The 144179-nt window shown below is 37.9% G+C and overlaps 1 protein-coding gene and 2 long non-coding RNA genes across 5 annotated transcripts; 1 reads left to right on the top strand and 2 right to left on the bottom strand.

Moving 5' to 3' along the window:
- Window positions 1-45847: 45847 nt before the first annotated feature.
- Window positions 45848-54140, bottom strand: LOC134139505 (uncharacterized). The gene is made up of 3 exons (XR_009958184.1): window positions 54068-54140; window positions 47011-47216; window positions 45848-46908 (listed from the first exon to the last, which is right to left on the bottom strand). It is a non-coding gene; the product is annotated as an uncharacterized LOC134139505 (long non-coding RNA).
- A 1997-nt stretch (window positions 54141-56137) lies between these two features.
- LOC134139504 (uncharacterized) lies at window positions 56138-93502 on the bottom strand. Of its 2 annotated transcripts, none has more exons than XR_009958183.1 (3): window positions 93415-93502; window positions 60247-60439; window positions 56138-56300 (listed from the first exon to the last, which is right to left on the bottom strand). It is a non-coding gene; the product is annotated as an uncharacterized LOC134139504 (long non-coding RNA). The 2 variants fall into 2 exon arrangements; XR_009958182.1 differs by lacking the exon at window positions 93415-93502 and adding an exon at window positions 60532-60613.
- On the top strand, window positions 90498-99360 carry PCDH18 (protocadherin 18). 2 transcript variants are annotated; one of them, XM_062573964.1, is made up of 4 exons: window positions 90498-93436; window positions 94385-94473; window positions 94614-94777; window positions 98210-99360. In XM_062573964.1, exons 1-4 carry the CDS (start codon window positions 90932-90934, stop codon window positions 98887-98889), a joined length of 3438 nt encoding a protein of 1145 aa, XP_062429948.1. In that variant the 5' UTR covers window positions 90498-90931; the 3' UTR covers window positions 98890-99360. The 2 variants fall into 2 exon arrangements, with proteins under 2 accessions (XP_062429948.1, XP_062429950.1); XM_062573966.1 differs by having other exon boundaries at window positions 94388-94473.
- The last annotated feature ends 44819 nt before the right edge of the window (window positions 99361-144179 follow it).

Raw genomic sequence — 144179 nt, forward strand, 5'->3', positions numbered from 1 at the left:
TTGTTTGCAAATATCAGAGCACAGATTGCACAAATTTCAGCATATGTGCCTGGAGCTTGACAACAGTGATTGGACTGAGCCAACAGTGGGCACTACACATCATGCAGCATTTTGTCATTTCTTCAAAAACTACGTAAAAAAAAATGTTTAGCCCTGTCAGTTGTAAAGAAAGCCCAATACATGTGTGTTATCTGAAGGCATGCATCTGCAAGCATGTGTAGGTATGTTAGGCCTGCCTGAGTCTTTATGCAGCCTGAACCAGTAGTTCCGAAAAGACATAAAAGCTGACTGATGGCTTGAGGGGGAAGTGGCTTTGTTTTCTTTCCACAGTCAACTGAGAGAGTGTGAGCAAGTGGAACGCCTTCAGAGGATGATTCGGTGCCTAGCCATCCTTGTAGGAATTCTGTGCAAAGTTAATCTAAGCAGCCTTCGTAACCAGATGACATGAACTGCCATGTTTACTGACATGGACAAGCAGTATGACATTATTTCCTTACCAGCCCTATTGGGAGACCAGTAATGTTCTTCAGGGAGGTAGTAATAACCAGCTGAAGTGCTGATATGGTAGGAAATTATCACATTTCTGTCATAGCATAATGCTGTGATCAAGACTTGTTCTTCAGGACATTGTGGTGTTACTGAATTTCCAAGCTAAGCTTTTATTTTTCTCCTCAATGGCCTCTTTATCACACTGACCTTTAATGTATCTATTCGCTGCCTGAGTTTTGGAAAATACTCTACTCCTTTTGCTTCTGGTTCTGGTTCTAGAGTCAGCTTTTCTAGGGGAATCTGTGCCTTCCAGCTGCTTTGAAGGACAAGCCTGAAGGCTAGGCCAGTTTCACTGCAGATTTTTTCTGCACAAAGCAAATTCTCATGTAGCTGGGTAAGCTCTCCCTTTGTCATCTCTCCTTGTCGTAGAGGTATAAAGAGGATTGTACATAAATCAGTATCTGCCTTTTCTCCTTTTCTGATCAAGGGTGCTAGCTCTTTCCTTACAGCTGTTCAAAGTGTTTAATGCAGCAATGATAGGGTGGTGGACCTGGTGCTATCATGGCAAATCTAGTTTGGTATCATTCCAGAAGCACCAGAGCCTTAAATCAGATATTCATGTGTAGTGCATGGTATTTCAGTTTCCTGTGTTTCTTCCTGATTTACTCATCTGAATTTATATTTCTTCAAAAAAATCTTAGAAGGTGTTATTTGGGGTTGCTCTGTGAGCTATAGTGGATATGAGCCAGTTTGTACCAGCTGATGAGACAGACCACTATTTTAAAGTAAACATCATATTTCTTTCAGAGAGAGGGGGAAAAAAAGCCACAGAAAGAACCAAATCCCATTGCAGCCTCCAGTATTTTAAATGTTGAATTTCCAATCACATTTTCTCGGTGAGGATGAAAAGCCCTAAAAGAAAATCAGACTTTGTAATCAGATGATGATGCATGAAAGGATGTGCCTGGATAATGTGACAGATGATCCTAACCTTCATTAATGTGCTTTAATTGGATTAAGCTCTATGAATGGTCTTTTCTTCTTTTTCAACACCTTCAGGGCTCTTGGCTGCACAATGTGAATGTACAGAACATCCTGCAAAAGAGCATTCATCCAGCCTCATAGACATATGCTGTACATCCTGACACTAAGTTAACATAAACAGAGCTTATCTTCAATGACATGGACCCTAGAGTGCAGGAGAGTGGTGGCCACCAACTGGTAACTGGGCAGTTGCAGGGTTTGTTGCAGCATTTGGAACACTAAGTCCCTTTACAACCGAACGGGTTGCTGCAACAGGGCTGGAAACTATCAGCATACGTATCAGCTCTTCGAACTATTTTTAATAAAAGCAGAGATTATAGATGATTGACAAAGGGACAGCTTTGGCGGCTGTTGCTAGTGCTGATAGTGCTCTTCCCTGCATTGTCTCGCCGTACTCGGTAGGACTACCTGGGGAGTAAGGTACCCGTGAGCGAGAGCCAAAGCGGCCGCTGCTCACACAAAATGGTGTGTAGCAGTAGCAGTATGTTTTGCCTCACTAGATTGGAAATCTATTCTGCAGCATTTTAAACTATTTTTGTGAATAAGGTTTACGTGCACAAGTAGTTTCAGACATCAGGCTCCAGACTTGCTCATTTTGCCTGCTTTTAAAGATTCAGCAAATGCAATACTGGCAAATTCCTCACAGTCACTCTAATGGATTTGCATGTTACATATGGGTGGCTAAGAGGAAAAAAAAAGATTAGAGAGAGAAATAATTAAATATAGGCTTAAAAATAGGAGTGGGTGGGAGAGAGGAACTGTGTGCTGAAGGCAAAAAGGGAGGAGAGAAGTTTTTTTTTAAAAAAAAAAAAGGGAGAAAAGAAATGTGTTTTATGTCACATAAAAGAAAGCATCTCATGTTAGCCCAGTTTGCAGGTCGTCAAGTCTTTTTCTTAAATAGTGCTTGCCTCTGCAGAGTGTTGAATGCTTTAGCCCTTGCAAGAAAGCACTAAAACGTGTGATTAAATATAAGTCAATGGGTATAATGCTGGCTATGACAGTTGTACATTCCAGTTGGAGGTGCCATTTTATGTGTGTATTTCTGAATGTCTGGTGTTTAACCTCATTAAAAGCAGGGACAGCTGGTTTTGAGTATCCTTACAGTATTATGCTTTTGTGTTCTTGAAAGATTTTTTAAAAATTTGTTTAACATACTGTATTTACAGTAATTTTGGAACTGCAGTTTCATGGGAAGCTACCAAGTATATCACAGCTAGAATACTTTGTGCAAAGAATGTTCCCACAATATGTCTTTTGGGATATGTCTGGGGGAAAGCCAACAATTCTGAAATATTTTATATTGATTCATGATTCTCCAAATGTTATTTTTGTCTTCTAGATCACAGAATGTGGCACATTTAAGATTTATTTCTCTTCCATATTTTAACAGTTGTTTGTTAAAGGTCTTTGTCCTATTTTTAAGACGACTTTTGCAGCTTCATTTTTGTTTTTTATTTATTCACACGGTTCCAGAATATTTGCTTTTTACTTTGAGAATCCTTTGACTTTTGGTCTTTCCCTTCAGACTCACACATCGTCTCTCTGACTTAAAAGAGATTGCAAATTTTGCACAGCTTTCAGGAGTTAGATTTGGATTTTATTTGCTGCTTGAAGTCGTTAGTGTGGATGGTGGCTAAGCCAATTTAGGGAAAGGTTTGTCTCCCTTCTCACTCCTTGATGTGATTAAGTCTTTCCTATCGCTTGTTGGTGTTTTGTGGCCTATGCAAGTTTATCTTTTTCTTGAAGGAGAAAGAAATAGTAGTTAAAAGTAACAATGTTTTGGGGCCGAAACAGCTCCTTAATGCAAAGCATTTTGCCTCAGCATAGTATCATACCTCTGCCCTACTGAATCTGATGCCAAGCAGATAGCCTAATACTCATTCAGGAGAACGTGTTTAGAGGGAAATTACGGACACAGAAATAAATCAAAGTTGAGTATTTTACAATCATTATCAAATCCACTTTGAACAATCAAGGCCACTTTATTGTGAAAAGGCTGTGCTTCATTGCCAAAGACATGATGTAAACTGGTATCTTCATTTAACCTTAATAATTCTTGTAATCTGCACATGGTTTTACAGCTTTAGAACTAGAGTAGCTTTTCTTTACACCCGATTGCCTTTTTTTTTTTTTAACAATCTGTCAAGTCTGAGGTCCAGATGACAGTTAGACTAATTATATAAATTCTAAAATTTTTCAAGTCAGCATAGTTATGCGAAGAATAATCTTGCCACCCTCATTTTGTACCTAGATTTGAATTATAAGAAATTACATAGGAAAAACTTCCCTTCAAAAACTATAAAACCCTTTTCACATAGTTTTTACATGCTGTAACAAAGCCATAAAGAACACAATTCCAGTGTTTTTTCTGTTCCTTTCTAGGTCACCTTTAACTAACTTCATTCCACTGTATTCACTGACCTCTGAAATGAAGCAGTCATCCAATGACAGCCTGCTTCAGGCTAAAGCTCCTTTTCTGTTCAAACAACAAGGTTTTCCATTAATAAACTCTCCTAGGTCGAATGTTAGTAACAAAAGTATATGCATAGTTTGTAGCAACCAACAATGCTGCAGAACTGCTTTAAAAGATCACGTTATCAGCACATCAGAGTGGTGGCAGCACTGGTATATACAACTACAGCCTAACCCAGCAGAGATGTCTTGTTTGTACGTATTGGCTTGGAATTAACAGCCCTCATTTGTATAGGTTAGGTGCACCCCGTTCTCTGTGAGCGTGGCCTCACCTTGCTCCAAGCATCCACATTTATCGTGCCAGTAGCTCAGCTGAGTGCATTGATATTGTTCATAGCAGCCCAAGTTCAGGCGGCCTGCAAATCCCACCTGCCCTTGTAGCAGAGGCTGGAAGGTCACAGGTGTGACCTGTAAGCCTGGCACAGACCATGTGGGACACATGGTGACTTGGCCTGTTTCCCTCCCCTTTTCTCATGCACAGGTTTCTGTGCTTGTGCTTCTCGGAGAAGGGGAGAATGAGCCTAGATTTCCTCTTTTTCGTATTCTTCTTCCCATGTCCTCTGTTCTTCTCTGCATAGCTAAAATGTGTTGCCCTGGCATTTAGGTCTGTGTCCACCCAGTGTGGAAGCCGTGATGGTGCAGACATTGAAGCAGAGACCAAAGAAAAATTCTGAACTAGCATTATGATGATGTTGATTGGTTTATCTATAGGCTTGAGTAATGTGATGGCCATTGTGGCAGAGGCCTGAACTTGATAGCCTAGGAAGACTTTTAATTTGTATAGCTTAAGCTTATTTGTTATTGGAGACTCCCGCAGTTGTCTACAATCCCCAAAATGGAAGGACAGTGAAGGTATCTCCCTTTTCTCTGTTCTCAAACCAGCTTAACTCTGAAACAGTGTAAATCAGTTAATCTAGTGCTACACAAACTGGTCATGGTGTTTTCAAATCCAGCTTGTTTCCAGTTCATCTCTGTATAGCACTGTATGATTTGCTAGGTCCGTATTAGGTCAAAGATTTCTGAAGTATACCGCATTACATGCTGTATATATATTGTGTATAAACAGTTATTAAATACCATTCCTTTATTTTCCTTTAAGTAAACTGGTTAAAAATCTTTGCCTCATTCAAATAAATAGGAACAAGTTCAAAGAGTGGCAATCTCTTTGAAGACATCCTAGCATAGAGGCCCTTTTTCAAAGCATTGCATTTGTCCAACAAAAACTTGTAAGAGAGTTTATGACAAAACTGCCTGTTGCTGTTCCTCTTGCATGTAACTTTGGAAAGGAAAGCCAGAGAGTGCAGGTGATAATTGCAAGCTTCAAAGCTCCCTGTCTCTCTTGAGAGACAGAGAACAAATCCTCTGAATTCAGTGTATCATTCTGGCCTGTCTGCTCCATAGTTTGGAGCCAAACATATGGTAACTGGCTATGGGCAATGTCCTCCAAGCTGGCAGAATGGGAATGCTGGCTGTCAGTTCATCTGTGCCATCTCTCTGCAGCTTCTGAGGAACATCCATGATATCACTATTGTGCTGACGTTTGAGCGGGTCCAGACTTTTTTATGGCTCCAACCAGGAAAGCCGTCAGGCACTCCAGAAAGTTATGAACCTGAGCCAAATGCAGGAGTGCGTCTGGAGACAAATTAAGGAGTGAGAGCAGAAGAGTTGCATCTGTCAGGTCAATCTGGGTGCAAAAAGGCTTTGGAGTTGTTGAAATAGAAGAGGAATTTTACCATGTTGAACTTCTCATGAGAAATCAAACTGCTCTTCCGCATCTTCCTCTCGAGGCCTGTGTGAATCAGCTGAAGTGGTATGTGGTTTACAGTAAGATTCTGGGGGAAAAAATAACAGAAGCCCTGCAAATTCCAAAGAGATAAAGATGCTTATTTTATAGAGCCTTTGTACCATCAAGCAGTATTTTGTGCCTCGGGCAAAATGTTAACAAGTAGTAGTGATCATCATTAAGAGCAATTTAAAAGCATTATTCTCTTTTCTGGGGAAAGACTTTGAGAAACTGACTTCATCAAAAATCCATTTCCTTTAAAGTATTTTACTGCTACGTTACTGATATTGTTTCCTTCTGAGGGAATCATTTACACATAACTATAATCCTTCCCTTTCTTAATTAGTTGGTACTTCTTCTAATTGCTGGATACAATCTGTGGAAAGAACAAGGCATGTAGATAGTTCTTAATAGGAAAATCAGGATGTATACTTCAATTTGATACATACCTATGCATATAGACATGTATATATGTACAGTGTGTGTGTGCGCATGTCCTTAAAGAGTTTGCTCTGCTCACTTTCTTAGCATATCACTGAAACTGAGCTTACTATCTTTCCTTAAGGTTGTACTGGTACAGGCTGATTTAAATACTGATGTCACTCTCAGGAAGGTAAGGAAGGATCAATCGATAGTTACTGCTAGAGGAGTATTCACCAACCAGCCAAATGTCATGTGTCTGATGTGCTGCAGATCCAATGGTGAGGTGCAGAGTAGCCCCTTAGCAGTTCCTTAATCACTGAAACTTGGTAACATAGGCTTAGTTAGCTACACCTCTGAGGGCTTTCCTCTGGGCTGAGGGTAACTGAGTATCAGTAGTTCAAGCCCATAAAATTAGATTGATTTTGTCTCCTTCTTTGTGAGACGTGTTTTGCTTCCCATGTGTCCACAAAGTTGGAAGCCAGATACAAAATGGGATGCTATTTTTACTATTCCCTTGTGACAGTAATAATAGTTCTATGGAATATGTGGCAAAGGCTTTTGTTGTTGCTGGGGGTGAGGGGTAGGTTGTATGGGTGTGCTTAATAGTGAGTATATGCATCTTTTAGTCGGGAAGATCCATGCAGGATCTCCTTCAAATTGTTACTTCCTCAAACCTGAGTACCTTTGTATCCCCTCTAAAGCTACCCTAGTTACTTGTCAGATTATGCAAAGCACATAGTGTTGTTAAAGTCTTTTCTTCCCCCAAATTTGCGTGTGAATCTCTGTCCCTGAAGAATCTCGGAGAAGTAAAATAAAGCAATGTGATGGGTGCAGGGGTCATTAGGGTCAAGATTGCAAAGCCAGAAGTAGGGTTTGAATTCAGTTTTAGAGTTTCCTGAGTTTCCATGTCTAAATGCAGAGGGCAGCAGCAGTCAAATATTGTTTCTAGAAAATGGAAAGAACCAGAATCTTGAAAACTTCATTGGAAGAAGCAGGTAAAGATGCCTATAGAAGTGGGTGAGCTTAAGGACTTTCTGGCAAGCACTGCTTAGAGAAAGAAAGAATTCCCTATTCCATGTATTACCTCTAAGCATATGTAATGCAATAAAAAAATTACTCTGGTCAAAATTGTAACTTTCATGTAATTAATATAAATACAATACATGAAATTATTTTGAGGAAAAAAAATAAAACATTCTTAAATGTGCTATTTCTGTGCTATTAAAAATTAAATAAATACCATTATTTCTGGTGCAATATATAATTTGAATGTAGAAGTTTGGAAGTTTGTGCTTCGTGACCTGATTTGAATCCTGTGGTCAGCTCAAATGAAGTAGGTTACAAGATGGGTGAAATTTCCTTCAGGCTTAACTAGAACTCAAGTCCTTTGTCCATAAATGAACATAACTTTATTAGAATCTTTGTTCCATGGACATCATGGATTTTCCTAGAAAGTAACATAATTTAGTTACTTAGAGATGAAACTGTCTCCCAATCAACTGCTATCAAATCAGTCTCAAAGTTATTTTTATCTAACGGTGTATAAAATAACCATTTCATGAATTTAAGATGGCTAATAATGACTCATATATAGCAGGTTCCCCTTTCATTGTATATAACTTAAGTGATCTAATCTACCTTGGATTGTTCAGAATCTCTTCAGGGATAAATTGATCTGGGTTTCCAAACTAGTCTTTGTTTATATCCAAATGCCTTGGTCTGGAAATGTTTTGGAGATTTTTCCTGTTTTGTCATAAAGCACTACTGCCTAAAAGTTTTGAAGGATAAAGCGTCGTCTTTCATGCAGTGTGCTGGTGGATCTGTGCAGCTGCCTTCATGCTAATTCTCCGACTCCACTAGCATCTCTTGCGAGCCGTAATAGGAGAACAAAGGTCATACTAAAAGTGGGAACATTTTTATTTGTGAATTGTGGGAAGATGACATCAAGGGAGGTCAATTAAGGAAACATTCCAAAGACAGATATAAAAAAGCTTTTATTTTTATGTGTATTATTTAAAAGATAGAAAGGTCCTCTAACACCTTATGTTTTGCAGCTGGTTATAACGCTTGCAGAATTTGAGGGATAGCTTTTGTGGTAAGCCACTATAGGCTAAAATAAATGAATATAGTGTTTCAGTGAGGATGTTGTAAAAGAACAAAAGAGAAAATTAGGAATATATTGTGGTAGAGGTCTAGGCTGCGTCCTGTCTAATAGACACAGATCATCTGCTAAGCCTGTTGCCTTTAACCACCATGGCAAAGGAAAACTGACACCTTCAAGTTATCACTGTTTCCTTCACAGTGAAAAATAAGGCACTGAGGCACTATCCTTAGTCCTGTGAGGCCAAGATGGAGATAGAAAAGGCAATTTTAATTTGTTTACTTACCTTAACTGAGTCACAACAGGCAGTGGATGTAGTTTTGTCTCCAAATGAGTATTTCTCTTGTGGTACAGCAACACCCACATAACTTACGTAAGCAAACCTTGTTGTCAAGTTACTCTCAAGGTGAGTTTTGAAGGGAAGAATGTGCAACACTAGGCAGTACTAGAAAGAAAGAAATGGTTTCCAGACAGGATTTTCCTCCTCAGACAATAAAGTAAACTCTGTCTCTGCCCCTTATGTATGTAATTGATTCAAGGTGGCCTGTCTTGAGTAAACACTGAAAAGCAGGAGGAGAGGTGGAGGGGTAGTAAAAAAAAAAAAAAAAAAAAAAAAAAACGGAGAGGGAGAGGTTTTATGTACATGCTTCATCTTCTTGTTCGGGTCTGTCTTCTTGCTTTGTGCAGTGTTACATTATTCTAGAAAAAGAAGAGCATAACAGCTGGTCCCAATTATCTTAACTACAGTGTGACTACACACACAAATGTCCCACATTTCCACTTAGTTCTATTGCTTAATGAATGAGTTATTAAAAAAGGGGAAAAAAATGTGATATTGGTATTCTACTTCACCATTTGTTTCTGTTTACTCACATAGTGAAGCTTAGCTCACATGATTTCCCTGATCGAGGCCAGCATATTTGATCAGAGAGGAGAGCTTTGCAGAATTAAACAGACACAATAGAGAAGACTATATTTGATACAGGATAACATTAAATGTTCCTCCTGGAACTAAATGCCATCTTTTAAGAACACTGCAAATGAGGACAACCCTACTAATAAGAATGCCTTTTTTATTTCAGATAAAGGTAACTGAAAATCACCCAGCATTTTAGACCCAAGTGACCTTTATCAAAGTCAAAGACTTCTGGCTATAGCACTTTATTACAGCAAAACCTGTATGCTCTGTACTGTCCTTGATAAAGGTCACGTGGGACTAAATGTCAGACCTTTTCAATCTATTCACGTTAAGTAAAAACACTATTTTATGTACTAAAGCTGTCTCAATTCATTTAGTGTTTTAAGGAATTATTTGGGTCCAGTGTGCCCAGAGGTTTTATGTTAGCTTGCAACAAATGAGATACTGAGTTTGGAACAGCCAGCACCCTGCAGCACATGGTTTATGCTTTAGAGAATGAAATCATGTTATTTCACTTCTGTTCAGTGCTCACCCTGCCCTTTTAGAAGTCAGGTGAGAACAAAGAGGAGTGCTTTAGGAGAAAGTCAGGCACTCAGAAGTTAGAGTGAGTAATATGTTGTTAATATCTAGGTAAAGCTTTTTGGGGTTGTCCAGATTTAGTTTTCATCAGAGGCCAATTTTCTCGTGCATGTGACATGAAGGCTTTGTGCAGGAACCATTCTCTTGCCAGACATGGCCTTCTCTGCCTGGTTGCGGGAATACTCAGGAATACTTCTATCAACAATTTCTTATCATTTTTCTAAGCACTGATAACACGTTACTTATCATTTTCTGTGGCTCTGGCCAGAAGACCTCAGCCCACAAAGATTACAACCTCAGAAACAGCCAAGATCTAGCTTTTCTCTGTGGAAAGCTGTAGAGATGGTCTTTTCTGGTTCTACATGATAAACTCCACGCAGCCATTTTGTGGTCAGAGAAGAAGAAGAGAAGAGAAGAGAAGATCTGACTTTGCCCTGTCCCTGCAAATTGCTGGTAGCAATTATATTCTTGACCAAGAAAGATCCATTTTTCCTAATGGCCTCCCTGATTAGTCCATCCTTTCCTCTCTTTATCACTGATTTCCCAACTGTCTCTCCAAAGAGATTCTGAAGGGATTCTGTTCAGGCTTGATTCAGCATGTAGGGTTAATTCAGTGATTATTTTGACCAAACTAGCATGACTAATTTGGTTTTGAAAGATGCTAGAGCGTCTTCGACAACTCATTTCTTCAGAGCACAAACTTGGGCTCGTTTGCTGCCTGGCTTCAGGAATGTATCTAGCAGTTCTCTTATTCTGGCATGTGAGGTAGGTTGTCTGTCAGAAGCAATAACCTAATTGTGAAATAGGTATTGAAAAAATCTTTAGATGAGTGAAAATTTTCTCTGAACAATTTTCAGCATAGTCGGAGAAATTAGAATGATTTTTGAATATTTTTGATAATTTGCCTTGAGAAATCACTTATTTTCTTCTTCATGTTTCATATAGTTCCTCTTATTTTTCTAATGTATCTATTTATAATCTTCTGGATTGCTGCCTAATTTAGGGGGAAGAAAAGTGATTACCTGCATGATATTTCAGTTATGATAAAATACTCGATTTAATATTGAGGGCAGATTATTGAAGTTGCTCGTTATTAGACTGATTCAGTTCCCGTTTAATCAATGCTACCTGCAATTTTGACTCCAGTCAGAGTAGCATTAGACTAGCACAAGCAGCATTTGAAAATGCCACCCTAGAAGAATTATATATAGCGTTTACTATATATTATATAGAATATCTAGAATTGTTGTTTGCTTCACAGAAAGGAAGGGTGGGTCACAGTGAATGGCACAAGCCATTCACTCAAATCCATCACTTATTTTGCTAAGTAGGACAAATAGAATAATGACACACTCGTGGTCACACTCGTGGTCGCATACTTTATTTGCATTCACCTGTCTTAGAAATAATGGCATGTGGAAATGGTTAAAGTAACAGAGTGTGTAACTGTGACTTACAGACTGAATAATATGATGGAAGAAAGACAAAAGTTATACATGCCTGTAATCCATGCCTGTAATCCATTCTTCGATTTGGGGATAAAAATTTTATCTGCAAGTAAATGAGCAGCTATTTAAACAATAACCATACTTTAAGACTATTTTGCTGTTTTCATGGAGGAATGACCAGTCCTGACCTGCCTACTTTTAGTTTGGTTGTATCAGGTAAACCAAGAGGTCTGGACACTTACAGTGCCATCTGAGCAGATTACGTTAGCTAGACTGTGGGAGGCTTTTTTGTTAGAAAAAATAACCTACTATAAAAGCTTCATTTTCTCTCTTGTGACAGGATGTGCCTTCCTCCTTTCACTCTCTGTTTAGACAGCCTGTCAGAGGAAAGGAGTGAGGCTGGCAACTTGTCATTCAGTGAAGGAGAAATCTTCTTTGGGAACTGGGCTGAGATCGTCTAACCCTGAGGCAGAGGCTAACTGAACCACTGTGAAAGCAAGTGTTAGGCTTTGTGAATTTAAGAGGGGATTTTTGTTACATAAGCCAGGTCCATGGCAGTATTTTGTGTGATATCAAAGGAAGCTACTGTATGAAAAGTCACTTGGTCAAAAAAAAAAAAAAAAAAAAAAAAAGAAAGAAAGAAAGAAAAAGTTGCACAAAAGACCTTTGTGTAAGTATCTCACAGGGCAGCTCTGAATCAGGATGCTTCTACGACACAAAGTTCTTTCTCTGTAATAACACAAGAGAATGAACGTTGATCCTCCTTCAATTATGTGATTACAAATGTTTTAAAGGTAATTAAAAAAATGCTTAATGTTTTACCATTTGCTTGCACTATTTCTGGCTGGCAGCCAAAAGTTCACAGGAATGTCTCAAATCCGAGTCTTTAATAATCTCCTGAATCATCCGTTCCATATTCCAAAACACTAGAGCAAAAGCACTTCCAGAGTTCTCGGTAACAATCAGGTATCAGTGTGCATTTCCTAGTTTAGAAATACATCACTAATGTAGAAAGAGTATTTTCCTTTTACTGCTTCCAGATCTCATATCAAAGCGTGCTTCTCAAGCACACCAAGAAGTATATTCATGGAGAAGGTATACCTAACAACTTAGGAGTACCTTAAGAAAGGTGTTTTGTCAGACATAGGGTCTTCATCTGAAGGTTACATTTTTTTCAAGTAACAAATTTTTTGTTCGTTTCTGGCTCTGAAGGTTTTTTGTTTTCGTTTTTTTTCCCCCCTCAGATCTTAGTGGTGATCAGCTTTATTCTCATCAAAAGCTATTAGTATTTATTACTGATTTTGGTGGGCACTGAATTCAGTTAGTGCTGAATGCTCTTGGAAATTCCACCTACCCTCCAGTATTCTTTACAGTATACAGTCATTTGCTGACTACTACTTACACTATGAGCTAATTCAGTAACTGGTATTTGACAACTACGAGATTTTTTTATATTTCTATTTCTGTGAGTACCGGAAATACCTTTAAAACTCTGATTCTTGCTTTCTCTGTCCTATTCAAAAAAAGACACTTTGACTCCTAATTCAGTTAGGCATTTTATGAATCATGATTTCCCACCCCTTACTGCTGTCTATTTTGAAAATGGGAACTCTTCGCTGAATCCAGTTTTGTTTCAACTGTTTGCATTTTTCAGAAGCATTTTCATCTTGGACCTCAATTCTTCACATAAATAATTTTAAATGACAAAATACTTTGAATGTTAAACACAGGGCAAACCCTATCCTTACTATCTTAAAGTATATAAGAACGGTTCATTAGGCTTTAGAGTTTTTAGCCATAAATCCATTTCTGAAGGTAATGTCTTATTCAGCAAGCCTCTGAAAATTGCCTGTCTGGTGTTTTTGTACTGTGATCCAAAGTGCACTCAAATCCATGGAGAGGCTCCTGTGCCCATCAGTAGGGTTTGGATCTGGACCAAACAACAACATGCGGTCAGCTAACAGGCCCTGCTAGAGTGGAACACGGCTATATTCTCCATAACAGGATGAATTGGCTAGTCAGCTCTATAAAGATTTCTTTAATAATATTACCTTTGGCTGAGTCTCAGTCACCTATTCTTTCCTTCTTTTTCATAACTCATATTTTGGCAGAGCACAGGAAATTCTTGGCTCTTGCAGAGGTTTTTGGAACATTGCATTTAAAAAGTTTTGAAACAATGAGCTGCCCTAGAAAGGATTAAGAAGTTTTTTTTTTTTTTTTTTTTTTTTTTTTTTTTTTTTTTTTTTTTGTTCAGACGAACATATTTGGATAATTCAAATAAATTCAAACCATGCAACAATTAAATAGGGTGGAGGTAAGAACGTGGTTGCAATAATAGGATGAGAAAATACCTTCAGATAATAACATGTTCCTATTCTAAAGAACGCTTGATTCTCTATCAAAGTGTATTTATTTCAATGTAATTTCATTTATTTCACTTCACCTATTGAAAATATTTAGAAAGGTTAAAGTGTTGGAATTTTTGTGTTTTCAAACAACTTCCATTGAAATACATCCTAGTAACAACAATAAAAAGAAGAGGAAAAAGCACAGTTAAATGAGGAAGACTTTAATATATGGAGAGCAATGATAGTTCATGCCGTGGGAGGCCGGCATAAGTGTAGGTCATATTAGGTTTTTATTGTTCTACAGTGTGTAGATAACTTGAAATTGTATGGTCTAGTAGAAAACAGGAGATAAAGAAATGTAAACTGCTTCTTCCAAAAGTGGATTTTTTTCTTATTTCTGTTGAAAATGATTGAAATCTTCCTGAGAGGCTAACAGTATAATTTGCTAAAGTAGCAAAATATAGGTGGATTTAGACAGTGGTTCAGTGGAGTTTTAAAGCACATGCTTAACTACAGGCACATCAATATGTTTGTTAGACTTGTTAGAACCACTCACATATTAATGGTTTACAGTACGCTGAAAGCTTTACCCTTGAAGGTTCAAAACATTCATTTACATTTAATGATATGTTGCAAACTTACTTTTCTTTCTTTTTTTCTTTTCTTTTTTTTTTCTTTTTTTTTTTTAAGTCCTTATCAATGTTTTTAAACCTCATAGAACCTTTAGACTTGAAAGATTAAAATGTTATGAAGTGGTTCTCATTATGCCAAATCAAATACCTGTCCCTGAAAACATTATCATCTGTTGTTGTCAGGCATAACAGTAATAGTTCTGTCGCTACTTTCAGCCAGAATCCGGGCTGGAGAAATGTACTGAAAAAGTACAACATTGGAAAAAGAAGGTTCATTATTAACTACATATTTTGATATTGGGCTGTGCACCAGACATTGATATTTATGAAACTGCACCTGATATTTAAATGTATGGCCTGTGTCTAACTAGACCTTGGCGTACAGATATGCTTTTAAAATGTATTATTCTATCATACATTGCAAATGGAATAGCCAGTTTTAAATAGTCTCTAAAGTCTCATTCATTTTAACATGTGCAAGAAAGTAATTAAAAATGCAAGTTAATGGATGCCTCAGATTTAATGTCTATGCATTAGATTTAAATTATCTAGAATGCCAAGAACCACAGAACCGTATCCTAGAAGTGTTAATGCAACCTATTAATTTTTCTGAGCTACAGACAGACAGAAAAAAAATATGTGAGATTACAGGCAATATAGAACATTTTGTATGGTTTCTTAAAAATATGGCACTCACATTACCTTGTTGAGGAATTAAGGATTCCATAAGATTTATCAAAGAGAATTATTTTCATTAGATCCTCTGGACCAAATAAGACCTCCTTCTGTTTTATACTGGAACAACTGCTATCCTTTTGTTGCTCCATATATTAACAATAACTGCATTCCTGGGTGTTAATGTGTAGGATTCTATTGTTCTTCTCTATGAGCGTTGTTATTTGTTTTGGATGATTCTCCTAATGAAAGGAGAAAAAAAGGAATGTTTTATTTCCCTTTCTAACATTAGGATTCCTGAACATTAAATTACGAAGAATATTAGGAAATAATATATATGTTTGAGAGTAAAAAGGTGCATTTATATTGTAACAATATAGACTGTAGAAGTGCATTGTACATTTAATTGCTGATGTAATTTCCAGTTCTCGCAGTTGCAAGCCAATTTGTCCTAAGACCTTTTTCATGCTTTGATCAAACTCCATCTTCAAGCAGGAAGATTTTGTTCCACTATTGATACAAGAATGCTGCTTCAGTATCACACACTTTTGATCCTAGAAAACTTAACTTATTCCTAACCTTAATGTGTTACTGATCAATTAATATCAACTTGGTCTTGTGCTAACAAATTGCCATACAGTAAATACCTCTTTCTTTTCTATGATATTTACTTGCATTAGGAATTTCTTGAGAACAAATTGCTGTTGCTCAGCCTTATACTTATGAATGACACGAGATCTTTTAGTTAATGTTCACAGATAAATTCACTACCCAAACTATCCTAGAGTCCCTACCATTGTGAGATGTTAAGACACATTGAAATAGGTCTGTATTTCAGTATGAGTTCATCTTGCTTCAACAATTGTGACAAACGTAGAATATTGCGGGACCCAGCAGTGTTTCATATATGACATGAACACTACAGAATGATGACAGTCATAGAATCGGTAGGGTTAGAAGGGACATCTAGTCCAACCCTCCTGCTCAAGCAGGGTCACCTAGAGCACGTTAGACAGGGTTGCAGCAACAGGGACCCGCCTTGCTGAAGCCCAGGCTTGAAATAGGGACCTTTCGATCTTTAGTCTAACGTTCTCCCAGCTGGGCTAGTCTTGGAAGCGATAAACACTTCCCTGTTTCTTTAGAAATATCTTTCTTGATGCAGCAGAATTGCATTTGCCTTTTCATAGATTTCCCACATTGGTAGCTTGTTGATGAGCAACTGATATATCTATATCTTTCTGTTATTTCTAGCTGAGAAATTCGGAGTATAAAGCAGGAACTATTACTAGTCTCTAATCACACGACCTTATACTTTGTGCTATAACATTTCATTCCTTTTATCTTGCTTCACAGCTCAACATCCCGTTTTCCCCTTGTATAATACTTCAGCTTTCTTGAATTTACAGTGCATCCTGCCTTTGTATCATCAGGAAACTTATCAGCATACTCCTTTTTCTGTCAAGATGATTAATGAAAATAATACATAAGATTGTTCACAGAAGTGATCTTTGAAGAACTGTATCAGAAACATCCCTCTAGCCATAACTTTTAATACAACTCTTTGTTTATTACCCCTTTAGCCAGTCCTTATCCATCTTACAGTTCTTCTAACTATTCCTCATTTTTCCTAAATTGATACTTTTGCATGTATTTAATTCTTCACTGAAATCAACTGCACTTCCCTTTGTTCAGAAAATAAGCTATATAAAGACTTAGCTTGACCAGTCAGTCTTGTTTATTATTTATACCACACACACATTCATTCATTGTAAAAACATTAGCATAGGTAGATACCGGTTTTTGTGATCCGATAATAAAATTATATTGCGGTGTATCCATTTACGTGAGTCAATTGAAGATCATCTTACTGAAGAGCGTTAAAGCAGCAATTCCTGACAGCTGTGCACGAGGATTTAACACAATTATTTGTGCTCAGTTTAATGTGTATTAATTTATGAATAATAAGACACTCATATGGCATAGATATGTATATACTGTAAGTCCATGAACTACTGAACTCTTGCCTTTCTGACAGCAGTATCTTTTCAACAACGAAAAGCTGACTTACACTGAGGCTGTCAAATTGACTAGCCAGTGGTCTTCTAAACTGTATGTTTCTAAACTGTTTTCATGCATGAAAGCGTATATTTGCAACATTTCTCTTACTGGATGAATGAGAAAGAGGGGGCAGCATCATTTATTCAAAAATGACTTGGTTCTGCTTCCACCTGGGGCTAGCAGATCCCAGCGTTGTTCCCTGCTTGGTTGAGGATGTGCTGTTATTACTGTGAGGGACTCAGACAGTCATTTGCACCTCCTGAGAATAAAAAATAACAGAGAAGATATCATGGTCTGTGGCCTGCCTGAAGCTTGTGTCTGATAAAGTACATAATTTGGGGGCTCTGTAAACAGACTAAACTCTAGCTGACTTCAACTGGGAGGCAAGATTGGATCATATGACATTTGTAAGAGTAAATTTCTTTATGGTTTTCACATATTCCTCACTTAAATTATCATAAATAAAAACATCCCTTTTGCCAAATCCAAACTAAGAAGAAAGTCCTCCATTTATTGAGTGGATTGTCCTATTTTATAAGCCAATTCTTCCACTTCAAAATCTGTGTATCTTTTGTTGATTTCAGTATCCTGTAGAGAGGGGAAAGAAAGCTCCAAGAGCCGTTTGTTACCATCCCCATGAAGACAGCAAAATCCAGAGTGTGTCTTTCATTCTCTATTTCCCTTTCTTTCTGTGAAGCATTACTGGAATGCAAGGAATTTGGCATTGTAGGAGGTCATACTGGAAGTTATCATTATACCCTTCAGGGCAGTTCAAATCACTCCTCCTCTTCACTGTTCCTTTTTGATCTATTAATGCTTCCTCAAAATCTGTATGGAAAAACTGCACCTGATCTGAAAGTATTCATCTGGAGACTAGGAAAAACACTAGAGAAGGGAGGAAGGGTTGCAATGTATTTTTTTTTAATGTTGTTACATTTTGTTTTCTGGAGTTGCATCATAAATAATAGCCCAGTATTAAAAAGTATGTGGACATTATGAACAGATACTGTACACAATTTGGCTTTGGTCTCCAAAAAGAGTCTAGGATTATGAACCAAATGTGCAACAATCTTCAGAGATAATTACATACACTGATGTAATTATCATGATTAAGATACTGCTGATTTGCTGCGTGTTGCTTACTGTATATCATTCTGAAGTAATTTGGTATGGAGAAGATGGAGGTGATAAATTGTTGCTGACTAATGAATATGGTGCTTTTTAGAGAGAAAATGAAGGCTGGATTAAAAAAGCTATAAAATGGCTAATATTGTAGCCTCTTCATATGGCCACTGTCCAAGCTTTCATACCAGCACATGCTTATTTCCAAAATTAAAATCGGGCCCCAGTATTTTTTTCAAGCTGTGTTGCATTATTGATTTTTTTAAAATATTATCATTTCTGATACTGCACAAGGTCAGACAACATATAATATATATAATGAGCCACAAAGACTTGAAATAGGTAAAATTTGGATTCATGGGCTAGCAGATCCCAGCGTTGTTCCCTGCTTGGTTGAGGATGTGCTGTCATTACTGTGAGGGACTCAGAAGGTCATTTGCATCTCCTGAGAATAAAAATATAACAAAGAAGATAACAGTGGTCTGTGGCCTGCCTGAAGCTTGTGTCTGATAAAGTACATAATTGGGGGCCTCTGGCAACAGGATCAGGGATAGGAAAGAATTTGTTCGGCTCATAGGGTGAGTGAATGATGTATGAGAGAGATGAGATGGTATTTAAACTTTGTCAATCTTTTCTGAAAAAATCAAATGCTTCTTGGCTTGGTTTTGTTTGGTTTTGCTTTCATTGTTTTTGTTTCAGTATTGTGCTGAGAGTGCTTTATTCAGAATCACACCATTACAAAACACGAAAGTTTTTATTTTTTTCTATTTAGGCTGTATCTCCTTTTGCTCAGCTACTTATTTTCTCAGATTAGTTGTCTTTTGGCATAACTAAGGGCTGTGTGTTGACTATTTTCTGTCTCAGCCTATTCACAAGTGGAATTTTGATCTGAAGGTGGAAAGCTAAGGCCTATGGAATAAGTCTTGCTAGGGATTTTGAATCCCTGCAAGCCTCGTATTCCTTTCTGAAATAACTTCCACTGATTTCAGTGTCAGTTTACTTTTCATATGCAGTGAGAAATGCATTACATGATCCAAACCCAATAAATTAACAACTACTGTACGTTATACCTGAAATTATAGAAAGTAAATATCATATTCTGTTGCACAGATTTATTGAATGTTTGATTTCATAAAGCAAGCAGAAATCTCTGGACTTTGTGGTACGGAGTTTAAGTTCTCCCAGAGTAATTCCTGCCTTTTGGAAGAGAGAAGGGAATGTACTGGAGTGAGGAGAAGTTCAATAGATAAGGGTTAAACTAATACGCAACTTAACTTCCAGTTGCCCTGAGGAACTTAAGGGTTAAGATAACTTGGAAGGATGATGTGAACACATTTGCTATATATCTGTTCTACACTTGTGAAATGGAGCCTACTGTATGGTCCAAGGAAATCAATTCAAAGCTTTTAGTGAAGTGCCAATGGGATAAGCGTGCCTGCACACAAATTAACCCATGTAAGGAGTCTTCCTCTCTATCCAACAGTGAATTGTGAACCAGGGACTCTACAAGTGCTGACGTGAAATCTTATTACTGAACTGCTGACACAGTTTAAGCGTTGTACATTTACAGCAGAGAAGAATAATGTTTTAGGGTGTTCTTATTTTCTGACAAGACATTTTTTAATCAAGGACATGAAATATGAGATGAAATCGTGATCATATGGATTGCATGTTGAAAACTCAGCTATTTTTCCCTCAGCAGAGCTGTAGCACAACCCTGTAAACAACTTCAGTGGAAACAAAGGTGGAAACCAGGGCACTTCTCAAATAACATGCCTTAGTTGAGCTTTTTTCCCCCCCTTCTTCCCTTTGACCAGCCTGTACTTTGACAGCTAACTCACTCTGACAAGCACACTCCTGTGGTGTGGAAGTACAAGTCTGAGATTTTGTGAAGGATTATACTTCGCTGTCAAAAAGTTCAAGTCATTAAGGGAGGAAGAGTGACTTTCATTATCATTTCAGTTTTTCTTGTATTAATTCCTAGGGGGCTGCAATAAAATTGGCAATGCTTACATTGTGCTGTGCTGAGAACAGGCAGTCTCCATGAACTAGTCTCTCACCACCCACATGCAGCTCGGGAACTGCTCAGCACTTCCCAGGTCAAAGCACCTTCAGACTTTATTTCCACACTCCTTGAGTTTGGCTTGCTCTATGAGTGCCTAAGTGTGCTTTGACAGTAAGGCAGGATTTGCACTAATTGTCTTCTGGAGTGTTTTGTAGCTACGTGGGAAGGGGAGGGAGGAGCTGCAAGATAGGCAGAAAACCTAGAATTATCATTGGCTCTTGAGAAAAAGCAAAGTATGAAAGAGCAAAGCCAAAAGTAAGAGCTCAGAGTGCATAGCAAGGCCCTATAATTTGTGTTTCTAAATGAAATGCTGCGCAAAATTTTACCTCAACATCTAGAAAATGTGTGTGTGACTATACGCTGCAATGGTTTCTACAGAAGCCAATTTAATCCTGAGCAAGCTACTTCCAGAATTAGAGAGGAGAGTGAAATTAACTTATTGAGTTAATTAACTAGCTGAAGAAAAAAGGTATGTCAGCGCGTTAATACATTTCCCCCTTTTCTGGTTTTCTGGCTCCTACTTTTATACCTTTGATATACATCCTGGTCTTTAGGTTTGAACTGAACCACTAGTGATGCCAATACAGGAAAGCTGGCATGGCTGTGATAGACTCATAGGGAAAAAATAGGTTTTGTTTGTTCTAGGGTCAATGCACTTCCATAAAAAGGATTGCACAGAGATCCAGTACTCACACAGCAATTATTCTTCACTGAATCTGGACAGTGAAGGTGTCTTAACAAACTTATGTGTTAGATTCTGAGGTTGGTCTCATAGCAAATCCTCTGTATAAAGAAAAACAAAAAAAACTACAGCAACTTTTTAGACACTTGGGAGACAGACATTAAAGGCCTGCTCCTACCCCCAAGAAATACGCTATTTCATTTGTAGTGCTTTTGAGACTTCACCATAAAAAAAGATTTGCATCAGGTTTCTTTGTATAAGCCTTGTTAACAGACCTAACCAAGAATGCATTTCCCTTTAGCATGTTTCAAATTTGTGAAAAGGCCTTTCAGACTGTCAAGAACTGTCTCAGTTGTAAGTCTGTATGTGCTTTTTTTCTATGAGGAATTCACATTTCAAACATATTTCTGAGAGGAACGGGGGGGGGGGGGGGGCTGCCTTAGAAGAGGTCAATGGACAGAAGTATCTAGCTAGACCAAATTGCTTCTAAAGCTTACTTGATGACTGAAAAGGAATGCCTTGCTGTTGAAAGGCTTTGAATGTCTTCACAACTGCCCCTTCAGTTACCGGTCAGATTTGATGACTCTTTCAGATGTCTGACTTTCCAGAAAAATGTCAGTATCTGAAGTAAAATGATGATACTTAGCCCTCAGCCCTATTCTTTCAGAAGCAAAATACTGTATTTCCATTTCTTTAGCATGGAAGAATTTGACATTTGCTATATGGGTTTGATAACCCAAGCTTACTTCTATGTGAATGTCTGAGAAGTTCACAAATTCAGAAATAGTTCACCACAGAATAAAATTAAGGATTTAAATTTTCAGGATAGTTTTAGGTGTTTCTCAGTGCAATATCTTCCAGATATACATATCTTATCTACTGTCCATAATCAAGGCAGGAGAAGGAACAAAGAAAAAGAAAGAGGCTTTAGAGGAAAACTGCTGTGACAAAAACAGGAGTAATTCCTCTCATAGATTAGCTCCGTGGGCATGAGCAGGCCAGTGAAAATAAGTCATTGACAGTTGAAATGTTTTAGATCTCCAATACTTTTCAAAATCTTCTTCATGGTTGGATGCCTGACCTAATGGATTTTCCTTACATACCTGTTTCTCATTCCAAGTGTTTTTCCGCATGAATTTGGGGGGGGTTGTTTGTTTGCTTGTAATTTTCCTATTATAGGTTTACAATTTTTCTTGGTGCTCTCAGAGGCTTTGATTTTCCTTACATTGAAAGACTTCCAGTTTCTTTCCATTTCCATTACTTTCCCTTTCCTTTTCTTCTTGCCTTCAGCTGTTCTTCTGCTTTCTTTTTTTCTTCTGCTTTTCTACTTTGAATTGCTGCTTTTGGAAAGCTGAAATGAAAAGAGGGTTTAAACATTTCTTTCCACAGCATTAACAGACATTAACTCCAATATCTCTGAACAGCTACTTGTGGAAAGAAAGTCCCCCCCCCCCCCCCCGTTACTTTGTTACTTTGTTACTTTGAACTGTACTTTAAACAATGTGAGAGTGCACCATTGTGTTGAGGATTCAGGAAACAAAGCACTCAACCTGCTAGAGGCAGCACAAGGGCAAGATTTTTAACAGTAAATTAAAACTGTTTTACATTAAGTAAAATGTCTTAAGGCAAAGTGAGTAAGTGCTGTTATCTGTTACAAGGCATTACTAGGGCTCAGTAATGCAGTAACACAATAGCAATTAGTGAATGTCAATGGAAGAAATTAGGAAAAAAAACAATTATATAATAATTATGTGTTGCTTTATGCGACTTGTATAATTAGAAAGTGTTTTATCTACATATTTTATATTTTAAGTACTTAGTCATGTGGTAATACCAGCAGGGAGCTGAAAGGGACCTATAATAGTATTTTAAGGATTTCTGCATTTGATTCTTGAGAGTAGCAAATAAAACTGTTACAGAAAATAGGTGAACTTACACTGCATGAGAGAGTTTAGAGAGTTAGACTGATTCTGTAGGATGATTAGTGCCTTTTGACACGGAGTGTTCAGATGCCTGAGGGAAGCATTCATGTTTTTGCAGGAGTGACCACAATTCAACTTATGCAGGTCTCTCATGATAAGTAACCTGCTTAGCCAGAGGGGAAAGTAAGAGGAATTAGCTTGTTTGGATAAATTTCTGCTATTTCACACCAAGTTTACTCCTTTTGTGTTCTCCCTCCTGCTCCTCCTTTGCATGCTGTCTGCACATACATATTCATGCTGGGAAGAAATGTTCATGGATGTTGGGAGAACCTGTGAGCTCACATGCATACTTTCTGTCTTTTTTAGTGCACATTTTGTCTAGCTGATAGTTGTGTTTCATTTAAAACAGTGATATAAAAGTCTAATGGGATGATTCCCAACACTGGACTGAATGATTTAATGAGAATCTAAGGAATGGTAAAATTCTCTGCGAGAATAATACAGATCTTACAGAATAGTGCAAATCCATCTATGCGCTGTCTGCATATCATTAAATCCATACCATCTGACTTTTCAGTATAGGATATTAAGCAGTTGTTAGAAAAAAAAAGCTGAAATGATGTTGCACCATATAGCTAGAGAGCTGTAATAGTTGCACAACGAGAGTGCATAGAATTCAAGGACAGAGGGAAATCATTGTCAAATACTAGATGAAAAAAACCAAAAACAAACAAACAAACAAACACAAAAACCCCCAAACCCCAGCTCCCTGTTTCCAAAAACAGTGTTCCTGTTGTTCAATACAACAAACGTAGATTATAAAGAAAGAATTAGTCTGTTGTGCTACATTTGTAAATTGGAAAATCTATCTCTCCCAGAAAGGGGAAAAGCACTTAACTCAGGAAGAAAAAAAATGGAGCTATGCTTTTTTTACTCCAAATCTGCATGTCATGATCTTGATTCAGCAGTACAATACCTCATCAATGAGTTTTAAAATCTAATAGGTTTTCATTTGGGGTGGATTAGAAACTTTAAACACTAACAGGCACTTTAATGTTAAAAGCTATCTACTGCATTTTAGTTTAAATGCCTGCATTTCTGACTATAAGAGAGAGAGTTACAAGACACACATGCCATAGTTCTGAATGCATCAGGCATATCATTTCCTCTAAAGACATTCAGCACAGTTGGAAACAGGGAAGAGGAAACTGCATTTATCTACTGATGACATTGCAACTTCCAAATTAAACAAAAGATAGGATGACTAAATCACATGTTTTCACTATGGAGTGTATGATTTGAGAAGATTCAGAAAGCCTGTTACATTTTATTCACAGAAATATGATCAGTGGGGGAAGAGCTGAGGCTTTAGATGGACACGTCCAGTTGAATGAGAGGAGAGGAAGGATTGGCACAGAAGAGGGCAGGAGGACATCAGGAAGTTCAGACACATTTGGGCAATCTTTTAATAAGCATCAGAATATTTGGAGCCTTATCCAAATCAACTCTTAGTTCATCAAGCTTTATTCTTATTACTTTACCATGTAACAGTTATTCCTGTGTGGTATGCAGCAGTATTTAATCTTTTACGTCAAGCAATGCATGGATTATTTTACATCTTTTCCATGAGTTCCTTATTTGTATCTTGAAAGCAGAGGTACTGACCTCCCAGCATCTGCTGCTGAAGTACACATTCAGTTCTAAATGTCTAGGGTATATCTGAACACTCTTGTTTATAAATACATTTTTAAAATCTAACTGCATGTTCAGAGCCAGGCTAGATATGAAGGACATTACAGTTGTTCATACAGTCAGATCTAGAATGTAGTTTGTTTATTACAGAAGAAAGGTCTTGAAGAGTCAAAGAAAAAGAAAACTAATTTTGATAAAGTTTTGTTTAGTAGAAGATCTAAATAAATTCCTGAAGGTTTTCTCCTGCCCTCAGCTACTTAACGCCTTTTGATCATTCACAAATGGCTCATGTGGGACTGTTAGGAGATCCAAGAACAAAGCTTTTATAGACTTCCAAGCCACTTTATAGGAAGGCCTTACTACAGCCCAGTTAATCCAAACAGTAAGTAGTAGATTAGATACTTCATGCCATTCTGCTACTATTTTGCAGAATGTGATTCCACCCTACACACTAATGGCTGAAGTTTGTTGGAGAATACAGAAATAGGCCTAGTCTGCATGATGTCACTGTTCTGAAGATTAAAAGTTAAGTTTGCTCGATACTTTGACATAACCGTAAAACATACAGCTGTTGTGTTTTAAATCCACCTGAATTGCAGATCTCCGTATCTTATAAGTTTGAAATACAGCCAAGAAGTCAAGGAAACAGTGTGCCTTTTTATTTAAAGATATTTCTACTGATGCAGAATAATACAAGAAAAAATAGATGAAATGTTAAAGCTGATATATATATACATTAAGGACTATTTGTCTGCATGTGAATTGTGGGATACTGTGTTTGGAATCTTCTATCTCTGTACAACTGGACTAGAAAGATCATTTAAGATAAGTCAAGCACTTATTTCATTGTTATTTTAAATGCAAAATCTTTTGTATATGGGTTTCCTGGGAACCAGACTTTTGCTTTCCTAGGGAATTAAAGGTCTTCAGTTTCCCTTCTTCTGTATGGCTATGTTATTTTCAGATTTTCTTTTTCATAAAGAGATATTTCAATCTGATTATTATAGAAGAAATACAAGCTTTCACTGATTGAAATCTGCATGATTACATGCATACATAAACCAAAAACCTAGTAAAAAAAATAGTTACATTGTAAAGAAAGATGACACTATACATTTCTTTCACATTCAAAAACTTAAAGGGTTAATCTGTGTGTCTTCCCAGGGAATGGTTTGTCTTCATTCAAGAAACTCAATCTGGCCAACAAAGAATGCCCACATTTTAGTGAGGAAGTGACTAGACTTACAACTGCCACTTTACTTATTGATCATAAAATGCAGTGATGTATTTCAAGTCAGCTTTCTGCTCTACTTCAGTGATGGTATCCTAAGAATTTTTTCTTCCCACCTTTTTAAAGAGGTGCTGTGTTTTTTATCAGATAATTTACTCAGCTGTGCAATATTTAATTTTATATTTTTCCTACTTAGAAATGATGATTAGCTGAAATTTTTCAAGCTATGCCTTTTTTTTCCTGTTTTGGGTGGCTGTCCCAGTACTCAGCAGACAGTTGCTATCAAGGCTTCCAGTGTAAGTTATTTCATCTAGCCTGGCAAAAACACAGCTGAATATCAAAGGGATATTAACATTACAGTTTGCCAAGAGTGGCAGATCTGATTCAAAGCTGGCCCAGAAGACTGCAAATAATGGTCTGTTAAAGAAAGGTGACAGATTATTTCACGCTTTGTTTCGTGTGCAGTCTAAAAGCATACCGTGAGACCTGGCTAAAGCTATGAAGAGGAAAATACATCTTATGGCAATATCCAGCTAACAAAAAAGGAGAGAGATGCATAATCTCAGTGCATTCCTTTAGCCAGAGTTCATAGTCTGGGATAATAATTAGTCAGGATTTTCACCTTTCTTTCTGCTCTTGAGTTGTTTGCAAGCACTTCACAGAGCTGTGAAATATCTTCATTCACACTTGCTTGCTGAGTAACTTCTGAGAATAATGTGCAGCTTCTGACTTGTTCACAAGCATTTTTGCCAGTCACAAGTATCACAGAATGTGTCTGATTCCTCGCTGGATCAGAATTAAGTTTTTGACACAAATTTTTGTGCTGATGAATACCCATTGCCACTTGAAGACACTTGCATTTCCCAACAGAACATAGTTCTGTCAGTGTTTTTCTAATCAGTTCCAGTGCTGAATCCCTGAAAAAATAATTAAAGGAAAATGCAAACCATATGTCTGTACCTGTCTCTGCAAAATGACATACATATACAAATGTCCAGGAAGTACTGCAGATCATAGGGGCCCTATTTAGACTAAATTAAACATGTTTTGGATCTTGCACATTTTGGAAGGCAATGCACTGGGCTAACACACTAGTTCAGACTATTAATGGACATTTTTTTTTCCAGTGCATATGCCAAAAACTACACTTTGTGGAGCTGTGGAGAGGAAACTCAAGAGTGAGTGAAGCATGCTGTTTCCTGTCTTGACTCTGCCTGCCTGTTCTTGCAGCTCCAGTATATCTGAGCAGCAGAACCCTTTGTGCTGGAATAGAGTCCTTACACTGCTCTTTGGGGGGGGCTGGGGTAATATGAGCAGGGTCTGTGCAGTTCAAAAAGAAGTAAATGCATCTTTCTTGGAAATGGGAATCAGATCAGTTGTTCTGAGTGGGAGATGGTCTTTCCTGTGACTGCTGCAATTTGTTCATCCTCCTCTTGTAAGCCTAGTTTCCACTTCCTGCCCCAGTTTAGCTTCTCAGACTCTGTGTGGGTGCATTCATTTGAGAAACGTGAATGGGGTTGCACAGCATTAACCAGGGTTCAGACTGTCTTGGCTGCCATGGTTTGTATAATTTTCAGTGTGTCATTCAAAGCACATTCACTGATGAGTGAATTTGCATAATTGTTTCTAATGATTTGCATTGGTCAAGCCCTCCCCAGGCTGTGGGCGAGACACTGGAAGATGTAACTAGAGCAGATGAGGTGTTGGTGAGAAAGTGCGAGGAATTTACAATGACATGTTGAAGAGATGTTGATTAGATGATCACTAAAGGGAGATTGGGGTGTCTAGAAAAGCATTTGGCTCTGAATAAGGGTGGTACTAAACCTTTATCATGTTCTCACCTTACTGTTGTTTCTCTTGCTGTTGCTTGTTGTTTCCTAGCGTGGCTCTACCAGGAAGCAGCGTGAGAGAGCGAGCACATGGCTTCTTGCAGGCTGCTTGCCCCAGTGGCCTCAGACTTGTGAGGCATGAAGTTACAAACCCTCTTTTTGCAGCGCAGTCCAGTTCTTATTCATTTGCACTGTGGTTGTGTGTGGCAGCATCGCCAAAGGCACAGGTATCAGCCAAGACAACAGGTACTCTTTATGTCTCGGCCTAAGAGAGCGAACGAGAAGGCAGCATGGTTCAGGCAACGTAGCTGGCAATGATCTCCTGGGGTGCTGAAATGCAGCAATTGAAATTTTAAAATGTTAAAAAAAAATCAAATTTCAAATATACTTATGTTTAGCAAGGTGTGTAGGGACACATTTGTCATTTATTGAAATAATAGTCCTGGGACCTTTCTTCCTCCCCCTCCCCCCTTTTTTTTAAAGCAAATTATTACTGAAATGGTTATTGCAGTAGCTAATCCTTTTGAAAATATGTTTGTGAACATTTTTTTAAGTCACAGAATAGCCAATAATGAAAACATTTGACAGGAAAAATACATTTTTCTTGTAGTGTTTTCCCATTATTAAAGCTAGGTCATTTTCAGATGACTATGAACAAAACAACAAACAGAAAAATGAAATAAACTTTACAGCCAGCTCTGCTTGGGAAAGGATCATCCATTCACCAGGACAAGTAAGACCCCTGGACGCAATAGTTTTTCATGTACATGAAAATTTGGTCTAGGGAAAACTATTTAACTTTCTCCATCTCTGAAAACTATTTGGATGATGTCTTTTTAAACAGCTTGTTCCATCACTTACAGTATAACTCGAGGAGGCTGCAGCTGGATAAACAGGTTCTCCTTTCCTCCTTGGAAAAGTTACAATCCTGTCCTCACTCGTGAGAGACAATTATGTCTATGGCAAGGGAAATAGTCTCATCTTTCTGTGACCAGCAGATATTTTTCTTGTTTCTGCTTTACAAGAAAGATTGAACTTTTAGGTTGGTCAAGTTCTTCCTCATTAACATAGGAATTGCTTAGGGCAACAGTCCTCCCAAGCCCTTTTCCATATATCTGAAATGATCAAGATGATGCTGTTTAGGAAAATAAACGTGAGATGTAGACAGGAGTTTTATAGTTTTCTGTTTATTATATACCATTTGATGCAATGGCACAGGTGTAACTGAGGCAAATTCTGGTTTCCAGGAACGTTATGGCTTATGCTTCACTGTCAGCCATCAAGAACTCAGCTTGGTGCAGATCCCAGCTGAGGAACAGACCTGGCAGTTAGGATAAACCATCTGCTTACTTGCAAAGAGCCAGTTCGCAGTTTGTTATATTTAGCCATTGGCCAGTGCTGGGGACCCTGAAGTATTTCTACAGAAGGATTCACACCTAGCAAATACCCAAATATTTCAAGGGTGTAGACTGTTCTGCCACCTGTGAATGTGGCAAGCACACGGGAGAGTGACAGGGCCATGGCTGTGCATCCTCTCTGGTTCTCTCTTCTGTTGCTCCTCAGCTGGCTGATGAAAGCAGCGCTTGTGTGATGTTCCCTCTTTCTCTTCTCTTCTCCTCCCTCCTCCCCAAATCTATGAAGCAGGAGGGAATTATTTTTAATGAAAGTGAGGAAAATAAGATGCGGGAGCCGCTGAAACACAAAACATAAAGCCACATAATGCCCTGTGTCCCAGAGTCTGTTCTCAGTCTGTAACTGTGCTTAACCAAGTGATGTGAGTGCATGTGTCTGTGAGATCTGGACTTCCACACCAGGTCACATAATGAGTTAAATGACAAAGTTTGCTGAGTAAACTGGTATGGGCTCACAAGTCAAATTAACGGTAATGGGAGTTAGGTTTGCATTTCATCAGGGGGACAGAGCCCCAGTTCCAGCAGTGGTATGTGGCTTGCCTGACAAGTGAATGCATTTCTGTATATCGTTGAGAGAGGCTGCAGGAGAATAAGGGTTGCCATAGCAATACTGACAAATTGGAAACAGCTAATACTTCCTACACAGCTGAATAGAGTGGGCTGAGTAGCAGAACCCATATTCATCTTCTGTGGCATAACTAAGTTCATTCTAAATGCATTTGTTAAATGTTTTCTTGTGGCACACTGGATATTCTGCAGGACCTCAAAGCGCTGCACCAGTGTGATGTATAATCTAGTATAGCAAAGCTTAAAAGCAGGCATGCTTAAGTGGAGTGATGACAGCTTGGTACCACATCATAAGATGATAGAAACCTTGGCTAAGTACCAAGTGTGACTGTGTGGCAACTGCCATGTGATGTTGTGTCCGCTTGGAAGAGATAAGGACCAGGATTTTGACAGTCTGTTCTGCAGTCAGGCTTCACTGTAAACTACTTATTACAAAAAGCTGAAACAAACTTAAGAAGATATAAATTCAATCCAGTCAGTCTCTCCAAGCTACCCACTGTATGATTTTATTTTTTTATTTTTTTTTCTTGTAGCATTCTACAACAGCCTTTTGCCACTGATTAGAGCCAGTATCAGATGTTTTCAGAAGATATAAAGAGGTTTCTCCCTCCCCTGGTACAACTGTCCAGTAGTTAAATTGTCAGGCACTGTGACACACTGTGTGTTTGATATGTTTATTCTTAGCTTTTATGTTCTGTTGTTTTAGATGGGGTGAATGGATTGGGGGAAGCTTCAGGAAGGGAGAAGGGGAAAGCATGCCCTCCCTCAAGCAGAATTTTTGAGATAGGATGAGGGGGCAGGCAAGAGCAGGGATTTAGCAGCCTTTTCCTCAAGCAAAGAAACTGAGGAAACATTGAGAGGAACAAGTAGATCCTCTTTTACAGGAAGAAAAATATAGCTAGAAATTCACAATTGCAACTCAGCAAAATCAAGTATTTCACTTAAGACTTTAGAGATGATCGAAGAAACTCAGGGACCTGGAAGGGCTCTGCAGTTACCTGAAAACTAGAAAGTCACTGATTAGTTAAAACCAAGTGTAGAAAGAAGTCTCTACAAGAGACTCAAACAAGTAGGCAGAGATAAAGTTGTAGGTAAACATTTTTTATCTCTACTCTGTTTCACTTGGCAGCTCTGAGTTTTCTATATTCAAGAAGTTACATAGTCCATTTTTTTTTATTCTCATGAACTTCAACCTTTTTTGTTTAAAAGACTTGTAGACTTCTGTTGGGGCGCTTGATGTAGGAAAATATCTGGTCAATGGCACTTCACAGTTATAACCAACTGGGGATCCCACTCGAGATTTTTTTGAGCAAGTGGTTGCTTTCAGACCATTCAGTTTCCTTATTCTCCATGAATGCGTATAGTTTCTTTGTGAACCCATTTTTAGTTTGGCCTCCACAACCCCCTATGGCAGTGAGTTCCATAATTTAACTGTGAATTACACAAGTACCCTGTACATATTTAAAATATACTACCTGATCATTTAATTGCTTATTCCTCTACTTTTTGTCATGTGGAAAGGCTTTCCAGGTCTTTCAAGGTGACGAATTTAGTTAGGCTCTTGCATGCAAGCCAATGTGACGTATTCCCCTTCTACGTGCTTTTTAAAGTTCTAAGATATCTTTTATGAAATGAGTAAGCTGGAATGCGTGTAAAACCCAGCACACAGGGGCAGGATCATGTTATCTGCTTGTCTTCATTTCCATTTGCTAATCTACCTTAATATCCTTTATTATGATCATTGTTATATACCATTATCGTACATTACGAGCACCACGCAGCTTTGAATTCTCCTTCCAAGAAGCTGGCTACCATGGCTCCAGGATCTGTTTTCTGAGTTCAAATGAATATTACAGAATCCATCACTCTAAGAGTATAATCAGAGCTGTTATTTTTGTTTGGCCAAGTATATGTATTATTTTACATATATTATGATGAAACTAAAAACATTTTGCATGTATTAACAGTGAATATCATATGCTATTTTATTATCTAACAACTTAAAATCATGAGACTCTTCTATAACTAACTTTCAAATTGACTACGTTGAGTGGTTTTGTATGACACTATGTTGAACAGTTCAAGTCTCGGAACAGATCCCTGTGGAATTTGTGGCAGAAGAATATTTTATCTGTTGTGAAAAACTGAATATTTATTTAACCAGTTTCCCATCCTTAAAACTGTGATTAATTCACAAGCAAATGATTTCCTTTTTCCCTTTCACATAGAGAAATGTGATTGCAGGATCTTATCTAAAGCATTTGGAACACAACTTTTAAAATTCCATTTAGTACTAAATCCTACAGAAATTCCCAGGGAACCTGGAGATTTTCTATTCCAGTCTTTTCCACCAAGGACAAATAAAATTACCTAGTTGCTAATAATAGTAGTCTTTCTCTGTGATTAAAAACTGTCGCAAGTACTCCATATCCAAATTTCTCTTATGAGCGTTTCCAGAATATTCACAATACCGAGGTCTGGCTTTTCTCAACCTTTGTGCATAGTGCTGTGCTCAGCTGCAGAGACATCATTCTCGGCACTGCAGAGTTAGTAGGCTGAAAAGTCTCACAATAAATACATTGTTTTGAAGTAAGTTTGTTATGAAATCATACTGTCTTCTGTGCTGACAGAGGCTATTTCAGTTTTGCTGAATGCTCTGTAAAGTAATGAATCCAGCTATGGACTTGCAAAGTTACATTATACAGTCACCCAGGGGGGTTCTCCTTGTCCTTGCTGTGCATACTGAAATGTGCAGGCTAGCAAGTAACTTGTATGTAACTGCACATTTCATTTTTTTCTCTAAATACTGTGCTTTCGAAAGCTATCTGTCCTGTCACATGGAAGACCTGTGTATCAGGTCTATAACTAAATCCCTTTGAAGAAGAATAGAAGAATATGGTTTCTCAAGTGCATCTTCTCCGAGTTTTCATCCCTTTTTTTTTTTTTTTTTTTTAATCTTCATTGCTTTTCCAATGCATGTGATGTCTTACAGGCTCTGCCCCCCAACTCTAAGTGCAGGGAGGCTCCTGGCTAGCTGCATGCCTCTGTAATCAGCGGCAGCTGTGTTCATTTGTAAGCTGACATGCCTGCATAGCTGGGCCTGATGGCTGGTGACTTTCAAGGGAATTCAGTTGTTTTTATAAACCGCACATTTCTGCAGTGTCGTCAGTAAGCTATGGTGTGTTTCCTCTTTCCAATAATTGTAACATTTCTGTACCTTACGCTCTTGTCTGTCGTCCTCATTTAATATCATTGCCTTTAAAGCATTTCTAGACCTTTAATTGTGATTCCCTTTGAGACAGATAGTTTCATGAGTGATATGTTACAGAAATTGCCTTTTTACTCTATGAACATCTTTGTCTTCGTGATCCCCCTAGTAGTGGTAACACAGAGACTGGGGAGGAAACAAGCTGTCAGCAGGGGAAGCATCTGAAACCCTTATAATGTGAGTAGGTTCCCTACCCTTGCTGTGTCTCTGGGATTATCTGGAGTGTGATACTGTCAAATTTACTACAATGAAGTATATATATATGTATGTATGTATACATATATATATATATTTATATATATATATATATAAATATATATAAAGATGATGAGTAAGAAGGAAACAGACATATCTGTCCCTGTTGCTGGCTTGAACCAAAAATCTAGAGGCAATTAGCTCTAGTTGCTCAATTTTGACATTGACCAGCTCTGTTTTGTCACAGAGATGAATAAATAGTGCTTCTGCCCTCCCTAAGTTTTAGGGAAATGTAGTTGGTGGCATCGTTTCAGAAAACTAGGCAGCTGGCTCCTGTGACTTGCAGTAAGAAATCCTAAGGGATATATATTTGCCACAGTATTACTAGACTCCTCTTTTTGTCTTACTTCCCTCATTTCCACTTGTATACCAGGGAATATATCACCAAGTAATACAACAAGCAGTAATATTCTCAAGTCTGACTAGCTGGCCTTGATTCTGCTTCTGTTTGGGCTTTCTCAAAATGTGTTATTGAGGCATGTTAGAATAGCAAGTATCAATAATCCTCTGGTTGCTTCCCACAAATCCTTGCTTCCCTGCCATGTGCGCAGAAGAACAGATTGGGAACTAAGAGGAGAGCAGCTGAGCTTTACAACACGCAGGAGATGTCCTCAGAAATTTTAGTGACGTATCCTCAGGAGTGCAAAACCAGAACACAGAAGCATGAGGATGGCTTTAGAAAGTGACTGTGAACATCTGCTGCTAAGCTAACCCAGATGCTTAGGCCCCAGTGTCAATTATTCTAGTTTATTCTATAGTCTGAGCATGTCACAGATCCCTTTTGAAAGTGGGACTTCAGCTCTCGGTGATGTCAGAGTAACTTGTATTAGTAACTTTATGATCTCAGCCTAATAGCCTTTGCCCAAAACCGGAAGAATTGCTGTAGATGGATGAAAGACAAACAGTATTTTAGGCAGAGAAGGCTACAGAATTCCGTGTAATCGTTGCATTGCTGTATAAACTCTGTTTTTAAATTTTGATAAAGTAAAGAAGCTGGGAACTTCTAGTTTCTTGTATAATGGCTTGTAAATGTCCTGGTTCTGAAAAGCTGCATAGAAAATACTGCTAGTTGCAAAAGTATCCCATTAGAAAGTTTAACTGGAAATTACATGCAGTCTTGTAAATCTCTGGCTGTTGCTATGTTACCCCTCCTCCCCCCTCACCTCTCCAAATTAGGATAGGGAATTGAGTTTCTGCTTCTTACTTATGACTCTACCTGTGAGAATGCAGTAGGAGAGTTCCCTTCTAAGAACTGGTACAGTTCTGAGGAAAGAAACACAAGAAAAGCCTCTCCCCCCCCCCCCCCAAAAAAAAAAAAAAAAAAATCTCTCTCCCCCTCCCCGCCCCCAGCCTTACTACCATGTACAGAAACAGAGAAAAGAGGGCAGAGTGAAATAGATATGAAATGTGAGGGTCCTTCAGAAGGCACTCTCAAGAAATAAAATAACATATTTATATTTTATAACATGGTCCTCAATCAACGAAGAAAAAGCATAAAATTAAGCAATTCCCTATAGACATTTTGTCTGATAGCACTGCTTTAATAATTAAAACAGAAGTCTTTCTTAAAAGAGTTTGATGTACAACTCTCTCATTCCTTCTGAATGCATTACCCTGACTGTGAGAATCCACACAAAGTGGTTTGATGATACAATATCAGCTATATTTTTGTAACTTCAATTTGCTTCCTCTCCTCTTGCCACTCTGGATTTCATAAGATGATCTGGCTGACTGTCTTTGAAAGTCACAGTCCAAATAACATGGCATTTTCCAAAAATGTGCACACAAGGAAAAGGGAGACCAAGTGAAAGATTCCAAGATTTCTTTACACAGCTGCTCTCTTTTTGTAGATATATTAGGTCATGTGGAAAACTGGGCACCTTAAAAATATGTTTGCTGTACCCAAGAGTTTATGCACTCAGATTCCATTACTGAATAATATTATTCAAGATGCAAAAAATTCTTTTGGATTTTTGGAACTTCTTTTGTCAAATGGGTGGTTATCAGTTTGAAAGTTCACTCCTTTGCGTTCTCCTCAGCACAGATCTGGGAATCAGTGCCCAGGGTACTTGGGGAAGGCTGAGGAGGGCTCGTGCAGCAACTTCATGACTGCTTTTGCCGGTGTCTGAGTCCCCATTATATGGGATTAACAAGGGACCTGTGTAGGCACAAAATGTCCCCATGCCACCAGTGAAGAGACACCACTCTGTTTCCCTGACCACCTGTGGTGGTCTTTACCACCACATGCAGCTTCTTGGAAATAGGACGAAGGAAACCATATTAGAACTGTATCACTGAAAGCAGAGGAAGATGAAGCTGTTTATAACCATTGCAACCATTTAGGATTATAGTTTGGGACCTCTGGTATATGGAAAGGTTAATTTCTGGAAAGGCTTATGGGGAAAAATGTAGCCTCAAGTGTCAGAGAGGAATTGGTTAAGAAAAGAGATTTTTTTTCTTAATCAAGTAAGCACTGACAGACACATTTGGCAATGAAAATATCTCTGAGGTTCCTTTGTAAGCCATTTTAGGTGATTATTTTTCTTGCTAGTGACACAAACAGAAGGGCTGAATTGAGTTGAAGTTTTCTAAAGCACAGGCAGGTAAGAATACACATGGAATATGAGTGTATAAACAGTGAATTTTTGATCATCTCTGACTAATTCCAACTTAACCAGAAGAGAATTTTTACAAGAATGTGGCAAATTTTATAATACACACAAAGGAACTAATATTCTCAGTGAAAATAAACAAATCTTTTTAAAAATATAACACCTTTCGGCCTTTGAACTGTATGTCAGGAACAGTAATTCCCAGTTGATACTCTTATCTGCGGTTTTGCTGTAGCACAAAAAAGTAACTTTGGTATAAATACTCCTTTTTTATTATGCAGATGGGAAAGAAATATTCCTCCATTTGTAGGGATGAAGGAATTATCTTCACAGGTCTTTTTCTTTTCTTAAAATACTGTCTCTGAGTAACTGGGAAGGTGCTAAGTACTCTCATACATATTCTGTTAAGCTTTCCCAGTTGCTGACAAAGGAGCCATGTACCGATCAAAAGGATGGGCAGTCTGGGAGCTGATAACAGAACGTGAAATGCAGAAATTCCTACAGTTTCCTCATTATTTATGTAATGCAAAAATGAGGATCAGTGGTTAAATAGATTGCCACTCAAACCACTCGCTAGTAGACATTCAGACCCAAATGAAAAAGCAGAATTATGTCTCCTTTTTAGAGAATGCTAGAAGAAGAAAGATGGTGTTATCTGTTTTTTCTCTTCCCTTTCTTTGCACTATCTCACTTTTCCATCTTAAGAATATGACAATACATCTGTGAATTCTTTGTCATGCCCAGCTACAGTTCTTGGAATTGTATTTTCATGTGCTGGAAAACTCTTATCTGCCCATAGGTTTCCAAAGTAGCTTTCTGCCTTGTTACCAATGTGCCAGGTATTATACTACCAGCTGCATCCCTTATTGTACTAGAGAACTCACAATAATAAATATACAATTTAGTAGGAGTTTTTCTGGAGAGATTTTCCTACGTGACCTTTTCTTAGACTTAGCCATTCCTCTTTTCATCCTTTCCGAAAGTGAAACATGATGCAGTGAGAAAGAATTCAGCATGAAGTAGCTTGATAACATTACCATCCAGGGTACTAGCTATTTTTAAGATCTATTATTTCATATTTCATTGTCTCAGTCATTTGTCTCTGCCTTGAGTTCAGCAAGCTGCTCCTGGTTAGCTTAGGCTTCAAAATCACACATTGGAGATGCGATCCATCTAGTAAATGAACAAACAAGGGAAGAGGAAGCTGTATGAAAATTCTCAGTACAAATCCTCTTTGCTGTATTTTCTATTAAGTCATTTCTTGGGTCAGGAAGGGAGGCTAGGCACCTGAATTTGTATTTCAGTGCATGAGACTTCATGCACACAAAACTCCATAACGGGATTTGAGTGTGCATCTCCAGTGTCTTAGGGTGAATATTTACCCCCTGTTGCCTGAAGAAAGCAGGATGAATAGTGGTACTGTTGGCCCCGAACTCAGCTCTGCCATGGGATCACTATGCCTTTCCAAGAGGGCTGGCAAGCCCTACAGTTCCCTTCTCATGGCCTGCCTTTTAAATAACATCTTTGCTACTTAGAAGAGCTTTTCTTCTACAGTGAGTTTAAAAAAGAAAATAGAACAGCTGCTGAAAACTTTGTCTTTTCTACATAGTGTTGATTATTCTGAGTTTAGGGGTATCAGCATTAATCTCAAACGCAACAGTATGTTTCACTTTGCTTGTATGTTGACAGGGTGCGATTTTGTAATGCATTTTCCTTTTATTAAGAATCAATGGTGTTCATTATTTATATTTAGCATATAGCTCTTTTTCAAAGACTCAAGACAAAAAGCCTAGTCTGTGGAGCTCACAGTGCAGTTACGTTATAAATCAATACAATAGTTTTTCAGGTTTTGGGTTTTTTTGTGTACAAAATGGTCTTGGAATATTTAGAGTTAGTAAAGGAAGTAGTAGTGGGGAAATAAGAGAAGGACAAGGGTAGCAAGATTTTGTCTGTTGCTGGAATAATGTGTTAACCCAGTTGTTACGCAGGTTTGGCACATTGAAGGCTTATATCAATACAGAACAACTCTGCCTTCTAAGTCACCATTATGGGAATGAAAACTTACATCCTGTTCCTGAACTCAGGAAAGAAAAACCTACATTTGTTTTTCTTCCCTAAGCGTCTTTCCAGATATGTATTCTCTGGCTACATGATAACTAAAAATGGGCCTCAACCAATCTCCTTTTCCAAATGTTTAAAAATGTTGGTATTTGAATTTAGAAAATAGTAACCAAAACAAATAGTTTTTAGATAACAGTTAAAAAGGGACAAAAAAGAAAAATCTCAAAAAAATCAGATGTTCAAGCTTCTATGTGCAGAAGCCAGAATGGTCCAAGTCCCAGCTCAGATAGGTAGCATTTTAGTACCAGGCTCCTTTGGAATTACCTTTATTGAGGAATTAAAAGAATAGAGGAGGAAATTCTATTCTGGAGGCTGATTAACACAAAGTCAGTCCAGATATGAGGTTACTTTACTTCATTTCTACTATCCTACTTCTGCCAAGTCAGTATTTTTTACTGTGGTTTAATTTTAAGAAAGAGAATTAAAATGATGAGTTCATGTGTCACCTGAACAACTCTGAAAGCCAACAAAGAGAAAACAGTATCGCATATTTGGTACTTTTTGATGATCTCCATATTGCTATCCTCTAAGATGCCAGCTTTTTCCTCTCCTGGATGAGACTTTGTCTCAACTGCTGCATTAGCCCTCTGGTACAAAGCAGCCCCGCAGATCTGATGCAGTGCTTTTAAATTAGAGGCACCCAGACTTAGCATGCAGGAATCCAGCAGGATCCTAAAGAGTTGATACGATACTATCCTGCTGGTCTGTCGCTTCTCTCACACAGTTTCTGCTTCAGCTTTAGCTTCCCAGATCATCCTGAGTATAGAATTTTGTGATAGTATAAGCCTGAAGTTACAAAGGCTTGCTAAGGCCAGATCCTCCTCCATGAGAAAAGTTCTCAAATAGATTGACTTCTTCAGGGCCAAAGTGTCACTATGATAACTTGGATAGCCATTTCCTGGGATTCACAGAATGGCAAGTCTTCAGGGGTTTTTGTTTTTCCGAAGAGATCAGACATTCAGAGAGGTAAATGGTCTCCTGGTTCTGTGAAGAGTCTTTTTTTTTTTTTTTTTTTTTTTTTTTTTTTTTTTTTAAAAAAAAAAAAATTTCAGCAGTCATACCATTGTAATGAGTCAAACCAACTGACCATCTGGTCCTGTATTAGATCACTGGTAATGGCTAGTTCCAGATGCTTCAGAGGACAGGGCAGCACAATCAACAACCAAATAACTAGCCAACAAGAGAGGGATTTTTTTTTTTTTTTGGCCTCAGCTCTTGTCAGCTAGTGGCTCATGTATGCTTTATAAAGTGAGCATTTTCTTGAGTGTTTTATGTTCTCCAATAATCTTTACCTTATTATTGTTCTGTCCCATTTAGATTGACATATTTTGCTCATGGAGCCGTAAAACACTGATGGTGGAAATATGTTTTGCACACCCTCCAACTTTTTAAATTTAGTTGATTTTTACAATCAATAATAGAGAGGATGGCAGGATTTGTGGTTTTATGAGATAAAGGCAATTTTATATGGAGCATAGCTATCCCAATAGCAGATATTTTAGTAGAAATACAGCTAATTTCACTATTCGATCCAGAGACTATCCTGTTCTTCAGCTGGGACTTGCTATTTCACCCTAGTTCAGTGGGAATTTGTTTTCTATTGTCTGCACTAGAGACCTGAACAAGATTTAACACATACCAAAGCTGGATGTACTAGAGGACCTCAGTTGAATAGGCCCTGTTTAGGTGCTGGGACTAGATGTAATAATGAATCCTAAGTATTAATTTAGGGTTGTCAAATTGATTAAATATCTCAGAGCCTAAAAGCTTTGTAGATCTCATTGGTATCTAATCACTTGCTCTTATAGCCTTCACCGGAATGGTGTTCCACCTTTACTGGGGCACACCATTTTTGGCTCTTGGAACTACTGCAGTACAAACTATTGAATAATAATTTCTAGTTTGTATTTGTTGCAGAAATATGTAGTAACGTAAAAAAAAAGAGTTTGTTTCAGGCTGTTACTTCCAACAAATATATTACAATAGGCTGTTGTTGGCTAATCAGTGGGATGTTCTCTACTTAGTTTTCAGGTGATAGTTTGGCAGAACCAGGGTGAGACAGACAGACAAACACAAGCACACAGTATTTACAACATGAGTTGGCAAATGGTGGTATATTTTAACTTGCCATTTTTAATCAAATGATGTATCCTTTGTTTTCTCTTTCATGCCAAAATGGTCAAATTTTATGTCTTGAGAGATCAAATTTGATGCATTGACTGGTTCACACCTAAACGATTAAGCCAGAGCTTTAGTCTGTTTTATCATGTACATGTGTTGGATAGTCAGCGCACGTATAATTGCACCTTTCTAATCGTGCTGTGTGAAAGCTGGAATGACCAGAAACTAAAACAGTGGATAAAAGCTCAAGTGTGTTACCTAAAAGACCATTCTTCTCTTTGGCTCGCTTTTATAAATGACTCAGACTTGTAACTTCCAGAGGTCTTCCAGAGTCTGCTAATTTCTCAAATGTTGTGATCTGCCTTTTCCTACCTGTGCTGTTGCTGTGCTGTGCTTTATAGTGTTTTCTCTTCATTTTCCTATTCAAAAATAGATTTAACAGTGAAGGGGAGAATTCGTTTTTAAAGGAAGGTTATTCAAGAAAGAAGGGTTCACAAATCAGAGCTGCTATCTAGCCACAGAAGTGCTGTGAGAAATTAATTAATATATGGAAGGAGCAGGTAGCAGAACATGATTTCACTTTGAGTGCACAGAACCAGCACATTTGATGATAAAATTGCTTTGCAGCTACCTCAGGGAGCACAATATAAAAAATAATCCTATGCCTGAAACCTGAAATAGCAGAAAAGACTGCACATTATTGAAGGTTAGCCACAAAGTCCTGAGCAGTAATTTTGTCAAGAATGTAGGAAAATGAATGAAATCAAATAGCTATGAAGTTTCACTGCTGCTTCATGGCAGAGATGCGGTTGATTTGACTTCATATAGAACTGCATGTGTCAATAATTTGTGTATGCTCCAGCAAATCACCAACCTTTTGGACAGGCTTAATGTGCAGTATGCTATATGATATGGATGCAACTTTATCAGATTTGTGAGGCTTATGGCATACAAGTGTAGGCATAGATTGGCTCTTAGATAATTAAACATGCAAATGCTACCTCTTTGATAGCAGGATTATAAGATGATATCTAGGAACAGTTCTTCCCAGTCCTGCATAACACTGCTATTTCAGCATCTGTGTCATCTAATAAAACTCTGCCAGATTACACAGAAATGGTCCTGGAATTAGTTATTTTCCTCATTGCTAAGGACAAAGCTGTTTTGAACTCAGTTTTGTAAAAATGTATCAACAATTTTTACAAATCACAAATCACAAGTTGTAGAGAAGGAGAGGAAATGAATAAAAATAAATCTCTTTCTAGAATGTGTATTTACCGTGGCATCAAAAGACAATTGATTCTCAACGTGATCCAACTGTAAGAAATCCTACTACAGCAAAAAAGCCAATGGTAAATTGATTCATGCCAGGGAATTGAATGAAAGGAATAGGTTTTCAATATAAGCATAATTTAAAGCGTGGCCTCAAGTGACCAGATGGCTCAAGGGATTAGCAATGCTATGCAGTCTTTCACCTTCCTCTTCTGTTCCCTCCCCTTAAGCAACAGGTCCAAACATCCAAATAAGTAACGTAAGCACCCAGCCAGACATAGCATAAAGCATCTTTATCTACAATAGGCAGCATGGTAAAAGTTGTCACTATCTGATCGCGTTATCTCTGTAAAAAGAATTATGTGTTAGAGCTGCATGAATATTTCTTTGTTGATGAAGTGACACATTTATTTGGGTTAAATGAAATTTTCTGTTTGACTGAAAAGTTTCAGCTTATTTTCAGGCTCTTTTAAAAGACATCATTATGTTTATGATCATTTTGCACAACACAAAATGAAATACCATTCTGAAGTCTAATCTTTCCCTTTTTAAAAATTCTCACATTTTTTTACTGTCATTAGAAGAAAAGGGTTATATGTAAAACATAAATCTGTGAGCATGCATAGCAGATCTGATTCTTCATTTTCAGTACACAGAATGCATGGTTGGAAGTGCTTTCTTGAGGTCTGCTTCTAGTCTTACTGTATTTTCATACCAATACCATGAAAGTACAATCATGGCTGTTAGTAAATGAAAACCCTATAAGAATTATTACTAGACCATATACTACTACAAATAACTTTTTCAGTCATTGCATGAGGAAATGGTGGGGAAAACGTGTTTGTTTCCCCCGTGTGTGCAGTGCTTGTTTAGTAGATGGAAGAATTTTTGTCTTGAGAGCAAAAGACTTGCGATGTTTCAAGAGCATGACAAAAATAATTAAATCAATTGGTAATATTTTATATTTAAATTAATTGCATTGATTATATATATATATTTATGTATCATATATATTATATATGTATACTTATATATACACACACACACACATATATAAAATTTTAAAAGGCCTGTATGTTAATCTCATTCATAATACTGTACCATTTATTCTTGTGTGGTGCTTTTTAATTCCAAAAATGTGCGTGCAGCTTGGAATTTCAGTTTAGTTAGACTCTGCTGACTTTTAGCTATAAACTCAAATTCTTCTCTCCCTTTTCTTCAATAAAAGTAATGTTTTAGCCTCTATGCAACATAAATGCAGAAGAAAAAAAAGCTAGTTGAGTTTAATGACCTCATTTTATTCTACAGCTTTGATAAAACTCCACTTTTTTCCTTTTGCTTGGTTACTTGCCTTCTGATGCTTATATTTGCAGGCAGATGCAGTATAGTTCGTGACTTAGATTGCAGATGCTAAAATATTTATTTTTTTCTTTTATGTGCAGACAGACACTTAATATTATTTCAAAGTTTCTGTTGTAAACTTTGACCCTACTGAAGGCACTGGCAAAACTTCTGGAGACTTAGTGAGTTCTTAGGTCAGGAGTTTACCTTAAGAATGTTGTAGTAAGGCCGTAATGCTCTTAGGGACTCCATATATTCAGAGTGGATTCATGTTGCTTGTGATTTCACACGTGGTTTGATCTGTCCTAGTACGTGCTGTTCTTCTCCTTAATGATAAATATCAGCTAACAATACTTCTTTGCTAGCTGTGCTGTGATATTTGGGTACAACGGTGCAGGCAAAGGACAGAGTTTGAGATTTAAGTATGTATTGGCTGGCTCATGTCACGAACTAAGCGTACAACTAAGCATGCAACTTTATGCCATGCATGGCCTCCTTTCTTTATTTCACATTGACTTATGTGGCATTTGATTGCACATGCTGAGGTGGAATAGGCAACTGGAATGGGCATATGTTAGCAAATCTGTACAATCCTAGGGAACACTGTCAGTCCCTCCTTATTTAACCACAGCGCACATTTTATGGAGTCAAGGACCGTCTCTTTTCTTGTACCTTGTGTGAACGTGAAGAAAAATATATGCACACCATCCCTTTTATATTACATAAAAAAGGAGAAAGAAAGAATGCTCACCTTTTATAACTTTTCCTAGCTTTACCAAGACCTTTCAATAAATTGTTGCTTTGTGCATAAAGAAATCATTAGATTAAATAGCTTAATGGAAGAGGAGTTCAAAACAAAGCAACAGCCATCAGCAAGCAAGTTCAAGACTAAGTGAATTTTTGCTCATATCGTTTTACTTGCAGGACCATAATATAATCATGACAGCTAGTGTGTATGAAAGGGTACCATCAGGAAAATACGTAATATAGTGTTAATTGATCCTGAATGCAGTTTGGCAGCTGGACTCGAGGCAATACAGTACAAACTGTATGATCAACAAGGTCTGCACAGCAATTCACTAAGCAGTGCACAAGTTCACGGTCGTTCACCTGAGAACCACCATTTACATCTGTGCTGGTCTCTTCCTAGTCTTTGCAGATTTTTCAGCTGTTATGGTATAATTACTGGAATGGCTGTGGCAGACATATGAAGCTCTTTATTTTATTCTTTATTCGGGCAACTTTTCTGTAAGTTCACTAAATGCCATTAATCAACGGAGACAAATCATGCTGAAATTGAATTCACAAGGTTTCCTTTACATTTACATGTTATTATACAAAACTGTTTCGCACACTGGCACGCAGAAACTTTTCAGCTGTAAGCCAGTAGGTGCTAAACATCTCTAACTTTCACTGGTTAACACGGGTTTCTCAGTCTCTGAAAGCCACACACCATTTTCATATCAGTTGAAGTTTTGATTGGAATAAAAACATGGGGTCAGTCTATCTGTCTCCAGCCATTTTAAATTTCCGTAAATGAGCTGGTTTGTGAAGTGTCTGCTGAGGTGCAAGGTAATGCTTAGTGTGAAAGTTGCAGAATTGGAGTTTAAATACATTGAAATTTGTTGTAGTTGCAATATTTCTACATAAACTGTTTAGTATAGTGCAGAATGTAAAGCTATGAGCTCTAAATATGGCAGTACATAAGGCAAGAATACTTTTTGGAAAAAAATACTTTTTATTCCTTCTGTGGGTACTGTCATTGCTCTATGGAAAATATTTGAACCATAAAATAATTTGTAGAAGAAAAAAATCCTTAGAAATGTATGTAATTAAAGAAATGTATGCAAAATTGAACCCCACAAGTTCAGTGGCAATATCCTACGTTAGACTTACTTTGAAACTGGGTAGTTTGGAACAACTTTTAGAGCTGTTCTGAGATTACAATAAAATTGAAGCCAGACTATAGAAACGGGCAAATGTTATTGTTAGGCTGTCTTTCAGCTTTGGTCTCATAAAATAAATTTGAAACTGCAGATTTCCAGAAGAAAAGCTTCCAGACCGCCAGCCATTCAAGGCCATACGAGATGGAATGGAGGTGGGAGGACGAGCCCTTTCAGAAGTGGGCACAGGCCATGTAAACAGATGTGGCTGCGATGAATGGGCGAGCCTGAATAGCCGCTTTGTTCCCGCTTTCTGCTCCCTCCGAGGGGGGACTCTGCGCAAGTCAGGCTGGCAGATGAGAGCTTAAAGGCTAGCTGTTAGGATTTAAAAAAACCCAGTGGCATTCAAGTTTTATTAAGTCTAACAAATATCGTGCACTTTTTTTGTCGTTTACTTCTCCGGAGCCATTGCAGAGGCATTCCTGAGCAGCATTTACAATAGTTTTTTTCCTATGTATGGTAGAGTTCTTTTATAAAAAGAGACCATCAAAACCCTTTCAAATGCAATTTTTACACTTCTGAATTAATTGTGGTTTATTTTTGAAACTAATTCTTTTTCAGTTGTCTGTGAATCATTACAGGCTCATAAACAGTGGCTTTAATGTATACATCTGTATGTAATGCTGTTCAATAGCTTTACATTAAAAGCATTCCAAGAAGGGAGACTTGTAGTGAGATGCTGTAAACATATTTTATATAATTATATGTGCTATGCTGTCAGTAAAATCTTCCAGACTGATTGTAGGGACATGATTCAACCGTGTTGATACCATTTCGTCTTGAAACTTTCATGCCGTTGCTGAGTTGCTATACACATGTTCATTGATTTATTTCATGGGGAACTGTTATTGTTGAATACTTTGTAAAGGTCACATATACCAGCATTTGGAAGCTTGCCCAGGTTCCTTTAAATAACCCCAGGGACACAGCGTTTTGTGATTTTTGAGGCCTTTCAGGGGGAGAGCCGGCAGCAGTAATGCAGTTCTGGTTTAATGGTTTAACTAGCACTTCGTTCTACTGAAGTAAAAGCAGCACCATGTTCTGGGCTTAAGTTCAGTAATGTGGTTATTTGTACGCATGTACTGTCGCATTCTGCTGCACAAGCATGACGGCTTTTCCCTTCCTCTTGAGGTGGAGAGACGTTCATAAAAAATGTTTTATTTCAGGTGTATATATTTTCTAGAACTGTGTTAACTTTATGCATAAAGATGGTATTTCGTACACATTTCAAAGGACTAAAGCATACCAAACGCTTCACATACAGGAAAGGAGAAAGGGAAACCAGAGCAGGGAGAAACACATGTTTTGTGTTTCTAGGTGCTAGTTTGCATTTCTCTCTTATTTAAGAATAATGTGTAATTCCTCTACAGCAGCTGAATGTGCACACGTGATATTAGGTCTAGCTTAGTTTTCCAGCCTCAAAGTCCTTTGTCTCTATCAGCAGCAGGTTGAGAGAGTGGTTTGGTAAAATAAACCCGTCAGTAGATACTACGCTGCCAACGGTTTCCAGGTTTCTGCCGGCAGCGTTCGGTTTGCGGTAAGCGTGCCGGCGCACGTGGAGTAGGGCGCGCGCTCCTCCGCGCGATAGGGCTTGCCTGTTTACTCCTAGGTGCGGTATGAAAGCCAGCTCTATCTTCTCTTTTAGTAACACGATCATCTCTCAAAAACAGCGATAGGGAGTAAATCAAGCGGCCTAACAGCGCGTCCTGTTCTGCCAGACTTTGTGTCTCGCGTCCTTAACGGAGCTAATAGGATTTGGGGGGGAAGGCTGCCGAGAGGGCCGCCGCCTTTCTGCGCGCCGAGGCCGTGGCGGCGCCTCTCAGCCTCCTCTTTAGCCCTCGCCGCTCGGGCCCGAGGCGCTTCGCTATACATGACCGTGTCTCATGCATTCATGAGGCGCGTTGATCCCGCGGCCGCTTTTGTGCGGAGCCGCGGCGTTGCTGCGCCCTTCCCTCAGCTGCCATATGGTGCGGTGGACGGCGGCTTTCAAAGAGAGCGCGGCACCCGCGGCCGGAGGCGGAGAGCAAGACAGAAATCAAACCGTGGCAGGCGAGGCTGATTTATTTTCAGAGCGAAAGGGGCGAGCGACTGCGGCCGGGGGCGAGAGGGGGACGTGGCAGGACGGGAGACCTTGCGCAGAGCCGGCCGCTCGCCTGACAGCCGCGCTCTGCTTCTTCTCCAAACGCGGGGCTGGAAAAACAGCCTGCGCGGTTTTGTTATCTTAGTAACGCTACCCGAGAATGAGTTACGGCCCCGGTGCCTCAGCGCTGGACTTCAGCACCTTCACGTCAGTGTGCAGTCTCGCATTTTTTTTGAGAAGAAAATCTCCCTGCTGAACCATGTGTGCGTAGCTGTCGCGCGTTAGTCTGACAGCGTTAGAAGTTTCCGGAAAACATCCGCCCACAGCGTGGCGTTGAGAGCAGTGTTTCAAGGAGGACATCAGAGCACAGGCCCTTCTCCCCGTTAAACCAGGGCGAATCCGCTAGAAGCAATGGAGTTAGTTTAGGCTTGCAGGTCATTACCTTGTTTTGCCAAGGTGACCCTATTCTATTAAAAAGGGATATTAAAACCAAATCCAACTTACTTCTTAATATTTCTACTGCCTTGTACTTCATTCAGCTTCAAAAGGAAACCTGTTTCTTGCCAGCTGGTAGTCAACTGGATTTCCAGAGTTGGTGACACAATATTTCAAGTTGAAACCCAAAGGAAAATAATACGTAGGCACCTCGGTTAAGGGAGTTGCTTGCAGAGATCGCTTGGATTTTGTAGTAAATTGACGACAATATGCATCTGCATAAGATAGGTAGAAGGACAAATTGCACAAGATCATTTTGGAAAACTTCTGATAAAACCGGTTGAAATCATAATTCTTATTCCCTGAAAATTTGTTAAGTTTTTGTAACTCTTTTCATACCTATGTTGAACATTACTAAAATACACATAGAAAGGGGATGAAAAGTATGATTTGGAAATTTTGAGAAGTTCTGTTTTAAATTAATTGGACATTATTTCTCCACTCCTGAACTGCTTGAGGAGAATCCTGGGAACTGTAATTCCAGAGTCGTGGAAGAGCACAAGGGAGATCAAACATATGAAATGTTTGCACGGGAAGAGAGAATGAATGGAAATGGAGAAGGGGCAATGAGAAGGGGTATGGTACAAGTTTGGAAAACGATGGTTGGCATGGTAGCAAGGGAGTTGTTATTCACTGTTTCTCCTTGTGAAAGAACTGGAAGCCACCCAATACCAACTTAAAATAAAAATTTTAAAATGAATCAAGGAAAGTCTTTTTTTCATACAATGCATAATTAAATTGAAGCGCTCATTGCTGCAGAAAGTTCTGAAGGCCAAAAGCATAAATGTGTTTAAAAATGGACTAAAATATTCATTTCAAGAAGGATGAAATGGTTCTTACAGCAGCTTGGATGTAGTCTCTCGCTCAGGAAGTCCTAGAAATGACCTATTTTTGGAAGCTGGGACAACATGTTAGAAGAAGCAAATAGCCCCTAATTTTCTTGTTTCTCCCTGCCTCTTCTATTGACTACTGTTAAAACCACAAATATATATCTGACCTGGTATAATTATTCTTCTTTTCTTACAAAATATTTATCACTTCCAGGGGGCTAAGCTCTCTCTTTAGTCTATTTACCACATACATATTTACTCCTATAGCTCACTGCTGAGGTTTAACTAGAAGGGGGATGTTAAAACATTTGGGAGATATATCAGGCATGGCAGAATAGCTCAAAGGAGAAAAATCCAGCCTGCACTTCCAGTGAGACACTGTGAGAAACTCAGATGGCTATTGAAAGAAGTTGAACTGACTCAAAACCAAATATTTTTCTGAAAAATCAACTCTTTGCTTTGATTTGACCTGAGGTGATCTCTTGTAATTGACTGATTGCTTTTCAATCAACAAGTTAAAAATTTTCTTGCTGAAAAAACTACTGTAAAGAGGATTTTCTGTTCCCCGAAACAGACAAGGTAGTTGATATCATTAATCATTGCAGCTGGTTTTCTCTAGCAGCTCAAAGCAGTAATCATGGTGAAACTTTTGATGTTTTTAACTCCAGCTCCTGGAATAGTATTCCATATGTTTCGTTTTTTTCAGTCTAGACATGGATCTTCTCTGTCAAGGTTTACGACCATATGGTAGAACTGACAAACAAGGAAACCAGCCAAATTAAAAATAGGAGGCATAACCCTCGGAGATCGTAGCAGTAGCTGAGGCGGCACTAGAGCAAAGCCTGATGCCTTTGTGGAAAGGGGGCTTGTGTCGTCTCTCAACTCGATAAAGAAGACTCCAGTAGAGCTGCTGTCCTCACAGATAAGCTTCAGTTGGCCTTGTTATTCTGGGAGCTCATGTCACCACCCTGCAATTTCCATTCACCGCGGCAGGGAATTAAGGCCCTTTCACACATACACAGCGCACGTTGTGTATGGGCTCGCTGCAGTGTCATTTCCTCTCTGAGGGACCAACAAAAGGGGACTCCCCGAAGTGTGGCAGTAGGATCTCAAAGTGTTGGCAGGGTCTAGTGATGCAGAGTCCCAGCTGTCTAGCCTTCTCATCTGTCCCTGTGTCTGCCCTTGCGGGTAGCTCAGCGTGCAGAAGCACAGGAAAGGAAGGTCAGCTTTCAAATTTGTCCCACACTGCAGAGCGGAAGTGTTGGGACAGATCACGTAGGTCCATTGAAACCCTGTAATACTTGGTGCAGTGAAAGAGGATTGTCTTTTTATCCCATTCACTGATCAGAGTAGATGGAGAAATGCCAGTCTGAATTCTTTTGGCTTGGATTCAGCAATGCCTTTGAGCAAAAGTCAGCAAAGCTTGTTTTAAGTTAATGATTGTGCTACACGCGGTCCTCATGGAGAACATGTGCAAGGGATCATGTTCCCCTTTTATGCATATGTCAGCCCTTGAGAAAAGTAGAATGAGATTAATAAAACCACTTCATCAAGATTATTTCTGAGAATTTTCCATTGAGTCATCCAAGTTTCATATCTTTCAGAGTTTAAATGATCTATATAGTTATATTTCACCTTCTGCAAATAAATATGCAAATGAACAAAAGGAAGGAAAATAATAAAATAATATTTTCGTGAAACGGTGGTGGTCACAAAAAAACTATTGTCTTGCTTGTTTGTTGTTGCATTTTTTCTCTTTGTTAAGTGAAAAGACACTGCAGTTACTAATCCACTTAACACATGCTGCTTCTTTTTGAAAAGAAAGCAAGCAGTATCTGGGCTAAAATCGGACGTCGTATTATAAAACATTGTTAGTCACAAGCATATTTTTTTCAGTATTCTTCTTCTTTAGCTGTTATTACAGTAGGAAGAGAAAGATAATTTTACAACAAAGGGATGGATAGCTGAGTAATGCTTTTTTTTTCTTTTTGCTTATTTCTCTTACTCACCTTTTTTTTTTTTTTTTTTTTTTTTTTTTTTAATTTGAGAAGGAAAAAAGTGTTCTGCTGCCCCAGACAAGTGGCCCATCTATCCTAGTGCTCTGCCTCTGGTATTGGCATAGGGAAGGACTGTGAGCCTGTGCATTTTCAGCACAGTCGTCTTCTAGTCTTCTTGACTCCCCAGCACCCAGAAATGTCTCAGAGAACGGGGTGCATCCCTGCCTAGTCCTTCGAGTCCATTTGATGACCTGTTGACTATGAATTTGTCCAATCCTTAATCTACTGTCCCTAGGTTGTAAACTGGAAGTGTAAAATACCAACTGATGTGAAATACGCTTCTTACCATATATTTAAGTCAGAGTCTTAGATTGTAAAGTAAATTATTGAATAAAACACATCATTAAAACAATTTTTAAATGATTTATGGAATCACAGAATTTGACCAAATAGGTCTGCATTATACGTTCAAAATTAACTTTAGTATAGTTTATGATAATTCGGATTGACAGATTTACAATTTATTTAAAAGGGTAGCAGCTATAGATATGAGCTTAATCCTGTCAAGAATGCCAAGTGTGATCAAACAATCTTAAAATTAAGTGTTTATGAGTTTAACTAAAGAGAGCCAAAATGCTTAGCACCTTGCAATATTCTAAGTAAATGGTTTGTACAATATCATATGGTCAACAACTTTTACCCACAAGTGAAAATTAATATTTTAAACAAGGTCAAGCAGGTTATTTAACAGGCTGAATTTCATGAGGATTCAGTATAGATCAAAAGTATGAAAACAATTGATAAATCCTTATAAGGGATTTCCTTGTTTCTGTTAATTACTGCCTCAATATTAAATTTGGGCAATGTGGTAAAACTTCGCTTTTCTTAAAGGCAGAGGGGAGGGAGCAAAATACCCAGTGCTTTAAAGGCAAGTAGACTATATCAATGAAAAAAAAAAACATGTCAGAGGCCCCCATAGCATTTCCAGTATGGCTGGCTTGAGAATCTCTGTTAGAAACCGGTGGCAATAGTATTTGAATGTGAGTAGTTGTGCCTTATTTTTAAAAGAGGGTGATTTAATATTGAAGATAATATGCTTCAGGTACTGCAGCTGCATAAAGTCCTTGAGGCCAGGGGATCTGAACTAATATTTGTCAGTGCATATGAGTATGTAATCCATTTTAATTTTCATTGAGTACAGAGTTTTGGAAAATACTTGATATTAGGCAAGAACTGCTCTACTCAGACATCTTGTTTCTTGTTCTAGGTAGCATAGAAGTGCCAACGCACGTTGTTTTCCAGCTGCTTATCATTCATAGCTTGTTTTGACAATGAGGACAGGATTATATAAGATTCATTCAAATATCATAATTAGGTGCCCCATCACTTTATGAAAATTATGTCCTATCAATAACTGTAGTGGCAGTAAAATTTTTCAAGCATGGGATATTTGAAGGAAGATAGGCATTTTTGATTTGTAAATATAATCTGATAAATTTGCAGCCTGTGGTAATTATTCTGTTAAGCTTTTTTAGAGGAAGTTGCTGACAATCCTCATTGTAACTGGACTGTCCTGCAGGCTCCAGGTAAATGTTCACTGCATTTTTGACTATATTGGAACTGTTCTGTGTCTTGCCTAGCATAAGGTAATTTTTGGGGAGAGGTTTCTCAGTGACTGTGTGTGCAAGCAATGGTTTCTAGGGAGAGACTAGGCGGCTCCTAGTTTATCAGAGAAATCTTTGAAAGCTATGACTAATGATACTGAAAACTTATATTTAGAGAAATATCCATTAGAAAATTGCAAGTTGGTTTTATATTGCGTGGAAGATTTTATGGAGCAGTTTATGTACCACCTATTACTACATGTTGTCATCTTCATTTTAGCAGCATTAAATCAGCAAGACTGCAGCAAATAGCTCAGACGTACACTAACTAAACTAATGCAGTAACTTCCTGTGAGAGTAGTATGATAAGATCTCTGCCAGAACTTGACATAGTTACTCAAATGGTTAACACTGAAACATGCTTTTCATTTCATACCCAAAATTTGTAATAGCAAGATGTAGCCAGCTTGCAGGTAGACCATGAAGTATTTAAACAAGCACTGTTAGGTCGGTATTGTTTGTAAAGGCTGGGTAAAACTTTGCTTCCAAATTAAATCAAGTTGTTCTAATTTTAAAGGTAGTTAATCTGTGTTGGTAATGAAAATAGATCATTAGAATACAAGCTGAGTGCTCAAAAGACCATTAGGGTTTTTTTCCACCCACATGGAAAATACAACATTATTATGTAAATACTATTATTACTGAATTAGGACATTGCCAGCACTGGGTAATGTGGGTTGTCCCCAGTACTGAAAGAGAAGAAATCAGTAGAAATCATGGTGCTAAAAAGTAATCTAACATTCAGAGAATAAGTCATTCTGAGAAATGAGTTTTCACTTGTTGTTTTTAAATTAATAGACACTGTGTTGAACTGACCATGAAATGGGTCATCTCTGGACAATCACTTCAACTCACACATATTTCATACTACATAAAGCTGAAGGATGTAGACTTTGTATCTCTTCAGCATGTGAATTCCTGTGACTCAAAGCCATGTTTGATGATTTTTGTGAAAATTAGCCACCAATCCAACTGAGTGCAAAAATCTAAATTTGCTTTTTCATATTGCTCCTGTGTTTATGTGTTATCTCACATCTTCCTGAAATTGTAAAGATTTTCTTTTACACATTATTTTAGTGTTAAAGATGTAGGAACAGGAAATGGGAACATAAAGGAAGCACAAGGAGGTTAAAAATCTCTATTTTCACTTGTAGCATCAAATCTTGAAAAATTCAAAAGTGGTGAACCTATAATGTAAGCATTACAACATACAAGTACATAAAATATTTTTACAGTAGGTAACTTTAGGAGATATAATATGTCAGTGAAGTCGCAATGGTCAAGATTTCCCAAATTGTTGTTAGGTACCCAAATCCTGATATAGAAATAAACTAAAGGAAGTTAATTAATTTTTAAAAGTGCTGAAGGTCTTGTGATTTTTAGTAATTTCAATATGATATAAGTATCTGTGAATATTTACATTTCTTAGTATAACAGGACTCTAGAAACAGCTCTAATTTTTATCTTATAAAGGAAGGGAATTAGGAACTGTGCCTTCTAGCTGGTTTCCTTCAAGGGAAACATCCAGGTTCTCAGCACCTTTTTCTGGAAAATAGGCCTCTTAAGTCCCTAGTAGATTAATTTAAGAGGCTAATTTCTGACTATTTTGTTTTTAATAATAAATTCTTTAACAAAGTTCGGTATATCCTAACTTCCATAATCAATGCAATGTTGCAATTTATTAGGAAAGAAAAGGTCTATATTTCTTTCTTACAGCAGTGCCCAATGGTTTTACACCCAAAATTCTTCATTTCTTTATGGAACTGGGTATGGTTTGTCCATGACATTGCACATGCGGGGAAATATGGGACCCCAAATTGTGCAGATTTGGAAGGAAAATAATAGGTCTGGATTGCTTTTCATTCTTAATGCCTAATACGTGTTAATGTACTATATAATTACTTTGTGTCCAGTTTCATTAGTCATTTTGCTCTCTGCATCACATATCATTGATTTCTCATAAGTTAGAAGTGTGCTTTGCTCAGCAGCCAAAGTTCTTCTACCAAGATTTTTTAATTTTCTATCAGATCATTTCTGCTAAAGCCTCAGTTTTGAAAAAACCTACATACAGGTTTAACCTTAAACACAAGTCTTCTCATTTTATCCGCAATCTAAGCACAGGTCAGTGGCATAGATTTCTGCAGCCTTGACAAATGCAGTAGGTGATTCCTTAAGCAAACACAAACCTAAGTAGAGCCAATATTTATACAGATAGCTATCAAATTAAACAAAATGAGCCCCTCATTTCATTACTGAATGCAGTGCAATAAGTACATCCAGTCTCTGAACAGAAACACATTTCTTCTGGTATTTCAGCCCTAGAACATATTGAGGGGTCCCTGTGGCCAAATAAAGTTGGTTGAAAAGCTGTGGGTAATGAGAAGCAGGATATTATTCTGTTCATCACTTTTATGGGGTCACATGCCTTCTAATGTTAAAACTGGATCATATAGCATTTTAGTCACGCAACAAGTAAGTAAACACTGAATCGACCCTTTTCCTGTCCCTGCTTCTTCCTCCCTGACCCTCAGAGGAACTGCAGAAAGAACGAAAGAAAGAGAAAAAGAAGACTTACATTTACTAGAATTTAGCTTCTGGCAAGAAATGTTATAAGGAATTCATTTCCTGGCACACAATTTACATGTCCAGTCCTGCCTCCCACTCCTTTTTTTTTCTCCCACCCTTCCCCCCTGTTTCTCATGCAAGCTGTCTTCTCTCTGCAGCGTTTGCCACAGCTTCCTGCCGTATGTTTGCTTTCTATTTTCATATCCCTGGGAATGGAATCTGCTTGAGTGCAGGGCTGCTGCTATCCTGCCTGCGCCTGCCACATTTGACTTAGGCCCCAGGTACCTGGACTTCATTAAATGATAGTGAAGCATCGAACAAATGACAGTGTTAAATTTTAGCAGAGTCAGCTGGAAAAATCTTGTCTGTGAGGTTTTTTCCTTCTGCTAGTAAGTTCTAGACAAAATAAAATAATTTTCCATTTTAAATATTTAATCCAAATCCTGTTTTAGGGTTTTTATTTTGAGGAGGAGACAGTTATGTCCCTCTTGCTCATTAAAGGGCTCTCTGTTGTGTATCTTTGATGCTGCTTTGGGCAGCTCTGCTACTTTGATCCTCTTAGAAATAGGCTCATTACAACATCCACCTCGCAGAGTAACACTTCAAAGAGCTTTGCAAAGGACAAAGGGAGGAATTTGGAAACAGAGCCAAGTGGTTCTCAAGTATCTTGACTAAATTAACTTTGTATTAAGAGTTACTGGCCCAGTTGCGATTTTGAAAGGAGGAAACAAAGAAGTAATTCTGTGTGCTTCTTTTATGCATTTTTTATCAAATCAATAAACACACTTGAAAACTATTACGACTCATTGCCACAACTTGTGCTGAACTAAGAAGTAGATATCACAATTGTCATATCAAAGTTACAGCTGCTCTGGAGTTGTTAAGAATTGACAAGACTACTCAATTTATGTCGTCAGACCGATAAAGCCAACATTAATCAACCAGTGAGATTAACATAGAAAACAGGCAGTTCTTGAATTTGTTATCTCCAGAAACAGTAGTACCCATTTAGATTTCGACACTCTCAGATCTATCTATAATGAGTAGTATTATTGATCATTCTCCAATCCATTTCTTTATTTTTGATATATTTGACTTAGAACTTCAGTTAGGAGGTCATTACTATTACAATGTATTCTTTGTACTGTATGCTTTCAGCACAAATCGTGATGCTAGGTGCTGTACAAATATGGGCTACTTAGGTGGCCTTGTCCCATAGGAATTACAATGCCAATTAGAGCAGCTCAGCTGATAGCAGGAGCGTCGCAGTCATCCTACCTGCTGCCTGTCCTTGTATATGACCTCAAGTTCAGATGTGTAGCTGATACTGCCCATGAGAAGGGGAATGTTTGGGTTTTTTTTGGTTTTATTTTTTTTAAATTATAGGATGACCCTAGTCAAGCAGTAATGATTCTTGATATAAGCTCTTTGCACATGCCATACGGTAAATGTAGTTGCCATTCGTTACACTAACTATTGGAAAAGCCTTGGAAAACTGGAATATTGGCCTGTTTTAATGATGAAGAGAACATAAGGACACCACAAGTTTACTCTGAAGTTCTAATTATTATTTATAATCTCCTTTGGGCACCTCCTTCTGAAGGTTTTCTAAACAAATCAGAGCATCATCTGTCTGGGATAACAGTAACATAATCAATTGTGGTAATACTTAGATAAGCTTGAATCACTTTTAGTTTAGAAAATTCCCCTTTAACCTGAAGGTCTTTTACAGCATCCTGTATTGTACTACAAGTTGTGTGTTCTACTGTGAAAGTACAAAAAGTGCAGAATAAACAGAGAAAAACACCTGGAATCCTGCACCTCTTAGGTGCCAAGTGGAGGGTGCAGATGGCTGCTATTCATCAGGGTATGCTTGCACTTGAGATGGGATTCATGGCTCCACAGGAACTATCCCTACCCCTTGCTCACATGTACTTGTAATACATCCCCACCAATCCTTACAATCCTACTTATATGCCTCTTTGAACCAGTTATTTCCTTTTTGCAAAGAGTAATCTTTAAATTTGATCAATGAATTATGATTCTCTGGACAACAAAAAGAAAGAGAGAGAGCTGTATAAACTTTTGTTAATTCACATTTATTTCAAGTTAAAGAAAAAAAAACTTATATGCATTTGGTCTATCTGCCAACATGTATTTCTTTGTGAAGTGTGAATTCCAGCACTAATACCATTTCAAGTTTTTGTGCATCGGGGTTCAGCAGGGCTCTCAGGATCATAAGCCTGATAAAGGAAAACATTACTGTGATGTATCCTTAATGTGAGTAATTTTGGGGTAGAGCATTTGGGGACCAAAAATGAAACTATTCTAGTATTTCCAAACCACTTATTGGAGACACTACTACCCAGCCACACCAGCCAGTGTCAGCCTACCTAACAGAAAGATAGCATGATCAATCAGCTACTTCAGTTCTGTGAACAATTTGTTCTCTCCTATTAAGCATATTAAAATGGAGATGGAGGAGCACTGTTTCACTGGTAGCATGTCCCATAGCCTTCAGCATTCTTCTCAGTAGTAACCCTCACTCCGTCCTTCAAGTTATCATTTAAAGATTTAATCTGAGACTCTAAAGAAAAGACTGGCACTTTGCCTGTTTCATTTTCAACCTATATTGAAAATGAATTAACTCCATAAGCACCTCTCTTGTATTTTCTACTAGTCCTTCTGTTCATTATTTCTTTTTTCTTAGGATTTCTTGCAAATAATACTGTGAGGTGGCCCTCCCTGTAGCTCAGCTACATTCCTTTTATCCTTTTTGTGGTAGTGAATGTAACTACACAGCAGTTGCTCTACTGAGATGTCTGTTCCCATAAGTAAATTCTGAGATATATGTAATCAGTCTTTAGATTTTGTCTGAGAAACTCATATAGGCTCTGGAAAATGTTTTCTTAATTCTATCAAATACTACTCAGCCGTATGATGGTCCTGTGCAGTATAGCTTTATCCACCCTATACAATAGGTACATTGTCCACTTGTTTACTGGTCATTAAAGATGTTCTTTTGGAGTAATTTGGACTTCTCCTCTGAGACACTTTAAACCAAACAAAAGCTTCATTTCTTTCCAGTATGGATACATAATGAGTATCAATAAATAGTATTTCTAGTTCTTCCTGGATTGGAATGATAGTTTGGCCTAATGTTCTCTCCAGCCTTCTCAGCTATGACTGCGATTTCTTCCAGCATTGTCTGCTTTGATAGTTGGGACAATATGCGATAACTAAAACATTATTAAAAGTAATACTAGACAGGGAGAAAGTCTATCCATTTCCTAAAGAAACAAATCAGAATAAAGAAGGCTGCCAGCCAGACTTCACTAACTATCTGGTAACTCTGGAAATTACTCTAGGGCAGAATATGAGAGTTGCTGCTGTTAGGGGTTTTGGAGAGTTACGTTCTGTCCAGGTTGCCTATCTCAGCATGATACTTCTTTATTCTTAAACTACTCTTTTATGCAAAATGTGGTAAAATCAGACTTGGTTCTGATCAATCATAGCCTTCTATTTAGAGGGCCATTTATTTGTTATAATTTGGCAATAAATCTGGAGAATCTGCCAGACACAGGCAGAATGAATGCTAACAGTGGGGTGTATTGAGTGCAGGCACCTGTAATGTAATCTAGGTATGTGTGTGTGCACGTAGTTTGGGCCCCTGCATGTTGAGTGAGTGAATGAGAAAGCTTGATTTGTGCATGACAGTCCTGCTTTTGACACTGATTACTGCTCTGTGTCTGAAAGATGAGGCATCCCTATAAAGCAAGGAATTTTCTCTTTTCAAATAGCAGAAATGTTTACTGGATGCATGGAATTTGGGATTGAGTCATCCCTTCAGGAGAGTTGTCCTCAGCAGTTTTCTACTTCTAGTGCACCTGATCTCCGAAGGAATTCCCTAAAGCAAAGAAGTAGGCTATAATGCAATTTCCTGAAAATTTCCCACTTTTTTATTCTGTCACTGGCTGGAGAGGTTATGGGCACTGACAGCAAGTCTCGACAGCAGTATTTTCTATACCAGTATATCACTGACAGAGCCAAATGGCCCAAGCAGTGACAAATAGAGCCCCTTCATACCTGGAGTTATTCCTCACTGTTTCACTCACTTTTCTATTGTCATGGGGATGCTGTCAACGCCGAGGTTTTAATATAGCAGGGCACTAACACAGCAGTCATAGTTACCCACTTCTAGGTAAAAGGTATTCCTTTCTCTGCCTGCTAAGCAAAGATATAAAGCTTGAAATGTTCTTTTACTCCTGAATTGCCCTTTGTCATTTCTGTCTCTAAAGCTACGGCTTATCTTTTCACATGAAATGCAGAAGTGTCTGAACAGCACCAGAAGACTTGCTGGTAACTTGCCTTGAGGAAATAAACTTTTGTAACTAAACTCCTGGAAAAAGCTCTTTTAGGACAGTTCGAAGTTTATTGCCGTGGTGGGCTACCCTGTGTCTGGAGGATTATTCCTTTGAACTTAGTTCTGCCTTCAGATTTCTCACCATTTTAAACACAGTTGACCTTTAGGCAATGAAATACTGGGTTGAGTTCACATCTTAGTTCTTCACGGTTCTTCCCCCAGAAGGAGACCCTAATCTGTAGGGTTTCAGGTTCTTTTTGATAACTGTTTCAGGCATTCCCTCACAAAAGAATAGACTGAATTTTGCTAAGTTTTTAGCATACCCAAAGAAACATCCATGCTCAGTGTAGGGAGAAAGACAACTTTTAATGATAGCTTCCGGACATATGAGCAAACCTAGGCTATCTGCTATGTCCAAGCAAGCAAAGTTTTCTTTGGAAACATTAGCTCTCTTGTTTCACTATTTCACTCTCCTATTTCTGTATCTATCTCACTATCCACTGGGAGAGATCCTATTAGGACAGATCACACTGGGGTTTAAAATGCACTTACTAGAAAGTGGAATTAAGCTCTTGTATGAGCAATGTAACAATCTCTGTAATAGATTAATAATCAGCCAGTAACAGCTTATATTGCATTATTAACAAACCGCTTGATTTGGTGGGAATTTGGGTCACAGAGGAGTTTTTGAAAAAATAAACTGTTTGCAGCTGCTCTCCTTTGGACAACTTTCCCTCCCCTTCAGTCCCTCTTGTAAAGATTCTTCAGATGGAGCTGCTTTAATTGTGAAGCACCCTTAGCAGCACTGCGAATATATCTAATTCATCATGCACTGTCCTGAAGTGTCATCCTTCTGTAAAGTATAAATAAATTTCTATTTTAAGATATACCACTTACCACTTCCATATAAGGAGAAAATAAATCCCGACACATTTCTGAGAATTGTGACGTATCTTTGGGAGAGCATTGACTGGCTACAGGTTTTGGTCCATAATAAGTTTCTCTCTCAAAATCTTATCAATTCTGCAATTTTCAAAGGCTTTAGAGAATTCATAGCCATAAGAATACGTTTATGAATTTGGACTGATTTCACATGGGAATTGAATTGTTTTATTTAGCTTCTCAGAAGGAAAAAAGAATGGTTTTCTTAGGGAAGCTAAAAAAATCAGAGGCAACTGAAAAAGATAAATAATCTGTTTCCAGCCCGTACTTACTATCAATTTTCATAGTAGAAATACATTTTTGTTTCCATAGATTATATTAATTTAATAAAAAAATTACTCACTTCTACTTGCAATTTTCAAAATTTAAAAATATATTTTCACTAAAGTTTAACACTTACTAGCTTAAGAATAAGCATATTAAAGTATTTGTTTTTACTGGCAAAAATGTCAGAACTAATCATTTGGTAGGACTACAAATTCCATTTGCAAACATATTGTGAAACTTTTGTATAGGTTTATTTTTCAGTAGTATTTGCTGAAATTATCAATCTTAATTCCGAATCTACAGATCATGGGAACAGCTAAGGCAACTGAACATGGTGTGGACAGGTACATAAAAACAGGATTTCAAACTTGTGTCTGCAACCTGGCTTATAAAAATTATATGCACAGTGTCAATGAATTGTGCTTATTTAGCTATTTATTCAATATAAAAAAAGCAGAAAAGTAGCTCATGGCAGATGTAGATCACATGTATAAATGTAGAATTCTCTAGTAAATTAAAAAATTTGCTTTATCTATATATTCATAGTTTTTTGGTGTTCATGCAGCTTAGGACAGACTGTGAGTTATAAACCTGCGAAGATATGTCAGATGTGATACCTTACATCCTCTCGGGTTGCTGAGTTATTTGTGTGGCTGTAAGGAGTGGATCAGACGATCGCGTTTGATGAGGCGGTACCTCCGTGGCTGGTCCTGCTGCTGCTAGAAGGACCTTTGGGATCCTCTGGCTTCTCAGGGGTCAGCAGAGCAATCAGTGTGCCAGGCTCCAGACAGCAAGTCAGACAGCTTCTTTCTGCAAGATGAAAAATGAGATGGCAGAGTTCAGTGATTAAGGCAGCAGTGGTCAAAGAGATTAATGTGACCAGACTGAGACACTAAACTGACCAGACATAATTCACAAACTAGTATTACTCTAGATAACATGACAAACTGTTCTTGCCCAGAGAGATCTATTTTTGATGTACTGGCAGCTGAACAAGAAAACTGGAATTGATAGTCACATAATTTGTTTCCCACTCCCACCCCTCTTAAATTATTTAACAGGGCTCATGGGACAGCATAGAGGCTTAATGCCAACGCTAGTGAAAACTGACCCATTTCAGTTTGCATGTGACTGACAAGATGAATTTTAGAGAAACTGTGGCAAAAGCCTCATGTTTCCCACTGATGAATGCTCTACAATAGATCTCTTACAGACAGCAGATAGGAAATAGAGAGAAAGTTTATAATACAGTGGAAAAGTGGAGAGACGTTTCTAAACCAAATAAATAAATGAATAAAGCACAGCAAAAAGTACACTTTTGTAAATGCAGGTAACAGTGCAGCAAACCTAGCTATCAAAAACCTAGCTTTTTCCCTTGTGTAGCCACCAGGATTCTTATGCAGCTGTACAGCAAACAACACGTCAGTAAATGCAAAGCAAATTCGGGTCTGATCACGTTGACCACAGGTGCAGTGGTAGAACTAGACATAAGATTTTGTATAGATTTATGGAAGTGTGGGTGAACACTTTACACTGAGTTTAAAGTATTGTCATACACCTTTTTTTAACATTGTATGGAAGCTAAATTTGTGTTAATGGTTTTAAAAGATGTGTTTTAGAGTCTTCTGTGGATGACTCCATAGTCAGTACATACATCCATAGAGTGTGTATATACCTTCTTTACTAGCTTCAGACTCAAAATTATGTAATTATTACTGCTCAAGGTTGGGCACAAGCTAATATGACCTGCCTTCACAATTTCTGGGCTGAAACTTGTTGCTGAAGGAACAAATAGATCTCTTCCTATCTGCATAAATCTTAAACAGGAGAAATCATATTTGGTTTTATATCAGTTTAGCTAAATTGGTTCATAATTTAAATCAACATTAGAATGGGTTATAGGTTTCAGAAACAATGGTTTCTTTAAAATACCTGCTCGTGGCTGTGAAGCAGCACTCTAAGGATGTAAGGCCACTATACTTATAAGTGGCTATTGTGAATTAAACTCGGGTGCAGGCCAGTTAAAAATGGTGCCTGTAATCTGCTAAATCTCATTTACGCAAGAATAATAATCTTTTTCCTGAACTGGTGTCGTGTTACCACTATACCGCTTGTTGCCAGCCTGTTTGACTTTTTTCTAAAAAATGTTTTCTAATGGTGGTCTCTGCTTGGAATTAATTGTCCTTTAGGCAAAACGGTGTCTTCCTTCTCTCCTGAGCAGGTAAAGCTGCAAGCACTCTTCAGTAACTGGGCTTAAACATCTTCTGGACAAGTGACAGGAATTAGATGGTAGTACCTGGCAATTAGCTGGTATCAGGTGGCAGCGCCTGAAGTGGTTTCTAAGAGTCAGTTGTGAAATAATTTGAAAGCAAGTGACTTCTGTTTATGCATCTATGTCTGTAAGATATTTTCTTTCTAGTAGAGCTACTCTTCTGCCCACCTTGTATAACTGCAATTGCAAGACTGCAATGTAAAATTCCTTTTTTCTCACCCGTTTTTTAAACGTGGGCTCAGGCTTGCACTAACCATGGCCACATAGTTCCCCTTCAGCTCACAGACACGGAATTCAGGCTTGTTTAGAGCCTAGTCAGACCCCACTCGCATGTGCCTGCAAAACTCTATATAGGATTTAACCCTCATTATGTCAAAGGGGCCCTTTGAATATTCATTTCTTTTCAGAAATAATGGTTCTGAAAGTTCCCAGCATTAGCTATATGGTAACATTTTGCTCCCACTGGTCTCACCTATAAGGATGAAGGTCAGAATCAAGTGGATGAGTTGATTATAGCACAATGTAAAGTCTACTGGCCTATTTTTACCCTTAGAAGGAGCTAGAACCCTCTATTCACATTTTATATTCATTTATGCCTATTTGCTAAGTAATTCTTTTCTTCTTCATCTTTCTATACCCTGACACCTTAATCTTGCTGACATCTTACAATAGTTAATGAGAAGCAGCTTGCTGTCTTTTCGTTGCTCGTTTTCCCTCTCCTAACACTAAGGCATAGGGTGCCAGTTTAGCTTGCAAGACTTGAAAATGTTGTGTTGTACTTTTCTTTTGTAGAATACATATATATTAACATGGCTCAAACTAGGAGCAATAATGACAGCCTTATAAACATGATTACTAGCTGCGATGCAAGTACAGACACTCTCTTGAATATATCACCCAGGTATTATTTTCAGCTCCAGACCTGAAAGCAATTTCCATATTTTATAGACAAAAACATGACACCCAGCTCTAGGAGAGGCACAACTGATCTAATATCTTTGGAAACACAATACTTCTTTTAAATAATATTGTTTTCAGTGATATCTGTAAACTCTGTTATGAGGGTGTTTCGTTAATTCTAGCTCCTCTGAAGTCCATCATCTATTTAAGACACATAAAAACTTTTAATAAGGAAGATCTCTGGCTCCCAAGAGACAGGGCGTTTTAAGAAAACAAACAATTAAACTATTAAGCTAACGCCTATGACTAATGTAATTACAATGAAAAAAAAAAAAAGAGAAGGGATTCAGTTTGTTCCTTGTATATTTTCAATACCTGGATAAAGAAATCGTAATGGTTGGATAAGCCATAGATGTTTGTGCTATGTTAGTGAGAAAGAATGAGTTATCAAGTGGGCAGAGTGTGCTTGGGTAACACTCAACGGAGGCAATTCGTGACTTTTCCTAAGTTTCTATTCATATGCCGAACTCTAACAGGAGCATTAGGAAAACTATTATGCGTATAGTTTTCATCTGGGCATATTTTCTGTATCAGCCACTGCTGAGCTGAAAAGCTATTACCTGAACACCAGCATCCCTGTCCTTTATATGCAAGGATAACTGCTTTATGATTGAAATACTGTTTTGTTTAATAATAATAATAATAATAAATAAATAAAATAACCACAACCCCCCCCAAACCCAGACTCTACAAAGGTAAAGTGAACTACTGTTTTTATATGTGCAGAGAGATTTGTTGGCTTATGTAGGTATACCATATACAAGAATGATTGCCTGCTAGTTCCAGCTAGGAATCGTGCCCACTGATCTAATACCCAGGCTGTGAATTCAACAACCTCTCCCTGCATATCCTTCTGTAAGTCCTGATGAAACGTTATGACTGAACTGTCCCAAACCTGCATACCAGCAGCCATGGCAAACTGAAAATCTGTCCAAAGTCAGGGTCTATGCCAGCGATGGACCTCCTTGACCTCTTTCTGACCTCAGGGCTGGCCAAAACAAGCCAGGATCAGTCAAAATTACGTTAGACAGTGTATCTGTTTCTTCTCAGATTTGACTGGAAAATGTGTTACGCTAATTCATTCTTACTGAGAAGCTGATGGGTGTGTTTTTCTGGTGCTAACTCTTGTCAAATCATTTTTCTGAATCCAATATGTTCAATATCTCTTCTCTCTCAGTATTCCAGTATGGATGAACTCTCACTTGTTTTGTCTACAAGACATGAAGGCTGTCTAAAAATATACACTTTGTGCAGCATTATTCAAAGCTATACCACCTAGAAAAATCAGTTCTCTGATCAAAACCTAGTACTTTTTTCTAAACATAACCTGTTAGTTCAGCTAATTCAAAAACTGCTCTGTGCATGGTGTTTTGTTTTTCTGGAAGTCCGGAAGGAGGGATAATGGAGAAGACATGGATTTCCTGTATAGCACTGATAATATAGATGTCAAATGAGCTAAGACAGAGAAATGCAACATTTAAAAGAAGAGTTTGAATAGCAGCACACATGAAGAAACTGATTCTGCTGTCTGGTGGTTTGAGCTGGATCTTCTGCAGTGCTTTTCTGTTTGCATCTGTCCTTGTTCAAAGTAATAATGTATTTTATGCAGCTATATGTCTCTCATTCCCCCTTGAGTTTCTTTCACTTTTCCTGAGAAACTAAACAGTCAAAAAAGATCTTTGATGAGACAAAACTCTGCCTGATCTGTTCTTCTAAACAGAAATTACCTGGTTCTGAATATCCTGATACCTTTCATTTCCTTCTCAGCAATAGTCCTTATGACTATAAAATATTCCTACACTCATCCCTTTTTTCCTTCTCTTCCCCCTTCCCCCCCACCCCTTTTTTTGTCAGGTTACTGGGTTTGAGAGTCGTAAAGTTCCCTAAAAGAATGGAAATCAACCTAGACATAGCAGAAGTCTTGTTAGCCCAGGGGTGTCTGACAGTTTTTCAGACCCTGAATTTCATTGCAAACATCCCAAACTTACCTCAAAGCATGACAGTGTTTTACACTGACCATCATGATTCCTTGAAAAGCCTAGCATTAGGTAAACTTAGCTAACTTCATGTTTGATCTTACAGATTCAGATGACTTCTGTGGCTCCATAGTACATGTAAAATAAAATTTAAAATCTGTGGTAAGGATGAAGCACTGGCTGAATTGTAGGATGTCGTAGCTGGCTTCAGAAACAAATTCCCACTGAATATGTCATTTATCTACCAAGAAATTATCCCAAACTTTGCCTGGACTAGAATGATTTGTGAGCTTCAAAAGTTGATGAGAAGCCCTACTGTAGATTAGGCATAATTCAAAGCCTCCTTAAAATTCTCTTTTGCTTTTACCCACAGGCTAACTCAATTCTTCTTCCCTCTGGCCACAATGCATGCCACCGAAGGAACAATTTATTTCCTGAATCCATGCTATCTTCAGCAGTTTCAAATAGCTTTAAATTATGTGCAAGTATGTAATTTCTTATTGATATTTCTCCTTTAATGTTACTGAGTGCGTAGGTCTGCACTATCCACTTAGATTTTTTTTTTCCTTAAATACTGGATCTAGATTACTAACACTGTTTGGGCACTTACAGTACTTTCAAAGTAGAAATATTTTTAAAAAGTCCTTGTGATCTTTTCTCCTCAGTCCTGCTTGTAATTTACTTGAGTTTATAAAGCCTTGTAAACTTCCGATACTTTTAATTGCCTGTCTCCTTTAGCGTTATCTTAAAACCTTTTAACATTTCAACTTTACATTCTCCAGGATATGACCTTTAGCTTTCTCTGGAAAGCAATACAAATTTATCTGTCACTAACCTCCTATTTTTTTTTCTTAATGGCCTTATTAATTTATTTCTTGATAGTTTGCTTATCTATATCCAGAATTTCAGAGTGAGGATGAGAGCACCTGGAAGCAAGTACCTGTATGCATACAGATGTGACAGTCCAGGGTACACTTTAATCTGTGGTTCATACCCAGGCTTGCACACACTTCTGTTATTTATGTAGTTGCAACATGCCTCTATTGCGTGGACTACGTCATTGTGTATTTATTACGAAACGTGAAAGAGTGTTACTGTTCAGCAGTTCCTTTTATCATCACGTGGCATTATAATTGCCCTTGACTATTTCCTTGGATTTTTTTACTTACATTTTTCCCCATTATATGGGGACATTCATCCTCAGATGTTTCTCTGAGCATAATTCAGTGTTTAAATCTCCCCATCAGTCCTTGCATTAAAATTCTTTAGACTAGGATTTAGAATTCAGTATTTTTTAAAAGAATGGAGACATTAAAAATGCCTTATTTAAAGTAGGAGTTACTGAAATGTAACTGTTGTTGTTTGATGTTCCTTTTTACTAAATTCAGCTTATGTCTCTTTGTATACATTATATCCTGACCAAAAAGAAATCCCTAACATGTAAATTTTAGGTTTTCTTTCACCCTTGTCAATTCTTTACGTATGAGTTTTCCAGAAAGAAAACCAGCTGACTGTACAAATGAAAATGAAAAAAAAAGCCTAAATAAAAGTATCGTTGAAGAAAATTAACTTCATAAAAAGAGCAGTTCCTCACAAATGCCTCTTACCCCTTTTCCCTGCCCCTAAAATCATCCTTTTGCTTACTGCTACTTTTACATTTCTCCACAAAAAGAGCTTCAAAAGTTGCTATAACATGGAAAAGTGTCAAATCTAATAACACATCTGCTTGGGATAAACTAGTCTTTCTTTCTCTTCAGGAAGGATATATTCTAGTCTTTCTTTTATTAATAATACAAGTTATCTGCAGATAGAGATACTAGAGAGAACTGAAGTTTCTTTTCTGGTTTGAATTCACTTCCTTAAAAAAGGTGAATTCCAGTATTATAGCTGTGTTCAATATGATTAAAATCTCACTTTCTCTACTTCACCCCAATATCATTTGGATTTACCATTCCCTCCTCTTAAATAAATTTTATGTTTCTTATTCTTAGTCATGCGTTATTCCTATGCAGTCATTTCTATTTCTAGCTTCTCATTTACATTTGTCAATCTGACTTTGTCCTTAGATTTAAAGATTTTGCTTCAGTACAGTAATTCATGAGGAGGACTAATGTTCTGACTTAGTGCATCGCAGTAGACTAATACACTCTAACATCTGCTTTCTATCTTTCACTCATCAAATTATACAGAAAAAATAAATTTGCTACTGTTATGGTATGTAAACTTTTCAAAAGCATGTGCATGATTTAGGAGTCCAAGTCTTATTTTCACAAGTGATGAGGCTCCTCTCAGGCCCAGAATTTTTTAACGGTATTAAGAATCTAAAGATTTAGCTGGACTGATATTTCGATTTTATCTAGGTGCCTAACTCATTAATTTCAATGTAGGGAAAATTAGGCACCTGTGTGCTTTTAAGTTTCATACAAGAATCACTCAGATTATTGGGCATTTAAACACCTTTCAATGATCTTGCCTTTGAGAGTTGAAATTTCATAGGTTGCTCAAGCACTTCTGAAATTTCAACCAATTCTCTTTTGATTTAAATGAAAAGTTACTGCACAATATAATTATTTCACTTTCCTCTGCTAAGAAACCTAATCAATTCCTGTTTGTTTATGAAACATTTTAAAAGTAAATCCTATTGATTCTATATAACTTAATTTCAGGTCTTACCAAAAAGCCTTCTTAATGGTTCACAGATGTATTCTCTTCTGATTAATGCCAGTGTGTTCTGGATAACAAGGATAGTATTTGGAGATAAAAAGAAAAGTAATACTGGTGGTGTTATGCGTATTGTATCAAGAGTATACTTCCTCACTGAGTATTATCAGCAAATCAACAACCAAAGCAAAAAATGATTGCAGGTGTAGCAGTGAAATACTTACCATGAAAAGAAGAGAATTATACATTAAAATAAAGCTGCTACAAAACCTACAAATCAGATAAAAGAGCAAGAGCTATAGTTTTGTTCTGTTATCCTTCTCAGGGAGGTCCGTTGTTTTTCAGCTTTGGCAGATGTGTTTCACATGACAAAATACTGCTAACATATGAGTGCATGCCTAGGGAGATGAGGTTCGTGATAGCCAAATGAGTGTGATGTACTGATAAATCAATATAAAAATGAATTACAGAAGCTCTGACACAAGTGTAATCAATCTCAGTTTTGAAGTCATCTTCAAATTACTCACTGCTGCTTAGCAGGCCTTTCACCTGAAGAGAAGAGAGTGGTCATGTTTTCCCTACTCCTTTCCATGACTAGGTTAGCCACACATTGACTCAGGCTTACTTAGTTCCTCCTTTCCCAGCACCAGGATGGAGAGAACAGAGTAGAATAACACTCAGCATTCTGAAAGTTAGTTTTTGTAATCTAGGTTCTGGGTTTGGTTTGGTCTTCTGGTGATAATTCCTACTAGTGAAAACTTCAGAGAATTGTGATTTACTTTTGGTAAGCAAGTGAAATAAAAACAAAATCTTTCAAGTGTTTTGAGAAGTGGGGCAGTATAGAAGCAGTCCTTTCTGCAACCAAAAGTGATCAGACAGCCCTGGCTGTCTGGCTTTAAATGTATTTTTGTTTAAAGTTTCTGTTGAGAGAAACATGTTTCAGTAAATGTCTTATTTAGGTGAAACAGTATGTCTTGTTAAAACTGTGGTTAGTTTAAAAAGTCCTTGCCAGCACTAGTGAGAACACAGAAACTATACCATGTTGTTAGGCTGGTTTGCAGTAAGCTTTTATGTTGTTTAAGCCTTCACCTAAGCTGCATGCTGCTGCTTCGAGCCCAAACCATCAACAAAGCAGAGGAAGAGGTTACAGCTTCTCTTCAGGTCCGTCCTTCCCCTGTCCTGCTACTGCTCTCCTGCTGCTTCCAGTTATTTCTCTCCCTCTCTCCTTGTTATTCAAGCGTTTGGTGCCTGCTAATTGAGCCCCCTGCAGCAGTCTTCCCAGCTTCTGCCCCTGCCTGCTCACTGGGCTTGAACATTGTTCCTCTGCTTGTCAGCTGAAGTACCCAAACTGCTAGAAGCCTGGCACAACTGCCTGCTTTTCCTGCTCTGCTTGGCCTGGGGGGGTTTCTCCCACAGCACAAATTCTGGAGGTGCCTCACAACTCTGCCCAGGCTCTCTGCTTTCCTGTACCTGCTCTTGTTTTGAACTCAGTCGCTCTTAATCCCCAGGAATGCACGCACCGCTGCTTTCCAGCTGGCAAGGAATTTCTCGCTTTCTTCATCTGGTCATATCCCCCATTCCCAAAGGACGTGGCTGGAGCTTGAAAGTGATAATTCATTCCACATGGCCAACAGAGGAAGGTGAGCTAATAGTCAGAGCTCCTTGATACACTTTGGAAAATCACAGCACTTATGACTTTGAAAGCCCTGAATATAGCCATGGTTTATCTCAGAAGCTTGCAGAAATCTCCTAGCGCATGACCCAGTGGGACCAAGGTATCATTTCTTCTCAAACTGGAGAAACAAAATGTAGCACTTTCAACTGAAATGCCTAATTGTGAACATTCAAGTATTAAATATTTTGACAGCTGAAGGAGAAAACATGTCCTGGAAATGTCCAGGATTGTTATTCACAAAGTCATGCAATGAGTAGAAAATCTAGTTACTTTAATACATAAAAAAGTGAAACCTTGCATTTCCTGACAGAATCTAAATAACATCTTTTGTGGAATGGAAAAAGGGCAAGTGAAAAAAATCCTTTCTCAACCATCATTATGTATAGACAAACACTCTTCTTTAAACCGACCTGAATAATGCTTAAGCCAGACAAGCCCTGACTTTAAGGATCTTTGGATGAGGCTGTTAAACATGTAGAAAAAATAGCTTGACATTTCCATGCAATAAATTACCCACTCTGACTTTATGCTCTTCCAATCTTAACCTCCTCGCCTTGCGCACACGCACACACACTGCTTGCTTTGGCTTCCAGCACAAAGAGATGGGTCAGTGTAAGATCTTGTCACCCTCCTCCCCGTTGCAAAACAAAGGGCAAATAAACAGGAACAGAGGCCAGCTTTTATCCATAAACAGTTGCAAGAAAAATGATTTACACGTTCTAGATACCTAGACTAGTTCTGAATGGGATATAACACAAGCACACAAGAGGGAGGATATTTAAACTTTGAGCATCTGATGATGTGTCTTTAGCAGACTTAAGTGTGCTGCTGAGTGGAAAATCTACTTACTTAAAAATATTTTAAAAAAATGAAGCTTTACATTTCATGGCAAAATCTAAATAACATCTTATCTCTCCAGGTGAAAATCATGTCCATTACACTAGAGTGATTAGGTACATCATCCTTTTAGTTTACGTTGTTAGAGTGCTTTTCCTTCAAAGATGTCATTCTCTCTTCCATCAAATTTTCAAAGATTTCTCATGCAGACTCTGTCTCCTCACTCTCACTGCCCTTTCTACATATTTTACTACCAGATATTTTGAAATTGCAGCTGTATTTTGTGAACTGTTTTCCACAGGTTAGAGGAAAATGTATTTATAACGAGTGAATTCTTCATTTTAAAATATATAAAAAGTATTTCTTTATTCAGAAAACTGAACTTGGAACTGCAAGCATATTATTAGAAGCACAGTTAAGCTGTAAAAGCTACTTTAAGTGGCACCTTAAAACTTTTTAAATATAGTATGTTCTCTTTGTGGTTCTGTAAATCACTGGCCTGTTAGAGGTCAAAAGATTGCCATCTAGAAGAAGGTTTCATTCTCTGTGAAGGAAACTGGTAAACCGAAGTCATATAAATAAGCTGTCTGCCTTGAGACCTAGTCATGTGGCAAAAATGTATTTCTTTGTTGTCAAATGCAGAGATGCTAATATGAAGATCGGAGCTATTGTTTTCATGCGTGCTCATGGATAGGACTGTTCTGTTTACTGTGACTGCCTTAGGGTAGTGGGCCGTATACATTCCCCGTGCTGATAACCCTTTCTGCAGAGAGAGAAGAACTCACAGCAGACTGCCTGCCCTGGTCAGGTACATGGAAGAAGGAAGCTTTTCTCAGAGTCAAGAAACTAATTCACTCTGCTTGTTCAAAATTTCCTGGGTTTATAATATTTGACCTTGGGATAAGTACAGCATCCCAATAATGTAATTATGGGATTTTTTTTACCTTTCTGTTTCTTATAGATAGCCTCAGTCTTTAGTCCATTGTAACATAGGCTTTTAGTAAAATTACTAGTGTACCTGTCAAAATGTATGTGTATATGTATACATATATTTCAAAGAACTTTATTGTGAAATACGATATTCAAATGTAAGTTATATAGCATTATAAATATGCTTCTGCGTTAACCTCTAACAAAAGCCTATTAATTAACCTAAGAAATGCTTAAGCAGGGCAGCTGGGACGCGTCACTGCTCAACAGCTTTGGCAATCAGCAACCATATGATTATGATTAAAAAATATAGAAATATAAATGGCTACAATTTGAAACACAGAATTCCAGGTGCTTTTTGAACTCATTTTTAAAGCAGAACTGGAATGGGTGTAAATGCCTGACTTCTGTGAGCCTGGAGGCACATGGGTAGAAGGAACCCTCTCCTAGGCAGCAAATTAATTTATATTTTTAGTCTCTTTTCATACACTAGCAGCTTAATGCTGAAAGAAAGTTTACATTATCTGAGTTGATAGCTAACAGTCAAAGTTGTTCTCTTGTCTGTGTATCTTTCGGTGACTGGGAAACCGATTTATAACAATACATGGATGCACTGAATTAGAAAAGACAGTTTTAGAGCAGTGACATGTCTTTTTTCCTGCAGTGCACATTCCACCGAGATAAGTCGAGTACACTGTATGAGAGCTGTATGCACGTCGAAAGGTTCTCCTGCCCACTCTCGCTGTTTTTCTCCCTTCCTGTTTCCACTTGTCCTTTCGCCTTCTCCAGCTGCAAGAGCAGAGCCTCCCTGCCAGCCCGAGGGCCACGGGGAGGGGCAGCCGGCTCGTTCCTTGATCCTGCCTCTTCCCGGCCTTCGTTAGAAAGGGCACGGCAACTGGGGAGCCCAGATCCCTGCTCCTGAAGCCAGCTAAGCCCATCAGCTCAGCGACACAGACAGCTTTCCCTGCTTTGGAGCTTGGCCACTCAAGATTTTATCCAAACTTCACCCTCGAGCACTTCTATCAGGCTGCAGAGGCTTTGTACTTACACCCAAATTTGCTTTTAGTTCCGTAATTTCCAGGCATCATAAGGTGTTCCCTCAAGGGTACTAACATTTCCTAAATGGCTGTTTTCTAAAATATATTATAAAAAGGTTCCAAAGGTAGTTTCTGTAATAGAATGCACGTACGTATTTATAAATCCAACACTGATTTTCCAGGCTGAGATAAGGCCACTTGCAAACTGGACTTTATACGCAGTATCCATTATTTTACCTAATGTAAGAGCACTGGTGCAATTTAAATAGCAGTGAACTGTGTAATTGTTTTGATTTGCAGAGTTAGAACAATACCTGTTTAAGCACACCCTCCACAACCTTGGACACATTTAACATATTTCTACTGCTAAACCCCTTGTCTTAGCTCCTCCAGAGTGCAAAAGGAAATTTCATTCATACTTTTACAAGATTTCAAACCCCATGAGCAGTGTATGCCTTTCTAGCCTGAACTTCTTTTTATTTTTGATGAACAGAGAAGAAATAAACAAGGAAGAACTGGGAACAGGAGAACCAGGAACAGGAGGATTTCCCGCAAGATGTCACAGCATGCATCTCTTCTCTAACAGGGTGAATCCAGACTGAGTAAGAATGGCTGCTCCTTCCAGCAGGCCTTCATGAAATAACAGTTCAGTGTGCAAAACGCAAAAGAATATCATCCATCCACCCACTCACCCCCCCGAAATATTTTTATGCCAAAGGCAGAAATTTCCGACATAGTCAAAATTGTTACATTCAAGACCGATTTCCTCATGAATGTCTATCTAACTGCATCAATGAATTTAGCCTTTATACATACAAACATAGGCATAGTGATACCTAAGAAAACAATCTTTGGGACCTACCTTCCAAGGGGGGGCCACATCTGCTCACAACTATTTGGAAACATTGCTGGGAATTGTTATAATAAAATAATAAAGCAAAATCTGGGCATAAAAATTGAAAACAGAGACGACCATTTCTCTTGTTTGCCAATGATAAAATTGGAGTTCCTTTAAAAAATCATGAAAAATAACTTAAAAAACAAGTGTAACTTCATTAGCTTCACTGTAAGTTATAGATCATTGTAACTTACAAACATAACTGTTTTATAGATTATTTTAATCTTGTTATATATGTCTCTGTGTGTGTACATATACTTATGCATTTATATGTACAGTAATCATAATGGATTACCTTACTTTTGGTAGCAAATTTACAAAATTACAAAATCAAAAAAATAAGTGTGATTTAGGTAAGGAAAAATGAAAAATCTTTATAAACAACGTTTAAGTTCAATTAAGCAACTGTATTGTATTTTTGGTGAATGAAATTAAAACTGTCTGAGTCAGTCAATATCTTGTTGTTTATATAATGAAACAACAAAAAAAGTTATTATCATCACTGGCATTTAGTTTGATTTGTCACAATAAAGGAAATAATTCACCTTGGAAATTTACTTACAAGAGTTTAGCTGAGAAGCTGTTTCATAACACAACGTAAACAGTTAAGATTATACTTAGTGATAGATTTATTGGAGAGGCTCCAGCCTGATGCAACAACTTCATCATGCAATTAATTTTAGCAAAACATTTCAAGTCCTACTTTTTACTTATATCTATTACAGGTTTTTTTTTTAATTGTCTCATAAGCTCTCTTTTTTTTCTTTTTCTAGGAAGTAAAATAAAAATTTTCAAATCTACAAGAAGGTCTCCATTTGCTGTGTGCTTTTCTCAAAGGAAGTTATCACCTTTTAATCTGCTAGTCATCTCATCCACACAGGAGCAAAGTGCATTTTCAGGTCGGATACCTTTCTTACTAATGAATAAGATGTCGTTGAAAAGCTGAGTTTGAAAGTTATAGTAACAAATATGTATGTGACTTCTCTGTAAATGAGGTACTCATATCTGTACAATACTGAGAGTTGTTTGAACACCTTGTCACCAAGGTGACAAGGTGATGGAGATGAAGTCTTACCGATTTCATGTTTTGTGACAAGGAGGTGGACAGGATGTATTTCTTTCACAAAACGTATCCCTTGGGGATAAATGCATCTGCATACATAGTGAAACGGGGTCATGTATTATTAGGTTTTACAAAAATTTAACTAGTAAAAGATTGACTTCTTAATGGGCTATAGAAGTACAGCTGCAAGGCTGTGAGTCCCTGGACGTTGTAAAGAAAATTCAGCAATATTGTGGGAGTTACTTTTGAATCATGATAACGAAAATACTTTTTTTGGAATTGATCTAGAGTATAAATAACTGATTTTTCAAAAGTAAAGCTTTTATAAATGAAATAAAAAATCATATTCACAGTCTCTCATTTTAACTTTAAAAGAAATCAGTTATTATAATTGAGCTACTAAGACTGAACTGATATTTAAATAATGTGGGTTTTCACAAGTGGATCACTCCAAAGAGAAACCATCAGGTTGGCTTAAGAAGGTACTGGCACTTTGTGGATTTTTTTCCCTATGCAGTATGAGCTTTTTAAAACAACAGCCCATTGCCAGGTTTAACCAATATGTGGACTGAGAAGAACGGAGGAACTGGCTGCTGCCACTGTAGGTCTAAAAGCCCTTCTTTCCTCCTGATCTTTGGCTAGCTTTTATGCTTGTTCAGTTGAAGCCAGCTTATGAGGCATTTTGGCATCAAGGCTGTTTCCACATCGTGGCACTTGTTTCAGTTCTGATCTAAACTTACTCTAACTAAAGGTAGTTCCCTGATTTTCTGCTACTCAAAAATGAAGGGATCCAGGAGTAGTTTATTATACATATTCTTAAAAATGCTGACTTATCAGGTGTGATTTTTCTTTTCATATGAATGTGTTGGTTTTGACATCTGATTAGAAGGAAAGAGGCTCAACACCAAAACACAAAAGCAGCTGTATTTACAGGAGTATCTTAATTTCATGACTTTACTCTGTCTTTCTCAGCTGAGGTGCTGAAACCTGTATCTCCTGCCTGAAGTATGGATTTTATATATATACATACATATATATATATATATATATATGAGATCTGTATACATACTTCCCCATTCAACAATGAAAGTAAATGGCAATCCTTGATATTTTCCACAAATAATTCTTGTGTCTTGGGAAGATGCTTACAAAAAATATGACAGTACATACCTTCTAATAGACTTGACCTCCAAATAGGGTTGAATATTTAATTTTTTGAAGAAGAACGTCATACTTTTAATAAAATACATTTAGACTGGATAAATGTCCAAAACTTTAACATTTCCTGGGTTTCCTTTCCTCACAAAACTAACTAACAAAAGAAAGACCTTTCCAACTAAAGATTTTCTTGACTTGCGGGCTTTTTCCAAATGTTTCACTCCTCTAATCTTGCTCTTTCCTGCTTCAAACTCTTTTATAGCTGGCATGGGATTTAATGAGCCCCACATGTCCTGGCTCTCAGCACAAGCTAGTGCGCAACAGCAGAGCAACCCTGCTACTCTGTGCCTGGTCATGAAAAATGACATTCTTTCTCAGTGCCTTTGTCAAGTCATTTTTTGTTTATACTCTGAGGACCATATTTGCCTATTAGCTGGCCGTGAAAAGGCACGCTGCATTTAGAACACAGCAAATTCTCAGAGCAGTTACAAAGATGGTAGACAAAATAGCGCTTTATTGCTCCATTCTCTCCTGGCTTCCTATGAAATATGATATCAAGATCAAAAGTTTAGACTTGATACAGGCCTCCACAGAAATTACCCGTGTTACCAGAGGATCTACTCTCCTTTGCACAAACATGATTACCAGGGAGAAAGTCACGAGTATGGCACCACTTTGAATGGAAGTGCTTTGGAGAAGCTGATTCATGATCAGACAGTTTTACACCCAGAACATAATGAAACAATCAAGAATCTATTTAATTTTTAAAAGATAAATCTATAGATATATGTATATGTATATATATATCGAGAGAGAGAGAGAGAGAAAGAAATCTATAACTAAAGTACTTTTAAGCCATCTCAGAAAATGAATCACAGTCAGTAGCAGAGAAGCAGCAAAAGCAACTCATCTGAAAAAGCAAAATATATAGAATGTAAGGCATCAAGATGAAATACGGTGACAACTGTGGCAAAAGGAAAGAAAACCCTCACTTCTCAGTGACAATACTGATATGTAGAGTTTTCATGTGGCTTTTTCATAGCTAGGTATTTAGCTATATAGATATTCTCTATTACTTTATTACTCTCTATTACAGTAATTGCTCTTAGCATTTGTATGTCAAAACAACCCTATAAGTCATGTAACAGGCCATGATTCACAGATGTAATTTGACAAAACAGATTGGCCAAGGGAATGGTCAGTGAATTTAATTACTAATTTTTTATACTCAAAAGGATAAGTGGAAATTCATGCTGGATGGGAAGAAAAGTCTACTTAATTGGCAAAGAAGTGTTCATTGTTAGGGACTGTTTAACCAGCACAGACCAGAAGCTAAGCAAACAGTTTAATTTTTTTTTTCTAGGTTTGATCATTTATGGAAATGAGTATCTTATGATTTGTTAGATGATAAGTGAATGTATCAGATACTTCAGTACTAACTTGATAAAAGCTTTTTTTTAAAAAAAAAAAAAAAAACTGCTAACACAGGTGTTGGTTTGGGGAGCTAGTTCCGTTCATATCAGCTGCAAAATGTGTGTACGAGACTTATCTTACATAGCATACATAAGCAAGGCTCATCCAGGAAAATGCTTATGACTGAGAAGTAACTTTACAGCTGCAGCTTTACAGGTGTGGATTTGTTTGTCAGTCTCCATAACTGCTCCATTGCAGAACTGAAGTTATTCACAACATGCAGTTGTGAAAGAAATGGAAGCAGGTTTGGGTTTATATTACATCTAAAATATGTAGCTTAAACTTATTAAAATATTATTTACTTCAAATCTATACTTTCCCCATTGAAAATCTTAGAAGAGAATAGTCATTCTCTGATATACTAATGTACATTGTTAGCTGGAATCTGCATTTGGTTTCTTCAGCTTTTTTCACCTCTTTTTGCAGTTGAATTTCTTCTGGTTAACACTCAGGATAGGCGCTCATCATAACTGAGAACATTTTTTTTCCAGATACTCTGGAAAAAGGACATTGATTAAATGCTAATTATTCTAGACAACATGCATGAAGATTGCACAATACTAAAATAACAGAAGATTTATTTTTCTTCAGAAAGTGGAATGGAAAGGAATAAACATACTCTCTGTCATGAACACAGAGCATCATAAAATCACATCTGGTAGTTAAAAGACTAATAACTGTAAATCGTTAAGATAATGGATACATCAAGCAAAATACTTGACATCTCTTTCTTGAAGTTTGTATGAAGATATTTGCTCTTAAAATTCAGTCTGTTTTTTTTTTCTTTGACTTAGATGCCAAGGCAGAGACGTAGTCGGTGTTTCAGGGTGTTGCCTAGCAGAAGGCACTGTGAGCTGATTTACTAGGCTCCTGGTGGTGTTTTCAGGTTTTCAGTAATTCCATGTTTAAACTCTAAGTGATTCAGAATCACGGAACTGTTTTTAAACGCTCACACTTTGCTATGTATAACTTCTGAAACAAATATTTTTTAATCTTCTAAAAATTTCTATACATAGAATGTTTTTGAGAGCCTCCCCTGAGTCTTTTAACTCTCCTAATACAGCAGAGAGCATTTGCATGTCTACTTCTTAGGCTTCCAAAAGTGAATATATCAGTACAAACTGATCAAAACAGAACTACTTCTGTTCTTATCTAATTCAGTTAAACAGAATTATTAATATATTAACCTCTATTGTATTCTGTTTGCACGTGACCCATTTCAGATGAGCTTCTGCATTTTTACTAAGTAGAGTCAAACAGGAAACCAAGAAGCCAGAAAGGCATGAAGACACTTCTTTTTTCCCTGTAATTGTCCCCACCTTTATTGTGTTTATTTTCCTAAATAAACATTGCTTATTACTTTGGAGCTTTGTCTATGTCTTTCCCCTTCCCTGTATGCTCTTCTTCAAATCAAATCAATCCCTTCCCTTTTCCTAGATCCCATCCTCAGCTCTGTGGTTCTGCTCATGGTGAGATTTTCAAGCTGTGGTAGAGTCTTTTGATGGTTTCCTGTGTAATGTTACTACAGCTTGAAAACACCCTCGATGAAATTAATGTTAACTTTCTTTCACCTAAGATTTTGGCTTTGTCACTTTGATTTTGCAGTCAAAATTTGGTATTTGCTGCTTCTTCATAGATAAGATACTTTTTTTCCTGCTAATCCTTTTTGTGCTATACATTAAATCCCTTTTGCAGTGTATCTTTGAATAATAATAGTGTTATCTTGAAATCAGTGCATGTCTCTGTCTCTCTTTCTTTCTCTCTCTTGCTCACTCTCCCCCCACTTTTTTTTCTTTTTTTTTTAAACTAGGCTTGTTTGTGGAGATTGCAGGCTTTTGAACTCATTATGTTATGATGGATGTGTATGTGAGGAAAGCTAATTTATGTATTCCTTCTCAGTTAGGGGATGTCAGGTTTCAGGAGAGCAAGCAAGCCTTATTCCTACCTTTCTGAGGTATTTGTACCCACAGTGATCATGATTGCTTATGCACTTTCTATTATCATTAGTAAAATTCACTGCTTATGGGGACATGGTAATTCCTCACTGAGCAGCCAAAAATGCTGTGCGAGCAATTTTGCCTTAATAATACAGTCAGTCTTAAAAATGGTATATGCCACATAGCAGGGTGTCTATCCCAACTAGAACTTAAATCCTTAGAACTGAAAACTATAATAAATTAATATTTGGTCTTGGTTTTCAGCATAAAGTAACTTGTTGTGGGGACCTCTTGTTTGAAAGGATGGAGAAAGTTATACATAGCTCTTGTCTGTTAGCAAAGTCAGGATGACTTTACTAGGTTTTGTATGAAAATTTATATAGTTCAAGACTGACTTTCATCTTATTGTATTTTCTTCCTCTTCGAGTAGTTAAGATTCTTATTTTAAAAACACAGTGCATGTATTTGATTTAAAAATGCCAGGCTTTCATGGTTTTATGATTTTAGGAGAACAAATGTATATTAAGATCCACAAGTGATAAAGTTATTGAATTTTTCAAATATATTTGGTTGGTTGCCCCACAAAATAATTATGGTAATGATAAGATGTCACAGAAGTGTGCTCTCTCTTTCACTATGTGTGTATATGTATAATGGCAAAACTACTAATCTCCAGGGTGCTCAGCTTCCATGAAACTCATTTCACAATTTGTCCATTATGGAACATTATGAAAAATAGTTTACCATTTCTCTATTGTGATTTGGGGACACCATAAATTAAAGCCACTAACTTGAAAAGACACAAAGACAAAACTAGTCATTTTCAAAGGCACATGTTTATGAAACCTCCTTCTTATTTCATAAATGTATGAATCATAAATCTCTATAGATATATCATAGTTGAGAACAGAAGTCAGTCATTTTGGCCTCATTCCCACATGGATAGGGCTTTTATAGATTTCTTTTTCTTTCTGTGAAAGACATTCTTGTTGCTGTTACAGTGCAAACATCTATTTCAGGTTTCAAGGGAAAAAAATCTCTTCATAAAAAATGGAGTTGCCTGCAGTTATATCAGGTTATGGCAAATATGACGAAAATGTGGCTCACATCATACACTGAAAGAGTGTATCTCTCATTTCTTTTAATCTGATTAAAAGAGAGACTCGTGTCCCACATGAACTCACTGGTGATAGCAGAACTTGGCCCAGTGCAGCACATTTCAGGAGATGCACTTCACAGAGGCAATCGAGCCAGTTAATATGTACAATACAGATATTACTTATATCCCTTAAACGCAGAAGTACTTCCTTCTGCAGTCTCCTCCTTTTCCTCTTACTCCAGTTAACTGATCGATAAGAGATGACCCTTTCTCTTCACCAAAGCCAAGGAGAGTGCAAGTTCCCACCCAATGCAAACAAATGAAGCCATCCTGAGCTCTCAGGTATAGTACTGAAGCTAGAAGTGTAATTACGAGAATAATGCTTGAAGTACTAGTTATGGATTGTAACCATGTTGAATTATTAATGAATCAGCTGCTATTTGACCTGGATGGATATTGGAAATTGAATATAAACAGAACTTGCTTGAGAGGCTATATAAACAATAACTTCCAAAATCAAATGCTTAAAATATTCTTGGCTGCTGATATGAGACATCCATGTGATCTAGGAGTTTCCTTTAAACTTGATCTAAATTAAGAGAAGGAAGCTTTCACTGAAATTAAACTATTAACTTGCCTGTGCACTTAGATACCTAACTCAAGGGGCCTCTTCCTTCCTGTGGTCAGAACAACAAATGATGTTGAGTTGATCTTCATTAGCTGTAAACAAATGCTCGTGTTAAAGTCAACTCAGGAAAAGGTGAATATTCTTTGGCATCCCTAAATGAACTGATGTGATCTGCAATCTGTATGAATCATTTGTTAAAAAGATCTGAAAATGAAAGAGCCTTATTTTTGTTTCAGACAACAGCAGACCTAGAGAAGTATATGCTATTAGTTTTCATAGCACATATGACAGGTTACATATTACTTAATAGGTAGAAAACCAGTTCAGGTGTTTTATCTAAAGTGATCATAAAGCAAAGCTAACGACTAAAAAACATGAAACTTGTCAAAACACTGATGTTTTCCTAATACATGTTATGTACCTTTATCACTTGGTTTTATAACTTTTAGAATTCATATGACAGATTGGAAAGGATTTTTATTGTTAGCAGTTGAACCATTTCTTATCCAGGTATTTGAACAAAAGATTTGATCTATGCTGTATAAACTTACATAAAATTAACATTTAAGCCACATAGTAAGCACTGTCATGGAGCAACTTGTGTAACTCTTAATGACAATAGCTTATATACTAAATCCACTTATTATTTTTACCACATTTTCCCTTTATCTGTATATTGAATTTCCTTAATGGAAATTACCCATATGCCATACTGTGTATGCTTGATTTATTCTGCATTGGCTTAATAGCTTCATTTTGTGATATAAGACTTTGTAAGGACAAAGCAAAGACCAGTATCTTAGTAGCAGGGATGTCCTAACAAAAGGCAGCCATGAACAACATTTATAAATATTTGGAAGTTGCAGTGCTTACAGAGATTCATTACAAAGTTATTTCTACTAAACGTTTTGCTTCTGTAAAAATTTTATAGATACATATATATGTATTTATATATATAACCCTGAGAATTTATTTCAATGAAAGGTCCACACAGCTATAGAGGTCAGTGGATGTCTGTCATTTTTATTTGGAAAGCAAGTTCACAGGACCATGTTTAAGTTCCAGTCACTTTAGTATTACTATTTACTGCATTAGTGAATTTATGATGAAGAAATGCCAGCTGCCTCATTACATCATACTCAACGGTTCCGGGATCTGACATAGATGTTTTAGACCACAGCATTAGGGACAAACTGTGGGTGTACCCGTATTTATGTAGCCTGCTGAGAGAATGCATTCCATTGAGCTAAGCTTATTTTGGAATAGTCTTGCATATTTATGTGAATTGACATCTGATTGAAACAAAAATCTTTCTGATGGATGAAAATGTTATTTAAATGGCTCTAGGAAGAAAGAAAACACATATTGTTTATATGTTGCCTATACTCTTTATGTCTTTTTGCCAACCCTAGGAATGGTAGATGTTACAGTACTGATGTAACAGTTCTGTTTCATTTCAAAGTAGTTTCATTTGAACTAGTGGAGTTCTAATGAATTTATGAATAACAATATGTACACAATGCATTTCATACAGTTAAGACTTAATGCACTACTTCTAAAATGGGTCTGTGCAAATTAAGTTTGTTGGGTGTCTGTGCTAGCCTTTCCCCCCTTAACTGTCTGAGGTGAACCCCCACAGCAGCTGACTCAAGAGTTAACCCCATCTGGTTTGTTCTGATTCTAGCTAGTGGAAATTTGCCAAAGTGATTACAGCAACTTTCAGTAAACAACATGTGTATGACACAGTAAGCCAACAATTACTTTAAAGCCTATAATATCACTTGTAATTTGACATAATAAACTGTTCTTTCAGGGTTCCCATTTCCATGACAAAGGCACAAGAATTGGGGCAGTTCTATAAACAAGCCTGGTCCGGTGGCGTTGCTTTCTCCCCCTCTGGACATCGGGGAGTGAGGTGGCCTCATCCCTCCTCTCCTCTTCGCTCTAGGCTTGTAAAACGACAGTACTGCCTGAGAGCTGAGCTATGGCAGTCATCATTTTGGGAAGCTCACTAAAGCACCACCATTTCTTTCTTTTAACTCTGGGCTGTGACAATGCCCAGCTTACATTTTGTCTAACAAGACAGTGACAGGCTTGAGGAAAATAAACCTATGGTCATGATTTATGGAAACAATAACACTTCTTGGAGGTTTAAAAACATCTGAAAGCAAATGTCATGCCCTTGCCTTGTCCCCAGCTCTATGGTATTTTCCATCCTTCTGTGTTATAAAGATCTAGTAAAGACAGAGTCTCAGGAAAGATATGTTGTGGCAAATATATTTCTGCTTAAATGTAATATTTTACAATAAGGTCACAAATCAGTATCTATGCAACATTCAAAAACTGCAAGATTACCACAAAACCAGGCCTTGACAATCTTCTGTTTTCTTTGTCAGGGACATTATTGAGGAGAGAAATTGGTTTATATTCTTTCTCTTTCCCCTCCTCTGTGCTTTTCGCTGAGTGATTTATTAAAAAAAAAAAAAAAAAAAAAAAAAAAAAAAGATTTGTCCAATTTTCCATTTACAGGAAAAGAATCATATTTAACGTTAAAATATATATATAAGGCCAGGAAGAAGAATTATGCAGCATTTATTGAAAGAAAAGGAAAATAATTACAGTTTGTGTGGAGTTAAATTACTTAGAGGAATGTGAAGTTTTTATCTGCAGATATGTGATAGCATTTTGTTTAGGCTGTGGCTGCCGGAGGAAGATGTCAATTCACTCCTGCTTTCCAGGATAGCCTACAGAGCAAAAACCTCCTTTTTAAATCTGTTTTCCAAATTATCTCAAACAAAGGTGAAAAACAAACTTTTTCTGTACACAATGCAGCCCCCCCCCCCCAAAAAAAACAAAAAAGGAACTGGAAGGTTTGTGGGAACTTTGAAAGTGACTGGGAGTGTGGCAGAACAGCAACAATACTGTGTAGCATTTTCTGACTCACTGGCAAAGCTTATAAGATGCTTACAAAAAGCATCTGATACCATCAAACCAGAGAACGTTATTTTTAGAAGAAAGTGACGTAGGCAGCAGGGAAAAGAGCCATTACTATGAATTGTGGAAGTTTATCTACAGTGTTGTATTCAGGGAAGTAGGGTTAAGTTTTGTTAGTAGCTATTATGTCCGTTTGCTCTTCCTTCCTTAAGCCGTTCTCCACGTGACCTGCTTTCGCAGAGCCCTCGGCCCGGCGTTGGCGGCAGTGGAAGCGGTGAGTCGGGATGAATGGCAATGAGCACTGTCGGGGAGGCAGGAAAATTGAGTCCCCGGCTCTGGCTGCCGGGCTGAGAGCTGCAGGGGCTGATTGTGTCGATGGTAATGAGACTGAGCAGGCAGCAGATGCTCACGTGCCTTTACAATCCAAATCCCACCAACAAATTCCTCCCACAGAAACTTTGAGGGACGTCTTGGCACCCTGGAGATGGTGATAGACCCCGTCTCAGCCACATGCCACCTGCTAGAGCCATTGTTTAAAAAAGAAGGAGGGAAAAAAAGCCTATTATGGTAACAAAGTTGTTTGCTGTCTCTTGCAATGACTTTATGGCACCAGTTTTACCATACTGCAGCTTTTGAAGAAAAAGGAGGAACATCTGAGTCTTTAAAGAGAAACATTTGTATCGAGCACTGTTAACAACTTACTTGGGAAGCCGGATGTTCAGTATATGTTACATATTCTGTTGATAAACCATGCCTGCCTTTTTTCCCATTACAACTCCCACTGTGCCTGCTTCCTACAGCAGGTTTACATTTCCACATGTTTTCCCATGACATTGAAGCAGGGAGCAATTTTTTCCCCCATAAAAATTAAGAATAAAGAATGCAGATACCAAACATAGTGCTGTATAAATATTTATTGTAAAATAAAATAAACAACACATTTTGGCCTTACTCACAAAGCAGCCTGGGATGTGAATTGTTTCTGAGGTTTTTGAAGAGCGGAAGGCCATTAACACACAGGTTCCCTCAACGACAGTCTTTTGTAATGCAGGCCTGAAAAGCAGGAGAAAGAAGTTCAGATACTTCCAGCAAATGTTTTCTTAATATCTGTTTCTGGAGAAGTCTGTTCAAGTGTCCTTTAGTGCCATAAGACTTTGTGTGTCCAGCTTTGCATTCCTGTGAGGCTCACAAAATTCAAGATAATTTAAACAGACCCCGAAGCCGTTCAAAATCCCGTCAGCCCTAGGCTCAGAGGAATGGAGAAAGGCTTTAAAATGCTAAAGTTGTCTCTGCCTCTGTCGTGGCCACGCTCAGCTGAGCTCTGCCTCTGCGAGGGTAAGGGGCCCGTCAAGCTCTCCGGAGCCTTTGGCGTCCGTAGGTGTTGCTGGGCAGCTGTTAGCCGCTGGCAGTAAGCACGGATGAGCATTTCTGGAACAGTTTGCTTAGGCTGGCAATGGAAGATTCAACACGTAGTTTTGTCTGGAGAGACTTGAAGCAGTTATTATGCTGCTTTTTTTGAACTACCAGAGGAAATAGAAAAAGTTACACTCCTTGAAAATCTTGAGTTGAGCTGGTAATTTGACTGTGTATTACAGGCATGAGCAAATTCACATCCACACCAAACCTCGACCCCTTCCTTTACACAAGCCCTACTCTTGTGAAGAAAAAAAAGTATCACAAAGGCAGCTGTTCCTTCTTTTTGTAAAGAGTGGTCTTGAAAGTATCCTTATGAGCTGGTTAGTGTTTTGAAGTGTAATGGAGCAAGCGGTTTATCATATTAAGCTATCAGTAATGTAATATACAGAAAGCTCTTCAAATGTAGTGATGGAAAGCATTTCAAGTTCCAGGACATGAGCTATATTGATTTGATAACATCTGGGATAAGACCAGAGGTGGGAAAGCCAGCGCAAGCACATCAGTGTAATGGCTGAAAATGGTAAGTGTACCAAAGGCAAACGGCACAGACGTTGATAGTGCGTTTTCTAGGGAGAAAAAGAGGTCTGGTGTCGCCAACTGTGCACAGAAGACCACTGCAGCCCCAAGGTGGCTGCGTGGTTTGGAAACGGGCGATGGCTCACAGGGTTTTCATGGCACGAGTTCCACTTCCCATGGAGCAAAGGTTACAGACGCTGTCCTAGAGTGTCTGGCTGTTCTTACTATGTGCATTTGCAGTAATATAGATGGATAGAAGGGGAAAATTACGCATTAGGAAATGAGCAATTATCTCTCTTGTACACAGTAGTATGCACAGATGGTTTTATTTGGAGTTTTTGAGAAAGAGGCGGAAGGCCACATAGTTTCACGCTTGTTTCCTTAGGTGTGGTGGGAAAACGTATGTGATGATAGTTCTTACAGGTACCTTTTAGTAATATATAAGCATACATAATACTCCACGTTTTGCTGAAGTGCACACACTGCTCTCAAAGGCAAGTTTAGGTTAAAAGCTATCAAATTGAGATATTTCTATTTTATGTTTTACAGCAAAATAACTAAATGACGAATGGATTTAGTAATAAAGCAATGGAATTTTCATCACATTCCATGCCATCTTAAAACTATTCCTCAGAATAACTCAAAAACATCCAATGATATATTACAGGCATTTGTTTTTAATAGAGATTTAGTAAATTTTAAGTCTCAAACATTTTCTCATGCTTGATAAAACTTTGAGAGATAAATGTTTTATTGGTCCAGACTAAATATCTAGGTACAGTACTTACCATGCATGAAACATGTAAAAGTTTAACTTGCTATTTTTATATACAATGCTGCATTGCAAAACTGCCATGAAAATTTACTCGCAGAAAATCTGCTCTGCTGCCCTCTGCCACAGTGATTGTTGATAAAGTAACAACTAATATTGATCTTATTCATCAAAATTTTTTCACCCATTGGCAGGTGTATAGAATTCTCTGGTTTGATGTATTTTAATGGACGATGAGATGTTTTTAAAGCAACTTGAGAAAGTGAAAGGTATAGACCAGGAGGCTGAACTAAATTTCTTTGTTTCTCCCTACTTCTGTGTACCTGACCTTTTGTTCCAGGGCTTCAGCTGATCATTTGTTGGGATCAGGAATATATTTTTTTCCTGACACAAATATTACCTCTGCATGTTTTTTCCCAGCTGTCTCAGCTGTGACAGAAGTTGGTCTTTGAGACTCTTCTTACAGGACACTGCATAGCAGGGCGGTGCTGTGACTGGGAACAGAGACTATCAGATAGGGTGTCGAGCAGGATCACACTCACTTAGGGTACAGATTTGGGGGGAGACCAGGACTGGCAGTGTTAAGTGGATTTTTTGCCTTTCTGATTTGCCTGTTAGGATCCTCCAATCTCATTCTGGATTATCACTTCTCTGCCCTTTCAGGTGAACCAGGTAACTGATGCCTGACTGAGACATACTGTTTAGTATTCCCAGATAAAAAACATGCACTCTAGCTAATGTATTTAGGCTTACTAAGCGGACTGTGACATACAGGCAGTCATATTTGATGGATCTGATAATTCATGGATTGGATCTGACAATCCAATAGGCTACTCTGGCTTTTATGTCTCTTAAAGCAATCCAGCCTCTGCTGCACCTCAGTGCTGAAAATGGTATCGGAGAGAAGGGTGACTGTTTGGTGAGGCAGTCCAATACCGCATCAGTTTGGGATGATTTCTGTAATACGGTTGTCTGCCCAAAAGATCAGACTGGCACGTCAGCCCCTTCCACCCACTCCACTGAGCAGCGTGCTGCCTTCCATCAGCTTATTTGTGACTCCATGAGTGGGTATGAAACAGTAACGTGCCTTTACCTGCGTGGATACTCTTCACTCATTTTGCACTCATGCTGCCAGGGATATAAATGCAAAACGCAAAGACTAGGGAGAGCTCTGTCATTAGTTAGAATTAGCTCTGTCATAGTCAGAAAGTCAAGCTTGTTATAGAAAGGGGGGTGGTGAGGGAGGAAGGGAAGAAAGAAATGAAGAGAGAAGGAAGAGAAAAGAGAGAGAGACAGAAAAAGAAGAGGGAGAGGGAAAGCACCCAAACTTTGTCCTTCATTATGATGGAAATGTTCTTTTAAATATACTTCTGACTTAGGAAGACATGCCTTTCACATTCATTACACAGGTGTCAAATCACATTTTATCTTGCTATGTCTTGTGCACTGGAGCATAGTGCATATGACATTTTCTAACATGATGCAACGTAAGGCAATAAATCAGACTGAAAGTGAATGAAACCTCATTTTGGGAGGAAAAAAAAGAAATAAAAAAGAACCCAGTGACACTGTGTGAATTTCACTGTGCTTCTATCATTAAGTTGATTTTCTTTCTCCCTTGTCCCTAGTGGAGGATTATTTCTCAAAATATTTTTTTTAAACTAAATTCTCTGTGTCATCCATGTTTTGAGCATATACTATGCACCTATGAGATCAGTAACTTTTAGAAAAAAATGTTTTATATGCTTTAGAGTGCAATAAAACTCCTTTCAGAAACAAGATAGGCTCTAATGTATATTGACCACAGAAATAAAGCCATTTTCAGTTAAGTGAAAAATTAATTAATCTTCTGTACAGCTGCGGTTTCTGAAGTAGTAGGACAGCAAAATGGAAATGCTCTTTGGAGTCAGTTTGTTTTTTTTCCTCAGGTAGGTCACTTGAGAATTCAGAATGCAGCTTCTCAGAAAAGCCCTGTGGTGAATAGACACATTTTGGGGTAGAAATAACCCAGATTACTCTCCAGGAGGTTAGCAGCACTCCACTCACGTGCCTAACAGCATTCACAATACCACGCTCCATAAGAAGTGTCTGCTGGCTGCACGTGGAAGCCTCTCTTTTCTTTGTAAGGGGAGTCTGCCATGTCAAAGGTGGACGGGAGTTTAAGGGACTTTCAGACAAAACTCTTTCACTGGGTATGTGAAGAATCAGCCTTGGGAGTGCTCTGATTGTTCATAAGCACCCGAGGGAAGTATCACTTCTAGAGCCACTACTGCTCTTAAATATTGCTGCGCCTAAACAAGCAACCCCAAGACGTGTTCCTTGTCACTGTGGTTCAAACAAGTGTCAGATGAAAAGAAAACTAATGCTCATTCACTACTTGAGTTCAGAATTCAAGATAAGGACTATTGTGCTAATGACATCTCTATCTTCATTGGGAGTGTAAATGGTGAGCTGCAAGGCAGTGGGGACCTAACTGATTGTATTACAAGTAACCTGCCTGGTGAACTTCCCCAATCTGAAAACAGGGGCACTGTAATTCCTAGCTATAGGTATTCTGCCGTCTATTAATAGAGAGCATGTCTCTGAGAGACACTACTGTGATGAATAAGAATTACTATTATTTGGAAAGTGATACAAAACTGTATAAAGCAAATTCTGCATATCTAAGTGTATTATCATTTAAATATATATATATATATATATGTATATAATATTTCAATATTTCAGCAGTGGAATTATTTTTCATATGAATTATTCATCTCCTGAACTCACTATATAAAGAAGGCCTGACTTCTTTTATCAACAAAATACTTTTTATTGACACTAAGAACAGTATTTAATTGAACCTATTTTCCCCAATTATTGTCAGAAAAGAATTTACACTGGCATTTTGGAAAAATGTTTTAAGAAGAGTTATCAAAGCTGCAAAAAAACCTGTCCATGAACTAATGGAATTAGATTATCTTTGAATTCCCTCCAGCAGAACTTAGAATGGCCACTAATTCCTTTCTTTGCTCTTTTGGTGTTTGCAAAGGGGTTCACTAAAGCCTGAATTGATATAATTATTGGTTTGGATTGTTAGCGATTTAGGCCAGATGGCTATGGGTTTCTAAAGTCCCAGTTGCTTGTGTTAGCTTTTCTAGTTTGCCTATAGGGTTTGGGGATCAGCAATTTGAAAGGGCTGCAAACTTGTAAAACAGTATTATTCATGGGGGCAGAATGTTCATCAGCGTGACCCAGTACTAAATACATTCATTATAGGCATTTCTATTCTGCACAATTTGCCACACGGTGCTGGTTTCTGAAAAAAGAGACAATGGCTTATAAAATGCTTTTGAATGCTTAAGAAGAAGGAGAGTTCACGCTGAGCCTCCTCTGCTTTCTTTTTCAACAAGAACCTTCTTAGTGACTTTGGCTGAGCTCTGCTGAGAGTAAGTAAATTGGAAAAATCAGAGATTTACTTTTTACATTTCTGGACATGGCAGGGGCATATGAGAGAAAAAATAAGAAGCAGCGAAACAGAGTGATGGTAAGATTGTTTGAAATGCCAATAAACTAGCCATAAAGTTAGCAGAAAAACAGTGTAAAGAAGAAGGAATGGACAGGAGGAGTGTAGCTAAAATGATAAAACACACACACAAAAAAGGAAAATAGAAACCACATCATTAACAGTTACATGATAGTAAGAATATATCTGTTTCTGTGACCTGGATGCAGCATGAAGCTCACGTAATGATCTATAGCATTTCTGGTGTACACAAAATACTTTGTCGACTCAGCCATAAGATATTTTTGTGGAAGTGTGTCGCAGTGGAAATGTGAAAACAGTTTTCAGCAATAGAAGATATGCAATGAAATTTTCACTTTTAGAACACTTTATCTGATGGATTCTGTAGAGCAGTTGGCATGGAGAAGGTGTGCTTAGCGCACACTGTCATGGTGAAGCGTCAACTGCTTTTTTCCAGCAGGATGAAAAAGATCTGAAGAAGAACCAGGGGAGCAACAAATAAAAAAGCAGAGAAACACACACACACACACACACACACACACACGACCCAACTTCAGGCAAATCCAGCTGCACTGAGGACAAAAATCCTGCCAAAGGAAGCAGATGAAGGACAGAAGTGTGCAAAATGTTACTGACTTTAAAGACAAGATGAAGAAATCTCAAGGAATGAAGCAGATTTCTCTCTCTCTCTCTCTATTCCATTCAGAAACACAGATGTTAAGGAAAAGCAGGTAACAGGGAAATAAGCAGCAAGAAGAGGCTCCTGAGACACAATTAGAGATAACGTCATCTTTAGCTCATTTACTAAACAAATGCACTAGAAAGATTCCGGTTAGTTAAAAAGGGAATTGGAGAAAATGTAAATGAGGAGAGTAATTGGATTTTTTGCGTCAGGAAGGAGCTGAATTGAAATCACAAAACCCCGTTTAAAGTGTCCTAAAAAAATAAAGAGGGCAAGAAGTTGATTTCGAGTTGTTCCTCCGTAATTTGTCCCCGCTTTGTTGTGGCACACTCGCAGAAAGTGAGCGCTGGCGGAGGAGCCGCCCCCCCTCGGCAGCGCTTTCCGCCGTGACTTCACTGTCCTTGGCTGGGGCGCCTGGCGGATTGGCTGGAAGGGATTCAACACATGCCGGGCAAAAGCTTTGTCTGAGTTGAAGTGAAGTTGCACAGATTTTAGACTGGAGTCAGCAGTCAAGGGTGTTTAGTCTGCCGCTGAGCAGGGAGAGGGAAAGAGGATCTCTCTGCAAAGACACACTGCAGATCCCGCTAGCACCCGGCAATAAATGGATACTAACTGCTGGAGAGGAAAACACTGATGTGACGAATTTCATCCTGGAAGAGGAGCAGGGAATCACATGAGAAAGCTCGGATTGCATGCAGATTGTACCTGGATGTCCTGGCACGGTGTGTATAAAAAAGTTTTCTGATCTAGTAAGATATTGATACTCAGTAGATTATAAAAGACATTCTCAAGTTTTTAAGGACCAAATGTGTGCTGGCTGTAAGGTACTGAAGGAAGTTGAAATAATTGCTTTTTAACTTGCTTGACAAAATGAATTGTGAAAACTTACAAATGCACCAAATCAGCAGTAAAATGCACTTTATATTCATTTTTGCACTGATGATAGTATCTTTCAATAAGGCTGTGCTGGGCAAGAATTTGAAATACAGGATTTATGAGGAGCAGAGAGTTGGATCAGTAATTGCAAGACTATCAGAGGATGTAGCTGATGTTTTATTAAAGATACCTAACCCTTCCTCAGTTCGCTTTCGAGCCATGCAGAGGGGGAATTCTCCCTTGCTTGTAGTCCGTGAGGATAACGGAGAGATCAGCATAGGAGCTAAAATTGACCGGGAACAACTCTGCCAGAAAAACTTAAACTGCTCCATAGAGTTTGATGTGATCACTCTGCCCACTGAACATCTGCAGCTTTTCCATGTTGAAGTTGAAGTGCTGGATATTAATGACAACTCTCCGCAGTTTTCCAGAGCTCTTATCCCCATTGAAATATCAGAGAGTGCAGCTGTAGGAACCCGGATCCCTTTGGACAGCGCTTTTGATCCTGATGTAGGGGACAATTCCCTTCACACTTACTCCCTTTCTGCAAATGATTTTTTTAGTATTGAAGTGAGAACGAGGACCGATGGAGCAAAGTATGCAGAGCTCATTGTGGTTAGAGAACTGGACCGGGAGTTGAAGTCAAGTTATGAACTCCAGCTCACTGCCTCGGATAAAGGGGTGCCTCAGAAGTCTGGCTCATCCATCCTGAAAATAAGCATTTCTGATTCCAATGACAACAGCCCTGTTTTTGAGCAGCAGTCGTATATAATTCAACTCTTAGAAAATTCACCAGTTGGGACTTTGCTCATAGACCTCAATGCAACTGATCCAGATGAGGGCGCTAATGGTAAAGTTGTGTACTCTTTTAGTAGTCATGTGTCTTCCAAAATTATAGAGACTTTTAAAATAGACTCAGAAAAGGGACATCTGACCCTCCTGAAGCAAGTGGACTATGAAACAACCAAATCCTATGAAATTGATGCTCAGGCTCAAGATTTGGGGCCAAATTCCATTCCAGCTCACTGCAAAATTATAATTAAAGTTGTGGATGTGAATGACAACAGACCTGAAATTAACTTAAACTTGATGTCCCCAGAGAAAGAAGAGATTGCTTACATTTCTGAAGGGTCACCCCTGGACACTTTTGTTGCCCTAGTCAGAGTGCAAGACAAGGACTCTGGAGTGAATGGAGAGACAATTTGCAAGCTCCATGGGCATGGCCACTTTAAACTTCAAAAGACTTATGAAAATAATTATTTAATCTTGACTAACGCCACTCTAGATAGAGAAAAGAGATCTGAATACAGCTTGACTGTAATAGCAGAGGACAAGGGAACGCCAAGTCTCTCCGCAGTAAAACACTTTGCTGTCCAAATCGGTGATGAAAACGACAACCCACCCCGCTTCCAGACAAACAGATACGAAGTCGTTATCTTGGAGAACAACTCTCCGGGAGCATACATCACATCAGTCACAGCCACGGACCCGGATCTAGGGGACAATGGGCAGGTGACCTACACCATTTTGGATAGCTATATTTTGGGAAGTTCCATAACCACCTACGTGACCATCGACCCCTCCAATGGGGCAATCTATGCCCTGAGAACCTTTGACCATGAAGAAGTAAATCAAATTGCCTTTATGGTTCAAGCTAGGGATGGAGGGAGTCAGCAGCTTGTTAGTAATACCACGGTTGTACTAACCATCATTGATGAGAACGACAACGCTCCTGTCATTGTGGGCCCAGCACTACGCAACAGCACAGCAGAAATCTCAATCCCTAAAGATGCTGGAATTGGTTTTCTTGTCACCAGAATAAGGGCTACAGATAAAGACTCTGGTATGAACTCTGAACTCAGCTGCTCCATAGCAGCCGACAATGAAAACAGCATCTTTGTGATGGATCCCAAAACTTGTGACATCTCTATCAATGCTAGTGTAGAATCAGTCCAAGCAAAACAGTGGGAATTTTTTGTGATAGTCCAAGATAAAGGCAGTCCTCAACTCAGTACTAAAGCGCTTCTGAAATGTACGGTCTTTGAGTATGTTTATTCATTTTCAAGCACAGAGGCTACTTTGGTAAGCCAACCCTCCCTGGATGTCTCTATGATAACAATTATATCCTTAGGGTCAATCTGCGCCGTGTTGTTGGTCATTATGGTTATCTTTGCTACAAGATGTAATCGAGAGAAAAAAGATACCAGGTCCTACAACTGCCGTGTGGCAGAATCAACCTACCAGCACCACCCCAAGCGACCGTCAAGGCAGATCCACAAAGGGGACATCACGTTGGTGCCCACCATTAATGGCACTTTGCCCATCAGATCTCACCACAGAGCTTCTCCATCATCCTCTCCAACCTTGGAAAGGGGACAAATGAGCAGCCGGCAGAGCCACCACAGCCACCAATCACTCAACAGCCTGGTGACAATCTCCTCAAACCACGTGCCCGAGAATTTCTCGCTGGAACTTACCCATGCCACTCCTGCCGTGGAGGTAAGGTGCCCATCATCCCTTGCACCTCGGGCTACTTGTACACTCATTAGGGAGTGTGGGGTATTCTGCATGCAGGCTGTGAGGGCGGGAGGCAATGAGATCTCTGTCCAGTGAAAATGCATCAGGGATTTCCCTTTAGATGTTACAGCATTGCAGTTTTACTCCAGTATCAACTGAATCCGTTGCCACAGGGAACAGGATTACGTCTGTTCTGGAGAGCATTATTCCTTCGTTCTCCCCTGTAAGGTTGAAAAAATAGAGTTTAAGATATGCAGTATTCTACTCTGGTTTACTAACCTTTCTCTTTCTTTCTTCCTTTCCTTCCTTTTCTCTCTGTGTAGCTCTGTTTAAGAAAGCATGCCAAAGCAGATATATGTCGAAAGAACAGAGGAAATTCTCTCATTCATGGGGATTAAGAAATCCAAAAGGTTAAACATTGGCACAGTTTAACTATATGATCACAGTGTATCTGATATATGCACACAGTATCTTAAATTTTGAAACCACCCATTTAAATTTTTACTACAAATCCTATTCAGTAGCTTAAATAAGATGTGTCCCAGTGACTCTTTGCATGTAGCTTAATGAAAATTTATTTCTAAGATCTTGAAATGGCAAAGGGTCACTTTTAATCTATTACAGCAAAACAGAACTCCACCTCTGTTCAATTACTTGTTTTACTTGTTAATGAATTAATTTCTATGAGTTCAGCAGCTAATGAAGAGCAGTGCTTCTCCTCCTTGCAAAATGTCTTCGGATGTTTTCTGTGGCAGACGGTATACTGAAAAATAGTCTGCTGTACTGCACTATGTACAGAAATTCGAAGTAATGAAATTTTAAAGGGGGGAAAAAAGAAAACCTGAGAATTAAATTACTTTAGTGGTTGTAAAACCACCGGGAAAACTGAGCTTTTATTTCAAGGAATCAGTATTTTCATCTTTTCTTTAGCAGGTTTCTCAGCTTCTCTCAATGCTTCACCAGGGCCAGTATCAACCAAGACCAAGTTTTCGAGGAAACAAATATTCCAGAAGCTATAGGTAAGGATCTGGACTATCTTGATAAGTGTGTATGTATATAGATATATATCAGAAAATGCAGGTTATGTATTTTTTAATCAAGGTGGAATGTAATGTACATGAGATAGTTTAATTCATCCATCCCACAATTCTCTTTACAGGTATGCCCTGCAAGACATGGATAAGTTCAGCTTGAAAGACAGTGGCCGGGGTGACAGTGAAGCTGGAGACAGTGATTATGATTTGGGTAGAGAGTCTCCAATTGACAGACTTCTTGGGGAAGGATTCAGTGACCTTTTCCTTACAGATGGGAGAATTCCTGCAGGTAAGAGCACAATGGAAGTTGCACAGTTTATTTACAGTGCTGCCTGGCTGTCACATTGATAAAGCTACTACTGAGAAAGCAAAAATTCTTTAGCTTTCAAGTCTTGTGTTTCCTCTGCTTCACGATATATACTGAGCTGAAACCTTCACATATCTAGTAAAATAAAGAAGCAGAGACAACTGAAAATCTGCCTGGAGCAGTGCCTACATATTTTCTGCAATTATTCGCATCATCGTGAGCTGGCTCCAAATTTCCCCAAAAAGCGTCATCTGTTCTATGTCCTCAGATTTTTAATGACTGGGTGGATGTTTTTGCAAAGCCAGACAGTTGTGGTTTGTTAAAAATATACTGAACTGTAATTTGGGAGATACATTTCCCATAATGGGTTGATCCACAGGACTTCCAGAGTTCAAATATGGATTATGGAGGTGGTCTCAAAATATGGATGGGAGAAGAGAAAGATGCATCTTTTTCCCCCTCTAAAAGATGAATTTGAATGGCAATGGAAAGATCTTAATGTGTTCTGGATTTTAAACTCTGCAATTCTAATTTCTAGCAGAAAAAGTTTAAGAGAAACAGTTCAGGAATAGAGGACAGAGGAGAGAAAAGCTTAGAAAAGGATGAGTGAAAAGAAGATAAATAAATACACACATGTACATATTCCTGTGTATTAAGTACCATTTTCAAATCCAAGCCCAGTTACATGCTAAAAGAAGTGATGGGAAATCATGCTAGATACAAATATGAGAATTTTCTAATGGTAATGATTCAGTGGTCATGATTGTACCCTAGACCCCTAAATCTTGAACCCATTTCAAATCAGGTTTAATTCTATCTGTAACTGACAGGGCCAGATAATTTCCATCTGGTTTAAGGCTACAGCAAGACAGATTAATAATTATAAAGTCCTTTGCAGATATAAGGGCACATTTCTTTGTAGTATGGTGCAGAATATGCTCCTCCCTGCAGTGCTGCCCCACGCGCTGCCCAGAGCAGGCTGGAGCCTTGCAGCTCCTTCCCTCGGTTGCCCCAGGAAATACCAGTGGAGGTGATCGTACGTGGCCTTGGTGGCAGCAGGTTACATGCAGAAATATGCCATAATCCTCTGTTTTCTTGTTACATCAGGCAGGTGTAAGCCCCAAAAGTGAAATCTGTGCTTCTTTACACGTTTACATTGAAACATTTAAAATTTCTTTGTATGTTTGGCTCCAGGCTGTCTTGTACCACCTATCCAGGCATTCAGATATCTCATCAGGCTAGTTTTGAGTAACCAACGTTTTGAAAACCAAAGGCCTTCAAAAATTACTTCTTTTTTCAAAATCTTTAACCTAAGTATGAAGTCCTAATATAATTTTTATCCTTTTCTCCCCTCATTCCTTTTACTCATTGCTCTGCCATGTAGCAAGAGACATGTCTCATTCTCTCCTGTGGTTAGCAAAGCAGGGAGGGCTCTGCTCTAACTCTCTGTTGCCATGGGAGTGTAAGTGCAATGGTGTTTGCACTGGCACCCGTCCCCCCCACAGCTGCCAAGGAATAGCTGTCTCCTTCCCCATGGGCAGCGCTTGGGCTGCCGGGATGAGGGAGTGGTTACCCTCTTGGTTAGCTGAAATGCCCATTAAAATATTACAATTACCTCTCCAAATATGAAATATGGAAAGGGTAGAATTTCCAAAAGTGCCCAGCCTCAGCCTGACTCTCGTCTAGTTCAAATGGTGGAAAACTCCTGCTGAGTGCAGATGGAACTCAGTTTAGAGGTGCTTTTAACCTCGCTCAGATGTCCATTTACTGCTATGCGTAGTGTTAATCCATCCGGTAAGTGTGCTGAACCCATTCAGATAAGGCACAAACTGATCTGAACCTTCACTGCAATCTAAACAAGTAAAAAGAAAAAACTTTCCTGGAGGTTTCCTGGTCTCCATTTTGAAATGTTTCTGCACTGTCAGTCTGCATAGAGGCAGAATGCAGTGAGAAAGTCCTTTCAATTTGTCCTGTTATGCTGGAACTAGAATGGAACAGAGCCAGTCCCTTGATACTTCAAAAATGACACGGTCAGAAAGTTCAATAACTGTCCTTGAAAGACTTCTTTCTATCGCTATAACTCTCACCAGTAAATTTTAAGTGCTGCAAGAAAAAAAATCTGTTGTGCCTTTGTATTTTTTCCTGCTGACTTGAGGACAGACAGTGACACTGTTTGTGGTCTTTTGATCTTACGTTCAGGAGTGTCAGTATTATTTTATATCAAAATCAATCCTGATAACATCATTGGCAAAATTCACATTAGTTTAAATAAGACAATCCTAAATCGTAATGCAAATCTAGACCGTTGAAAGTCCCCCATTAGTTTATAGGAGTCTTCTTAATTAGAAGACTAATCCTAGCCTCCTGGAATGAGTTGATAGTTGGTCCAAGCACAGCAGATCAACTTTTTCTTTCTTCTGTTTCTTGTCTTTTCTAACTCTTAGGCATATCCTGTAAAATAGCACGTGTGCTTTTCATACATGGGAACAAAGCACTTGAAAGCATTGCAGTCGTTTATACTGAAACTTCAAGCACTGATATTTTCTAGGTTGCTTTTTTGCTTGAAGCTCACTGATCAGCAGGTCATTTGCAATACTTTGTGCACTATCCAGCCTGCAGCCTAAAACTATGTTCTTAAAGAAATTCATGCTCTTGTGTAAGAAACAGAGAAAGTATAAACCCAGAGGAATGTAAACAGCATTAGAAAACCAAACAGTATGATAGGCTGTGTAAAGCACAGAGATAGATAATGCTGACAGTATTAGAGGATCACTTTATCAATCATTGCTACAGTCTAAGCTGAAATCTTCAGTTCTGCTTACTCCTTTGCAAAAGCAATTTTTGATAAGCTGAGTGGAGCCATTTGAGAAAACTGGGATAACTTGGAGGGCGCGACTGCAAACATTTAGTTTTAAAAGTGACATTTCATAGATATACAAAATATAAAGAGATAAAGAGATGAAAGCAAAAAACTATTCTTTGTGGCATAATATAACCATTAATGGATAGGACATTAGGAGAAAAGTGTCCTATGGTCAAAATATACATAATGCAAAGAGTTTGGCATTTCTGAAAAACCTTTGTTTTGGAAGTTAAGTCACTGATGCTATTTTCCTCCCAGGATTTATATGCTTATCTTCTACTTTATTTAAAAATTCATATTGCTTTCCTGTATTTTGTGTATTTAACTTTCTTATTTCTTGACAACACTGGGAAACAAAAACACATTTAGATCCAGGCCATTTGCGTTTGCCATCTTCATGCATAGAGAAAGTGGATCCAAACACCAGGTTTGATCATCCCTGATCTTCGGAGAAGTTCAGTCGTACTCAGCCTTGTGCTTTAGTCTCTGTGAATATAAATGATACCTGTAACAGAAGGGGAATGTTTACTCTGTTTTCTTCTCCATTGCAGCAATGCGGTTGTGCACAGAGGAATGCAGAGTCCTGGGGCACTCGGATCAGTGCTGGATGCCGCCGCTGCCCTCACCCTCTTCTGATTACAGACGTAACATGTTTATTCCTGGGGAGGAATTTCAGTCACCGCAGCAGCAGCAGCTGCAGCAGCAACAGCAGCATCAGGGCCTTGAGGAGGATTCACAGCCTGCTGACGCCAGTGAAAAGAAAAAGAGTTTTTCAACATTTGGTAAAGACTGTCAGAGCGAGGAGGAGTCAGGGGACACCTGCACCTCCTCTCTCCTCTCCGAAATGAGCAGCGTCTTCCAGCGCCTGTTGCCTCCCTCGCTAGATGCCTACACGGAGTGCAACGAAATGGATCGCTTAAACTCGCTGGAGCGCAGGAAGGGACATTTGCCAGCCAAGACTGTAAATTATCCACAGGGGGTGGCAGCCTGGGCAGCCAGTACACATTTCCAAAATCCTGCCAACAACAGTGGGCCCACTCTGGGGACTCACTCGAGCGCGCAGCCGTCCTCCAAGTGGCTGCCAGCCATGGAGGAAATCCCAGAGAACTACGAAGAAGATGATTTTGACAATGTGCTCAACCACCTCAGTGACGGTAAACATGAACTCATGGATGCCAGTGAGCTCGTGGCAGAAATAAACAAGCTGCTGCAAGATGTCCGGCAGAACTAAGTGTTTCAAAAACCTATTTTCCATATTTATGGAAAACTGGATGGGGGAAAAAAAGATAAAAACAAAAAACAGACTGAAAAGAACTGGCATTGCCGATTAGTTGCATTTATCATAAATGTGTCTGTGTATGTTGAATATTAAAATACTGTATTTTCATATGTACACAATGCAAGTGTGATTATCTTTATCTGTATTTTAAAAATACATTTGTACCTTATATTTATGTGTAATTTAACAAATAAATTTTATTTTTGTACACCCACAGCAAGCATGTTTTCCTAAATGTATATAGATGGTACCATCCTTGTCAAACATCTAGCATTCTTGCCACACATGTAAAAAAAAAAAAGAAAAAAAATAGAGGGTATTGCTTTCCATTATTATTTCTTTTAAGTTTCAAATGTCACAAATACAAATTCAAATCACTGAAACGTTATCCAAACATTAATTTCAATAACTGATTCAACACCTTGTTGCAATGTTTCATTCTTATAATAAAGAGTTGTCAACTCCCTAAAAAGCCTAAAATGTCCTTTTTATTTTGATGTTGAGTCATTTTCCCATTTAGTTAATGAATTAATGAAAGGCTGGGGCCTTCCTCTGTTTTACAAATAAACTTTTTCCCGAGTGGACAAATCATGAAATTCGATGATGAAACTTATATTATCATTACAAAGAGAGGTAAATTTGTTCTACCATCATTACACCGCAAAGCCAGTTAAAGTGGGAGGTGTATACTTGAAAATAATAAAAAACAGCATTTCTGACGTCAAGCTGAATTCTTGCCTTACATAAACATAAAATTGCAAATGATTGTTTTAGCCATGTAATCTATATAAACGAACCAAAATTAAACTACTGTTTAGTTTAACAGGAAAGCAGTAGGTGACAGCTATATTGGCCTCTGCTGTAAGCGTGTCTTTGTTGTCTCTGCAATGTAGTATAGAAATGCTTCCACTCCCTAGAAAAGCACTGTCTTACTTCAAACTTGCAGGATTTACCTGTAACCTGCAGCTTCATTACCTCTTGCTGACTCCTGTGTTTCCACAGCAAGGCTTCTAGTACTGGAGCCAGCTCAGTGCAAAGTCACTGATTTATACTGCTTCTGGGGGTGAGCTAGCTGCGATTGCTCGGGTAACCGTCGGAGTCAGTCTGGTCCCTTTAATTCCTTTTTGGAAGTCCCTTTGGAAAACATTTTTGGTTAGCCTGTCGAATGTAGGAAGATTTCTGTTAACAATAAACAAGTGGATTTTACATTTGAGAAGCATGGGAGGATTCCTGATGCTCATTTCAGGAGAGCGTTAAGTTATTAAGAGCTGGGCCAGAAAAACTGGGATGTCAGCCTTTCATTTACAGCTACAGATGCATATTCTTTATAAGGTGTATTTTTTACCAAAAGTGTGAAAAACAGTTGAAATAGTCCCAAAGAATCTGGATGTAAAAACTAGCAGGTGCCTTTATTCTGGAGAACTGCACATGTAATGTACTCTGTAAAATATTTTTTAATTATAGAAACAGAAAATTCCTGTTTAATATTACCTAAAAAAACCCACCCCAGCTGTCGAAAGAACACCATTAAGGTTGCAAAATCACACATTTGGAAATTAGGAAATGGCAGAATTGTTGTCTACATAAGCTTTATTTGTTTGGCATGTGCATAAGGAAACTCTAATTTCAGCAAGCGTCACAGTGCTTTTGCTGTAGCTAAGAACAGACTTCTGTTGACACCTGGATAATGGAGAAATTCAGGACTTTATATGTCAGGAGTTTTAAGTATAGCTATGCTGGTTCAAAATATCAAGATATCAGATCTCTAACCAAGTATCTATGTTGGCAGAAATCATAATGCAGCTGAAACTATCAAACTGTCATAAACATTTAAGGCAACTGGCTAAGTCTGCACGGGTAGAAGGCGGCTCTCCCGCAGTAAAAGCTCCGTTTCCATTTGAGACTTGCTGTAGCACCTTCGAGGTGTCAGCAAGACCTCCATCTCCTTGAACCTGCTCCAGTTACTGAAGGGAAAATGTTGTAACCTCTCTTTCCTTAAAAATTTGAAGCCTTCGTCTGTTTCCCCCCTTCCTTCCCCCTGAACCTTTCCCAGGTCCGCCCGCCTGGGAGCCGGAGCCAGCTTTTCTCCATCCCAATCCGGCTCCTAATCGTTTCTGCCCCGGAGCAGCCTCAGCCTCCTCCCACCAGGCACCCTGCAGACCTCCTTACTCCACAACCCTCCTTGCTCTCCCTGCTGACCCTGAGGGCACCCATGAGCCCTGACCAGCCTCACCTGGGACCCCCACACGCCTCCGCCCTGGGCCCAGGAGCTCATTTAAGCTCGGCCTGCGGCCTGCAGTTCCTTTCCCAGCTTTGCTGGGGGACCACTGGCTCCTCCTCTGCCTCGATGGCCCTGCAGCAGCCTCGTAGCCCTGCCCGGCTGTGTCAGCACCCGGCTCTGCCTGCTGCATTCAGGTACTGTCCCCCGCCGGCGAGGGTGGCCTGCGCTGCGTCGCCCTTGGCCAGCTCTAGCTGTGCCCTGGCCGTGGCTCTTGCCCCATCTTAGCTCCAGTCTCCTGTTCCCTGGTCAGCAAGCACAAGCTGACTCTGACACCACTTTGGGTGCTGTAGTAGTCCCATCAAACCCTAAAACACCCAAGGGCCGGACTTCCTTCTTAGCTCAGTGATTTCTGGATCCTATCTCAGCTCCCACTTCTGCTTTCCCTCTTCCTTTCATCAGTATCCAGTTTTAGTCATATCTTCCAAGTTCCCTCATGTTCCTCATCCTCCTCTTTCCTGTGGTCTTTGCTCGCTGACTTCCTTCCCTGAGTCACTCTCACCTGTGCATTAATCCTGCATAGTCCCTGACTTCTGTGTTTGCAAAGTACCAAAGTGCCAGCAGTGTTGTCTGTAACTGAAATTCCCAGTTTCTTACTCCTCAGCTGAGTCCAATTAATACAAATTCCTTGAATCCGATATTGCCAAAACTTTTTACGTGTAGCAGTGAGCTCCACTGGCTTCCTGAATTCCCATACCCGGGTGCTTTCATCAGCACCACCATGCCGGGTGGCAAGAGGCGGCGTTCCCTGATACCGACTTCCCGGAGACGTGGCCCCGCAGCGATGCTTCGGCAGCCTGGCGGCTCCCGGGGCAAAGCTCCTGCCTGCTCGGGGAAGGGCTGGGCGTTAATTCCAGCCTGGAAGCACGTGACGTGTGAAGTAATACCAAGGGAACGGGAAGTTATGTTAAAAATGCACAACGTGGTAGTTTCTGACAATAGCAAATACATTTGGAAATAGTTCTAGGGGGTTTCTATTGACATAGATAAAATACTGCTGTCTGCTGTGAAATCAGCAGCTAAAAATGAAACTCCCCTTCAAATGGTGTGATTCTGCCTTCCTAAATAAAGGCAGATAAATATTATTTCCAGTTTCTAGATGAGGAAGTATTAGACTTTCAGGCTCACAGAGGTTTGCACTGTCTGCAGACTTCTAGGGCAGCCTGATAAGCTCCATTTTCACAGTCCCCTCACCCACAAGGGATTACCAATCTGTTAAATTTAAAATCCTTAAATCAGTTTATGGCCACTGGCCTGTATCACACGGATAGCCTCAATGATTTAAGGAGTCATTGTTTGCAGAGGGGGGCTTTCTAGCAAAAATACATCTGAATGAATTTTCTCTGGTATCGCTATGTATCCAAATGTCATAAATTATCTAAGGTTTTCCTGGAGGGGATTTCTGTACAAACACACAGTAATAGTATTTGGTATGTGCATTGCTGCAAGAATTTTCTCATGTGAAGAGATTGGTTATAAGACCAGTATGATCTCCAGGAGCAAGAATGTTTGTTTACTTAGATTATATCTAAAATGCAGCAGAGACTTCACTGCATTTATTATCAGCAGAAAGCTTGCCAGAAGTTCTGGAGATTGTGGTAAATGGTGAAAAATCTATCTTGATCTTACTTAATTTAGACTTTCTTGGGCATCTCTTATAAACGGGATAAAGACATATAAATTCTAGCACCAAGCTTCTATATCAAGAAGAGGGCACACTGATATTATATATCTAGATTGCATACATCTTGACAAATAGTAGAGAACTGATCATTCCTGGTGTATTTTAAGCACCAAATACAAGCATGATTATCCTGTCAAAATTCTAAATTGCTTGCACCTCTATGACCAGTAGGTGCAATTTTATATTTGAAGCCAAAATGGTTTCCTCCTTGGTGATCATGATAGAAAGGTCATGAAAACCAGCACATCTTGATCACCAAAACAGCAGTAATGATTACATGCTGGTAGTTCTGTCATTACTTCCATAGATGAAATTTCTAGGACTTTGAATAAATAAAAAGCTTAATACATGCTCAACCACTTTTCCCCTACAGTCTGCACATATGTTTTCTTCTTTAGCCACTTTTGAACTGGATATGCAAAATCTTACTGAAATAATGATAGTGGGTTGTATGACCACTTTTTAAAATTAAAGTATTTCTGTGACGGTTGCATCACATTTCTATTTGGTGTCCATTAGCATAAACACACTGAGAGGGCCTGGAGGATGTGGCTGACAATGTCTTTGCATTCTGCACCCTGATCATGTTTGTATTTACTTGGTTTAAGAAGAGAAAGAGAAAGCAAACAAAATCCACCACAAAATATTTAAACTTTACAGTTTACTGTCTGTCTTTTTATTAAGAGTTGAAATCCATAGAAAATCCCAGGAAACGTTATTTCCTCCTCTGCTCTACAGCCTGTAGGGAACATCAGATATTTCTAGAGATTAGAAGACTTGAAAACCCAGGTTGTCAGATGTGCATATGAAATATAAAATTGCCATACTTGAACTTAGAGTAGAATAAGCATCCAAAGTTCACCTGCAAGCTCTAAAATGGCTGGATTCATGAAGAAAAGCGTATATCCTTTGTCAGGAAGGATGCAATCTGAAGATTAGTCTGAGTTGCTTTAGAAGAGAATGGAAAGAAAAAAAAAACAAGGAGCTGTCTCTTGCTTGGTTAGCATTAGAAAGTTAACATATTATCTCAACTGAACAGGGATCCCTCAGAAACTATGGTATTTCCTTACCTTTCCTTTCAAGAGTGCCAGCTGTTACACAAAGCAGTGGGATTGTGCCTCTAAGTACATCCCTGGGTCTGTCTTCACCTAGACCTTGTCCCACAGTATTCTGTAATACAGTTTATACAAATAAAAAGGAAGTGATAACATTTTAACATCAATCAATAAAACAATAATTAGCACTTTTCATCCTCAAAGCTGCATAAACGTAAATGATTGATCCTAGAAACATTAATTGATCCTAGAAAATGTTTGGGTTTTTTTAACCTACCAGTGAAAAGAAGCCTGTCTGGAGTGAAGCACAGAAAGAGTTTAAACCAAACTCTACAAAATGTATACAACAGAGACAATAAGGAATAATTTTAATTTTTATATTTAAGCATTTAATTAAAAACTCAGGAGAGATGCAGTCAGAAATGGATAGTAACTCAAACTGAAATTTGGCCAGTGCATGCATCCTCCCACCACTCAGCTACTCCTATAGGAAGTTCAGTGAAAAATGGCCATACAAAGTGTTTTACAGATTACATGAAGCACTTAAGGCATCACCATGACTTTGGTGTGATGCTGATCCAAGAGAAGAAAGTACTGCATGACAAATCAACAGCAGCTCCTTATACAAAACCCATATATTCCCTCCAGAATGCTTATCCTTGTAATGCCCATGCACACATGTACAATGAATGCCAGGTATCTTCTACAGCTTTCTTCTGTGACTTTGTAAACTTGTGGACTCTAGACAGATTTACCTTCATAATTTTGTGAAGCAAAACAATTTAAAGCAGACTAAAGGACAGATCTACAAAATTTAGATTACTGTAAACTCATGTAACATTATTATCTAAATCCTAAATGCTGCATCTCAAAATATGGACTTTTTCTTGCTGGCAGACTCCTTTCCTATGACTTATAGTCACAGACTTGCCTATGACTCTTGATGTATAGGTCACTGGCTGTATGTGTTCTCATGTAAATATTATGTAAACTTGTCTAGATGCGAAAATACCTAGGCCTGGCTGTGCCAAAGTCTGTCCTGGCCTGAGCCAGGGGCTCACTGGGGCTAGTGAGACATTGCCTGACTTGCTCAAATGTCTTGGTGTTGCAGAGGTTTGGCTGTCTGAACACAGCAGTAAAACTAGACTCAGAAAACACAGGGATAGGAAGAAGAGGGTTGCATTGGATAGGCATTGGCAATCAACTGTCTTCGCTTCCAGGTGATTACCCTAAATTCTCATTCTGTTTCTTTTCTCTCTGTGGCTGAAAACACTTAGGTTAGACATTAACGAAGAAAACAGCATCAATAGCAAGAACTGAAATGGTACGGTAGGCCATTATATTGTATTTGTATGGTAGCTTAGACAAGGACTTTAAGCTGCCTGAGAAACGGGTTTTGGAACTGGGATTTCTCAGCGCTCTGGCAGTGGTTTAGGAAACAGCCTCCCTCCCCAGAACGCTATCTTATCCTATACTTACATTTTGTGAGGGAGAATTGTCATCAGCTCCTTCCCTGAAGAGATGGTTGATCACTGTGGTTTGGAGTTTTTTGGGGGGTGGTGGTTGTTTTCGGTTTTCATGTTTTAAATACCGGACACCACAGATTTCAAAACAGCTTTAACCTAGGTCCAGGATGCTGCTCCCTCCTACAGTTCCTGTGCGCACTTGCCTGTACTGCTTCTGCCGCTGTTGCTATGATGAAGATACTGTGAAACAAGTCAAGGAGCTGATCTGGCTGAAAGCTAATGGCTTGCTTGTGATTACATGAGTGCTCTGGCTATCAGAAGACTTGGGTCAGGAATATCCAGTAGCCTGGGCTTTAATTGACATAAGCTGCTACCGAGCTGCACTCTCAACGGCAGCCAACATAGAGCCGCTCTGTTTTGAGTGCTCTTAAAGCAGCTATGAGAGCAAGGAGTCCAGCAGGCTGGAAAATCAGTTTTACATGTTGACAAAGTGTTCGGGTGAATTACTCTGATCTCTGTGCCTTATAGTTGCTCTGTTATTAATGCGCAGCCTAAAACTGGTTTGGACGCGGTCTATGTGGGCTAGATGGATCCTGAGTGGAGGGTGACCTTTCGCAGTATACAAGAGGTTTAATCCATATTTCCATCATTTGCTTCTCCTAGTGACCAGTATAGATGCTAGATTCCCTGTAAAATACAAGATTCTTTTAGCATATTGCATAAAAGCATTAAGTACTATAGCTTCCACTATGCTACAAGGTGCGTATGTTCTTTTGTACATTTATCCTAAAATCACTGTGAAAATTAGTATGAGATGAGACCTAAATCCTTCTTGTTGTATTTAAATTCCTTCATAGTTTTGTCATAGCTTGGGGACTGAAACTTCTTCCACCCCACTGAAGCAGTGACTGACTTTTGGAAAAAACAACAACAACAACAAAAAATACAGCTAGCAGTGGGGAGTAAAGGATCTGAGGCACCAATGCTCTCTCTGGTGGTCTATGAGAGCACTCCGCACTTAACTCACAGAGTTGTTGCAGCAAATATGGACAGTGATAGCTTTTGCAAAATTTTTGTGCTGAATTATTCAGTGCAAAATGGTATTTTTAAATTGTAATACCTACTTACCCTATTGGCAAGATTCATTTCTAGCTGGTAAGGCAGTGTCCTAGGGTCACCATGGCAATGTTTAGTAGAGACCATGAATTATTCCTTAAAAGGAAGTGTTCGTTCTGCTGTGTGGAAAATGAAACGCTCTCACATATGGTACTGTGGTGGGTGGCTATAATAACTTGGCATAACTTAGTGTCTTTATCTTCTAAAAAGATAAGAAATCAGCAATGATTATATTTAGACCTCAGAAGGAGTATTCAGACTATCCAATTATTATTATTCTACACAGAAAAAACAGCTAAGACAAGGAAAATAAGCAAAGTCTCTATGAGAGGGGACTGTGTTTGTGCCTCCTTTTCACAGACTCCAGCTGCTCTTGAAATAAATTGGTTGCTCTCTCTATACATAAACAGATTTGCTGCAAGTTTAAAAGTGCATTGCTGTAAGACATCATTGAAATGGGAAGGGAGTCACGTGTGAGCCTGGAAATTGATTTTACATGTAGGGAATGAATCATGGACAGAATCTTTTTACCTAATCTAGATGGGGAGGTAAGAGAGGCTGATTACTGAAGTCCTGGGAAAAAAGGAACCATCAGAATCTTGTAATCTATTTAGCTGGAAGGACTGGCTACGTGGGGGAGAGTATACGAAAAAAATCCACTTGCAAATTAACACAATACTGAGCAGAGAGAAAAGGAATAGGTTAAAAAATATACACTTTTCGCTGCTTCAAGTAATGTCTCCTATCCTCAGTATTTGCAAACTAACAGGCAACCTGGTTGGCTTTTATACAAACGATGACAAACAACTGCAGCAGCTTAGCATATCTCTGACAAAGAATGATGGACAGTTTTTTTATTTAAATAAAATGAAGGCATAAGCTTGGTAAATTGGTAGGCTTGAGACCACCTGGGTTTTATTTTGATCCATCTGGCTTTCTTAAATTTTTAAGATAATTGGGTCACATAACTAAAAAGAACATACTGATTTGTGTCCAAATTAGAAAAATCATCATCTTTTCAAAATATCATTGGATGATACTAAAATCCTTATACGTCCTCATGTTTGGATGGAAACATTGTTTATGTTCTGGAAGCTTAAGTCTGCTAAAAATGGCAGTGCTGTAATTGAAACTTTTGGCATAAATACTTCAGAAAGATGATATAATTCAGACAGGTATTACAGTTTTAGTGGTGCAATAACTGAATGGGATTTGTGCTACATTAAGAGATCAAGCCAGACTACCGCAGCGGTGCCTTATGCTCTAAAAAATGTGTTTAAAAACCCACAATTGTAGATGTCTATATTGAAGGGCAACCAGAATTCAGGTCTCTCCAATGGATCTTCTCACTTATTGTACCACTAGAAAGCAAAGGATATGCTACGTGTGTTTGAGTGCACAACTTCGTATGGGAAATAGCAAAGCCGTTTACCATTGAAAACTGATTTGTAAACAACTGAAAACTCAATGGTTTTCTTCCAGCGTGGGTGGACAGCAGTAGTACATTTTGATGCTGTGTATTATTCGACACAGATTTCTTCAGCATCGTTTACAAAAGTCTACAGAAAAATATTCAAAGATAATATATAATATATATACTGCAGTTCAAGTTAACTGTGCAGAGTGACAGCGAAGATTTGTCAACATATGTAGTTCTGCATTTTTGCATATATTAAATTACCTCATTCCTTCACACCTAAGGAAAACTGCTTTAGGTAGCAGATATGCACGTTTCATTAACTGCAATCTCAATAGATTTAGGCAAAAATTTAGGCAAAAGATCGCATATACTAAAAATGTGTCAGAAAAGAGCTAATAAAACTATTTGGCAATTAAACTGGAGTGCAACTTCAAAAATTAAAATATAAAACACAGCCCTTGAATTCATAGAGACGTTACTCATAGACTCAAGACTAAAATATAGACTGCTGTTTAAGAAAGAAAAAAAGGGGAAACCCCAACCTTACTTAGATCATCTTCTTGCGAATAACTGCACACATTACGCAGTTGCAGTAAAAATTGTTCTTTTACTTAAGAACTGAGAAATACATATATTCAAATATAGAATAACAATACATGTGTGGAACATCTCACTATTTTACATGTACATTTAGTAATTTTTAGATTGAGAGAACACGTTCATTCATGTTGTTAATACTACCCTTTGGGTTGAGCACAACCAAGGGTGGGCACATAAGCTTTACTGAAAGACCAGAGGTCAGATATTATGACTAAGAATTTGTGAAAGTTTTTGCACGTTTGTGGTTATTTATTTCACCTACTTATACTCTATCTTTGGGTAATTTTGCCTTGTCTAAAGTAATTGCTGAAAGACACTTATGGTAACAGTACAGTAAGCGAGTTTTTTTTATGGTAGCATTTCATTAGAAATGAAACTGAAATAGAGCGGCAAACCATGAATCATCAATATGAATTTTATTTAATTTATTTAACCTACTGTGAAAGAATTAAGAATAGATACCATTTCCTGAAACTTGGGGAAACCTCCCAGAAGATATTGCTATTATTTTAACAACTTTTTAAAAAGAGCAAATAGAAAGTATGTATTCTCTTTTGCTTTTTTGTCCCAATCCTCCAAGGAGAAGGAAAGGGCTGAGCAAAGCCTGGGGCAGCTCTTGGACATAAGAGCTCTGCTGTAACTGTGCTCAGGAGTTGCAGCACCCCTGAGAAGGTGCTGGGCTTGGCTGAGGGTGCTTAGCTAGACAGCAAAAACCTTTCTGGTGAGATGATCTGGGTTAGGCACTGAGCTGGGTATTTTCGGTAGTGCCTGGTAAATCCTGTTAGGGTATCTGTAACCTGGCCTCTGAGCTGGCCAGGTAGCAAACATCTTGTTTTTGGAGAGCCCAGCTTGCAACATGGGGAGGGAAGAGCAATCAGGGAAGAGATTTGCTGTTTTCTAGGGGTGTGTAGTGTGTGTGTGGGGGGGAGGGAGGGTTGTATATTGTCCTCAGTAATGTTTTTTACTGACAGCAGCAACATTATTATTATCTCTCTATGGAGTCAATAGGCAATAAATGAAAGCCTGTCTGACTTCAGAAATGAAAATTGATTCCTTCAATTTAGAGACAGCTTGTGTTCTCTCCGTCCCCTTGGAACCTGCACACACAGAAACCTCTGCCAAAACTCAGATGCTGCAAGAGTATCGGAAACAGCACTCATAAATATCAACAGGAGGCAAATGCAAACAAACATAGGCATAAAAGGGTAGTGTCCCCACTAGGTTGTGCTGGGGGCAAATCTGGAACGAGAGAGGAATGTCACGCCAATGGAAGGTGCATGAGAAAATATTTCAACCCTATTTTTTTTCTCTGGAGAATTGTTATGTAGTACTTTCCCAGGCAGTTTGAAGAAGAGTTACTTACTGTACATTACAAACAGTTGGAAGAGTGTCTTTGGACAATTCAGTTAAATGTGGAGCCTGGGACTCTTTGTGCAAGTCTGGTGAAATAAAATATGATAGATGATTACCTCCATAGAACATTAGCAGCACTGTTATACGCTTAATAGCATTATGCATTTCAATGGTATCTTCTCCTGAATCTTTTTTTGAAGAAATGATACCTGAAAGGAGAAATAAGGCAGAACATGTTGAAGTATCTTACTATGTCCATAAAACACGACCATTTTTTGTGAAGGGGTGTGGGCAACAACATAATTATCCCTCTTTCTTTACCTCATATCTTAGAATACCATTTTCAAGACAGATTATTAATCAAAAAGAAATCCCAACTCTGTCACTATCGGAATCAATTCTCCTGTTTTATCCCACCTACCTGGGGATTACCGTCTGTTTCTGCTCCTTGCTGCTCCCAGTATTCTCTGCAGAATTCCCCAGTGAACTATTCTGCAGCCTGTGAGACTTCAGTCACTTTGGGAAACTCTCAGATGAGCTCTTAGTAAAATAAGTAATTTAGTACGTAATAAAATAGTTAGGAAAGTAATGTTTAGTTAGCCTGGGTGCAATTTTTCAGTTTCTCCTGGAACTCTGGTATCTGTTAAGTGCTATTCACTCCAGTGAGCACTGATCACTCACTTGAATCAATATTTATGGTTATTCAATACACTGGGCAAATAATAACCTAGAATTATTATGGCTTTGCTGGGACTCGCATTTATTTTTGATAACACAACATGCAAATTGGCAAAATACATTGGTTCAATCTATTCTACCAAGAGGACTATTTGCTAAATTATTTTGAACATGTTTTCCTGGTATGGAAATGGGGTTTGGTTTGTTTGTTTTCATTGCATTTGGAAGACACTATTATTGAGTATGTTAAATACTAAAAACAAAATCAGAAAGACTGAGGTCCCAGGTGAACTGAATTGGCTTGGGGATAAACAAACCATGGCTGAAAAAAAAAAAGCATTTAAAGAGATTTTTTTTTAAGTGAATATCAATACTCTGGTGAGCTACTGTGGATGTTCTCTCACATTACAGAAAGATTTTTTTTTTTTTTTTTTTTTTTTTTTTTTTTAGAGGAAGTTACTTTAACAGATACTCAATTAGGGAATACAGTGCTTAAAGATCTGAGTGTTTAAAATGGGAATTAGACCACTGACAAAAGCTGCTTTGTAAAAATACAACTGTATTCAACCATAGCCAAGTTCATCAGAAAATACAGCAGGTTCTTTGGCCATGATTGTTCTACACCATAAAATAAACAAGTTTCCTATAAGCCCTTCTGAAAGCAAAAGTACAGACATTTCATTGACTTGAACCAAAGCCCAGGTGAAAAATAGGAACTCTTCAAGTGACAAATGGGAAAATGATAACCAAACTGGAGCTACACAACAATATTTAATGTAATTAATTTCACATGCAGTGAAAAAAAAATACAGCATTTTAATAAGTTTGTAAGAATTCCAATTTTTACAAGTGAGAAAACAGATACAGGCACAGGCCAGATCAAAGAACAACTGAAAAACAAAAGCAGGAATTAATGTCTGAACAGGCAGCCTTCTGCTCTACCTTGTAAACAAAACCAGGTGCACAGTGTTATCAACAAGGAGTTATTTCAGTCAGGAGATCAACTAGTTAAGTTATATTGAAGCAAACCACTGTACACAGGTGCAACAAAATTTACAGAAAGCAGTTCAAGCCAAGCTAAGCAGTATCACCAATAATGGAATCTGCAGCAGGCTTTCTCTTATGGCTTTCTGGAAAAAACACAATTACTTTTTTGCTCAAACTTATGCATTTTAATAAAGTAATTTGGTATTTCCAAAGTTGCATTTTCCAGTGAAAGTTTTGCTCTTTACCTGAGCATAGTCTACCTCAGCAGTTAGAACTCCAGGGTGGGCAAACATCTAATTTTGAAAAATGTCTGTTCTAAAACTCTACTAAAACTTAAAGGAAATCACACCTTAATATTTACAAGTATTTAATTCCTGAAGGCTGGCTCTTAACTAGTCTGTTGACAGAATAGTTAAATTTTCTGCTGGATAATTAAAACGCCTCATTATTTAAGATAATCATTTCCATTGTAAAGTATCTATCTATACTGAAAAGGTATATATTAGTAAAGCAGAAATTGTCTGAAGTATAAGTTCCAAAACAGATTTCCCCAGCGGTCAGAAGTAAAGAGCACTTTGTTTTCAGCATATTCTTAATGTATCTGTGTCTTAATGCTTTCCTTTACTGTTTGCTGAAATGCAATTCATAGAAAATTATCTGATTCCCTAATCTAGAAAAGTTAGCGTGTTAAAAGACCCTTCTCTCATTTATAACAGTAAAAGCAAATGTTGAGAGATACTGAGGATGAGGTGTGCTGGATGTCAGTCAAAAAGGCATTAAAAAAATAGTATCTGGCCTGCTCAACATGATAGCCATCTCCAAAACGATACAGATGGAGAGCGCATGTCCTGAGCACCAGCAAGCAGAGGCAGATGAGGGTAGAGCAGCTCAGGGTGGTGATGATGAGCAAAAAAGGAGCAGCGTGTTCCTGGTCAGCTTCATCCTCCTTCCACAGCCGAGTTCCTCCTTTAAGAAGGAATGACTACTCTATGTGGAACATGATTAAGGGGAAAGACGGAGGTATCAGTAGATAGTTGTGCAAGAGAAGTGCTTAGGACAGTCTTGGTCAGTTTGAGAACAGAGCACAGCTCTTCTTGTAGAAGATATCTAACAAGCATCACAGAGCAATAATGTCAGCAACAGCCTTAGCAAGAGCTGTTGGAAGAATTGGCTGGAGGTAGCAGAAATATTAGGGAGAAGTATTATACATATTTCCTCTTTCCAGGTATCTTACCTTGGTCACTATTGGAGATGACACTGAGCTGTAGGGACCTGGGTGTAATACAACATTTCTTCTGCTACTGGGGTGTTTTGAATGCATATTTTTTTTTCTTTCTGTATTCCTGTGTTCCTCAGTACAGTGGTTGACCTTTACAACCTTGCATGCAGTATAAGTGACCCAAAGATTCAGAGGCTCTGCTATTAGCACTTTTCTACTTTTCTCACTGTCATCTAGCCACAAGCTATCTCCTGCACTAGTCTGGTAGAGTAATTCTGTCTTCTCATAACACTGTTTATTTAGCTGGAGGCTATCGGGTACTACAGTGATGAGTAACGGGGACATATGCCAATGAAATGCTAAAATTAGAGTGTAGGCTTTCAGTTTGTTTTAGAATATCAGCACATTCAAGATAGTTCTGTAAAATACAGGGTATTCTAAGTCTCCTAAGACTGTGAAACAGGAAAAAAATGAAACGTACAGTTATTAAAACAAAATGGCAGAAATAAGGGACCCAAATAAGGTGCAAAGCACTTTTGGTTCAGAAAGTAGCAAGGAGCTCTGTGTGGGGAGCTCATTCAGTTCCTGCAAAGCATAACAGCATGGAAATTAGAAACAGAAAAATACTTATGAGGTTATGCAGTCCATTTCCTTGTGCTAGCAGAGCAGGAAAGAAGTGGAAAGTGCATCTCATGTCACTCCCATGTCCCCTCTGGCTATATTCAGAAACAGCATGACTAAACTCAGGGCAACCGCACCCCGTCTGTCTTTGCCAGGGGAAGCTTAGCCCAAATGCAAGATTTCTGAGGTGCTCGGAGGACAGCTGGAAATGGGAAACCCTTTACGTGGGGAATCAGAGCTTCTACTGAAGTTATTGACGTAGGAATCAAACAAATGTTGCTGTGATGATCTGTTTTGCTGTAAAATCTATTCTGCATTTGGATTTATGCTCCAAAAGTTTCCCATCAGCCATCCCTCTCTTGGAGTGCACCACATCCACCCTGGCGTTGAGCCTATGAGGCCCGGAGTTCATTTGTGATGAGAAGAGAATGAGATGCCAAAGAGCAGGATACTTGACAAGAATTTGGAAATTTTGCAAATATAAAAATAATGGTTCTTGAGCTTTTTTCACTCTGTTGTCAGAAAATGATAAAAGCAGTATCAGAGTTTTATTGCAAAAGGCAAAAAGTCCTGTTCATTGGCTTAAACAGCTTCAAGCTAAAAATAACAATTTTCAGCTAAATAAGCGCGCTCTCTCTCCCTCTCTCGTTTGCTCTTTAGTTCAGTGCTTTTTTTTTTCTTTCTGTTTTTGAGGTTAAATTCTTGTAACTGCTAACACCACAGCCAGGTCACATGGGGTAGCAATTCAAGACTGAGTAATTTTGTGAGACTTTTTCAATCACCCAGCTAGAGGCGTAACTATGGCTGCCAGAAAAGAATCCAAGTTTGGTTTGTTTTTTTTTCTTTTTTCCCCCCTCCCTATGGGATTTTGTTCAAGTAGTTGATCTACATGTTTTTTTTTTTTAATTATTTTTTAAATATGTTGGCTGATTACTAAGAAGCCACCTGACTGGGTTTTTGTTTTGTTTTATTTTTTGAAAGCATACACTTTTAATTACAATTCCACTCTTCCTCTTTTTGCTGAGGCTGTTTGCTGGACTGCCTTTTCCAAATGCTGTCCCAAGCAGTCCGTCATCCAATTCCTGTAAACAGAACGTGCTAGGACCAATTCAATGTATTACAAAATACATTCACGCTGGCATGAGAAATGCCTGAGCTAAACTAGATAGCAACTTAAAAAAGTAACGATTGATTTTGTTTTCTTTTTTTATAGCAAAAAATTTCTACCCTTTTCTGCGATTCCGGACAACAAATGTTTTTGTGATTGTTACCATATGGTTCCTGCAAGATCTGAGAGCCACTAGTTTGTGAAGTACAGTGAGTATGATCCTTGTGGTGTCAAACTGGATACGTCCTTCAAAGTTAATTGTGCAGAAGGGCTTATATCAGTTAAAATATCTGGGATGAACAGATTATTACTGTGGTTTTGGAATGGCTTGCCTTTGGTCTCGGACACATTTGAATGGGAAAAGGCTGCAGAGGACTAGGGCATTGCTTTAGGATTTGTACTCTACCAGTGCTTTCCTGCATGTAGCTAGGCAAGATCCAAAAAGGGATGTATAAAATCAGAGGTTTGTATTTTTGGTGTCTGAATTAGCTTGTCACTCTTTCTACAAAAACAAGAACATCCCAGTGATATGCGCTTTGTTTCAAAACAGAGGAGAAAAAAAAGGAATAGCAGTCCTTTTCTTGCAATCTGTCATCACTGCCCAGGGAAGCTCCTGGTCACCCCTGCAGTCGCAGGAAGCTCCACCAGCGCAGGGCTCGGAGTAGCCTTTCCTGGCAGGGGCACTCAGTGGAGCAGCAAGAAGAAATGCCTCCATCTCCCCAAGCTGCACCCACTCGCAGGGGTCCATCGGCTTCCAAAAAGTTAAGCTGTGTTTCCTGTGCAAGCTCATGGCCTCTGCTCTGGCCTACTCCTCCATTTATCAAAATTGACGTAGGTCACACTAGATCAGATAAATGAGACCTTTCTGCCTCCCTGAGGGTAAAAAAAATACCCTCCAGTGGTCATTAAATGTTACTTGAACTGCCTGGTGGGAATGGTTATTTTATATCCAGATCTCCAGATCAGAACTGTTGTGAGGAAAAATAATAATAATAATAATATTGTGGGTTATTCTTTCTTTCCTGCTGGCTGCAGTTGGGGCTGCTCTAGAAACACCCTGATGGAGACAGAAGGGATGAGGTCTTGGGAAAACAGGGGATGGGAATACGTAGTCTCACACAACCACATGATGATCGGCCATTAAAAATAAATTCTTATCAGCTACTACTTTTTCTTTATATTGTATCTCATTTATATCTTCACTTACAACTTGTGAAATACGGAGAAATTTCTTTGACTTGTGAAAGGTGAGCTGGAATTGTAAACTGTTAAATTAGAGATACCTGCTGTGGTTCTTTAAGTACTGAATTTCTTTGTAGTTAAATACTCCAAGAGTATTCAACCATAAGTTACAATACACTGATTTAATTATTTATTATCAAAGGCTGAACATATGTAGATTTTTTCCCCAAAAAAGATTGCCTACTGATTCATTACACAAACAGATGAAATAGCAAGCAAAACCCAATATGGACTATATGTCAGACAAATGTATATAGATCTGAATCAGACAGTATTAAGAGTGGTGTTGTACTGCTAGAAGGACTGAAACTCACTTCATATAAATTGGATATTTTAAGTAAATGCAACATTAGCACAAACTGGCTAACAAGTACCACCTAAAGTATGGATAATATAAAAATTATTTTGCATATTTTTGTAGGCATTGACACACCAAATTAGTCTCTTTTACTGAGAACTGCTTCTGAGAGGTGAGAGTAGAGCGTGTGAGAGAATTAAGTGCTGTACATGGTAAATTTTTATCTATTAGTCTTTTCTATGTTCAAAAATGTAAAAGTATGTAATAAAATTCAATAAAGTGCAGAAAGATTTTTTTTCCACTGAAAAAGGTAATGTTGCCAATTCAACTGCTTTGAATTACAAAAAAAAATCCTTGGAATTTTACAGTGTTTTGTTTTAGAGATGGCAAATAATAGGCTAGATTTTACATTTTGACATTTTTTCGTTTAGGAAACCCTTAAAATTACTCCAGTGTATTGTTTTCATATTTTAAATAACTTCTGAAATTACAGAGGGGTAACTAAGGACTACTTAGGTTGTTGATGATGCTTAATATATACCCATTAAATATTTCCTTTTTCCTGACAAATAAAATAACTTTATTTCATGACATAATATGCTCTATTAAAGTATAATCAAAATGATATTTCTATGTCATGTTTCTTAAAAATATATTCATTGTACTGACTTCTCATATCTATGTATTTTTCACATATTAAAAATTTTTAAGCTTTTGGACATAATTAGTAATAAGTTCTACTATTCAGTTATATATTGTATAGGAAGAATATTATCAATTTTGAAAAGCATTCAATCGTAAGAATGGCCCTATAGCAATGCTTGATTTACATTCTCTATTTCAATTTTTGAAAATTAAAAGGCTAGCATTCTTTAGGCAAGTCAGTATATAAATAAAAACAATCATTGCTAATTGGATTATTGAAAAATGATCTTAATTCATATCCTGTCTAATCTGAATAGTGCTAGTTTAATCAAGTTATTGAGTTATTAAAATATTTTTATTTATATTTTGTCTAATATAAATGGTACTAGTCTTCTAAATTATGAGAGCAGCTTATATGGTCAGATCTAAACATCAATGAAAATAAGAATGTATTGCAATGTTAATGCCAAACCTCTTTCAAATTTGGATTAGAACTGTACTTGGGTAAGAATAATATATAATATATATAAAATATATTCTATAATAGATGATATATTCTTGAAGAATATATAAAAGACCTTTGGGAAGTGATCCTGGTAGTGATGCTTCAGCTGTAGTTTCTCATGACTTGTACTTGAGTTCAGATGGACTTCATGGCTCCAGCATGGGAAGAATAACTGCAGTTCTGATCATTTGTGGGTGTCAATAAGCTACTGACACTTTCCACAACCGTACTGCAAAGTCCCACAAATTTAATCTGTTCAAACTATTATCAAAGCATAACCAGCTAACATCTGCGAACTCTCCACTGTCCTGTCCATATTCATCATCATGTAAACAGGTCTGTCATTTTCCCAGATCAAGAGAAATGACACTGAAGGAACATGAGCTATAATTAATCTTCCTTCATGAAGTCCAAATTAAACTGTTTTTACTAAAACTCCATCTCTTTTAGATAGGGATGGAAAAACCAATCTTACAACATATCTAGATATTTAACAAGGTTGCACTACTAGGGAAGCACCCATAGAAAGAATAAGGTTCAAAAGCTGGAGAAGCCCATGGGAGAATATGCTACTCATCATTTCCATCCTATGTTTTAACACATCAGTGCTAAGTACAGTAAGTTTTCCTTGAATGTTGAACCAAAGATCAAGGCCAATTACAACTTCTGGGCTTGTATGTCTATACACACTGTATGGATACCTCCTGATGCTACAAGAAAGTAAAAACCGCATTTACATATGTGCATCCCTGTCTCTTTTTCATAGAAATAAGGGGCATCTGGCTGGAGCACGCTCATGACAACTGCATTAGGCACAGTTAAGACTGCATACCAGTTAAGACAGCCTATCAGCTAAGACAAAGCCTCTTTAAAGTATGCTGCCCATCCTTTTAGATATGCTTAAATCAAAAGCAGCATTTATAATCAATTTGGAAATCAAAAAGCAGTCAACATTAGAGCTAGTCCAGAGTGCTGCAAAAACCCCCAATATCTTCAGTAAATACGTTTTTCAATCTCTCTCCTCTTCTCTCCATCTAACATAGTTTATATTGTGCGCTTTAATCTGGTGTTGGATGAGTCTTTTTTTTTTTTTTTTTAATTTGCAGTTTTTAGTGATTCTGAAAATATTTGGACCAAATCTTAAGCTTGCAGGCATTATTGTTTGTTATTATTTGTATTTCAGTGATGTCTAGCTGTCCTACTGTGAACTGAAATCCCACTGTGAAAGGAGCAATAGAAACACACGTTAAAAATAAATTCTTGCCACATACTGCCTCTAGGTAGGAAATAGGTGGAAGCAGATTGTTTGGACTCAGGGTGGTGAGGACAAAAGACAACTCTAGCCAGGAATAATGATTACTACCCACCAGAGCACATTTACAGGATCCTTAAGGACTGAGCTCTGACGATTTATTTACAAATGTTCCCCAGCTGATTTACAATTTTGCAACATATTCACCTTCAATTCACTCAGCTTCATACATGTGTTGGCATTTTGGTACTTGTGAGTCAGACTTCACCCCTGCATGTTAGGTCATATCTAAAATTATTGGAGATAGCAGATAATGGACAAATTTTACATATTCATGGTAGATGAGAATCTGTCAATATTGAAATTACTCATATGTGTAAGATGAAGTTCTAATAGAAAGCAGAAATTTGAGTTTTGTCCAAACAGAACAGACTAATTAGAAACAACTGACCTGAAACTCAAAAGCTTGTTTGATTCTACTCACACGCATGGTGTGTGCATTGTTCAGAACTAAGGCATTTGCTAGCAGCGTACATCAAAAGGTTTAGTTACTAGAACATTTTCTTATGGCAAAAAATGCTCCTATTTGGGACAACACAGCTGCTTGCAGGGTTGCCTGTAAACCAGGTTCCAGTAATGCACTTCATTAGAAAAATGATTGCAGCTCTGTGGAAGATGAATACATATAAGTTTTATTGCGTTATACCTAATATTTCTCCTAAGACAAAAAAAAGTGGACTTGCAGCAAAAATGCTAAACAAGGGCTTGGTAAATTTACATTAGACTTTTAATACATGTTAAAGTGAAGAAATTTTTCTGGAGAAACTGTTAATCAAAATGTTAGAATTACCTTATGATCTAAACATCTAAAATATTATTTTGGAATTAGCAACTTTTCCAGAGAGAAAAGTTAATAACTTTTGGGGTAACATATACTGTTCCTAAATATATTTGCCATGATAAATGACTTGTATCATCTTTCTTCAAGCAAATTATTAGAAGCAGTCCATTTTCAATGCTTAGAAAGACAATGGCTCTGAAATATTTGAAAAAAATGGAGTTTCAGGGCTTAGTATTGCAAGCATGTATGGAATTCTTATTGGCATAGAATAAACTTCATTAGCATGAGAAATTATACCGAAATGGGAGTTTGATAGAAAGGCAACATGAATGCCAATACCAAGGCATAATACCTAGGCCTTACACAGAAAATACATACTTTTAAAGGAGAAATTATATGATTAATTAAAGTGGAATGATTAGATGGGTAAAGCTAAAAATGTGTGTTTGGAAAATCAGGGTCTAAACTACTTGCAAAAGATTCACAAATACTTCTTTGTGAAAGCACGAGGATTTTTATGTGTTAGTTAAATTTTCATTGAAGTTCATGGAGCACTTTTTAGTGGGTCAAAAGACAAAGATACACGAGCATTTACAGAGCCTGAGGGCATCAATCCTTCAGAAAAGGGATCATGATCTCATTTCCTATGTTACTACGTCATAAAATGTATCCATTTTTTCTAAGATGCAAAGTCTTCTGTCTAGATACAGCACTATGCATTGTCATAAGTGTAATGTATTTCCTGTTATTTTACATGTGGCACATGAAAAATTTTAAAAAGTTATCCTCAGGCAATCTGTCTCAAGGCTATGTCAGCTAGTCAGTGCTCTTTTAAATATAGATTTTAATTTATCTGAAAACAGAAAAGAATCAATTCCTTAGTAAACCTGGTGAAAAACTGTCATTTGTGAGCAGTGAGCCACTAGACATGAATAACTCCGTCTGAAAGTACAGGAGGGGAAGCACTTCCTTCTTTTCTTCTTGCCTGCTTTATGGCTTGTAAATGATAAATGAAATTTACTGGCAATGCCCTGCAGTAATATTTCAAATTATGTTACAGAACACACTGTAAAAAATGTGTTGAGTTATAGTAGAAACAAGGAAAAAAGGCACTCATTTTTCTTTTCGGAAAAGTGTGTTACGTTAGCACATTTGTCAATGACAATTTAAATATTACAGGATGGTACAATGATTCAACTTCCAGTGTATTCAAACATTTTATTCAAATAACTTAGAAATTATGCCCACTATTAATATTGAGACTTAGGAATTAAATGAAGTCAAATCTCAGCATGAAAGTATAAATCTCGGTAGCTGCGGATGCTAACTCGCGGCCCGCGGAACAACGCCTCCAAGGGCGTAAAGAGCCGAGGCAGCGCAGATCCCGTAGCGCTGTTGGCTGAACTCTAGCATAAGCCTTTTTTTCTCTCGTTGTGTCCCCCCACCCGCCCCTGCAACCCACCCTCATGCAGGAAAACTTGCACTGACACATTTTTATGATGTTTCATTTGTGGCTGTTGTTGAATGATGAAAACCAAGAAAAAGACGTTTTGCTAAAACAGGGCCGGGGAGGGTTTCTGCAGTGTCCTTTAAACCCTCTAAAACAGGATCCTTTTGTCAGCTCGGCCGAGCGGGGGCTCTTTAACATTCTGAACCTGCCGTGGCTGCTGGGGCAGTTTATCATGAAAGAATAGAAAAGAGCCCCTGGCATATCACAAAAAAAGGAAGAAAAAAAAGGGAGGAGGAAAGAAAGGAAAATCCCGGGCTCACAGACACTGCATTGTGTAACCAGGGTTTAAAGAGCCTGCCGTTAGGTATATTTCATAATATGAAAAGACAGACCGATTTTGGCCCCTTCGCCTGGTGGGATCAGTGCTGTCAGTGCCATTTATTTTCAATCCCCCATGATTTCTGTATCCCCACAACCCCTTTGCATAAAAATGAACCATAAAGGCAGTCAAAACACCTGCTTTACTGACAGGCCCGATTAAAGCTTTGATTTATCCTTCAAAGTGCGAGCTGATCTGCTGTTCCTGGGGCCTTGAGTTGGTGTATAATTCATCAGAGTTTGAAGGTCTCCTTTCTGCGTCCCTGAGTTTCAGCTGTGGGTGCCTTTTGTACCTGCTTGAAAGTTCGGCTAACTCGGAGAACACCCACCCCAGCTGGAGGCCAGGATTTTTAATCAATACTGGTTCGAGTTTCACTGTTTGTGTTATTAAGTGACAGTAAATTACAAGACTAATTTGGGAGGCCCCCGGAACCCGCAGCCGCGTACTTCTTCAGAGCCAGCGCCGCTTCCGTTGCAGGCTCGGGGGAGCTGCTTTACCAGATGGAAACGAATATTACGGTTTAGTATGAGTTTGCTTTCCCATAGATAAAAAAGTTGACATTTGACATTCAAGTTTTATGTCATGTGGGAACCCTTTATTCCTTTACAGCGAAGTTTTATGTTCAGAAATCTTCATTTTAGGGGGATTGCACTGACCTGGCTGCACGCAGGAGCATTCTCCCTAGGCTCAAAACCAGCAGAGCAAGTGGGAGGAAGCCTTGTTGTCACATTAGGGAAAAAACAGGTTCAAAGCCATGGCTGTAATTGCAAAAATAGATGTTTCTTAAATCTGCTGGAAGGTAGAACTGGCTCTGCTTTTCAAAGGAAAAGGACATGACTCTTAGTGGCTTGTGCGGGTGTTTGGAGACAGTGAGTGGACAAGTTTGGGATCTTTCTGGTTTTTGTGTTATATTTAACATCCTTGTATCCTGCATATATACTCCTCCCCCACCCCCAGAAAAGGCCTTCAAGATATTCTGTCTTAGGCACCATCACTGACCCATTAAACCACTAAGCTATTATAGAACTAAAACATGATATAAGGAAGGCTGAGCAAATTATTTCTTGCGAATGAATTACCAACAATTTCCCAAAGTTAAAACTTTAATTGGAAAACACCTTTTCACTGAGACTAAAACATTCTAAAAAAAAATCTGTGTGGATGTATTGTTATTTATAAATAAAATTGATATAAGTAGGAATGTTACATTCAAACTTTTATTTTTGAAACTTTTTTTGAAATGTTGATTGAATTAATGCATAATCTAACATAAAATACATTTAATGTGTTGGTCTATTTTGATAAAACAGAATTTCATTTGACCAGATACAGCATTTAAAAAATAATTTCAGGACAAGAGGAAAAAGTCCCATTTAAATCAAGCAAAATTCATAATAACAATGTCCCACTAAAAATAAATGCTATTTATTTATTGAATAAATTGCTGCGTTATGAAGAACTGGGCATGAATTTAAAAATAGCTTTGCTTCAAATTCTCCGAACCTCAGGAAAAATAATGACAAAGATTTGTGTTGATATAAACAAAGCTCAGAAACAGAGATAGTCAAATTCTCGTTCTGTTTCAACTTTGCAAAGGACGATATACTTTGCATGAAAATGGTCACTTTTTGGGGGTGGAGGGTGGGCCTGGTGGATATTAGTTATTATTCATTTTAAAAACACTAGTTTTAGTTGCTGCTTTAGGGAGACCTTTGAGTCAGCTAGGATTAGATAACACAGATTTAAAAAGATGTTGAACCAAGTCTGTATTAAGTGTAATGACATACTCACTCACATGTTACAAAATGCCTCCATTCTTTGTAATTTATATAAAGCATGTAACAACTTTCCAGGTCTCTCTCCCATGTCCATAGGCATGCCCATCCCGCAGGAGGCATACGTCTCATTGCTAGTTCTTTCTTTGTATTCCCTTGAGACTATGCTTTTCTTCACCTTCTTTGAAACTGTAAATGATAATTCAGAGCCCTTTCCCTCCTGAACTTCCATTCTTATCAGTTACCTTCCAGCTCCTTCCCATCTGCATTCAAGCACATACTTCCCTAAAGTTTTATTCACCGAAATATTCCTAAAAAAACCCCACCTACACTCTACTTGTTTCCAGATCCTTCAGGGGTCTATCTGCTCCCTGTGCATTAACTTTCCCTTTCACCTCTTTTCCTTTCCTCTGGATAGCCTCTTCCATTATGCGATTGCTAATATCCACGTGTCATTCTGAGATATCAAGAAATCTCTCTATGTGTATATGCACACACACAATGTATATACAAACACATATGCACACATAGACAACAGTCAGAACCCTGGAAAACATCTTACAGAGACTCTGTAAATAAGCCACTTAGGAACAAGTCACTCTAAGAAAGAACTTCAGAGGTGTTTAAATTATTGCAAAAACAAGTCTGTGAGCGTATCAGCTGCTATTTGTTCACTTCATGTGTCAAATCTGGTGGCACGTCATAGAAAGTACCATTGAATCCTATTAAAGTGTGTTCCTAATGAGAATTAAGGTCATTTGTATAGGTTAAACCTATGTCCTTGTGTTGCTTCTACATTAGTACTGAGATATAACAGTATGTCCTAGTGGAGGCTTTAGAGAGCTGGAGAAGGGGACAAAAGGAGGCAGGGAAAACAAGATGAAAAAGGACACTAGTGGGGATTCTAACTCCATGGTCCTCCCTGTAAAAAACAGTATTTAGATGGTTTATAGCAACTATATCAGGAGTCTAAATCAGTTCTTTCAAATTTTCGGCACCAGAAAAGTTTTCAAAAACTTCTGAAGAGAAGGAGCAAAAATGACTTCTAAGGCATTGGCAAAATAGCCTGCTCTACATGCCTTTATTGATACCCCTTCTCTTTCTGGACAAAAATCTACTGATAACCCCAAAGATCTTTAAGAAAATAACCGCCTCAGGTCTAGTTTCATATTTCAGCTTGGCCCTGGTTATTATTTCCCAAAGACCCAGACTCATCATAATCCTTAGCTTTCTATTTATTTTCTTCAGGGTAAATTTAAACACCATTAACTGCTATACGTGAAAGCTAGAAAGGAACAATCAGCATCTGCCTGCAGTGTAACTGTAAAACAGACTAAATACTGCATACTAATAGGATCTTAGTGACTCAACCACCTTTTAGGAGATATTAAAAATTATACAAAATATTCATTTGACCTTTATTATGGAAAGGAGAAAGAAATACTGTGGATGTTGTTTAGGGACAAGGCAAATGATTCCGTATTGCTTCTTTGTTGGGTTTTGTCAAGCCTTTATTTTTCAGAATATTTGAAAGGCTATGTTTTGTACTCCACGCATTACACCTTGCAAGCTCTCACAGTGGTACTCTTTGTGAAGAAATATTAATGACTGTAACTAACTTTATGTAGCAAAAAAAAAAAAAAAAAAAAAAAAAAAAAGTAGGTCTTGGTAAATTCTTTAAAACAAAAATGAACAGAAACCTTCAGATGTAAATCTCCCAGAAAAATCTTGGCAACTCTGAAACAGATTTGCAGCCAAATCCTTTTAGCTTGAGGTAAGTACAGAAGAAGGTTCTCAGTGAAATTCTGGCAAACATCCACAGCCTAATAGTGACTGAAAAAAAATACAAGAGAAAATAAAAGAGAAAGCTTTACCTGTTATTACAGGTGATATATCAGTTTTAAGGTCCTTTTCTGACAAAATGCTTAGTTTTACTTTTTTAGAGTAAGCTTTTCTGCATAAAGCAAAATTGCTTTCTTACACAAATCAGAGCTGCCTTATGAATTTTAAATCACCCATAGCACATCTAATGAACTTCGGATGTTAGACACGTGTGGTTTGAATGAAATGGTCGCTTCTCCTTTTCGTCTTTAAAAAGCTACTTAGTCTAAAAGTCTATGTGTCTTAAGTCTATGTGTTTTAATAAACACATAATACATGTTCATCAAAATGCAAAATTAATAGAGTGCATATTTTTTTTCCAGATATTTTTGCAATTGATTTTGCCTAGGGTAGTTTAGTTCAGATGTAGTTTTTGCTTATTCACTGATTATATGATCATTATATTTTATACAACTTCACTGTATTTTCTATAGCATGTATTTTATAATTTTAGCCTTATTACAGAACAGGTCTATTTACTACTATAAGCAAAATAGACTAATATGGGAAAGGACAAGAGCAATTTGCTATCATAAAAGAACTGAACTTGACTCATAGAAATGTAGCATTTTCCAGCTGTTAAAATAGGATATACTGAAGAACTTTATATACAAAACTCGTATTATAAACATTCTAAATCAAACTCCAGACATTGGTCTGGCTCTGTTGAGTTCTGCTATTGACTTCAGTGGTACCAGGATTTCTCTGTCTCCTCATATCTTCCTATTAGTATGATATATAAAACTCCAGCTCTGTAGTGGGATCTAGTGGAGTCATGATGGCTATGGCACTTAGCACAGCACATTCATGGAAATAATCTCTCCTGGGGATAGAATTAGAGAAAAATGTGGCTAAGCATAGACATTTAGGGATGCCATACCCATTTGGAAAGCTTTGAGTGTAGCATGCCCAGAGAAATGGAGTTTATCAAGTATGCATTGGTCTAAAAGCAAGGAAAAAAGCAAGAAGCCTGATATATACACCAGCTAATGATTTACTTCTTCATCTAACAAAAAGATCATTTTTATCATGGAAGAAATACCTAAAATAGGTAGAGACAATTGCTTTTCAAATATATGTAGAAAACTTTAAAGCCCAGGAAGACTAATTTTCTCTCTTTTCTTTTCTGAAATACACCCTGTTAACGAGTGTACCACATAACCTGTGCAGCAATATACAAGAGATCTGTTATATATATATATGTATATATATATATGTTAAAAAAAGTAACATGTAGGACCCAAGTAGACTAATCTCTTCCCAGGGACTTGGATAGATGCAAGTCAAATTTACCTCAGGCTATGCCTGACTTGGCTCAATAAGTCCTCTCTAAAAAAAGATATGCCAAGAGAGAAAAAAATCATTCAAAACACGCATGTGGAAGCTACCTTTTATTGACAAGTAGGCGCATTTTTTTAAAAAAAATAAAAATAGTTTCTAAGATCAGTCAGACAGCATAGTCACAAGCAAAAGAACTGATGAAAATTAGGCTAGCTGCCACAAAAGAATAAAACATGAATTGATAGGGGTTTGTTTTATTGGTTAGCTTTGGTTGCTTAAAATATCTTCCCTTCACATATATGAAGAGATTCACCTTTAATATTTTTGCTTTTAGCATGTTCAGTTGAATTTACTGCTGAAAAGGTTGCAGTCAAAAAGAAAGAAAGAACATTAGAAAATGATTCAGAACAACATGCCCTTTTGTCATGCCATGATTTGAGTCTACATGGCTCTAGTTCTAAACCTTGAAGAGAACAGCAGCACATATTCAATAATTCATGCTTTCTAATTAAACACTGATGATTGTGGCTAGACGAATTTTATTTTAAACAGAAATATGTCCTTAATGTTTTCCCTGACAACAATTTGTCAAAAGCGAACATTAGTTGCTACTGCAATCTTGTTTATTTTCCCAGTTGGTACAGAACATGACAGTGAATTCAGTACAGGTCTCATCAATTCCTTTGATGGTTTTGTTCATAGTCTTAGGAGAATTGTCACCAAAATCTGACTTTGCATGCATATATCCTCAGTAAGCTGCATATATTAAGGAAGCTGCTGCTCCATTCACTGCCTGTGAATAGCTGCTTTTCCTCTACTTATGCTAGAAATGTAGCTTGAGTGAATTTTTATGAACCAAAAAGTGTCTGAAAGCACACTGAGATAAAACCAGCACTTTGGCTACTTTTTAAAGGTTAGCTAAACAACTCTTACATTTTGACACACCTTTTAATCTCCCTTCTTACATACTACTTGTATTTTAAAGCCACCTATCAATACAACAAGCTAGTGCATCTATCTCAGTCCATCTCACTGTCTGCATTCAGTTTGTTCTCTGGTGAAGACCAGTCCAGTCTCAAAACATAAACAGCATCAGGTTTGATCATCTTTTTTAGTTGGGGAGAGCATCTAAGGGATGGTTATAATTAATTGCACTGTTGATTAGATAGGAGACATCTGCCTGCCTCTTGTGAAGACTAGATTAAAAGGAAAGGAAGACCTGGACTTTCTGAAAATGTGAAGTTACATACAGGTGTTGGGGGGGACTTTAACAAAAACTCAGCTTCTGCAAAATATGACAGCTGTAGGTATGACTGCAACATGACAGCAAATGTGTTCCTACAATCAAAACTGTGTGAACAAAACTGTCTGCAGTAGTTGCATTTGCATACTGAATGTCCTCCTGTTCCCTCCAAAGTCATCAAATTCTAACTTACGTCCACGATTAGTGTGAGAAGACTCTGTACAGTATTAGGTAAGGACAACTGGTTATGGGAATATCTGGGAAAACATTTCACCTTTCTGAAAGAACCACTGCTTAGTTCAGAGTTTGTGTATTCAGTATTGTGCCTTGTGGTCACACGACAAGTTGCTGCGTAAGAGAAGATAGGTGATCAGAGATCGCTTAAAGATGACAATACTACAGAGGCAAAATGGAAGCTCTATCACAGTGCAAGTGAGACTGGAATAACAACTAGCTTCTTTGCAGATTTGTTTTATCAACAAGTGGAATAATTTCTATCTAGTGGAGCAACAGAAAAAAGTGCTCAGACTTACTAGTTTCTACCACTGAAACAAAAGACAGGGTGGTATCTAGTACTGAATATAGCTCAAAGGCTTTTTCTGCTCTTTTAAGTTCAAAATGGTAATCTTAACATATGTAATACTAACTCTGAATACACAAGATTTTTTATTATTATTTTCTCACCCTTCAAAATTATTCCTTCCACATTGCTATTTATTTATATTCCTTAAACACAGGAAGTTCCACCTGAATATAAAGAAGAACTTATTTGCTGTGAGAGTGACGGAGCCCTGGACCAGGTTGCCCAGAGAGGTTGTGGAGTCTCCTTCTCTGGAGATATTCAAAACCCGCCTGGATGCAGCCCTGTCCAACTTGCTCTAGGTGACCTGCTGAGCAGGGAGGTTGGACTAGATGATCTCCAGAGGCCCCTTTCAACCTAAATCATTCTGTGAGTCTCAAGATTCCTAAAATTTAAGATAGGCCTTTCAAAGACTAAGGAAAATGATAGTACATGTCAGGAGATACTGACCTAAGGTAATACTTGTTTAAGGATATTTATCCTGGCCACATTGAAATATGTGAAAAAAAGATTTGAAGCATCTTTCCCTATCCTTTGAAGACTTCTATAGAGAAAAATTAAAAAAAAAGATTCTCCATTACAAGCATTTATCTGGAAATATAAAAACTCCTCAGAAATACGAAGGTTATTTGTTTATCAGATGGGTATTTATCAGATTGTCTGGTTAATATACGCAAGTTAAACTCAAGCAATTGTTCACCCTTGTATTTGAGGTCTGAAAAGAGCTTGCACACCTGAGATCCTGTCTTTTCTCTCAAGTTCATTAGATGGCCTAACAAGACAGATTATCCGCCTCCTAAAACATGCCTTGCAAAAACAAAAAGGTGGTTCTCGTTATAGTACTAATTAACAAAGTTAATAAGAATTAATAAGAATTAAGAAAGTATCATACAAAGGGAAATTTTTCTAACCTTATTATTCTCTTTTGCTGACTATCACAAACCCAATACATTTGAAATAATTCACTGGAAGAAGAGTTTCAGGTCACACTGGAGATAATGTTTTGGGCATTATCTAACTGAAACACATTTCAGATATTACAGAATTGAAGTATCCAGACCATCTGAGACACAAGATACGTGCCAGCAATATCCAGACACCTGCTGGAGTTATTCACATTAGCCAAAAATGTCTGCAATTTTATGTTTAAAATTTGACTGATTTGAATAGTTTTTTTCTAGGATATATATGATATATTTTCCCTTAGTTCCTCACAAAGGATTTGGGAAAACAAAGAGGTAACAACAGAAACAAGGTAAGAAGTTTTCAGGCTTTTCTCCCACTTTCTGAGGGGGAGCAGAGTTTCTCCTGAAGAAGTTTTCAGGCTACTGAAGTACAGTGGGTCTCCATCAGATATTCCTCCCATTCACTTAAAGATTCAAGACGCACACAAAACTACTCTTGAATATCCCAGAAGGAGAATTACATACTTGCCAGAACAGAATCCCTCTGGCCTATCTGTTTATGCAAAGTCTCGTGAGCCAATTCAAAAAGTCATCAGTTTATCATTATTTTGAAATTGAGAGCATAAAAATAATATGGCTAAGGTTTTCCAGTTTGAGATTGCTAGATTGCTTGTTCTATATACTCACTACGTCATGCTGAAAATATTTTTACACAAACCTAATCAGAACTTGGATTCAGTTCACAAAAAAAAAAAAAAAAAAAACAAAAAACAAAAAACAAAAAACAAAAACAAAACCAAAAACCAAAACAAAAACCAAAAACCAAAATCAGTATTTACAGCTGATGATGACATTTTCATATACTGTTTTGCAAGCCTGTAGGAACTTTGTATTTTGCTCTATTCCTCATGAAATTTTGGCCAACAGGAATATTACAAATAAGATAGGAACTTCACTGTCATTACTTTCTTGTTATCTGACCAAAGATCTGCCAGAGTTGGAGAAAAAAAATTCTGCTAGTCCAGCCTCAGAAGATATTGATTATCCGAAACACCAGTGAAACTAAGAGCTGAGCCAATGCAGGCCTAATTCTTTAACTGTAATTAAGATTACTGAAGATAGACAGCATTCTTAGAATTCTCATATAGCAACTAGATTTCATAAGAAGACATTCACAATTACACCCATAAATTCTGCATATATAAACACCAATAAAAGCGCAAACTTCTTGCCTATTTTCAGTTGTACATGGTCAATTGTGTAACCAGCTGGCTTGCATGTATTGGTTTTGAACGGTATCTAAGCTAAGTTCATAGTGAGTAGTGAGTACCTATGTCTCATATTTAGATTTTTTTTTTTTTTTTTGAAAAAGGTTTTCTTTACAGATTGGTCCAATTACTCTTTAGAGCGATAGATAAATAGGCAATTCTAATTTTGAAAGGCAAGAGCACGTAATATGAAGGTTGCATTCCACAAGCAAGAAATCCAGCTTTCTGTTACAATAATTTCACAGAATAATATTTATTGCAACTTCCATTCAAATTTCTAAACACTAACATTAAATTCTCTTTATATTTATCTTGCAGCAGTTAATGTATTCATCATAACATAATGAAATCACTGAGTAGCAAGGCACAGAGTTCACTGGCACAAATTCTTGCATGCCGGAACATTTTGATGAGCATCTCATAAGAGACAGTTTACATACTGCAATATGAAAAAAATGCCATGAATTTGGCAGGGTCCTCAGTTATCCTGTAGAAATGCTTTTAATCGGTTGCTGAAACACTACTATATGTACCCAAAACACTGTTTTTCTGATCACAAGGCACAATTTTGGCACTTCATCCAAGGAACTGGAATACCAAAAATAAATATGGAAAGGAGCGTTTTTGTGCCAACATTATTAGCATCATAAAGCACTTATGAAAATAAAAATATTCCTCCTTTCAAAATAAAAAACATAGTATTTTCATCATACTGATACTATCAATTTCTGGCTCTGTAGTGACATGTGGATATTTCTCAGCCCAGAGGATATTTTTCCAGTAACACAGCGTTCTGAATAAGTTATTCATGACCACATGAGCACCAAACAAGTTCTGTTAGCCTTCCTTTTGACTGAGAAAACAACTGCAACAATTTCTGTACTCCTTTAAATTCCTATTCCAAACACTGTCAGATGAACCGCACATTTGAACGAACTTTCTGTCCCTGGTAAATCCCAAAACAAATCTGGCTTGGTTTAAACATATTTAGTTAACAAACATTGTTACTGAAAAAAATCAAAAAAGAAGAAAAAGAGATTATGCCACGTGTTTTGAAAAAAAAAAGATCCTGAGGCACTAGGATTTTTTTTTCTTTAATAGGACTGGGTTCTGTTGATTTGCTTAAAAAATACATCTTATTAAAGAACTAGGAAAGTAAAACTATATTAACGGTTACTGGGTGACTAGAGGGTGGCAAAACTGGAATGATAGTAGTAAGCTGATTTAGAGTCAAAATCTTGAAAAGTCCCAGTGGATGGGCATTCATACTTAGCAGTCTCATTCTGTTTCTACCCGCAAGGTATGCTGTAAGCAAAGAATAATTAAACAAGCCTATTTTCTAACTGAAAGCCCAAGTGTGAGCTTTCATAGCCAGCAGTGCCAGGAGTTCCCTTTGCAAACCATTTCTGGTCTTTTTCCCATCCACCAGTGGGAAGAAATAAATTTCAGTAGTGGAGGGGCTTCTGCTTTATTTCACGAATGATGATTCTATCACTTGCCATGAATAAATCTACAAATCATGTTACAGAACACACATATGTCTATTCTTTAATTTTTTTCTTTCCCGGTGTTTTTTACTGTATTCACTATTTTAAATACAATGAAACTTGAATCTAACAAAGAAACCTAGATGGAGTAATACTTCCACTTCTAAAACTATTTATTCTCTCCATTTCTTTCCCTACACAGGAAACTCTTATTATGTGGCTTAATTAGAAACATACTTCTGGGACGGGAATGTTCCAGACATAATGTTAGCCAGCTGAGGAACAGAGACAGGCTTCTTTGGAAATCTACTATCTGATGAAACAACAAAGGTTTGGAAATGAATTATTCAAGACCATACTCAAACTATTCAGGAACCCTGATACGGGGTTTTGAAAAAACAAGCCTGGAATCTGTTTAGTGAATTTCTCCAACTTGGGTCTCTTGAGGTTTGATGAGCTGCCTACATGGGAGTAAGAAACATATTTTTATGATCTTGGGAATGGGAGGAAAGGGGATATTATTATTAATGATGTGCCAGCATTTCCACCACTAATTCATATCTACAGGGAAGGCTGTATAACAATTATACTGATGCTGCATAGATGTATCTACCACAAAAGGAAAATTCAATTTATACAATATCTTTTAGCCAAGTGTGTGACAGAGTAACAATGGCTGCATGGTCTTTTTTCAACAAAATCAATAGTCTTGTGTGTGTGGATATGTGCATGTATATGTATCTGATTTTTCAATGACAAATTCCAAGTCTCTATGAAAAGCAAACATTTTTCTGTGAAAAATATTTTCTCAAAAACTTAGTTTTTCATGAAAAAAATTAAAAGATCTAGATCTAACTATTAGACTATTAGATTTATAAATGATCCACAGAACCACGCCATTCAGAGTTCTGGTATTGGCTGCTGAACTCTTTAAATCCATGCAGATGTATATGAAAGCAGACTTCTTAGCAAGGTCTCAGTTACTAATACTAAACACTAAATACAATACTAAACATTTGCCACTCAGATATAGACCATGGATGAAATGATTAATACAGAAGATTCAGTTCATCCATTATTTCTATTAGCACATATCCATAATTACTTCACAGAGGTCAACAGCTATTTTATGAAAATTATATAAAAATGAATATAAATACATTTTTAAAACTTTATCAATCATTTGAGCTAAAAAAATGCCAGAGAAGTTGAATAACTTAACTGAATACTTTATTTCAGTTGCTAAATATATTTTAAAACCAGTTCTAAAGTTATTTCAAGATCATCATCATCTTCCATGAAATGAGTAACTTGGCATTTGTCTCCACATAGGTAACATCACTGTATACAAAGACACCATCTATCATCACTGATATTTCCAATGCACAAATCATTTGCTTTTAAATATTGAATAGTGCAAGAAGATCCTCTTCTTTCTCCATTTCTTCAGAAATGTCAAGTATTTCGCTTGTCCTAATACTCTGAGATTATGAGGGCAATGGGAAAGAATAACAAGATTGAACCGTCAATACGCAAGTGCGTTGCCTTAAACTAGACACAACACTCTAATCTGAACGCAAATTAACTGGAGTCAATTTAAGTCACTTTAGATAAAGAATCCCAAAGGGCATCTGCTATCAAAGAGCAGTATGATCTCCAGGTCTAACATGAAGTCTTATCATCTATTTCTACCTTGCTAGGGACAACGATGAAGTCAGTGCTAAAATATTTTAGGTTGTTAACAGACAAATAAATTTTGGTCATGATTAGCTCAGAAGTGCCTGAAAGAGATGATCAGGGCCATGTTCCACTGGTATGAATCAATCTCTCTGTTGTTTAAGAGGTCTCAATTGCATTACCATCATTAAGGCATTCCACTGATGATATTGCTTCTATATGTTCTTATTGTGGCTGATTTTAGATCTTCACTTAAACCTTTTCAGGAGATAGGTATAGATGTATATAAATATATGCATTAGATTATACGTACTCAGACATCATATAGTTTTATAATAATAATAATACATATTATTCTGTAATATTTCACGTCAAAAGAGCAGCACCTGTTTTCAGCCATCAAAAGAACAAAAATGATCAGATAAGTTATAAATGTATAGTTTCAATACATAAATGATCATAACCTATAGCTCACTGGTATACAGTAACTTCTGCAATGAGCAAGGCTGAAAGACAGAGAGATTTCTGAAGTTTATAGTATTTTCTATACTCTGAGTCAGCTGTTGTTGACAAAAATGACTGAGTGACTTAAAAGCTGTGTCCGATAGAAAGTCAGTGGGATCTGAGCTCTTCAGTCTCTTCTGAAAATGAGACTTACTCTTCTAAGCCTCTCAGGCACTGTAGAAAATTTTATCTTATGCCTAGTAATTTCACAGATAATTTCATGGAAATGATAATTAGGTAGTGAAAACTTAATTACAAAATGTATGCTTTCATGTTAAAAAATTATACAAAATTAAGCCTGTTGTCACTGTAAAATAGCACAAAAAATCATTAAAATAGCTTGGCTTTGAATTAAGAATGAGGATCAACAATGTTCAAACTTCGAGCATTTAAATCACATAGGAGCACTTGACTCAGCTGCTATTAGTTACAGCAGCCTTTACATTTGAACACTTGGTTATGTCAAAGTTGTAATTCTTACACAAGCATATAAAAAGATTGAAACAAATCTCAGTTTTGAAAATCTCAAACTAATTTTGGACTGTAAAATTAATATTATTAATGTTGGCTGGACCAACAATATTTTTCCTTGTCAGTTAAAACCCCTTTTTTGAGCTTATCCCAAGGATGAGCCACTTTGACAAATAATAATAAAAAATTCCTGAACTAAAGGAAAATTTTATTACAAAGCATACTGTGCATACCCTACATCCTACCACATTAAGTTTTCTAAGCTAGAAACACAGTGAAATATACATGCTTTAGTTTTTTTCCCTATTTCATTTTGTTGGGATTTTTGTTTGTTTGTTTGTTTGCTTGGGGCCAGAGATAGATAAGAAAATGAGAGTTCTACTTTTTTTCTATTCTAATTTTGAGTCTGTAATAGTCATGATGGTTTCACAGTTTGTGAATAGTACCAGTAGTTTTTCTATGAAATTTGCCTTAGTGTAGATTTAGCCTGAAGATGACTTTTACTCATAAGCTGGAATGAGTTCCCTAGAAATGTCTCCTTGAACGGGATGCATTTTTATGGGAGGCATAGAATTAAAAAATGAATTATAGAGCTTCGATGAGGGAAGTTCGTATTTTGAAAGAGCTCTGCATTGAAAATGAAGCTCTAAACTCAAAGGAGGAAGTTCTGTATGTATGAAAAGGGCGGTAAAAAAAATTATCAAGAACCAGATTAGGAAAGGTCAATATTAAAAAGAGAATCTTGAGAAACCTTAGACTGAGAAGACTAAGAAATTGCTTCTGTATCCTGTCAGAAGATCCTATTTTCTTCATTTTGTTCTTATTCTCATTATTGCTTTCTTCATAATCTCCCTCACACTGTATAAACTTAGGAGTTCAAAGCAAGCTTTCAAATCCAGAGCGTGCAAGGGTATAGCATACATACAAAGCACAGTACCTTCACAGTATTCATATTCATGAGGCCTAAGTTTGAGTGCATTGGGTCAAATGCCACATAACAATACATTTAATAAGTATTTTTATTTATTTCATAAAATTGGCTATAGGAATGGTGTTAAAGCTTGAAATTCTCTACAGTGCCAAACAGTCTAATGGTATAATCACTCAATGTAACTGTTGAATTACTGCAAGCCAAAAGGCTGCCTTTGCTATGACCATCTTTGTACACATCTGCCAAGGCAAAAAAGCCACAAGGCTTAATACTTGCTAATGAAGCATGTCTGGAAGCAGGAAAATCTGCTACCAACTTTTCCTATATATTATTTATATAATAAATATATATCCATATACATATATATATTTAAAATATCCCTGTTTTAAATCATATCCATCATCCGCTGTAGCTGGAACAAAAGAAGCCTGAGTTGTTGCATGTCAAGTTGAGACTCAACCTTAGAAAGCAACTACTATATATGGCATCAAAAGGTAGTTCATATAGCTTGTTTACAGTTTGGAAGTGGCCCTAGGCCTTATTATTTTATCTCCTTGTTCCTACCTGACTGGCAATATTTGCTGAGCACTGAATCCCATGGAGTTTTGTTAGAAGTAAAATAAAAAATGGTTACTCTTTAATGCCTTTGTTTTCCATAGTTTAAACACTACATGTATTACCAATGAATGAATTTTGCCATCTTTTTATTTAGTATAGGTAATTAAATGTGATAATAGAATTCCCTGCAGTCTTTCTCCAAATGATTCTGCCCTGTTGATGAAAAGATTTACTGATTTTCTGGAGAGGAAAAAGAAATTGAACCCAAGCTTAGGAATAAATAAAAAAAGTCGGTGAGGCTGCAATGGAATTCTTGCTCTATGCATATCAAGCAGCTATGAACAACAGGAGTGATTTACGCTTAGGCTGACGGTTACTAAACTGTACACCTTTTATTAATGAACTGTTCAGCATAGTCAGCAGTGATAATTTCTGCAATCCATATTGTTTTACTCAGTGTAGTGAAACACTGCAATAAATTATGAAGAGAAGTTCATAGGTTGATAGGTGGTTGTTTGAAGTTGCAAAGGTGTGAGTATCCATCAAACTATCCTGGCCCACTCTAATGACTGAACTGGAGTGATTTCCTAAGTTGGTTTTAATGAAAAGATTTCCCTTTTGATGTAATTATTCTCTCTGATAGAAAGAGCATCACTTACTGCCAGCTACTCTGAGTTTACATTGAAAATGCTTTTTATGCCTAAAACTTTTAGGTTAGTCCTATGAACTAAGCTAAAGGGAACTATCTTAGTCAGAAGAAAGGTAAGGCATCTTAATCAGAAGAACAAGGCATCAAGTTTAAACAAAAGCTTCCTTTGTGGTAGAGTTAGAAGAAAGCTACCCTGAACATAGTACCTGCCCTTCTGGCCTGGACTCCTTTGAAAGAGGTAGACAACAGGTTTTTCATTTCTTTCAACAAGAAACTCTACCTGGGGGCTATGTGCCCCAAATAAACATACCAAAATATTTCCTTGTGTCCAAGGAATAAAGCACATGCATCATACTGATAACAGTGCTATGAAGGAGCCCTTGAATCTGAGCATAGTAAATAGCCTAAAGTTTGAGCTTTTCTTATATACTGAACCTGGTGACTTTGGGAAAAAATGCAATGTCATATTTATCCACTGGGCATTGATAGAAAGTGATAGGCATGCATTAGGCTTGAAAGCAAGCAGTGAATAGCTGAAAGCTACATACATAAACATTGAATCTTTGGCATAGATTAAATAGATAAATGCATAGATTGATAGGTACATAGATTTTCTTTTTGAGGAATAAAAACAACAACAAAAAGGTGGCTTACTCAAGAACCATATGTGGCATGAATTGCTGACAGCAGTCAATTTAAAGCAAACCAAACAAAACTTTGAAAGTTCTCATGTTTGTACATGTCAAATCCTGGCATCTTTCCCTTGAAAGGTTGGTTCAATTTATAGTACATCTATACAAAATGTCTGCACATTTAGGAATACTGATTAGCCATCTGAGAGTTAACACAATGGCTCTTTCACTTAGACTGCAAATATTTTTCAGCTTATTTTATATCTCCCTTTATATGTGTGAGAGGGGAAGACAGCAAAATGGTATTAGACAAAGGTAAGTCAGGCACGCAGTCTAATTGGAATTTTGATTTTATAGACAAATTCTGACCTGAAATCAATACATGAGAAAATGTGATGTTTTTTTACTGTAGGCTTCCTCCCTGGGTACAGTGAGGAGAGGGGTCAGTCCTCTTGTGGCAGTGCTGAGCAATTTGCCATGCAAAGCTTTGGTCTGTTATTCTGCTGTCTTCACCTTCTGAAGAGTCATGAGGAATGCAGGCTCTGCTCGAGCCTGAAGGCCTCTTCTCTTCAGAAATTACCAGAAATACCTTTTCCTTGCTCCACCTATGTGTGCTGAACTGATGACGCAGGATTTCTCTCACTGATAATAGATCCATATTTGATTCATTACAAATATCTTCTTGATCATTGGTTCCTTTGGCCTCTCACTATAAATAACTGACATGGTCACGCTGCACTGAAGTGGAGGTAAATGTTCACATCTCTCAATGTTACTTCACATAGCTAGTTGTTTTAGGGATACAAGTCTCCTGGAAGATAAAACTGTAGACTCCTTACAATCTATTCTCAGAGGAAATTAACTACAACAGTTTCTAAAACGATGTCCCTATAACTGAAATAAAATGGAAGCACAGGATGAGGAAATACATATCACAGGTGTAAGAGAATCATGAGAGGCTGCATAGCACATCAGCAAGCCCCTGATCTGCCTGAAAACAGAGAATCATGTGTATCAACGATCCACAGTGCTCGAGCCCGAGCCTGGAACTCAGGACTGTGCTTTGCTGGTATCCTTGTCCTTTTGCACCTCCTGCACTCAGATGGGGAACAGCACAGTGAATATGCCATGTGAATGCAACACTTCAGCAAGTTTTCTGAGAACATTTTATCTCCTGTATGTGCAGAGGGACATTGTGACCCTAATTTTTAGAGTGGAAAGAACATAACATGTAGTGATCTGTTAACCATCTGTGGGACACTTGCATATGGTCCACAAAGAACTAATTGGTTGCATGATACTATCTCTCCCTTTTGTTTCTATCTGAGAAAAACAAAAGAATGAAAAGATTAAATGATGTAAGGCATAAAACTGGATAGGCATTCAAAAAACACGAACACATGCTGCACTACAACACTGAGAAACGTCCCCATTTAACATAATGCTGCAGATTTTTATCCACTGTGAATTTTGCCCATAATACATATATCATTAATTTCATTTCTCAGAAAGGGGATTGTTGTAGTTGTCATGACATTGCCACAGTATTACAGTTCCCCAGCTATAGATTTGACAAACACATGAAGAGATCACATCAACTAAAAAGGCCTGCATCTCGCCTGCAGCAACAGGCAGGCTCCTCCAGGAAGGTTAGGATTTGGGGAGAAACTGTGTCTCTCTGGAAAGATTTCCTAGGTCAGAAATATCCTAGATGACTTCAACTAAGCATTAGGTTTTCCAGGTACAGTTGACATGAAGCGCTGAAGCTGTACCTAGACAGCATTCACCAGTAACTCTGGACAGGTTCTTAATATACTTGTATATTCTTAATTAGTTAATATCTGTAATTAAAATTCTAGATTATAATATGGATTTTCTCAGTAATTTATTTTTACCTCCTCTAAAGATCTCTAAACTATGCCAAAATTCATGTTAATTTGACAATGGTGGATGTAAGATGAAAGATAGTCAGCATTTCTTTTTATTTTTAGTTACTCCCCTTTGTTCACCTTGAGATCTAATCTACCCCCAAAGGCTATTAGAGCATTTCATTTCTTTTATATGATTTTTGTTTGTAATGATTTAGACATGTATGGCATTTGCAGAAGTTTATAAAAATAGTGTTCCTTTCACTGAAATTACATGTCCTTTTACTATTAGTTCAGGTCTGAAAGAAATCAAAATAAAAGCAAGACTCAGTTGAATATTTTCATATTATTATTGATTTTAACTAAAACTTCAATCTTTTTCCAATTGTTTTCCAAAGCTGAAGAGGTTAATATTTTGTAAATGATCACTGTTTATGAGAGCTTTTTCTAACAAAGGTCTAGAACATACAGGCACACTACTTTTTTAGTATTAATGTTAATGGCCAGCCAGGCTCCACAATATTTTTGTTGGACCCTACTCCTAGGGTTTCAAAGAAAAATGGTTTGTGCTATGATCAACAGAAATTCTCTGCTCTGAAGTGACACTCTGAAATGATGTTTGAACATCATGACATTCTGAATGGACACGAGTCAGTGGTGGTGGCTAATTGTGATCCTCATTAGAAGTAATTTGTTAATTTATGAAAATATACCATATTGCTAAGGCAAATGATTATCTGCAGAGACTCCCATGAGAAAGGGAATTTGCGCTGAAATCCCAAGCCATGTGAGTTTTTTTATGATGCTTAGTTGTACTGCAAACATTTTCAAGTACATAGAAATAACATTTTAAAGATTGAGTCACCCAAACTGTGCCAGTTGGGATTAACCACATCTGACATTTCAAAGTCCCACAGCATTTTCCAGATTTCATGGTGATTTAAGAAGAATCAGCACTGGAACTGTGCGCTATGAAATTTTGGACACAGTAATGAAAGCAAGTAGCACTAGAATTTACAAATTGCTCATATTTGTATCATGTCACCTCAAAATCATTGATACTACTTCATATAAATGTATAAAATCTAGAACAAAGTCTTGCAGTTTATGACCTCCTGGTCAGACTACCTAACGCAGAATACAGTTTGATAGTTACATCTTGAGCACTTGTGAAGAACCTTATCACAGCCAACAGCATTTATCAGGAACTAACTTGTTCGGACAGACAGTGCTGGTGACACTGTCTTTACAGACGCATTCTGCTGACTCTCAATGTTTTAGAGAATCCTGCTTAGCTTCCATCAATTTTAGTACAGAACATAAATTACTGTCAAAACAGGAAGAATTTTTGTGAGACTCTTGAAGAATCAGAGAAGAATCTAGAGACTGTAAAATGCACTTCAAAAAACTTACATAAACTTAGAATGAAATAACTGCATAGATAGATGCTCTTGGCATATGAGCGTTACCATCCCCCCAGCTCCATATATAGTTGTTATGGCTGAAGAATTGTCCTTACAGATAAACTGAGTTCACATCAAAATAACGAAGGTCATAAAAGTGCTGTCTATAAAAATGTATATTTGGGTTTTAGACTCTTTTTTTCTTAAAAGCTTGACAGGTAATTCTCCTGGTACTCATTTCTGGTAGGAAGTCAGAGCCAATGATGCTCCAGACGACATCTTTCCAGACACAATGCATTGTGAATCCTGACAGAATTTCCTTTTACAGATGCATGTATCAAGGCCCCTGATGGACCATGATGGCCCTAATCAGCCTCACCTGGGCCCACCCTGCCTTGCCCTGCCCAGGGCCCGTAGCCCATTTCAGCTCAGCCTGAGGACCTAAACCCTCCTTTGGGTTTCCTGCTCCAGTCCTGAAGCTGCTTTGTTACCTTCCTGGCACCCATGTGGTGGCTGGTGGGACCTGTTGCTATCCCCATTAGCACTGCTCACTGGCTAAGGTGAACTCGTCCCACCAGGAGTTTCCCCCTGCACCTGCTGCCTGCCACAAGGTAGGTGTTTCCCTTACTATTCTACTGTATTGTGTAGGGAGGTAATTACCAGTCCTAAAACTGCCTATCTGCAAATAAATAAATAAATAAATAAAACCCCTGTGTTGTTGGAGGGGAAAATAGGTCTTTGTAATCCTGGGAGTTCTTCTGGAGACTAAGAATAGGTTTTAGAAGTAGAATTCTGAGACTAACATTTTTTAAAGAGATCAGAAGTAAATAAATTAAGTTCTTAAGTAAATAAAAGAGCATCTCCTTAAGAGACTGGTAAAGAATGAACTCAGTTTGGGCTGACAAGAAAGGGGCAAAGTTTAGATTAGCTGTCTTGGAGCAACTCATAAAAAAGGAAGTGGAAGCAAAGCCAGTGATAACAGATGTGACAAACTGTCAGTGCTGGAGAGGAGTAGGTGCCGACGCTGCTGCTCGGCTTCCCTTCCCCAAGGAAGCGGGGAGGCTGGCTTGGGTTGCGCTCCCCGTGCAGCTGCTTCGGGTGGGAGCCAGCACCTCTCACCATCCAGCCCACGCAATGGCCTCCTGCCAGGGCCCCCTACCTCCCACAGTGGCTGCCAGCCCTTCACTTTCTCACATTACATCCTTTTAAGTTAACAAAATGTTCAGCTCAGCCTCCCACCTACAGTCATTTAACTGCCTCAAGCTTTCCACTGCACGTGTGCCTTCCTTTACTCTTATCATTCAATTCTAATTAGACAATATTTAACAATCTTTCTTGTAATCCAAGTGGTCAGTGAAAAAGTCACCAGTTGTGGGTAGGGAAGACAGGCATAAAATGATATCTTTCATAAGAGCAATAGGAGGAGGAATGTTTGGACCAATGAGATCTAAGCTACTGGTCACTATATCTTATATATATACACACACACACACACACACACACACACACACACACACACACATATATAAAATTTAGGAGCTCTTTTAATCTCAATTTGTTTAATATTTGTATAAAAACTCCAGAATAAAGATGTTTTTTCTGACTTATTTATGCTGATGTTAGTTAACTTGATAATGGCTGACTAAACCACGATGCGCAGCAGAGAAGCATGTTTTCTGAATTGCAAAGTCTAGAAGGGGTGCTGTGGAGGAAGGTTATGTCAATACAGCTGAGGAATCCCATAATGAAGTATCACTTCTTATTGAAAAATCTCAGGTGACATTTTAAATTCTGGCTCATGACCCTCTATCTCTAGGGCAGTAATGTTGGATATGGATATGATCGGGGTTATGGATGTGTTGTAATTAGCATCTCATTCATATGATGACAAGCCTATTTCCATGCTGAATTTGATTGCAGCTGTCACTGTCTCCTATATATCCCCAATGAACTATGAATTGTCAAAAACTCTCCTGAAATACTTTTTTGAGTCTTGTTACCCACTGTTACTTCTTCATTTTTGATTATTTCTAATTGTCTTCTGGTTTCTATCACAGTAGAAATTCAGAACCTGTTGCTGAAGATAAACCTTGCTCTTGCTATGTCTAGTTATACAATATTTTATGTAAACTCCTTTTCTGGTGGGTAGATAGGATTAGATAGGTAAACATAGTTTATCAGAGATATAGTTCATCTTCTGGTTCAATTCCATCAGATAAGAGCAGAAAGTACAACTGAAGTAGTAAGGATCATTGTCTATCCATAGGCTAAACAGAATTCACATTTTTCCTCCCTCTCAGATTTAATTGTTGAAAGCAAAAAGGCAAGTTATCAGATGGATGAATTTGCATCAAAATAGTCATTACAGAAATTCTTGCTTCAACATGACTTTGAGGTAAATCCATTCACCTGAACTGTGCAGAGGTATGTGCTAGTGTATGCTCAGAGATTTCACTGTTCATCTGCTCTTTTCATTAACATTATAAAATTTGTAATAGTTTCTTGACTGCTTTTTCTTTCCAAACAGTCTTCTTCCAGACAAAATTGTTATGCTTCCATTTCATACACAGCTCTGCTCCTTTCAGTGCATCCATACTCTTTGTTCCCTTGTTTTTGTTCACAGTTCAATGGGAAAGGTGCAAAAGCAAATTGACAGTACAAATATTACTTAATTTTGATTTTCATTATGTCTATTTTGCACTGCAAAATCTGGCACTCGGCTAGGTTTCTTGCAATCTCATTGAATGTAAAAGATAGGGTTACAGAATGTTAGTGAGCATTGTAGAACTGAAGTGAAATCAAACTACTGTTCTGATTTCTTTCCTGTTTGAAACTCCACTGACCTGTATAGAGCTACAGAAAGAATGTATTTGGACTCCTCTTGCCATCTCTCCAAAATAAAATACCATTTGGCTATCAAGCTAAAATATTATTGCATATAATAAAAGCTTTAAAAGAAAAAACATGCCTTCCAGACACTTTCAAATTAGGGAATTCAGCTGTGCTCTAAAAGCCCTGGCATGTAAAACAAAATGTCCACATAAAGTAGTAATAATTCAGCATTGCTGTTTCCCTCTTGGTGTGTCTAACAATTGGTATCAGATTTCACCTTCTGTGTGTATAAAGGTGTTTTTATATGAGTTGAGGTTGATTTCTCTGCTCCTCATTCTTTCCAACGTTAAACTCCAAATCAAAACTAGACGTGGCCATTCACGTTGGAATAACAGGTTTTTGTGGCACTTCTGAGTATTCCATAATGCTAGAATTTTATTGTAAATTGACAATGTCCTTTTGCCTGCACAGAAGGTGTTTGTTATCTCCTTGAAACTCTCCTGGGATATCACAAGAATCTCCTAGATTAGAGATGCATGATGAAGAAGGATATATTTAAAGGATGTGATTTGCTTTTGTAGGAGATACGCCTCATTATTTTTCCCACAGCATTCCCATTTTCTTTATAGCATGGGAATGCTATTTAGGAATCTATCTGTATATAGTCACAGCATTTAGGACAACTTCTAGGGAAACATCCAAGAGAAAATCATGTTTGGTAATCTAGAATATCTCCCAAATTCCTTGAGAAACCACTGAAATCATCACAATGAAGCTTTTGGGGATGGAGCTTTGATCAGCCTGATATAGTTCTTCTCTTGCTTATACCCTTTCTACTCTTTTACTCAAGAAGGACTTTAGCAGGAACTAGCAGCCCCTCCTCTCTATGCTGCCTGTGATGTTGGTAACCAGCCTAGGAAAATAGCCTTGTCTATGCTTTGCTCTTAATAAATAGCTTGTGGAGGAAACCCTGAAAGTTTGAATTAATTCTAGTCCTGAAGAATGCACCTGATTCCCTGGAATGCTGGTACAGCTTACAAGATCCAGAGGTCAGATTCTCTGATTGTTTTCTGAGGGAGGGGAGTAAAAAATAATTATGT

This window comes from Rhea pennata, chromosome 4 (genome assembly GCF_028389875.1).
Source record: "Rhea pennata isolate bPtePen1 chromosome 4, bPtePen1.pri, whole genome shotgun sequence".
NCBI classification, from domain to species: domain Eukaryota; kingdom Metazoa; phylum Chordata; class Aves; order Rheiformes; family Rheidae; genus Rhea; species Rhea pennata.

What these genes read in the sequence shown, in the direction of transcription:
- PCDH18 (XM_062573964.1), top strand. Translation starts at nt 90,932, where the DNA reads ATGAATTGTGAAAACTTACAAATGCACCAAATCAGCAGTAAAATGCAC. An exon ending in AAATATTCCAGAAGCTATAG is followed by an intron (nt 94,474 to 94,613) that starts GTAAGGATCTGG and finishes TTCTCTTTACAG; the next exon opens with GTATGCCCTGCAAGACATGG. An exon ending in AGATGGGAGAATTCCTGCAG is followed by an intron (nt 94,778 to 98,209) that starts GTAAGAGCACAA and finishes TCTCCATTGCAG; the next exon opens with CAATGCGGTTGTGCACAGAG.